Genomic DNA, 118,790 nt, shown 5'->3' on the forward strand with positions numbered 1-118,790 from the left:
AGCAATGTAAAAACATGCTCTTGGGTTGCATACATATATATGGGTTTAATTCAAGTGGTAACCATATTCAAATAAAATAAATTTACCATGGAGTGAAAACATTTTACTACAATAGTAAATGTAATTGTAGAAACCTTTTAGGCATAGTTACATTTATCATATATTGCAACTAGGTCTAAAACTATTCAACAATTAATAATGGATCCAAAGTTGATCCACTAGGGTGTGGGGTTAAAGCATGCATTTGTATAATACAAAGTGGTGATCATAATTTTTTCAACTAAGTGAATAATCATGAATGTGACTAGGTAGGCCAACCACACTCACCAAAGTAATCAAAATTAATTTTAGTGTGGTAGGTAAAGAATTAGTGATATGAATAAATTGATCAACTTTTGCATTTTATATCAAATCACCAACATTTATACCTAGAAAGCCCCACACACTCACCAAAGTAATCTTATTAATTTTAGTGTGGTGGGTAAATGTTTATTGAGTGGAAACATTTTTGAAAAACTTTTAATTTTATAATAAAACACCATCATCAACTTTTGACCTATTTTGGTGGAAAATTCCACTAAACAAAATCATCAAGATTAGCCACCTAACTTATGGATCAAAAAGATCCCATAACAAGAACATCAAGAACACCAAGAACATGCATATGAACTTATATGAATGTTCATGCTATTTCCGGAAAAATCCATATTCCATTTTAACCATCTCATGCTCTTAATATCATATATTTCATGAAGTTAAAATCATGGGAGTTTTAATGCAACTATGCTCTAATATTCATATACATATATGAACACAAAGAGAGCATCAATCATCAAAACACAAATCCGGAAATCCAAAATCCCAAACAACCCCTTTCACTCCATTTGATTTTTATTCAATCATATCAAAATAAATCAAGTATAACTATTATACTTTTAAATGAATTCACAACCCATATATGCATCTTTAAACCCCAAAAACATATCAAGTTCATGACCTATGGCTCTGATACCAATTGTAGGAAATTCAAAACATTTTTCCAAAGTTCATTTGAATATTAAACATGCATTTAATCAAATTAATCGCAGCGGAAGTCTAAGGTGGTTGTTTAAATTCAAAAACAAAACTTCTTCCAAGTATCTTAAGCCATGAACATTGATATGTTTTTCATAAATGAAAATTCAAGAGAAATGATAAGATATAATTACCCTTGAAGCAATTATATGAACCAATTTGTGTTTGGTCTTCTCTTGATGATTTCCTCTTTGTTGATCTCCTCTTTGATCTTTGATCTTTGCTCCTTGATCTTTCTCCTCCATGTGAGCCACAAAAGTATATGGCCTCTAAGTCTCCACACCAATGGAACCTTGAGATGAGAAGAAGTATCTTGAGAATACTTGGATGCTAGTGCAAGATTCTCAAGATTGGTTTCAATCTAAACCACTTTGAAAAATGAAAGTGTTTCACTCTTGAAAACTCTCTTTTTTCTCTCTTTGATCTTCCAAACCCATTTGGTTGATGTTGGATTGTGTTTGTGTGTTAATGAGCTTATTGAAACAATTCCCATACACATTCACTTAAGCATTTTCGGCCAAACCCCATTGGGCTTCCAAACTTGGGCCTTATGACACTTAAACCATAATATTTAGGTGTCTTAAGCCCTTGGGCTTGATACCCAACCATTTGGACTTTCCTTAACTATTACCGAGGCCCAAATACGTTTTTACACGTAGTAAATCATCCACATCAAATCAATCAAATTGATTTCCTCATTCTCATTTGTATTACTCAAAGTTAACCATTTAAGGTGTGCGATCCATTAGGTTCTAATTAGCAAGGCAGTGGGAAAATATTAGAACTCTTTCTAACCAACTGGAATTAAAACCCCTTTTTAATTCTTCCTTTATTTGGATCGATCACAATCAATCCTAGGACTTCCACAAGCCAAGAGTGACATCTAGCAATATATCAAGGCTACCCAAGCTAACCAGAATAGATGAAGAACCTATTCAGTTGGAATTGCAATGCAATACGATCCTTCTCTTATACAATGTTTCAAATCATATTATTAGGGTACGGATTGTTTATGTCAAACCCCTAATATGATTTATAACCTCATGTGATTCAAAAGAACATGATTAAGAACAACTTTCTAAATCAAGCTCAAAATACTTTGGCCAAAGATTTACTGAATCACATCTTGAAACATTCTCCTTCTTTATCGAAAGTAGAGATTCCTTATTGTACATTCACATGCCCCTATGATGAATTAAGAGATCCCAACAACACTTAAGACAAATCTTTTACGGCTTGCCTTTAAGAGCTATCAAAGATCAATAACGCATCACAGGACAACCATGATGCCTCAGGTCTAAGGACTAATTTGCATTATTGCAACTATGAGTTCTCATTTGACATATAGATAAATACTCCATATGAGAACTACGGTTGATCGCGTTCAGTGTACTCATTCACTAATGAGCACCCACATACTTGTATTAGTGTCAACTACACAAATGGTTTGAAACTAACCATCCTCCCAATTGAGCATACATAATATGTGCTAATCTTGACGGTTTATCAATGCCCATTTGATAACCTATGATTAGGAACATTTTGGGATGCTACAGTTAGAGATTAAAGGTCTCCCGAATCTAATCTTCTTTAGATTACTTTATCTCTTATTTAGCATACCCGGGACATTTGTTTCTTTACACGATGTAAAAGATAACAAATAAGTTTGCCCTTTATATATCATATACGAAATGTATTCTAAGGAGATTACATCAAATGTATTGGCTCTTAGGGCACATTTCTAACAATGGTGTGTGGTCATAACCTTGTGTTCCTAATTCCCTAATTTGATCATTTGTTGTCTAACCTAAAATTAAGCATTAGGAACCCATTAAGCATAGAAGAACAATTTAAACAACCAAGCATGTATCTAATCCCTGTTGTCGAATGTCCATACATACTCTTCCTATTCATAGTTCAATTCGAATTAAAGTATGGTGTCTACTCTTAATTCAAACCAAGATAGCTAACATGCAAGCCTAAATGGTGATCAATCATTCAAACTAGCATATTAACTTATAAGCATAATGAATAAGAACAAAAATCATAATTGAAACTTGGAAACTAATCAAACTTGAAACTAAAGAAAAGAATTTACATAACAATGAAAATTAAAGTAGAACTTGGAAAGACTTAAAGGAAAATTTCAGCACAAAGATCTCATTATAACAATTGAAAACTAGAAAGAGAAACTAAGAGAATTTGAGGGAGAGAAGGGAAGGGAGCTCTAGAGAAGTGTTTGAGAGCTCCCCCCCTTGGGGTGTGTTTACAAGCTTGGGAAACCTCACTATATATAGGCCTAAGGAAGCTGAAAATCTGAATTAAGTATGGCTAATGCATACAACACTTTGTTTTATAAAATCTGAAATGGTTGATGCACTTCACTAATAAATCTCACCAGCAGCCCTAGCTCATCTTCATGTCACCATGACCAAGCTTCCAACCAGAAATAATAGCTCATCCTGAGGTCAGCATGACCAGCAACTTCAAGGGCTTACGAATTGGGCTTCCCTTAAGCAAATTAAGACTTTAAGCACTCAAACTTGAAGTTCAGAATGTCTTCTTTCCAGCCATATATCATTTGGGCCAATCCAAGGTCGGAGGAGGAAGTTAAGGCCAAAACAAATTGCTAACTCATTTTGCGCGCTGATAAAATCCATCCTGAGCATGGCTCTGTGTTTGCTAGGTAACAGACTCCACAATTATCCAATGGGGCTGAATTTCGGATATGTTATAGTATACACCCATTGGAACAACTTTCATGAAGAATGTGGCCTCATCCGAGCTATGTAGGTTGCTGAAACAAAGCTTGCAATATGACCTACGAAACTGGGCTGGCAGGGGACTGTAGCCAAAATTGAGTTTGTCTTTAAGCTCTTCATCCATTCATCCAAATTAGGCCCTAACATGCATGGATTGCATCATTTACTATCCAAAGCCCTCATTATTACCTAAAGCTCAATGAACTGAAAGATAAACACAAAAAGGATTAAAAGCACAAGTTTAACTCAAAAACATAACCAAATCATAAGCTAGAAGGGTACAAAATGATATGTAAATATGCACCGATCACCTTCCCGAACATAAGAGTGGTTCGGAAGTGTTTATAGGACGGAGGTAAGGATGTTAACAACATAAGAGCCTTATCCTCCGGACTATAATTCACATCCATTCTCTGCAAGTCAGCAACACATCTATTGAAACTACTTAGATGTTCCATTAGATTTCCTCCCTCCTCCATCTTAAGATTCAGGAGCTCTTCCTTGAGGAAGAGTTTGTTGGACAACGACTTCCCTGCAAACATCTCTTCGAGCTTCTCCCATGTTTGCTTCGCTGTATCCTTTATCACGTTGATGAGCACCTCGTCGGAGAGATAGTTTTCGATGGCTCCTCTGGCTAACTCGTCAAGTACTCCCCACTCATCATCCGTCATGCTTGCTGGCTTCTTCTCCTTGCCAACCAACATAACATGGAGCTGTTGTTGTGTAAGAGCTGACCTCATCCTTCGTTGCCAAAGAGTGAAGTTCTCCTTCCCTGTGAAAGGCTTTAACTCCACCTTCATGCTTGCTACCTGTGGTTGCTTCACATGCTGTGAACTGCTACCACTCTCAGCTTCCAAGTCACTTGCCATCTTCAACACACTAGCACTCCAAGAGAAGAACTAGCTCCAGCTGCCAAACACAGCTCTGATACCACTTGTTGTGAATTAATACTAACTCACTGCCCTTAAAGATCTTGTTGTTGATGGACTTTGGACAAAGAACTTAATGATGGATGAGTCTTACACACACACACCAAAATTAACCAAACACAAATGACACAAGTGTTTATAGAGGTTCAGCAATTTGCCTACATCCTCTTTGGTGATCACCTTGAGAAATTTCACTAATGAAGATATGTTACAACTTTGGTTTACAAAAGGAAACCCCCTTAGAACACTACCCTCACAATCTGTTTCTCTCGCACCCTTGCTCAACACCTTGATACACTTTAGAGAACTCTCTTGCTCTCCCCTTGGCTTTTCTGAAACTCACACTTAGAAACTCTTACACCTTCCAGCTTCTACCACTTACTATTATTCAACTTGCTTTCACCCTTGTGTTATCTTACTTCATCCCATTACCTACACAAGCCAATGGACAAGAGATAGGATATCTGATTGTCCTCCACGTTCCTTCCTTTAGTCACCACTTAGACTAAATGTCAGATCAAGTAGGTAAATAGAATCCCACTCAGCCACCTCCATTAAACCAGAAAATGGAGAGGAGATAATCCAAAATAAGATAACCAATTAGCCATGAGTGCTCTCCCAACTATCCAGCAGGTAGTCAACCCTCTTTTACCTCAGAAGTGACCCACTAAGCCTCTGAAATCTCGTGGAAAGCGATAGCCCTCGAAAACACAGTTGAAACCACGTAAGAAAACGTCACAGCACGACTCGGACGACCGGTCGCCAGAGGTTTTCCTTCCAGACTTTGAATCTGCTCTGGACGACCGGTCGCAAATGCCTAGCGACCGGTCGCTTGTGCTTCCTGCGACCGGTCGCAAAGAACTAGCGACCGGTCGCTCTTCAGTTTTGCTCCAGACTTCGAATCTGCTCTGGACGACCGGTCGCAAATGCCTAGCGACCGGTCGCTGGAGGCAGACTCAAAATACTCCTTTCAAAAAACAACCTTGTATCCTTTAGGTGAGCCATTTTTTCCAACACTAACTGTATAGGCACAGTGGTGTCAATCTCAGGGGCAAAGTGCTTCCGGCGAGCAGAGGGAGGTTGCTGCCCGCATTGTTGGGGTGGCTGACCAGGTTGGGTGGTTGGGGGAGCTTTGGTTGAATTAATTTAATACTAACTTTATAAATATGAGAATTTGCTTGAATAATTAAATGGTATTTTATGAATAATAGTGGGTGGAAAGATAGAATTGTGTTTTTTCAAATTTATATAAGAGTTTTTTTATTTAAACTCTACATTTTTCTTTGTTCACCCTAATACTTAAATCATTAAGCTCTTACGTTCTATTACTGTGTAAAAAGACAAAAAAGGTCATACAACTTAATACTTAACCCTAGTACATCTATACACACACCTCACCACTCTTCATATTAAGTTTTAAAAAAAGACAAATTCCTCTACACTTTATTGCCACATTACTCTTCTTTTTCAATCTAAGAAACCTACTACAATCTCATCTTCTCTTCACAAACCCTAAATACGGTATGCAAATATTAGCTTGTGGGTCGTCAATTGAGTTTGACTAACAATATTTTTACCTCTTTAAGTAATGTGAGATTGAAGTGAACTTAGAGTGGTGAGGGGCAAAATAGTGGGGCGTTGCGTGGTTGGTGTGAGGTTGATGAGTTTTTAAATTTTTTTTCTTTCTGTTGGATGTGTATTTAGGGGTAGTTTGGAAATATAGTGGGATTTTTTTTAGAAATTGTGAAAATTTGAATTAGAAATTTGGGTGAACAAATAGAAGTGCGAAGTTTAAATAGAAAAACTCTTTATATAATGGGTAGGATTATAAAGTGGGGTGAGAAAATAAAACAATTGGGTGGAAATAGTAGGTAGCACTTTATTAGAAAACGACTTTGACCAATGCGGACGAGGAGGTGTTTCCACATTAAAAGGGCGTGTAGGCTTCATCCTTGCGTACCTTATCTTTTCACACTTATCCTGCAACGACAACTCCATCGAACCTCTCGATTCATCCTGGTGAGTTTCTCCTACAAATTGCCTACAAATTTAAAGGCTTAAAATGTCTGTGTGTGTTCTAGAAACATGCATCTTTCTCTATCCTTTGTCAGTTACCAATTATATATATATGGTGTCTCGAGCAGCACTGTGCAAGTTCTCAATCTTCCTATCTTTTTATCAATGAAATCTAAAAAATTTCAATTAGATCTTGGTCTCTTATGCAGGAATAACAAATGTCCGTCGTCTATGCATATACTAAAATAACGAGTTTGGGTTTCTTTTGGTGATTTTACGGTTGTGAGTTAAAAAAGGTTTAAAAAATAATTTATTCTAACTTCATCTAATATTAACTTTCTTTTTCTGAAATAATGCGGGTATCATAAGTCCAAAGGTACAAGAGAGAATTGATAATTATACCGTGAACTATTTTTGGAATATATTAGAGAGTAAATGAGTTTTTATTATTTTTTGGTTTTTGAAAACCTTAAAGGCGGGATTTTTATTTTTTATTTTTAAGAGAGAGAGAAGGGCGATAGCATTTTATTGATTTTTTTTTTTTTGGTTTATTGAAAGATAGCATTTTATTGATAGAAGAATGAGTAACTAGTACAAAAATGAGGAAGAAGATGATCCATGAAGGTCATTGACCACACAACCCATAATATATTCAAGATATATGTCTTAGATTGACAAGTGTCAAAATCCCATTTGTTATGAGAAGGAGCTCATCCGAGCTGCATTGGAAATATTCCATATGTCCTCCGTCTATTGGATGGTACACCAATCACGTGGTGTACCCGGAACACTCAAAAATTACTCATCAATTTGAAGGAGCCAAGCTTTTCCCATAAGTATTATTTGTTAATCTATTCTACATGTATAAATCTCTAAGTTGTAGAAATACCTTCGTTAAATAAAGAGTGCAACTCCTCCGTGCATAAATCAGATATTCTTTATACGTGGTTCCACTTTTGGTACTTTAATTCATTGACATTTTTATTATAAACAATTTGCTGATTTTGTCCTATTAATAAAAGCAGAGCGAGTCAAATTTGGAGGTTGAAGGGGATCATGGTGTCATTCAGATTACTACACTCCTTGAGAACAAAACTTGAAAGCGCATTACCATTACCATCTCGTAGTTCCATATACAGAGTCCCAGAAACACTACGAAGGTACAATGAAATGGCCCCAAATCTGGTTTCAATTGGGCCATTTCACCATGGAAGAGAGCGTTTGCAAGCCATGGAAGAAATGAAAATATGGTATTTGAATTGCCTTCTTGGTAAACAAACTCTAGCCGACCGTTTGTGGGACCTTCTCTTAAAAATTGAAGAGCAAGAATATATTTGCCTTGAATGCTATGAAGAAAGGTTTCCTCTGTCTAGTGATGAATTTGTACAAATGATGCTCGTTGATGGCTGCTTTATTATTGAACTTCTCTGCAAACAGCAAGGCCATTCTCCCGTGGAAGATGATGATGCTATTTTCAAGACGCAAAGGATGTTGTCGACAATTAAAAATGATTTGTTGCTAGTTGAAAACCAACTCCCATGGAGGGTTCTTTACTGCTTATTCAAGGTGGTAGATGTTGATTACCATCGAATGCCATTGCCATCTCTTCGTCAACTTGCTTTCCTTTTCTTTCAGAACCCCACATTTCAACAGTCATTTGAAAGTATAAGGCCTCTAAACCTCGAAGAAGAATTCGAAAGCAGCCATTTACTCGAGACTGTAAGAAATTTTGTGGTTCAACCATACAAGGAAGTTGTGAAGGATACTGAATATCGAACTCCGATTCCTTCCGTGTCAGAACTTCTAGAAATTGGAGTCAAATTTGTGGCTGGCTCATCCAACAATGGTCAGCTCGGCATTACCTTTAGAAATGGAGTGATGGAGATTCCACCAATAATAATAAAGGAGGATGGAGAATGTTTCATCAGAAACCTCATAGCCTACGAACAATGTTTACAGAAGCCCGACCAGTGTCACATGACCTCTTATGCCATCCTGTTGAGTCAACTTATTGAGTCTGTACAAGATGTGGACTTTCTGATTCAGAAAAAAATTATAACTACAGAGTTGAGCAAGGTGAGCACAGCCTCTTTCTTCAAAAGGCTTTCCAAAGGCAGTGAAGCCATGTTCTTCTTTTACGGTGACCTCGCAGAGGAAGTAAATGAATATATTAAGCGTCGCTGGCTAAGGACTTGGCTAATAAGGGTCAAACGGAATTATTTATACAATCCGTCATCATTCTGGTCTGTTTCTAATGGAGTGGCCGTTATTCTCATCCTTACCTTAACGCAGACCATATATACTGTTCTCTCCTACTACAAGTAGCCAACCCTACCACCAGAACCAATTCTCCTTTTGCTTTTTCTTTCGTTTATTTTTTTTGTTTCCTTCAATGTCTCGCTTGCAAGTTTGGGAAATAATGAACTGCGACTATTGTTTGTTTCAGCACATGTTTGTGAACCCTTTTGGTTTTTGTATTTGTTTATGTTCGAATTCAAAGCCAATAATGGTTTTCATTTCTAGGCTTTGTTTATGTGAATAATTGGCTGTAATAAGTTTTTCATACTTTAATTTGGATTTTAAAGTTTTTAATAGTTAAAATTATTAGAAATTTCATGCCACATCAGTTAATGGTTCTGTGGACGGAGTTTAAGAAAAATGGTAAAGTAGAGAGGGATTAAGTGAGAACTTTTGAACTCCAGGAGATAAATTGATAGCAAAATTCGAATCCAAAGTGGAAAACACTAATTAAGCCCATAGTTCAATATATTAAGAAATATCAGACCAATATTAAGAAATAATTCAACTGAGGTATAATGAAGTCACTAACCCGAGATACTTGGAAAGGTATTGTCCATGGTGTGGAGTTACTTTTGAAAGGTATGAGGTGGAGGATTGGGTTGGGTGATTAAGTCAAATTCTGGAAGGATAGCTGGTTTAGTGACATACCCTTGATGCATCATGATGGAGTTTTGAAAGTATGTGATGTTGACCGTGTGGTATCCAACTTTTTTCTTAATAATTGGTGGGATATCACCAAGTTTAGAGAAGTTTTATCTAAGAGCATCTTCAAGGGAGATGTCAAATTCAAAATATTAAATTTGAATTTGGCTTACGTGACAATTTGACACTTTGAAAAAAATTTAACTCCACCCAAAATGCAAAATATCATATTATTTTATTATATTTTTAAAAGCAAATGGGACTCATTTGATATATAAAGTTTTAAAATAGAGTGAATGATAGTAGGGTCTATGACTAAAAAAATATTAAAAAAATATTTGACATCAAGCTTTTTGATATGTTATTTTTGACATATCTTTTCCAGCCTTCAAATTCATGTATAATTTGACTACTCAGTTTGAGCAATTTTAACCTTCAATTTTTGTCATTTCATGTCCATGTTGCAATTTAACATATGGGTTGGAGAAGGGTTTCATTACTTGGAAAATTGACCTCTCCAAAGCCTTCATTGGGATTTCATCAATGATGTGTTGTGGGAAATTGGGATTAGAGGTAAATTACTTGTTCTTATCATGCAGTGCATTAAGTCTATCAGATACCAAGCCATCCTCAATGGTGAGCTTACTGAAAGATTCTCTCCTAGTGCTGGGATCAAACAAGGTGACCCCTCTCCCCTTATATCTTTGTTCTGTGTATGGAACAACTTTCCCATATTATCAATGATCATGTTTCCTCTGGAACTTGGAAGTCTGTTAAGATTGCCAGAAATGGTTCTGCTATATCCCACCTCTTCTTTGCCGATGACCTTATTTTATTTGGGGATGCCTCTATCCACCAAGCTAAGCTTATGAAGCATTGTTTGGATTTATTTTGTGGTGCCTCGGGTTGTTGCGTCGATTCAGCTGCACCAAAATGGATTCAGCTGCATTCTCAACTTGTGATACTCGCAAGTGCACGAGCCATTCGGTAGTATAGCATATGTAAGTGCGAGGTCGATTCCACAGGGATTGGTGATTGAATAATCCAATTCAGTTTTCCTACACAAAACAGAAAAACAAGAAAGAAAATAAATAAAATAACTCAAGCAGATAAGTTCCCAAGTTCAATTAGATTAACGGATTGATTCTAGCTAAAGTATGATTAAGCCATGGTATCTGGTCCTAACCTTGTATTCCTAATTCCCTAATTTGATCATCTGTTGTCTAACATAAACAAAGCATTAGGAATCCATTAAGCATAGAAGAACATTTTAAACAACCAAGTATGTATCTAATCCTTATTGTCGAATGTCCATACATACTCTTCCTATTCATAGTTCAATTCGAATTAAAGCATGGTGTCTACTCTTAATTCAAACCAAGATAGCTAACATGCAAGCCTAAATGGTGATCAATCATTCAAACTAGCATATTAACTTATAAGCATAATGAATAAGAACAAAAACCATAATTGAAACTTGGAAACTAATCAAACTTGAAACTAAAGAAAAGAATTTACATAACAATGAAAAGTAAAGTGGAACTAAGAAAAACTTAAAGAGAATTTCAGCACAAATATTTCATTACAACAATTAAAAACTAGAAAGAGAAACTAAGAGAATTTGAGGGAGAGAAGGGAGGGGAGTGATCGGTTCATAATTGTATATCATTTTGTACCCTTGTAGCTTATGATTTGGTTATGTTTTTGAGTTAAACTTGTGCTTTTAATCCTTTTTGTGTTTATCTTTCAGTTCATTGAGCTTTAGGTAATAATGATGGCTTTGGATAGTAAATGATGCAATCCTTGCATGTTAAGGCCTAATTTGGATGAATGGATGAAGAGCTTAAAGACAAACTCATTTTGGCTACAGCTCCCTGCCAGTCCAGTTTCATAGGTCACATTGCAATATTTGTTTCAGCAACCTACACAGCTCGGATGAGGCCGCATTCTTCATGAAAGTTGTTCCAATTGGTGTGTACTATAACATATCCAAAATTCAGCCCCATTGGATAAATATGGAGTCTGTTACCTAGCAAACACAGAGCCATGCTCAGGATGGATTTTATCAGCGCGGAAAATGAGTTAGCAATTTGTTTCGGCCTTAACTTTCTCCTCCGACCTTGGATTGGCCCAAATAACATATGGCTGGAAAGAAGACATTCTGAACTTCACGTTTGAGTGCTTAAAGTCCTAATTTGCTTAAGGGAATGGTGGTGTTGGATTTCATCATGATGTTCCTCCCTCTTAGCCCTATAAATAGAGAAGTCTTCAAGCTACAAAATTCACTCCAGCCATCCTCCACACTTCCATCATTCCATCAACACGTCCAGAAATCATCCTCATACATTCCCACAACCCCAAACACTCCAGCAATCAACTCAATACTCTAAACTACCCAAAAATCACCAAAACAGCTCCAGAAAACCTCCCTTCCATTTCCTTACGAATTTCCTCTTTTTCAGCCATCACCACTCACCCAAACTCATCCTAAATCACCTACTAGCTGTCATACATCATTCTAGATGTGGGGAAGCTCTTGGAGAAGCATTAGACGTGGAGAAACACTTGAAGAAGTCTTGGACACCACAAGAACTTCAGAAAAGTGGTTTTTCTACTCTTATTGCATTCCTTATGTTTTCTCATTTCTATCTAAGTTTCTTTTTCATTATGAGCAGCTAATTTCATAACTAGAGCTTTGATGTAACCTAACATGAATATTCTGGGTTTATAAGTTTCAAGTTTGGAGTTTCAAGTTTGATTCATGATTCATGTTCTTATTCATTATGCTTATCAGTTAATATGCTTGTTTGAATGATTGATCACCATTAGAACTTGTATGTTAGCTATCTTGGTTTGAATCAAGAATAGACACCATGCTTTGATTCAAATTGAACTATGAATAGGAAGAGTGTATATGGACATTCGACAACAGGGACTAGACACATGCTTGGTTGTTTAAATTGTGCTTCTATGTTTAATGGGTTCCTAATGCTTAATTTTATGTTAGACAACAGATGATCAAATTAGGGAATTAGGAACACAAGGTTAGAACCAGACACCATGGCCTAATCATACTTTAGTTAGAATCAATCTTTGAATATGAATTAGACTTGTTACTTGACGCCTTATAACCCAGAATTGAATTGTTATTGTGATTCGAATGCCCTAGTCTCCAAATCTATTTTCCAGCTCTTAAAACCACTCTTTGTTATACTTACTTACTTTGCTTTTGTTTGAAATTTCATTTTGCTTCTTTTGTTCAACAATCACAACCAGTCTTACTTTAAATTCTGTTTTAGACATAACCTCCTACTTTCTTGAATTTGGTAATCTAAGTACATAACTAATTTTAACTTCTCAGTCTTCGTGGGTATGACCTCATACTTGTCTTGCTATACTACTAATTGCCCCGTACAATTGTGAGTTAACATAATATTAACAACAGTACTCTTGTGATGGGTTTGAAAAACCGTATCCCAAACTTATATCAATACTTTCCTTTTATTTCACAATCTATTTCCTGGCCTTTATATCAATTTTATGATAAATTGATTCAGATAACTCATTCCCGGTCAGGACTCGTTTACATGGTCCTTCTAACCCTTCTCAAAGGATATAACTGCCTCGGAAGACTCACGGTCAACCGAGGGGTCAGCCCGCCTAAACTCGGTCAACCTGGCCCGCATGGCCCACGACCTCCTATCACAAAATCGGGAGTCCCTAAAGGTTCCAATATTCCTAGGACACATGTCCCAAAAGTTTGGTCTCGATTGGATGGTCGGATTAATCACGATCGTACGATCGGACAGTTATTATAAACTTAGCCCTAGGGTTGGTGTTTCTAGAGTATCCGGGACTCCGTTTTACGATCCTGGAATTTCCTAGATCAACATATATGAAATTGACTATGATCCAACGGTTCAAACATATCAAACCTAGAAATCGCACAATAGGCGAGATCCGTTCAGGGTTCAAATGTTATCCGAATTGAAATCCGAAAGTACCTATGGTCTCGTAAGAACACGAAGATCATTTTAGGACTGGAAGTGGTCCCCAACACCTGGCCCACGCTCCGGCCGCGCGTGGGTGTGCAGAGTAATTTCCGGCGCCCGGAAATTCTCCAAACCGCCAGCCCAAACTTCTACCCTAGGTGTAAAACCCCATTTGGAATCACTTTTGTTCTTGGACCTACCCCGAAAAACAAGCGAAAGTAGCCAGAAATGCAATCCCAAAACTGGCCAAAATCCAATTCAAATTTCAACCTATCAAAGCTAGAAATTTCTCAAATCCTACCCAACCATCAACTTGAGCATGAAAAATAGGTGGAAAAGCATACCCTATTCCACCGGTTTTGTGGCCGGAGAAGGGAGAAACGACCGGTGAAAGTTTAAGAAAAATCTGTCAAAAACCGCCTGTTTCGTGGCTGATTCCGGCGACTACGGAGGCGGATTGAGGCAGCAAAGGGCTGAGGCTGGAAGAGGGAAGTGTGGTTGGGACCGGTCTTGCTTGAAACAGAGGCCAAAGTTGGGAGAAATCACAACCTGAAGTTGGCTGGTCGATCTGCCCAAGTGAAGAAATTCTGGGTTTTGAAAAAAACTGAACTTCGAAATATTTACAGTTATGCCACTAGCCTATTCTTGATCGCCATTTCCTCGTTAAAACTCCGATTCGGGCTCACTACGTGTCGACGGACTCGTCTCGACGTGCTATACGCAACAGTCCAATCGGAATTTCCAAATTCCCTCCCGAACTTAAAATGACCTTTTTGCCCCTTTAATATTAAATAATACTTTAATTTCCAAAAACCTTAATTAATTCAAATCATTTTATTTGATTATTCATTTCCACTTCTTTCCTCATTTAAACTTATTTCCTCTTATTTTAATTATTTAATCTTCCCCGAATAAAAAGTCAACTCTTTAATCATTTAAATAAATCTCGGGGGTAAAATTGTCTTTTTCTTGTATAATTTAATATTTAACTATTAATTTACGACCGGGTTGTTGCATAATTTATAGGAACTTCAACACTCATTTCTTATGTAGTAAATAGTTTTTGGGTATATTTCTAAAGTGCATTTCATGTGGGGTTTTTTTTATAATTTCAGCTCCTATTTTGGGTATATTACTAAAGCTCCCAAAAAAAAAACTCAATTTCTTACTCAATTAAAGGAAAAAATATACTGAAAATAAAGTGCAAGTTGGAAAATTAAGTATAAAGAAAAAGAACTAATATAAAAGTGAATTTAAAAGAAATTAATGTAGAGTAAGGGTAGAATAAGGAAGAGAAAGAACAAAATTGATTAAAAAATATTAAAAAGCAAAATGGAGTGTAAGTGGAGAAAAAGAAAGTGGGGAAATCAGATCCCTTACTTTATACCATAAAAAACACAAACAAAAATATTGTTCTTGTCCCAAAACTGACGGCAAGGCAAGCTTTTCAAGTTTTCAATGTTACTTTTATTTTCCTGTCACATTCATAAATTAGTTGATCGGAGGAAGCGAGATCGGTGGGGACGCTGAGGAGTGAGAGATTGGCGAATCTGATTGGATGCTACTGCGAAGGAGATGAGAGGCTGCTTGTGGCGGAGTTCATGACTCATTTGTTGGTTTAAACTTCACTGCCTTCAGTTCTTCTCTTCTCTCTCACGCTCTCTCTCTTGCTTCTCTGTGTGATTTTTTGGTTTAACTTCACTCCTTCAGTTCTTCTCTTGCCGAATTTGTCTCTCGATCTCCCCCTCGTGCTCTGTCTCTCGATTTCTCAAAATATCCAAGAGAACACACAGGTCCATCGAACCTCTCGATTCATCCTGGTGAGTTTCTCCTACAAATTGCCTACAAACGTTAAGACTTCAAATGTTTGTGTGTGTTCTAGAAACATGCATCTTTCTCTTTCCTCTGTCAGTTACCAATTACATATATATGGTGTCTCGAGCAGCACTGTGCAAGTTATCAACCTTCCTATCTTTTTATCAATGAAATCTAAAATATTTCAATTAGATCTTGGTTCTTTTATGCAGGAATTACAAATGTCCGTCGTCTATGCATATACTAAAATAACGAATTTGGGTTTCTTTTTGTGATTCTACCAATGTGATGAAAAAAGGTTTAAAAAATAAATTATTCTAACTTCATCTAATATTAACTTTCTTTTTCTGAAATAATGCGGGTATCATAAGTCCAAAGTGACAAGAGAGAATTGATAATTATAGAGAGTAAATGAGTTTTTATTTATTTATTTATTTAATTTTATTTTTTGGTTTTTGAAAACCTTAAAGACAGGATTTTTTTTTTAAGAGAGAGAAGGGCGATAGCTTTTTTTTTTTTTTTTTTGTTTGTCGAAAGATAGCATTTTTTATTGATAGAAGAATGAGTAACTAGTACAAAAATGAAGAAGAAGATGATCCATGAAGGTCATTGACCACACAACCCATAATATATTCAAGATATATGTCTTAGATTGATAGGTGTCAAAATCCCATTTGTTTTGAGAATGAGCTCCTCCTCAATTTGTTTTGAGAAGGAGCCAAGCTTTTCTCTTTAGTATTATTTGTTAATCTATTTTACATGTATAAATCTCTAAGTTGTAGATATTCTTTATACATGGTTCCACTTTTGGTACTTCAATTCATTGACATTTTTTGTTATAAACAATTTGCTGATTTTGTCCTATTAATAAAAGCAGAGCGAGTCAAATTTGGAGGTTGAAGGGGATCATGATGGTAGACAGCAATGTGGACGATGGATTACTACACTCCTTGTCAACAAAACTTAAAGGCGCATTACCATTACAATCTCATAGTTCCATATACAGAGTCCCAGAAACACTACGAAGGTACAATGAAGTGGCCCCGAATCTGGTTTCAATTGGGCCATTTCACCATGGAAGAGAGCGTTTGCAAGCCATGGAAAAAATGAAAATATGGTATTTGAATTGCCTTCTTCGTAAACTAACTCTACACAACGGTTTGGCGTACCTTATCGATATAATTAGAGAGCAAGAAAATTTTTGTCGTGATTGCTATGAAGAAGTGGTTCCTCTGTCTAGTGATGAATTTGTACAAATGATGCTCGTTGATGGCTGCTTTATTATTGAACTTCTCTGGAAACAGCTAGGCCCTTCTCCCAGGGAAGATGATGATGCTATTTTAAAGACGCCAAGGATGTTGTCGACAATTAAAAATGATTTGTTGCTAGTTGAAAACCAACTCCCATGGAGGGTTCTTGACTGCTTATTCAAGGTCACAAGGGATTACCATGGACTGCTATCTCTACGTCAACTTGCTTGCCTTTCCTTTCAGAACCCCACATTTCAAGAGACATATGCTATCTCTACGTCAAATAGAAACCTCGAAGAAGAATTCGAAAGCAGCCATTTACTCGAGACTGTGAGAAATTTTGTGGTTCAACCATACGTGGAAGTTGTGACGGATGTTGAATATCGAACTCTGATCCTTTTCTTCTTAAATTAAAAAAAAAAAAAAACTCCGATTCCTTCCGTGTCAGAGCTTCTAGAAATTGGAGTCAAATTTGTGGCTGCCTCATCCAACAATGGCCAGCTCGGCATTACCTTTAAAAATGGAGTGATGGGGATTCCACCAATAATAATTCGAGAGGATGGAGAATGTTTCATCAGAAACCTCATAGCCTACGAACAATGTTCACAGAAGCCCGAGCAGTGTCACATGACCTCTTATGCCATCCTGTTGAGTCAACTTATTGAGTCTGTACAAGATGTGGACTTTCTGATTCAGAAATAAATTATAACTACAGAGTTGAGCAAGGTGAGCACAGCCACTTTCTTCAAAAGGCTTTCCAAAGGCAGTGAAGCCATGTACTTCTATTACGGTGACCTCGCAAAGGAAGTAAATGAATATATTAAGCGTCGCTGGCTAAAGACTTGGCTAATAAGGGTCAAACGGAATTATTTATACAATCCGTCATCATTCTGGTCTGTTTCTAATGGAGTGGCCGTTATTCTCATCCTTACCTTAACGCAGACCATATATACTGTTCTCTCCTACTACAAGTAGCCAACCCTACCACCAGAACCAATTCTCCGTTTGCGTTTTCTTTCGTTTAATTTTTTTTTTTTTGTTTCCTTCGATGTCTCGCTTGCAAGTTTGGGAAATAATGAACTGCGAGTATTGTTTGTTTCAGCACATGTTTGTGAACCCTTTTAGTTTTTGTATTTGTTTATGTTCGAAGTCAAAGCCAATGGTTTTCATTTCAAGGCTTTGTTTATGTGAATAATTGGCTGTAATAAGTTTTTCATATTTTAATTTGGATTTTAAAATTTTTAATAGTTAAAATTATTAGAACTTTCATGCCACGTCAGTTAATGGTTTTGTGGACAGAGTTTAAGAAAAATGGTAAAGTAGAGAGGGGTTAAGTGAGAACTTTTGAACTCCAGGAGATAAATTGATAGCAAAATTCGAATCCAAAGTGGAAAACACTAATTAAGCCCATACTTAAATATATTAAGAAATATCAGACCAAATATATATATATTAAGAAATAATTCAACTGAGGTATAATGAAGTCACCAACCCGAGATACTTGGAAAGGTGTTGTCCATGGTGTGGACAGGAGTTACTTTTGAAACGTATGAGGCGGAGTTTTGAAAGGATAGCTAGTTTAGTGACATACCCTTGATGCATCATGACGGAGTTTTGAAAGTATGTGATGTTGACCGTGTGGTGTCCAACTTTTTTCAAAATATTAAATTTGAATTTGATGTCTTACGTGGCAATTTGACACTTTGAAAAAAATTTAACTCCATCCAAAATGCAAAATATCGTATTATTTTATTATCTATATATATAAAGCAAAAGGCAGAGAATGGTGAAACATTCAAAATACCAGAAAATGCCCTTGGTTATCAAACATTAATAATTGAAATTATTAATTAAATGAGGATAATATGGTAAATTCACAATTTAAAAAATTAAAATTAAAAACAAAATAAGATAATGAATCCTGCTTTCATGGAAAATAACTACCCATTTTTTATTTTCTTAATTCTAAAAACTAAAAATAAAAATAAAATAAAAAATCAATTGGCACACGCGTGAGCATGTGGCAAGGGGCCAGTATTTTTAAAAGCAAATGGGACTCATATGATATATAAAGTTTTAAAATAGAGTGAATGATAGTAGGGTCTATGACTAAAAAAATATAATTTTTTTTTTTTGACATCAAGCTTTTTGATGTGTTATTTTTGACATATCTTTTCTAGCCTTCAAATTCATGTAGAATTTGACTACTCAGTTTGAGCAATTTTAACCTTCAATTTTTGTTATTTCATGTCCATGTTGCAATTTAACATATGGATTGGAGATGCTCTAAGAATTTAGTTCAACAAATTGTTAGTACTCATGCGGTTCATGGGTCTTTATATGATCTCAAATATGGCATCCTTTTTCTAATGGTGTTTTCTTTGTGAAGACTGCTTATAGGTTGTTCTTTGATGACCCTTCTTGGCCTGAGCCTTGTTGGGCTTTTCTGTGGAAGCTAAAAATTCCTCCCAAGTTGCAAATATTTTTTTGCCTTGCTTTCCAAGGAAAAATTCTGTCCAATGAGTATAGAGTGAGGCAGTAGTTGACTAATGATTCTTCCTGTGGGTTATGTGATATTGGCCTATGGAATCTGTGTTGCACATTTTCCCCTGTGCTTAAATATATTAAGCCCATACTTAATATATATTAAGAAATATCAAACCAATATATATTAAGAAATAAGGGTATACTAATAATTTGCCCCCTGAACTTGTACTTAATTTTCAATTAGCCTCTTATTCTTTTTTCTTAGAAAATTAAGGATATGAACTTTTTTTTTCCTCCAATTTCCCCCCTACCGTCTAAATCCTCAACATTTCATCCAATTTTCAGTTAAATCATTTTAAAATTTTATTTTTTAAAAAAAAAATAAAGAAAAATAGGAAAATTGATCCCAAAAAAAAAAAAAAAAAGTAGAAGAAGAAAAAGACAAACCAAACCTATCGCCACTCCCCTCCCCCAGCAACCCTATCACCAACCCCCTCAACCAGCTATATCTCCTTCAGCAACCCCATCAATCCTAAACCCTAAAGCCCCAGTCAAAATCCATCCCTGCTCAAGATACATTATAAGCCCCAGTCGAAACCCATCGCCAGTAGAAATTCCAAAAAAGGCCACGTTTTGAACGGATCCATAGAATTTGACCTGAAGTGCACCTGAAAAATTGAAATTAGCATAACAAAGATTGAGCTTTAGACCTTTGGACAAAAAGAAAAAGAAAAAGAAAGAACATTTCTTTCATGTTTCTAGTGACTGGATCACGGTAGCAGGCTGGGGGGGCAGCTGCTGGGGCCCACGAAACCAGGCCGGCCCTCAGGCAAGATCAGGCCTAGTTCAAGCTCGAGTTTGCTGACGTCAGCAACAAAAATTTAAAAAATAAAATAAAAAAAATTCAGATTTTTAAAAAAAAATAAATACTTAGTCATAGTTTTCACTTCCCACACTAAAAATCTATACAAATTTCTCTCCTCAAATATCATGTGAATAGTGTTGCCATGGCACTGCTGGAAGTGCTCTAAGAGAATGAGTTATTTACACTAACACCTCCTGAGATTTTCGGCGTTTTCACAAAACCCCATGAGGTTTTAGAAATTATATGAACACCCCTTGAGGTTTTAAATTTTTTTCACATAACCCATTTTATTTGATCCAAAGATTGATGATTTTATATAAACAAAATCTTCAAATATCAAAGTTCGCCTATGATATTATATTACACATACATTCATGGAGGTGTTTGTACCTAATAAATCACGGCCACGAATTGGCCGAAGGAACCCCTCTTCTCGGCCTTGTCTCTCTTTCTCGAGGAGCTAGAACGCAGCGTTTTGACAGGATGCTTGGCATTCCGGGAAAACAAGAGAAAAATTGCTAAGGCACGATCATCTCGGCCTCGATTTTAGGCCGAGGCCGAGATCAAGCAAAGTCACGGCCAGAGGCAATAAAATCAGATCATCACGTGACAGCAGGGTCCCACGCTCCATTTAATGAAGCAAGGCCTCTGTTTATTGCAGCAAACCCACTGGCCAAGAATAAGCATTTAATGCACGAGGGATGGTGGGAAGTGATTGGAGTCAGGATTTGGTGACAGGGATCAGAGTGATTAGACGCCAACATTCTCACAAAGCTCTTTGCAGCTTGAGAGATTAGGTGACCAGCCACCAGAGCAATAAATGCGTCTCCACGGCCAGAAGCGCAGAACCCACGTTCAGGGCGGCAGCCGAGATTCATCGGGATTCATGGGGTCACACCACCATACTTCACGATCCCAAATGTCGATTGGACTACCCACTTGCGCTAATCAGGCTCCACCATGCAGATTTTCAGCCTCGATTACCCCTCCAGGAGCTCTGCTTATAAATACAAGACTCAGGACCACTTTCAAAGGGTTCAAACACCAAACAAAAGCCTCCCACGGAGCAACTTATATTTTCCTGTAATGCACTTTCAATACCTTTACTTGCTTTTCTAGGAGTAGTGTTAGTTTGTAAGGAAAATTCATTCATCAATATATCATACGACCCTTGATTTTCAAGGCGCCGGAGCACCATCTCTGTTATTCGCTCATTCACCCCATATATCATACGACCGCCGCTCACTGAGTAGCGCGCCGGAGCACCGCCCTGAAACCCACCAGCACCACCACTCAACGGCCTTGTAGTTCAGGCCGTGAACCTAACAGCCGAGACTAATTCCTCTCTCGGCTACAATCGTTTGATTAGAAGACGAGTCCAAACAGGCGCACCATTTAAACACTTTCACCCGCTTCAAACATCTCGACGCACGGTAGACCGTGCTGGCACGCCCGCGCACAACCGCACCGCACCCAAAAGCAGGAAACCGCGTGTCAACGCATATCCCCTCGGCCCGGAACTCCAGGCCGTGAGATTTGCGCGGCAGACAGGAGGTTAATTTTTTCATTTGCTTAAGTTTTTTTTATATGATCATCAATTTTTGGAAAATAATTAGAAACCTCAGGAGGTGTTCATATTATTTCTGAAACCATATGAGGTTTTGCAGTGTAAATAACTTGTAAGAGAATATAGAATATTTGCTTAATTTTTCATGAGGAGAAATGACCAAACCAAATCGATCACTAAATGGATTGATTTGTTAATTATGCTATTCGTTTGATGACTAAATCAAATCAATTCTAACCGTAATATAACATTATTAGGAGAAGAAGACACATAATGACTTTTTTGTTTTCGCCTATTTTGGGCTTTTGATGGGTATTTTGGACCTTCTTCACGGCCTCATCACAATACATAGAGAAACCAAAACCACTCGATCCGGCCCATTTACAAGCGCTTCTGGGATTAACTACCACTGAAATTGAAGGGGGGTCGTCTAGGTCACATTGACTGTCACACAGAGAGAGCGAAAGAAAGAAGACAATGGCGTCGAACGCAGCGGTGCCGTTTTGGCGTGCGGCCGGTATGACTTACATCACCTACTCAAACATCTGTGCGAATCTGGTTCGGAATTGCCTCAAGGAGCCTTACAAGACTGAAGCAATATCTCGCGAGAGGGTACACTTTGCCGTCTCCAAGTGGACCGATGGCAAGCCTGAGACTCCCAGTAAGCTCATCCCCACTTTTTCTTTCAGATTTCAGATCATGGGTTTTCATTTCTGGTTTGATTGCTTATTTGCTTGTTTAAAAGCTCATCCGTTTATCGTTGTTAGTATGTGATTTCAATCTGTGCGTTTAGAATCTGGGATTTTTCAGATGAATTGAAATTTCGTTTATTTTTGTGAAATGAGATTTAATCTCATGATGGGCTAATTGAGTTCGATTTGCAATGTTGGATTGTGTGATTGGTTTGATGTGAATGAGTGGCTCACATGATGAACTTTTGAAAGTTTTTATTTTTCTATCGGTTTAACAAATAATGATGAAAATGCATTTGATTTAATTAAGCACATTAGATTCACGAGGTTTCTTCCAATTTATGATTTTTTTTCAAATAATCAAAGTTATTATCTTTTAGATTAATCTGGGTTGTTATAACTAAAGCACCCACGTCAAAAGCATGTTGTGATCGCATGGTTTAAGTTTCCGAGTTGAGATTTGTGAAATGAAAATGTCTCCCTGTACTTTGCACCTTATGTTTAGCCCAAATGGGTATTAAGGCAATGCACTCTTTGTTCAGTTTTTAAGACTTTTTGGACCATTTATAATAGCCGCAGACGTTTTTTTTCCCCTTACTGTTTTCTTTTAGGGTAAGTAGAACATATAATACTAGTCGGGGATTGCAATTACTGCACTTGCTGGGGTATTATCGTGTGCTCCAAGGGGCTGTATACCTTGTGAAGCAGTACTTGCAAAAGCAGAGTAGGAAAATAGAACCTGAGCAGGATGAAATAATTTAACAGATATATGTTAATGCTGACCACATTTTCTTTCCTTATTTCATGTGTACAAGGATGATATCTAAATACATCTTAGAGCACTTTTTAACCCTTTTGCTCGAAGAGTAAATAAAAGTAACTTCTAGCATGTGATCTTGGCTTCTGTTGTGAAATGAATTGCAATCCTTCTGTATATCTCAGCTTAACCTTGTTGCTTTAAGTTAGTTGTGACTCCTCTTTGGGTTCAGCTGCCTAAGTATAAGTTGATAACCGCAGGATAACTCCCCCAGAAGAGGGGGAGTAGAGTTAGAACCATAGGGCTACAGCCCATGATTGACAGGAACAATTCGGCAGCACATTTTTTCTTAGAGCATTCACTTTGGTGTTGAAATGAGGAGATTTTGATTGAGACTTGATTTGTTAATGTCGCGTGTTTTCTAAAGTGTCCACTGTGAGCTGTTTTGATTCAAGGGGATGGTGCTTATTTCGATCTGCTAACTAATGAAGAAAATCTGGCAGACTATGAAATTTTAAGGCTGATTTCAGATTCTTGAAAATATTTATCTTGAACTTTTTGTTATTTCCAATGCTGTCGCCATTCATGAGTGTTGTATTGTTTTGGATCTGCTAACTAATGAAGAAAATACAATGCAATGGCTATGGATTCCTAATAGTATATTAATACTTTAAATTTTTGTCATGTGTGAATGGGTAGTATGTTAATAATCGATTGTAGTTAATATTTGGCTTTGATGAAAGTGCATGCTTTTTCATGGTAATTTGATTTGTGAACTTTGTGAATAACGAATCTATATTCCGCCAGGCCAGTATTCTGATGGGTGTTTTTTGTTTTCTGACAGCTATCCGTACGGACACACCTGATGATTGAGTTGAAAAATATTGGATTGCTCATGCCCTTGGGTTACACAGATGCTTTCTTCCTTTTGTTGTCGCTTTGATAGATGTGATTATATCGGGTTTTTGATGCCCAAAACTTTCAGACTTGGATTGTATTCTGTGTTTCTGCATGATCTTTCTGTTATAATAATGATGTATTGACCTTGCTCAATTTTAGAAGTTCCTCCATCTGCATTTCATTTGGACGATTTGGAGAATACTTATTCATTTACTTGACCTGTAGTCCATTAAGGTCAGTTTTTATTTTTGTTTTTATGAGAGAAGTACCAAAAAACAGGAACACTACAAGGAGCCTTAGCCCCTAGGGCAACCACCACTCAGAGTATCCATTGGCTGTGCGGCTGCAACAAAGTTGGCTTTCCGGAACACACCCTTAAATTTAAATCCGTGAGCAAACCTCTGGACATTTGAAATGGTAGTCTAAAGGCACCAAGGCACTTCACATCTGTTATTAATATAATGGGAAGCCATTAAAATCTCTAATTACAAAACTTGAAGCTGCTCTGGTAGTAGAGGTAGGCGAGGGCACGGTCCGATTTTACCCTCAAAAAACAGCTGAATCAATTAGACTTTCACGGTCCATTGAAATTAAGCTTCAGAGAATGTGGAGCCTTATATACTATATAGGCCCAATAAGCTTCTATTTGAAGCTGTGATCTTCTAGATCTTATCTCTTCTGTGGGTTGAATCCACCACAGGAAATGCATCACTCAACATTACAATCAATCCATTATTTTTGTGCAGGGTCTTGTACTCACAGATGCACATAACTTCACATGTTATCCAAATATGCCACATTGACAGCAAGCGTGAGCATGAACTAATACTTTTTCTTGCAATTGTTGTAGCAGGTTTCTACGTTGTTGTCCTCCCCTGAATATGCCAAATTGACAGCAAACGTGAGAAGCCTATTGGGAAAACAATAATGATAATAATATTGACAATTAAGCATCCTGAATGGCATACAACCCTAAACGTTACATTCTGCTTAGCTAAAAACGTTATAAAAGAAAAGGAAAACACAAGCCAATGGCTAAGGATGATTTAATTCAAGCCTATGTCAGCTTAAAGTTTTACTTAGCAGACGTTATTAAAGTTTAGCATACATTAATTATTTGTATAGAGGTTTGGTTGCTTAATCTATGTGGAGAGTATGATCACGTAGTGAAATCGTGCCTCAGGTAGAGTAAATAGATAACCGGAATATGATTGAACAAGGATTTCAATCCCAAATCTAACTAATAAAATCTTGCAGCAAAAGTAAATTAACACAAGAATTTTTGTACCCCAATGGTACAAAGGAAAAAACCCAACCAGGAAAAACCTCTAGAAATCCACTAAGAATGGACTATTACAAGACTCAAGAAGATAAACTCTAAACAAGAATCTATCCAATACTTTTGTCTTGCCTTACTCAGTCCTTGCTTGAACTCTCTCGAATCGATGATCCTCATGAACAAGCATGCCAGCACACAGCTTCCAATATGGAATATGAAATATGAAGATGCAAACTAGAAATAAAAAGCTTCACAAAGTTATTATCATTCTAATTTTTCATGAACTCACCTTTGCTTCTTTCAATATAAATCTCTCAAATCAGTTTTTGCAGAAGTAAGTAACAAAGGTCTTCAAGCTTTGTTTTATATCAAGAGAAATCACGTTCCAAAAAGAGTAGGAAAAAGAAGAATTGGTTTTAACGTGAAAAAGAGGAAAACAATTTTGCTGATTGATTTTATTATGAATTTCATTCCTAATAAAACTAAATCACAAAAATATAGTTTTCCTAATATGATATGCAAATGCAAATTACCTTGTAGACATAGTCAATCCTTGATTTGCTCAATCTGGATAAGTCTTGTGGCCCAAGTTAATTTGCCTAAAAACTAGGCCTAAATCTACACAATGAGGACACAATTACAAATCTAGGAAATTAAGCCAATTCCTAAGTAAATTCACACTTACACGTAGTACAACTTGTCTATATAATTAAATATCGAAATAAAAAAAATGTCTCATAACGATCACCGATGACCTAAGAAGTATTGTACTCACTTTTGTGGAAGGAAAAAAGAAGAAGAGAAAACTATAGATAACAGGTAAAAAGTGGTTGCAACTTCCATTGCAGCATGTGAAACCCTAATTAACATAATCACAAGGATCATCAAAATTAGATATTTTCCCATAGTTCTCTTACCACTCTCCATCTTAATTATCTCAAAGTAATATAAATATAAACCCATGATTTATAAGATACTATATATATATATAATTTATTATTTTATTATAATGAAAATTGATCAATAAGATACAACAATATTTTTGTCAATTCTTATGTGAATGAAAAGGTGTTTGAGAAACTAACCAATGAGGTTGGTTAAGTTTGTAAAGTCCCTGCACTGTGTATAGTCCCACTAATGTTTGAGTCTAGCTTCCAAATTGGTGTGCGATATGTAATTCTCTACATAAATCCATACCCGTAGTAATTAGCAGTTTGGTGCCACGCGTAAGTCCTTTCGACTCGAAGTTGTGAGTATGACCTGGCACTGGAGTGAGAGTAGTCAATCTTCCACTTAAAAAAAAGGTGGTTGAGAAATTAAAGTTACACGTTTGCTTATGTATGGCGGCTGGTAAGAATTTATAATCTACCTTTTTTGTTTTCTTCTTACGAGTTTTGACATAATAAACAAGTATAATTAATATATATATAATATCTTGTCCACTCACAAGGGTAGGGATGCATATGTGTCGCGGTCTGGTTCGACAGCTCGAGTTTCATATGCATGGAGATCGATACCTTTCTATATATATGGACAAGGAGAGGTTGCGTCCATGTTTGAAAAAAGAGAACAAGATTGATCTTATAGATCTTAAACCAAAATTTATGGTTTCTATTTTCTTGTTTGAAAAGGTTATAGTCTTTTACTTTCTTTCTAGTATGACATTGTTCTCTTCTGTATTTAAGTAATTAAAATAATAAACTAATCTTCATACATACTTAATTTGTAAATTATCAGTGTGACGATTTCTTCAAACGATAATATATTTCGAATGATTTGGTACGTAATGGAAAAGGTGATAAGAATAGCTGAATGTGTAGGGCGGCTTTATATGTAAGCAACTTCTAAGAATAAATAATATAAAAAAATAACCATATCTCTGGGGGCTATATTCTTACGAGTTTTAACAAAAACAATTCTGATATTGGATATTATAGCATGCAATTTCGGTAGTTGCCATTGCCAATGATTGTTTAGTTTGGTGGCCTCATCTCCACTTTTGTTAAAGGAAAGCCGTGAGTTCATTTGATTTGGGTTCCCTTAATGCCATGTTTGGTGTGCTGGACTGGATTGGATATATTCAATTAAAATGGACATGGGTCCAGTCTGTTGTTTGATGAGCTTAAAATGCATTACAGACTAGACATGGCTCTTGGACACCAATCCAGAATAACAAGGGACTCCAAACCCATCGATAGACATGGGTTTACAATGAATTTGAGCGCCTCGTCTCCCTCTGCCTCCTTCACATCGTCTGTACTCTGTTATCTAGTGGTTTGCCTTCTTCTCTCTACTATCCTCTCTCTCATCTCTTCTCTCTCCTTGCATCGTCTGTACTATTGTGATTTTTGCATTGAATTTTATGCTTTTTATATAAAAATTGATATTTATTATTATCTTGATATGAGATTGGGTAATGGTTAGATCTTGATATAAGTTTTAGTTTGGATTCGATGCCATGGGTTCTCTTTTCGGTTTGGTATTGTGAGATTTTTTGTTTTTTCCTTGCCTCAAAAACTACTAATTGTTATTACTCAGAGGCTACAATCGGCAACAATGGCAACTCTTGTTATTGGGTGGTTCCATATTTCTTGTACAAAGTTGGGCCTCTTTCTTCAATCTCTGCCAAAAAGTTAAAAAATTTCATTTGGTTCCAGTTTGAAAAAGAAAAAACTCTACATGCATCAGAGATCCCTCTTGCATTCAATGTCTGATCCAGTCCATAGTTTGGTGCAAAAGTGAACTGCACTGGACTTAAAATCCCAGTCAATCCAATCCAGTACTTACATGTCAATCCTAACCAGTCCAGGCCAGCCTACCAAACGAGGCCTTACAATCTACGACAGTAGTTTATATTTGATTCAATCCATCACGAGAGTATTTGCATTTCAATTTTCTCTGTTATAACTCAATGAATTTTTTAGGCTGGTCTAATATAGGCGCGTTTAAATTTTAATGTTATGGTAGCAACGTCACATAATATTACTAATGATTGAGGTGGACAACATGATTGATATTTTATGAACATAGAATATTGCATTAATAAAGAGCACACACTACCTATATAACTGAATTAGTAACACTACGTGAACGTTGAAGAATTGTATCTCACCTCAATGATTATGAAGGAGGAAAACCGATTCATTTATACAGTGATTGTTTACAAGTCAAACATCCCGAGAAGGAAGGAAAGCTATATAAGGTAAATTACAATTTTTTTGGTGAACAAAAGTTTAGGGGAAGATTGGCTACTCTCACCACCAGCGTCAGGGTATACCCACAACCTAGAGCCGGAATGACTTACGCGTGGCACCTAACTGTCAACTGCCACCAATATGAATTTATGTAAGAAATTACAGATCGTGCACTAATGAGGAATGCTGGAAGCGGGACTCAAACTGGTAGAACTACACACAGTACATGGACCTTACCAACTGAACCAACCCTTGTTGGTGTAAATTACAATTAATTAACAGAAAATATAATCAAAACAATTGGAGTTGATTGCAATCGTATAATTATGATGGAGTGATTTCCAAAATGGTTTGTGTGTCACACCCCCGCAAGATGGTGGGGCAATCTCGCACTGTCAGATTAGATCAAAGAAAGAAACGTGCATAGGATAATCTTTTTGTGAAAATATCTGCCACTTGCTCAAATTTTGACGAACCAACTTCCAATTCGTGTCTAACCAATTTTTCACAAACAAAATGATAATCAACCTCTACATGTTATGTGCAGGAATGAAAAACCGGATTAGAAGTATAGGCGATTGCACTAATATTGGCACATGACTCATCTTTGTTTGACAACATGTTAGTTTCTCAGGGGTTTAGTGGTCGGACTATGAGTGTGTGGTCAGCAGCCGACCCTACATAGCCGGATAGGGCCACATGTCACGTTCGTATTGGGTAGACTAAGCTCGGTCATTTCCTTATGTCAGCATATGTTAAATGTTCAAATATATTCAAATGGTAATAATGTAAAAACATGGTGCTTTATTTTTTTTAAAATGTTAGAGAGATCACATTCTATATATCACCTTCTGTATTATCTCTCTAATAGAGGTAAAACCCATATATTGGTGGGCTCCACCTCGATTAAAGAGGTGATATTATAAAATGTGGTTTTCCTAGCATGACGGTATAAGGATTCTACATCTCTTTGTTAGTAATTAATTAGAAAAAATTAATTAACCCTCATTGTTTCGTATACACAAAAAATAAAAAACATGTACACATTAGTTTTATAGATATTTATAAAAATACCCAATCCTAGACATGTATTTATAAAAATACCCAAGCACTATTTAAACATAGAAACATATCCAAAATGGGTTTTGGGTATGTGTGTAATGATGAGTTTTGGGTATGTTTATAAATGGGTTTTGAGTGTGTGTAATAATGAGTTTTGGGTATGTTTATAAAGTGTTTTGGGTGTTGGGTATTTTTATAATTTTAGCCCCCATTTTGGGTATTTTAGTGAAACTCCCTTCATTTTAAGGCATGTAGATGCACTTGACCTAGCAATTAAGCATACATTCTTGATAATTGAAGTCATGATTAGGTTTGACCGCCTTACAATCCCTTCGAATGCAACTGCGATGGCATTTTGGTCTTACAGGCAACCAAATAAAACCATGGTCTATAATTATTTCATCCGAAGGCCCAGACAGGAGAGAAGGCTTAATAAATATTTCATCCAATCCAAGTAAAGATGATCAACTTCTACCACAGAATGAGAAAGCTTAATTATGATCAGCACCATAATCATCACCTTAAGTACCCTCTTACAGTTAATTAATTTATCTTGCCATCTCATAGCTCTCTCTCCTCTTGGTGTTTTCTTTTACAATCTGAAACTAGTTATATACAAAATCAAACCCATATGGTATAGCCAATGTGTTCCCACCACATTGGTGATCGATTCTCCCTCTCCTATGGCACCCAGGATCGAACCCCCAGTAATCTACTACCATACCCAGTGGGGTTTCTTTTCTCCAATGTAAAAAAAAAAAAATTTATGATATAATATACAATATTTCTTTAAGTCAATAATTTAAAATGATGGAAATAAAATTTAATATGAAGATTGATTATTCAGCATGTAAGATCATTGCTTCAAACAATTTAATAATATTACTCCAAATGGTTTCTTATGTAACCAGAAGGTGATAAGAATAGCTGTATGGCTTTTGGTCTTTGGCCAAAAAAAATAAATTATATGGCTGTTGGTCTGCTTTGAGGTTGTGGTTATTATAAGCCATTTTCAGAAATATTTTATAAAATAAAAGACTCATGTATCTAGACTATTTTATTTTACGAGTTTGACAAATATACAAGTGTAATTTTTTATTTAATTTTTTTTTTTTTGAGAACCAAAGTATGTATAAGATCACCACAAGTACCACCCTCATGAAATTCATTTTTCTTGCAATATTAATATTATTATAGCTCCCCTCCTGCTGGTGTATTCGTTACATCTGAAAGTAATTATACAAAACCCAGATTTTATACATAACTCTTAAGCTAATATAATTTTTAATTAGTTAATGTACAGATTATTTTACATGTGTGTGACGATTGCTTTGAACAATATTATATGCAAATGTAATTTTTTTATGTAACCAAAAGGTGATAAGAGTAGCTTGGGACTGTGTTTTTTATTTATTTATTATTTTTTTTAATTTTATACAAACAAATATTGGAGAAGGGGAAAATCGAACCTAGGACATCGAGAGCATGTGTAAATGCTCTTGACCACTTGAGCTACAAACTTCTTACTCGCTTCATCGACAATTTTTTTGTCATTTTCTTAATTCGGTTTGGTTAATTGGCTGTTAGCTAGTTTGTATAATCTCCAAAAGAAAATATATGCAGGGTTTGTGTAATTTATTCTTTCATGATTTGTGAAGTGCTAGCTGGCTTAACTTAGCAATAAAAAATAGTATTATATCGCATAGTATTCCTAATCCAACATAGAAAAGAGGAAACAACTATGTGTAAATATGCAAGTGCTAACCTGTTCTTTACAGGCTGTGAAGCCTGTGCTTAGATTCCACCTCCAAGTATTTCTTCTTTTTATGTTTGGTGGAAAGTAGATTTGTATTTTAAGGGTGTCTTTGATGAATCATCACAAAGGGTGGTTAGATTATAATGAAAAATAATTTGATCATGTTCGACAATCGGCATATGAAGGATGGGTATATTTTTGGCTATATAACTCTAATAAGGTTTCACCACCACCAACCATCACATTCCCCGGACATAAATAGAAATTCAATTTGAACTTGAGTGCAAGAGAGCATGCTCGTTGCTTTAATCAATTGATATAATCTATATATGCACGAATGTATTTTTTTTATAACTAATTGTGTGAAGGAAACCTATACGCTAACAATTCACGAAGGTTATGTGTTGTTACACATGAATTGGGTAAGTTTCAAAAATTACCTATTCCGTGAAAGGATAATTACTCAATAAAGAACACAGAAGAATTAGGAAGGCGTAAATCAGCGTCAGAGCTTATTCCTTTCTATTATTAACTGCTGTCAATGTTAAGTAAATCGCAGTCAAACAAAACCGTCCCTCCATCCAAAAACCAATTAGTCATCGCAGTCGCGTTGGCTTGGCTGGTTCTATCTCTTCACCAAAACACGCTTCTTTACGACTCTCTCTCTCCGTTCCCTCTCTTCGCTTAGCTCAGAAGCTCAATTTCCATGGCCTAATTTCTGTCGGCGAATAAATTTGAATTACAGTTTTTACCCTCCTTGGATCGGTCACCTGTTTGCTCCTTGGAGCCCTAATTTTGGAGCTGGTTCAGCTGATTGATCTGTGATCTGTTTGGTGGACTGATGGCTTCGGCGAAGACGGCTCGGTCCAGAGGCACGCCGGTCAAAGAGAACGGCATCAAGCTCGAGGAAGGCCTCAATGTCTTCAAGTCTGATAAGTTCGATTCCCAAGGCTATGTTCAGTCACGATGCTCTCTCAATGAAAAGGTCAGTTTTTGCTCTTGCTATACAGATAAATAGATATACACGTTGATTTGTTCCGCTGTTTGGTTGCTGAGAAACCATGGGAAAGTTGAGAAAGAAGGAACTCTATGTTAGAATTATGAATGCAGTGCTATTTTTGCTTAGTCGTAGGATTTGATTTCTTTTAGCAATTTCCAGATAGGCTCTGAACTTCGATTTTATATGGAATTACGAAATTTCAAAGGGCCAAAGTTAAATTTATATACTTGAACTTTGCTTGCAGGAAATAAGACAATTATGTTCATATCTTTTGGACTTAAAGAGAGCTTCTGCCGAGGAAATGCGTAGAAGTGTCTATGCTAACTACACGGCATTCATACGGTGAGTTTTCATTGAATGGTTAATGTGAGAAGTTTGTGAGTTTGTTACATCCTTCATATGCAATCATGTTCCGAGGTGCTTCACTATAACAGCATTGTATTTGCTTGGTATATGCTTGGGTATTTGGGTTAGTTTTTGACACATTTGACACAATATTTGGATAGCGAGATTCTTTAGATTTTAAGTGTAGTATGTAAAATATTCCCACCATTTCTAGCTCTAGGTAAAAAGTATAAGACACTCCGTTGGTTCATTTAAATTGTATTTCACGTAGTATGAAATTTTATCAATGAAATCGGTTGCATGGACGCATCAAGTTTTCTTTTCTTAGTAGTTTGGTTTTTGCTGCTGTGTTTATGGCAGGCTTACCCAGATTTTTTCTTTCAACTTGTTCAGAGTTCAGAGCTAATTAAATTTGAGATCCAAAATTTTATTTGTACTTGGTGCAAGGCATAGTAATTGTGTTTTGTTCTTTAAGTGAGAGTTGAAGCATTTTCGGTTTTTGTACCTTTGTGTGTTTTCTTGTTGCTTTAGTTTTATGATTGATAAAAGTTGGTATCCAAGGTAATTTACTGCCAATATGGTCACACTCAAAGTGATTGTATTTGATATTTTCATTTTTGTAATTAGGAACTTCCAATTCCTGTCTACCTTTTTGCATAATCGACTCTTGTATGGGTAACTTTAATGTATTTAGTTAACTTAAATGCCATTTTCACATTCCATTGGAAGGTTAAACTAGTTTGTTCTTCAATTATGGAGTCATTTCTTTTGATACACCATTCTTCGTTGAGTGTAATTTGGATTTTATGTTAACTGCACTTCTTACTCACAGCACTTCCAAAGAGATATCAGATTTGGAGGGGGAGCTTTCTTCTATCAGAAACCTGCTATCTACTCAAGCTGCTTTGATTCATGGTCTAGCTGAAGGAGTTAATATTGGTTCCTTATCTGTTTCTGAAGGTTCTACTGCAAATGGTGTATTAATTTCTGAAGATAAAGAACCTTCAGACCTGGAAAAGTGGTTAGTAGAATTTCCCGATCTCTTGGATGTTCTGTTGGCTGAGAGGAGAGTGGATGAAGCTTTAGATGCCTTGGATGAAGGCGAACGTGTGGCTGCTGAAGCAAAACAACTGAAGCTGTTGGATCCAGCTTTACTCATGTCTCTGCAGAACTCTATTGTCGAGCGCAGGCAAAGGTTAGCTGATCAGCTTGCCGAGGCTGCTTGCCAGCCTTCGACCCGCGGTGGTGAACTTCGTGCAGCTATATCAGCACTTAAAAGGCTTGGGGATGGCCCTCGTGCACACAGTTTGCTGCTCAATGCACATTTCCAAAGATATCAGTATAATATGCAAAGCCTTCGTCCATCGAGCACCTCATATGGAGGAGCATATACTGCTGCACTCTCACAGATGGTGTTCTCTGCTATTGCTCAAGCTGCCAGTGATTCCTCGGCTATATTTGGCAAGGAAACAGATTATACTTCCGAGCTTGTGATGTGGGCAATAAAGCAAACCGAGGCTTTTGCCCTTCTCATTAAAAGGCATGCATTGGCTTCATCAGCAGCTGCTGGGGGATTAAGAGCTGCTGCAGAGTGTGTTCAAATAGCATTAGGTCATTGTTCCTTGTTAGAAGCTCGTGGTTTGGCACTTTGTCCTGTGCTTTTGAAACTCTTTAGGCCTAGTGTTGAACAAGCACTAGAAGCTAATTTAAAACGAATTGAAGAAAGCACTGCTGCCCTAGCTGCTGCTGATGACTGGGTTCTTACATATGCTCCAACAGCTACACGGCAACCTGGCAGGCCTTCAAGTACATCCCTTAATACGACAGCATTCCAACATAAACTCACAAGTAGTGCACATCGATTCAATTTGATGGTCCAGGTAAATGATTTTTCTCCCGCATAAAATCAATTGATTAAGTTTCTGTGTGTGTGTGTGTGTGTCATCCCTCGTTTCATTTTAGCTTCATAATTTACCTGATCTTGCAGGATTTCTTTGAGGATGTAGGACCATTGCTCAGTATGCAATTGGGTGGTCAGACATTGGAAGGTTTGCTCCAAGTTTTTAATTCATATGTGAACATGCTCATAAAAGCATTACCGGGTTCAATGGAGGAAGAAGCAAACTTTGAAGGTTCTGGGAATAAAATTGTTCGTATAGCTGAGAATGAAGCTCAACAGATTGCATTGCTGGCGAATGCATCATTATTAGCAGATGAGCTGCTTCCACGTGCAGCCATGAAGCTGTCTCCACTGAATCAGGCTGCATACAGGGATGATCTTCGTAGAAGATCATCAGATAGGCAAAACCGGCATCCTGAGCAAAGGGAGTGGAAGAGGCGTCTGGCCAGCTCGGTTGATAGATTAAAAGATAGTTTTTGTCGTCAGCATGCTCTAGATCTCATTTTCACAGAGGATGGTGATAGCCATCTTTCTGCTGATATGTACATAAACATGGATGGGAATGTGGATGAGGTTGAGTGGTTTCCATCCCTAATATTCCAGGTATGCTGAATACTACTTTTCTCTATTGTCATTTCTGTTTGAACTATTTTCTTTTCCTTTTTTTATAACGGACCTGCAATTGCTAGTCAGTGGTATTCATTTCAAAGTAGTCCTCTGCTAATCTGTTTTGCATGTTTCATATCATTGTTAAAGAAGAATACATGTCCTCTATGGTTATGAGTGCATTTAGCACTTTGCCTGACAACTTGGTTTTTTAAATTTATTTTATTTTTCTAAGGGTTTTCTGACTTCTTGTTGGAGGATCAACGTTGCTATAAAAGAAATATCTTATGTATAATTAATTTTTGTCTATTAATAATACATGTATATCTTATGTAATGTACAACTAATCGTTCTTCATGTGTGCATACATGTACATATATAATTATTGCATTATTTGTTATTTTAATTTTATCCTTTTCCCCCTTTCAAGACTTGAAAATTCTTTTACGATAATTATGGTTATCAATACTCTAGGTGCCGTTCAATTATACTCAGAAAAGAGATTCTATGTATATGGATATCATATGCATATATGGAAATTGAACTTATTTGCAAAGTATTCTTGGACGCCTACAGATTTGTATATTAATGTCTCTGTTGCATTAGTGTCAACAGTACCTTCAAATTGAACTACTTTACTTAGTTACCTTGAATGGTATTGTTACATGAGCTTCAGGTGTGAAATGCCATCCTTACACTATCTATACTTTTGGTTTGTTATTGACTATCCGAACTAACAGCAAAGGCTTTTGAGACAATCTAAGATTCCAAAGAGGCATTGATCAATTTTAAAGTTTAAGGACATTAGAATTGACCCAAAATTTCAGGGGGCATATGATATCTCCCTTTAGATGTGTATATGCATATTCAACTTATTTGTGGTGCATGCAAGTGATCTGAACACTTTCTACTTTTTACATGCTTTTCTTATTGATTTTTTTTCAAGTCCTAAGTTTCTTTTGTTATTTTTTCCCAATCCAGGAACTTTTTGTAAAACTAAACAGAATGGCCAGTATAGCAGCAGAAATGTTTGTAGGCAGGGAAAGATTTGCTACATTGCTATTAATGAGACTGACAGAAACTGTCATATTGTGGCTTTCGGAAGACCAAAGCTTCTGGGATGATATTGAAGATGGGCCAAGGCCTTTAGGCCCTCTTGGCTTACAACAAGTACGGAATTTCTGGTCACACCATCTATTTATTTTGTATGTGTTGCATTGTATTTTCATGTGAAGATTGTTCTGTTTTAGCAATGTGAGAAGGACCTATATCATACAAAGTAGAAAATAAGTAAATGAAGATAAAAAATGTAGAAGAAACAAAGAAAATAGGATGGAAGGAAAAATCATGGCTTGGTCTATTTTGAGAGAGGGAGGGGAGAGTAGAAGGCCTGTCACAGTGATAGCTCTAGTTTTTTGCAATCAATCTTTCAATGCTGACTGTATCCCCAACCTATCAAGCATGAAAAGGACTTCCAAGATGTTATGCCACTCCCTTTTTTTATCTTCTTCCTTTTGCTTCCCAGTTTACTAACTGATAATTTATACAGCCTATCATTGGTTAAAAACTTACAATCTTTGCATGCCTACAACTTTTTGATGAAATTGTTGTTAAATTAGAAATATGAACTTAATGCAGATTACTGACCAGAAATTGTATCATATTAAAGGGTTATCCTAACGAGGACTCATACTCAATGATATATCACAGCTGTCTTCTCGTCATAATTTTGAGGAGTTGCCTCATTGAACACCCAATGCTCCCTCCCACCCCAACCAGCCATGTCCTACTAATTATGTTCTTATTATAACTTCTTTTATCTGTTGCAGTTCTATCTGGATATGAAGTTTGTCATATGCTTTGCTTCACAAGGTCGTTACCTATCTCGAAATTTGAATCGAGTTGTAAATGAGATCATATCGAAAGCCATGACAGCATTTTCTGCAACAGGCATGGATCCCAATAGGTATGCTACTTTATTTAGTTTCCTAATATTATCATCATCTTGAATTATATACGTACGCATAAACATAAATGCACATATTTGAAGCAGCAATACACATTGTAGTATGAAATTGCAACTTATTCTAGTTTTCTATCCCCACACGGATAAAAATTGCCGGCTTGTTGTATATGTAAGCACAAGTTAAACTGGAAAATGTCCTGGTAGCTTTTAAACAGTTGATTTATTTTATGCTGAGCTTTATTTTTATTTCAGTGTGCTTCCGGAAGATGACTGGTTCAATGACATGTGTCAAGATGCAATAGAAAGATTGAGTGGAAGACCAAAAGCCGCAAACGGGGACCGGGATCTTAACAGCCCAACTGCTTCCGTTTCAGCACAATCAATCTCGTCTGTTAGATCTCATGGGAGTTCCTGAGGCGGTCAGTTTCATCCCTGTAAATTAAATAGAAAACCATCCGTGTATCCTTAGAAGTTTTTTTCCCTCCAATATAATTTTTGTCGACCATGATCCTTTTTGTCATTTTTGTCATCTTCTTTTTCTAGTGTAAGGCCCTACATTTCTGTAGGATGATATTTGTTGTCATAATTATGGGTAGGAATTCGTTTTGAATAATTGAGTTTGTAAAGTTGTTGATTGCAATTGTTTAATTTTAAATACAAGTTTGTATAATTCTTTGACCAGTGTGGGATGGAGTCTGTATTGATGTCCAATCATCACCTGATTTCATGTGATTATGTTGTCTTGGCAACCAATAAAATTAGATTTCTTGCGTTTGCTTATAAATGAGCTTGAAGGTGCTATAGGGATAAGCCTGTAAAATTGAAGATCATTTGTCAAAATTTTCAATCTCTCGCCTTTGCCATGGATAGTCGTTCTCATGTGTAAGGTTCTATTGTAAGATCCGGATCCTCTGCTTGACTAATGTCGTGGCCTTGCCACCACATTAAATCCTAAGAAACCTGCATCTCTCTTACAAGGAAATTTTTAGTAAGCTGTAAACATAGTCGCATGTATTGTTCTAATTGCTGACTTGGGATGATAATTTTATTATTGAGTTGGATACTTGGAGAAGATGAAATACATAAATAAAAAAAACACAAGAAAAACTCAACAGCATGTATTGAGTTGTGAAACACAAGAAAAACTCAACAGCATGTATTGAGTTGGATACACAGACGCATGATGATTATTTGATTATTTGATTGTTGAGTTGGATATAGAGCCGCATGTATTGTTCCAATACAACAAGAAAAAAAAAACGTCAAAAAGGAAAACTCATAACCTAATTTCCGCAAAAATTTAATAAAAGAGGAAATATATAAAGAAAGAGAGAGAGAGAGAGAGAGAGAGAGAGATGGATACTTGGAGAAGAGTGAAGAGAATAACCTTGGAGAAGATAGTAGAGAAGAACCCTAGGGAGAAGAAGATGAAAATAACGTCGTTGGATTTTTCCCGTGAACATGTGTGTTCTTTTTCCTAGCTGTATAATTAAGCATGTATTATCTAAACCGGAGTGTGTGAGTTGTATTAGTTAGTCAGGTAATTAAATAATACAAGTAGACACCAAACACCTGACATTGACTATTTACTCTTATCCAGAGTCTAATACGGTGTACCAAACGAGCCCTAAATGGTAGCTAGTGATGTACACAGTCTGATGGACTGAATTAGAACATACAATACATTTATTTATGTCAAAGTAGTCTTATTCTAATTCTAGGTATGCTAAATATAATTAAGCTAAGAAGTAGAAATTGATGTCACCATCTCTGGCAGTACTTTGTAATTCATTAATTCGTATAGGTTTCTTCTTATTTGGTTCAGTAATCAAATATCCATTAACAATTTGAGTTTGACCACAAGATTTGAGTGTTGAACAATACTTTTAATGCAATGCACTGCATCTGCATGCTTACAGCCTAAATCACGTTCATAGCACATTTAACTATTAACTATTAGATGTCATGAATGAATATTTTATTTGCGCACTGAATGTTTATTTCTGCATTGAAGGTTTGTCCTCTCTCCTTGGGTGAGGAAGGAGAGTACTGAATTTCCAGAGTTAGCATATTGTGATAGATTTGGGGGACAATATTCCAAATACATATCTCTCAGTTGTGATGATGTTCCTCTCCTGAATTGGCGTACACCAATACAAGTGTATGCACATTTTATGATGGCTTTTAAAGATACTTTCAAGAGCTATCTCGATAAGTTATAATATATGCTGACTTGTATATATTGGGCAGTTTATGTTTGCACGTGGATGTGAATGAGTTAATTTGCAATTGATGGGGGCTATTGATGAGACATTCTTCATAGGTGCCGGTGTGAAGTCTTGGAATTCACAATATGGCCGATCTGAGCTGCTTATGCATGGAAAGCGTATTTGCAAGGAAGCTCGTGATATTTTCTTGGGTACCAATTTGAGCTTGTCTGCAAAGATACCAGTTGTATATTGGTATTATCGGACAGAGTCTCACCCATCGGAGCTCACAACGGGGTACTACAACACTTCAGCAAGAGACAGGTACTTACCAGTGGCTCAGATGCTTGTCACTTATGGATTCAGTATGTGATGCTCTTCTTTCGACCTCCAAGACAATAAACAGAGGAGCAAATACAGTAGCCCAGAGGGCTTTCTCAGAGGTCTGATTGCAGCTAATAGGACCTCCAACATACCATTTGAAGCTGAAGTTGTTGACACTTGTTTAGATGATGATTTCATCAAACAAGTCGTGAAGATGTCTAAGGTTTACTGCAGTTGGCTAGAAAGGCCTAACTTCTCATTCAATGTGAGACTAGACTTGGACATGTTTGATGATTGGGCTGAGTGTTATAGTCGGTTTAGACGTTTTGTTAGGGAGATGTGTGATGGAAACCTTGGACTATAGCACATCTCCCTAACAAAACATCTAAACCAACATTAAATACACATTTTTCCCATGTTTGGTAGGTCCATGCATGGGAAATCGTTGCCTTTCACATAAGAAATTAGGGGGAAAGTTTGGGAAATTTAGCCAACATTAAATACACATTTTTCATGACTATATTGTCCCCATTAACAATTTAGAATTACAATATAGCATTAGATGCTTTTTTTTTATTTGATTTTATATGGGTATAATTGGAAAATTAAACAAAATTTGTTTTACATTCCTACATAAACTAAACATATGAAAGGAAATAAAGTTGTATTTCTTGATTACTTTCCCAGAATTACCATGGGAAATGAACCTTCATTTCCAACCCCTTGGGAAATGACATGGGAAGTGATTTCTCTTCAAATCCGTTCTGTGAACCAAATGGGGCCTAAAAGTTTCAAACTCCTGGGTAGGCCAATGGGCCCAGCCTATATGGCCCTATTAAATGAGTCACTTATAAAACATTAAACGCAATCACAATGAATTAAATGTAATCATAATTAATAATAGTCTTCTTTTATAATAATACTAAATGAATTGATTATTAATATTCATACTGGATGAGTCACTAATTTCCTTATTGAACGAAATAATAAAGGCTACAAAAAATCTTGATGATCAATATATCATTGGGAAAGAAGCCCATGGCACTATCTATGAGGCCTCTTTGGCTCAAGTCAAGACAAAGATTATGCTGTCAAAAAGCTTGTATTTGCAGCGCAATAAAAAAGGCGTTCGAGCATGGTTAGAGGAATTCAAACAATGGGGACAATTAAGCATCAAAATCTGGTTAAATTGGAAGACTTATTGTCAAGAAAGGACCACGATTTAATCTTGTATAGGTACCTATAAAATGGGAGCCTTCATGGTGTTGTACATGAAATTAAACTCCCAACATCTACTAAGTGGACTATCACCTACTACAGGATAATATTTAAGGGTGATGGTGAGCATACTCCTTTGATTAATATGGTGAGCAAAAATATTCCCCTTATGAGATTACCTAAAATAAAGCTCAATTTAAATTAAAAAAAAAAGACATCACAAAAGATTTCCTTTTCTATAAAATGACGAAACAAAAGGTGTTTCATAAGGTTTTATTTCTTCTTTGACTTTAATTTTGAATTTTTTGTTTAAAAATAAAATGTAGCATGTGACTTATTTTTATTTTTATTTTGTACCTTTCGTAGTTGAGAATTAGACTTCAAGTGAAAAATAAAAATAAAAAAGTGATGTTAAACGAACCCTAAAATTAACTGAGTACACCCTATTATCATACTATTTATTGAATTACTAATTTACCCTAATATAAAATAACTAAAAAAGATATATTGAATTGTGAAACAAATGTAATTTTAATAAGTACCATACTCACCATATTCAACCCTAATCAAACAAAAGCGAAAAGTCCTACTTCCAAGAATCTTAGAATTAACTCCAACAATTTATTTCATTGTTATTTACTAAATACAATGTGTATCTGATATGCAGACGAAAGCAATAATCATGCAAATTTGTTACATAATCAATTATATGTTCCATGTACCACCCAATTTGTAGATAATGATGATTTGCACAATTTTTCATGCCAAAATATGAACACATGCTTATAAATTATGGTCTTTAGACACCCAAAGGAAAAATCTTCCCAAGTTTCATAGCACCCCATAAATACAAATTTCCTTACCGCAATGCAATTATATGATGAAAAGCACCTAGTGTATAATCATTCTTCATTAATCATCGTAGAAACACACAATTCTAATATCAGCATGGGCGACACATCAATGTACGGATCAACACGAGTTATGAGTGACATGTGTCATGCGGTCTTATACTAATTCTGATCGTAGTTTTACCTATGTGAAGTAACTATGCAAAAACTATCAAATAAGTAAAATTACCCACAGATTGTTATTGTTGGAAGTCATATTTCAGTTTCCAGTATATGCTTTTTAGCATCAACTACAAAAAAATTGACCCACAGATTGCAGGAATTTTCCTTACGAATTTTGAAACATACCAAAATTACAATATTCAACTATTCCAGATAATTCACTGCAAATCACTAGCCATCCATAGAGCACCAATTTATCAATTTATGACCTAACGTTTTAAAATTCGACCAATTTACATGTTTCGTTAATTTGATCGTTTGGTTTTTTGTTAAGTGATGACATGGCAAACGCACAATCCACCTTTTTAGCTTAGGTGTAATTAAATATTAAGAAATAATATTACAAAATTAAAAATTTTGACAGATAAAAATAAAAATAAAACCCTATATCCCCTTACTCTCTCTCCTCCCTCACTTCGTAAGAAAAATTTGAATTCAAGATTTACAAGGTACATTATACATACCCCTTTTATCCCCCAAAAAAAGTTATTGGATATTTAGCATAGGGGTAAAATGATTTTGTAAGTTTGACATGTGGGGAAAAAGAATAGATACTCAAATAGTCTTTTTATTTGGATGAAGAGTCACAATGTGAAATCTTACGTCTATTCATATATGTTTGCTCTTGAGTATCTTTCAACTTTTCTTATGTAGAGGGCTCTTGGCATTGGTTTTCAGCTTTTGACACTGAAACCTGACTCTTATGTTTTTTCTAGTGATAACTTGAATGTGTACATTGAAATTAGAATAAATGGAGAAAGTTAAGCATTCAATATTGAAGTTTTTTCTTTATTTTTTATACAAGCGATATACTAAGGGGGAATCAAATCTAGGACTTTGAGTGCAAGAGTAAGTGTCCACTTGAGCTACAAGTCCCTTGCAAGTTTTTTCTTGATTATATATAATTGAAAACATCTTTTACATTGTCTAAATAAAAGAGAGAGAGAGAGAGAGAGAGAGAGAGAGAGAGAGAGAGAGGGAGAGAGAGAGAGAGAGAGAGAGAGAGAGAGAGAGAGAGAGATTAACATTGCAGCAGAGGACTGTGAATGTGGGGAGTAAATTCTACAAACATACCATGCAAGCACGATTCAATTTCCTCGAGAGTGTGGAATCCTTTGTAACATGCCGGAACACATTTTATGAAGCAATTCAAGTCTACAAATGCTCAATGTGTTGTCCTCCAATCCGGGGGAGTATAAAGAAACCAAGGCTTATCCTTATATGGAATGAAAGAGGAAGGAGGGATAAGGGATTGGCTTTTTGTGTGAGTGAGAAATCTTACATTCATGACTCTTTTAGCTTTGCTTTTGTGCTTTTGAGCTTTTGTTATTTGGAAGTTGAAAATGAATTCAAGATTTATACGGTACATACTTCAGAAATCTTACATATCTTTAGCTTTTTAATTTTCTTACGTTCATGGCTCTTGGCATTGCTTTTGAGCTTTTTACACTAAACTTGAGACTCTGTTTTTCTAATAGTAAAAAAATATAAGATCCGTTTCTGTGACTAAATATGATACTGTGTGCATGTATCTCATAAATTCTCGACAAGCAAATGATCCTCAGCAAGCTTGAAACATTTTGAGAAGGGCTTTTCATCAAACAGCATTATAGATATGGTAACAATTGAGATGATCTTCAGAGGCTTAAAACTTGTAAATGTGTGTGAAAATTTTAGGTTGATCAAACATTTAGTAGACAATACACACCAGTAATCAGTAGGATCCTGCCCAATTTAAAAATGTCTGCACTTCAAGAAAGCTTGAAAAAATCCTCATCATTCATGTTTTAATTTCTCTAAACATTTTAACATTTAACAAGTGATCACCCTAATCTCATAGACCTCAAGAAGTTATCGTTCTGACTCAATCACTAATATGGTTATTATGATAAACTAAGAAAGCTATGCTGCTGGCAAGCAAACTAACTAGTGTAGCAAAAACTGCATAGGCAGAGGATCTTATCAGGGGTTAATAACAGGCCAGTATACCAATACATTAGTTGTGTACATATAGATGCGCCAGAAATAAAATGCATCAGCAAAGTGGAATGTGCATAAGAGACATATGAACTATCATATAATGGTCGTTCATGAATGACGCATACATGTTACGTATAGAAGCAACAAGCAACAAGCAACAGGCTACAGCATGGGAATTTCCTATCTCAGCTTCCGAGGCTGGGCGACTGACTTCAATGTTCCAGCAACTGTGTGTGTGAGAGATAGATAGCATGTTTTGAAGTCATTTCCCTCATAATTACATACGAATGCAACACTATCAAGTAGGACTAAACCTAGTGTAAAGTAGATAAAGCATACCAGTTAGAACAACCCATTCGGAAGATTCAAGAGCTAGCCTTTTATGCTTCTCACTTGGGGATTTGCATCTAATAATTGCTTCACAACATCTCTCATCGTCGGCCTCTTTCTAGGATCTTTATCAGTACATCTGAATGCCACCATAAGAACATCAACAACTTGGTCCATGATACTTGAATCCAGAAGTTCCTTCTTAAGGCTTGAATCAACAATTTGATCAATTTCTTCTGCGTTGCTCCACACTGACCTAACCCATCCTACAATGTCAGTTTGCTCTACAAATGATGGATCCAATGCCTTCTTTCTAGTTATCAGCTCAAGTAGAACAACCCCATAACTGTACACATCAGATTCCACGGTCTTTGCTGGTCTAAATGCATTTTCTGTCACAAAATATGCCAAATACTTTAGTTCATTGTATACCTGAATATAGAAACATTGTTGATGAAAATGAAACTAGAAGAATTACCTGGTGCAATATATCCAGTTGTACCCACAATTGCAATGGACGTCATTGATGCAGAAGACTGATCCAGAAGTTTAGCAATACCAAAATCAGCAATATGAGGCTCCATATCAGCGTCTAAGAGGATGTTCATTGGTTTAACATCTCGATGAACTATAGGGGGGTCACAATCATAATGGAGATACTCTAACCCGTATGCAGTTCCAAGTGCTATCCTGTAGCGGACACTCCACTCAAGAGTTGGTGGGGGTTTAATTTCATGTAAAACATCATGAAGGCTCCCATTTTGCATGTACCTATACAAGATTAAACCGTGGTCCTTTCTCAACCAGAAGTCTTCCAATTTAACCAGATTCCGATGCCTAATCATCCCGAGGGTTTGAATTTCTCTAACCATGCTCAAACGCGTTCCTTCATGCCCCTCAAATAGAAGCTTCTTGACAGCATAATCTTTGTCTGGAGCCAAAGAGGCCTTATAGACAGTTCCATGGGCTCCTTTCCCAATGATATACTGACCATTAAGGTTTGCTGTAGCCTCCAATACTTTGTTGAGTAAGGCAGATGGCCCCTCTTGAGCAGAGATCACAAGTTCCTGCTTTGTCTTTTTGCGCAAGAGAAACATATAAACCAGTACATAAAGCACAAAAACAACAAATAATGAAGAACCCAGGGATATAAATGCAATTGCCACTTTACTAAGACCTCTATGCTTGCTTGATTGACTGTTGCATGGCTTAAAACTGTTGTTTCTTCTTGCACAAGTTGAGCCACATGATGGAAGGTAATTGACACATAGGTAGGGATTGCCCAAAAATGATAATGGGGATGAGTTCAAAAGGTTCATCAATGTCTCTGGTACTGCACCTGTGAAGTTATTGTCTGAAACATCAACCTCAATCAATGAATTCTTATAATCAAGAGCTTTTAAAGTCCCTGTCAAATTGTTATGAGATAGATCTAGTCGTTGTAGTCTTGCCAACTTCCCCAGCTCTGAAGGAATCGGACCTGTCAATGCATTATTGCTAAGATTCAATGCATAAAACATACTTACCAATGCTCCAATTGATGAGGGAATGGCACCTCCCAAAAAATTTCCACCAAGTTGTAGCTCTGAAAGCTTTTCAAACTCTGACAAGAAAGGGGGAATACCGCCAATAAAATTGTTGTCACTTAAAATCAGCGTTGATAAATCTGTCCAACTTCTCAAACTCGATGGAATGGAGCCATTCAACAAATTTGATCCCACATCAAACTTATCCATTTTGGTACAATTTGATAGGCGAGGAGGCAGAGGACCAACCAAATTGTTTTTGAAAAGAGTCAAAGAACCAAGTTCTGCAAGACTCCCTAGCTCCTGGGGTATAACTCCTGTTAAATTGTTCATGGACAAATTGATGACTGTGAGATTGCTACAGTTTCCCAAGCTTGATGGAATTTCTCCACTAATCTCATTGTTGCTGATGTCCATATATGAAAGGCTTGAATTTTTGGCAAACTGTGGAAGAACCCCAATGAGATTGTTCTGTTCCAGTTTCAACCTCCGAAGGGTAGAGCAATTTCCAACATCAGACGGTATGGTACCTTGAAATTGATTGAAACCCAGATTCAACACCCTTAACTGCTTTCCACGGCAAAGATTTGGAGGGATTTTACCAGTGAACTTATTATTGGTAAAATCTAACTGCCACAAACTGCTGTTAATCCCCAAAGTTTGAGGTATAACTCCAAAAAACAGATTGTTGAACAATGATATATTTTTTAGCTGCTTCAGCTCAGTCATCACTATAGGCAGCTCCCCAGTGAGGCTATTATTGTACACAAGGACGTGCTGAAGACTTTGAATCTTCCATATGCTAACTGGAATTTCACCAGTTAACTGGTTCTCGAATAATTCAAGGTCCTCTAATTGAGTCAGCATTCCCAATTCACCAGGAATTTCTCCCACTAGTTGGTTCTTATACAAGTGTAGTTTCTTCAAGGATTCACACTTGCCAAGTTCAGGAGGTATTTTTCCAGACAAATTATTTAGAGGAAGGTACAGGATCGAAAGGTACCTAAGTTGGCCAAAGGAAGATGGAATAGTACCCTCTAAGTTGCTACCCACAGCAGAAAATTGTGTTAAATTACTACAATTTCCAAGTCCCGGTGGAAGGCCTCCACTGAACTTATTGTATGACAAATCCAAGTAAATTAAATTCTTGCAAGTACCTGAACCCAAAGGAATGCTACCCTCAAGACTATTTATAGCTACATCTAGATATACCAGATTCTCAAGGCTGTTCAGACTCTTAGGAAGCTCTCCTGTCAATTGGTTGTGACCCAAAAACAACTCCTGCAATTTACTACAGTTTCCAATGGATGAAGGAATCACTCCTGAAAACTGATTCTCATACAAATACAGATGCACAAGCTCACTCAGATTCCCAACATTTCCAGGGATGGAACCATTCAAACTGTTAGTATATAGATGTACATAAGCTAAGGCAGGAATTGCAAACAAGGATTCAGGTATTTCTCCAGAAAACCCATTTTCATACAAGTCCAAGTTTTCAAGAAGACTACAATTGGCCAAATCTTTTGGGATTGTACCAGAAAATTTGTTGACACTCAAATCAAGAGTCTGCAAGTGCCTAAAGCTGCCAACTTCAGGTCCCAATTGACCAAAGATTCCATAACCAGTGAGGTTCAAGGTAACCACATTGTGGGCATTGTCACATTCTATTCCAACCCATTGGCATGGAGTGGCATCAGAAGCACTCCAGCTTGAGGATATGGAAGCAGGGACAGAGGTCCAATGCTTGGAGAGTGACAATAAAGCCAACCCATCAGAGCTCAAACTAGATACAGTAGATATGAACACAGAGAAGCACAGCAACAACAACAAAAAATTGAACAGATAAAGCTGCATGCTTTCTAATGAGTTGGAGAAAATTACTTGGTAAAGATATGAGCTTTACTGTCAACAGTGCATAGCTAGCTGCTTTGAGCTCACAGGAAAACCCAGCATGCAGATTGAACTTGCCTGTGTCTGAAATGAGTTGGAAACAGAGTTGAAAATGTTGAGAGAGAGAGAGAGAGAGAGTGGATATGTCTGGTTGGCATGTCGGTTTGGGCTTAAATAAAAGATTTGAGCAGTGTACTGTGTTGCTGAGGCTAACCCATAGAACCAAAAAAAGAATAGAGTTAAATTAACTCGACGCGGTCTGTGGTCCCTGTCTGTCACTTTTTGGAGGACTTTCTCTATTCTACAGGAGAGAGAGCGACTTGAGTCATATTTATACTGACAAAACCAAGAAAAAGACTATCTTTCATGTTTTTCTGTGTGAACAGAAGATTTCTTTCTTTCTTCCTTTCTTTTTCTTTTTTTTAACTTAAACTGAAATTATATATTATATGGAAGGTTGCAATTGTATCGTTTTTTATTGGATTATAATTTATATGTCCCCCAGCAGCGGCTACTTGGTCTAAATCAGTGGGCCTTTTCACACAGAACGGTAAGCAGAGCAGAGCATGCTTTCCACAGCCTTTTGACCACAATATATTTATTGACACTCCCTTCCCCTTGGTTTTGTTCCAAGGCAAAGCATGCAGTTTTTGCCATAAACAAATAAACTAACAAGTTTTGTTTAGGATAAATAATTGTCAGTTGTTGATCAACGTGTAAATAACATCGCCATAAAATAATCTCTTAGAATTGTTGTATAAATTATAGAATTCTGTAATTCAGTGTGAAAAGCGGGAATGGACTTCGTCCTGTCCACACGTGGTGTGCCAAGTTCCAAGTAACCATATATTATATGTATGCTATAACTGCACACGGCCATACCAACAATGTTTTTCCTTTTAAAAAAACTAAGTGCAGTGGTAAACAAGGTTATGTGCATGTAGGTTAATCTTGTTCGTTGATGCATTGTGGACCATATATATATAAACGGTGAAAATCAACTTATAAGTAATAATTTCATTATTAAGACTCATTCGAGCGTGTGAACGACTGATTATACCATTCTTCTTCCTACTTATAATAAGGCCCTACTTCAATTCTCTATTCTGACTTTATGGGGGAGTAGAAAAATGGATCGGAGTAGTTAGGTGTGTATACATACATACAGCAGCTGGAGATTCAGCCTTTTGTGTCAAAGAAATACTGGGTGGAGCCTACGGACCATGACTAATTAATAACATATATGGTGGGGTTTTTATATCTAGAATTAATTTAGCTTGTGGTCCATACGGATACACAAATAAATATAGGTGGTCAATTATTTGTGTTATAAATGAAATAAAATAAGACGAAGGGGCTTACCAATAATTTTGATATATTCTTCCTTTTTATGATAGTGAAGTAGATGATATTAGGTTAGGTAGAGCCAAGTTGTAATGGGAAGCAACTCGCAAGGAAAAAGAAAACACAGCTTTCCCTCTGCCCTCCTCCTCCTGCCTCTACTTTTAGCATGGCCTACGGAATATTTCAATTATAAGAAAAATAATTATGAGACCGATCTTATATTATTGTATGTTCATAGCTGATGTTATCATATTAAAGTATCTAGTAAAAGAATCATGTTTTAAATAATATTTTGGAAAAAAAAATATTTTGTTACCATCTTGTATCCTTCTAAGCAAAAGCTATGAAGTTTATGTTGTAAACTTGTACTACTGGAAACACCAATGGAAGTGTTTATGTTTAGTTACCGGTAGTTCTAACTTCTAATTGAGTAAGTTAATGAGTTTGACTTAATTGTTCTTTTAGTGAATTTGGTATGATTTTGAGGCGTGACAATTTTATTAAATGAACACATATAATGAGATTATTTAAAACAAAGCTAAAATTCAGATAGAAAGAGCTTATATAACATCATACAAAATTTCTTTATCTTTTCCAATGATGAAACTGAATGGTTAAGGTAATTGTTTCCTTTTTTGAAGATGGAAAAGAACTTTCCCACTACTTGTGAACAAAGTTATAACTTGAACTTTAAATTTTTTGTTTAAAAATAGCATGTGGTAGTGGGGTTCGTTTTGGTCAAGTCCATTGGTAGTTGGGTTCGTTTTGGTCAATTCCATTGGTAGTTAGGGTTGATAGTAGGTGAGATGGAAAAGTTTGCTTAGGAAATCTGTGCAATGGAAGATCTTGAATTTGAGACTTTCTACACCAAAAATATTCTCTTAAACGAAAGTATTCGTGCTTGGTGGCTAAAGATCAGCCTCATGAAACTCCATTGGTAGTTCGGGTTGAGAAGTGAAAAGACAAAATGATAGTAAAAATGGCAAAGATGGTTTCTCGGGTTCTCACCCACAAGCAATTTTCTTTTTCTTTTTTTCTTGACTTCATACGTCTCATGCATAAAAATAAGATTGTATTTTTTCCAATTTTTTCTGGAATCCTAATTACGCAAAAAAATTCCCATTATTTTTCATTGAGTAAATATTACGTCTATTATAGTTTGGCACACAAGTCATCAAATAAGACCCCGTCAATCTTTTTCGTGCACATCTTAACAAGCACATACAAAAGTGTGAAGGCAAATATCCAAATCAATGACTAGTGACAAGATCAAGAGCACCATATGAGGTCAACTAGGGCATGCAGAAAGTGAACCAAGAATTGAAAACTACTTCAAAAAGTAGCACCTTACGGAACGTTAAACTCACTTCTTTCTTTTTCTTTTCACTTTTCCATGTTAGTCTTCATAACCTATATTTCATTTCACTTATAGTTAATCAGTGTCGCCCCCAAGGACCAATGATATGTTGGGACGGTACTACTAACAAGCTAACTTGGGCTATAGCCAGGAGACTTGTTTTTTTAAAGACTAAAATAATACCCTACTCTAGGCTAATTTTATTAACTAATCCCCACTAGGCTGGCTAACCAAACAAAAAAAAACCTAACACTCTTATCAATAAGTTTGTACATAAGATAAATTTAGCCCACGTCATTTTCAAATCCTGAGTTCGTCCCTATATTGGGTTGGTTGGCTTGTTTGTCGGTTTGGGCTTAAATAAGCCAAAAAAACCTTACCTATAACGAGGAGGACAGCACTGTTTCATTATCCCCAATTAATAACATAATGACACGTGGAAAATTCATCCTACATGTCATTGTGTTATTGGTCAGATATAGCAAAAAGTGTTATACCCGTTGCATAAAAGTGTTTTAGCATAGCTTAATATTGTGTTGTTGAGGATAATATGGTTACTTGAAGCTTGCCACTACACGTGTGGATAGGACAACTTATAGGGCTTCTATTATACAAATTTTCTATATTTCTAAGAGATTATTTCTGCTTTATTTTATGACGATGACTGCACACGGCAGTATCTTCTTTTTTTTTTTTTTTTGGTAAGTAAAAAGAAGGAGATGAAACACGAGGACTTTTCAGGAAGTCACCTATCTTAATATTACTTTTGTCCAAACTCGCTTAACGTCTTTTTTAATTTAGTATGATGTCATATCAACATTATAAATACAAGAAATCCTTAACTACTACGCGTGTGCAGGTTGATTTGATCCGTTGATACATTGTACATTGTAAATCTTACATATATAAAAGGGGAAAATCAACTCCTGCATGTATGCGATTGATCATAAGAATTTGTTAACTAGTCATGATCATAGTCTAAAATATCGATAATATCAACGAAATATCGAGTATATTATCGTTTTTTTGGGTCACGGATATTTCAGAACGTATCCATACACATTTCATATAAATATCGAGAATATCGACGATAATATCGGAAAATATTGATGTCAATAATTTCGCTCACACCTCAACAATATTTTGTCAAAATATCGCTATAATATTGAAAATATCGATGTAATAGAAAAAAGGAAGAAAAAAAAACACAAAGTACACACGCAAAGGGGACTCGAACCCCTTCATATCCCATTCCTTTTGGGATGAAATCGAGCAGCTTATGGAAAGAATATGAGACCCAATCTTCAAATGATTTTGCTTATGGACAACGTCAACCAATATCGGATCCATATGGGTGGCATGTTAACAATAACTTGCAAAACTATTTTGAAGATTTATCATTTGATGACTACTCATCACAATACACTTACTCTATACATACAGATGATGAAGACAGTGAAAAATTTGAACCTCATAGGAACTCAATATGGTAAGTCACTCATGTATCTTACCATGCAATCAGAGGCGGACCTACTAAGGCGCAAGGAGGTGCAGCTGCACCTCCCCTCGCCGGAAAAACAATTGTAGGTGCTTAAAATTGCCCCTTTTACTTTTATTTATTTTTATATTACTCCATTTACTTAAGTTTACAATGTAAATAAGGAAGTACCCCCCATTTGGATTCAAATAAAAATATTAGAAAATCAAATTCCCACCAAATCAAAATATGAAAATTCGGTTTTAGTGCAAAATACGATTTAGGCTAAAAATGATGGCTCATTAAGTCAATATATACTTCATACTAAGATCCCATAAAATCAAGTTTTCTTATTTGATGTGTAAGGAACAAAAGCCGCCAAAAATTATCTTGAGAAAATGATTATTCCGAAAAACCATTTTTCATACTTAGTCAATATTGCACCTCCGCTAAAAAATTTCTGGGTCCGCCAGTGCATGCAATGTATGAAGTGTAAAATATTGTAGTAAATCATTATTTATAAATGATTATGGTATGTTTAATCTTCTTTCATTAATTACTACATATTTTCTACACTCACACAGTGTTTGTCAACTCACTACATAATCAACTTAAATAAGTTAAACTCATCATGCAATGCATTTCCTTCTAATTTTTTGTGGTAAATTACTAGATAATTGACTAAATAAACATCCTCCAAAGTTTCAATAAAAATTTCCAAGTTATTCTTACAATTTTCCTAGTTTTTATTCAATTTTTATCGATATCGATAATATCCCAATATTTCCATCGAAATTTCCGTATTTTTGGATTACCGATATTTCTGATACCATCAATATTTTAGACCTTTATCATAATTAACTTCATGTATATCAACGGTTAACATCACGAATGATCATACCATTCTTCTTCCTACTTATGATCAAGCCCTACTTCATTTATTTTATTTTATTTTTGGAATAATGAGGCCCTACTGTTGAATGCGTGAGTTCTGACTTTGCGGGGAGTAAATAAATGAATCAGAGTAGTTGGGTGTGTGTACATCAGCCTCCCGACCATGACTACACAATAACAAATTTGAGGGGTTTGTTTTTGTATCTAGAATTAATTTCGCTTGTGGTCCACATGGTCCATATTTCGTGTTATAAAAATTAAATAAGAAGAAAGGGCTTACCAATAATTTGATATATTCTTCCTTTTTATGATAGGGAAGTGTCATTGTAGGTTAAGTGGTTAAGAGTATTTATTTTTATGTTCAGAGTTTATGTTTAATTTTCTTCTCCCTTAATATTGCTTATATAAAAATATAAAAATTAAAAAGATAATGAAGTAGATAATATAGTAATTGCGGATCATTTACATGTGATTGAGTATTTTTCTCGCAAGAAAGTACTACGTGGATCTGGGCGTATTGATTTCAAGGAGACAGAGAGAGATTAGGATATGGGTGAGGGTAAGAGTGGTTGGGAGGTGTGCAAGGGCAGAATCATGAATTTTTTAAATGGTGGGCTAGCTAAAGTTATTAGCTTAAAATCTAATAATAATTTTTTTTTTTTGTACTTACAATTTATATACTCTTTCTAGAAATAAAATATACATTAAATCATATGAATCACGTTGGTTCATAGCTTTATTGATTAATTTCCAATAAGCTTTTTTTTGTTTTTTGTGAAAAGAAGTTTCGGGGGAGGGGAGGCTACCCCATCCCAAGATCAGGGCATACTAAGACTAAGGCCTCTTTGAGACCTTACAGAGGGGGTCTTAGCCCTTTTTTTAGTTTTTACATATTACCCACCAAGAGAGATTGTTAGCAGCAAGACTCGAACCTAGGCCTTGCTAGCAAAGAGAACACTTCTTACCAACTCAACCAACCCTCGTTGGCTAATTTCCAATAAGTATTAACATAAAACAAATACATATTAAATGAAACCGAAGAATATATATTATTAAAATAAAAATATGTTTAATAACATAATTGAAAGTGTACTTTATTTATTTATTTATTGTTACCATGTAATTAAATTCATAACGAATTAGACTTTTTTTAAAAACTTTAATAAGTTATTACATACTGGACTAATTTAATATATAGGTTTTTTTTAACCCCTAAAAAGCTCCTTGTAGCCCATAGGGTAGTTCCGCCCATGGAGGTGTGGGAGGTAGTGGATGGTTTGGGAAGGGTTGGGAAGAGGGGCTGCGTTGAGGTAGGTGGTGGGACAAAATATTTGGTTTTTCGTTTTCTTTTCTTTTTTGTTTTAATTATTACCTTAATTATTATTACCTTAAATATTAGTTTAAGAATTTTTTATTATTTTTATTGACACATCAGCATATCCCTCTACCTGATAAGTCCATAAATTTACACATTTATGTACTCTTTATACTTAGTTTTTGTAGGAGAATTTGATTTAAAAAGGATTTATTACTTTATTTTCTCAATTTTCAGCTTTCCAGAGCAAGTAATTTGTTTTCAATTGAAATACGACTTTTTGGTGTAGTTTTAGTACAAGACTAGTTGGAGATGAAAACTAAGATCTTGAAGATGATTGTGGAATTTTTCCAGAATTTTCGGAGCAGCCAATGAGAGCAGTCTTTAAAGTTAAGTCAGCATAAGGTGCAATCCAGTCAAAACTGTGCTGCTGTGGAAGAATAACTATTTGAAGGCTTTCCTGATTTTTCCTCAAGGCGTGCGATATATGGCTGGAAAGATAAGACAAAGACCTATCATTTACATATTTTTCCCGAATTTTCTTGAAGGAGGAACAACCCCAAATATGTGTGCAAAGTAACTGACGTGTTATCCCAGTCCAAGTAGGAAAAGGAGTCAATTACTTACCAATTTTGGATTTATGTTTTAATTAGGTTTTTCTTTATTTTTGGGCTGCTGTAAAAGCCCAACTAGGGTAGGAATAGACGTGTGGTGTTTTATTTAAGCATGAGAAACAACTTCTTTGGGAGTTAGACAAGCAAAGACTATGAGAAATTGGAGACGCTGGAAGAGTACCGCAATTGGCTAAGTTTGATTGTTTCTTCCTCATGTTTTTGTTTATGTCGAATTCTATGATTATGCGTAACTAATTTTCTATTGCTAGGGCATGATGTAGCCCTAGTATGATAATCCATCTATTGATTGCCACTTGATGTTGGATTCTTAATCATTGTGCTTAATAACTTGGTTGATTATCTTGATGCTTGATCACCATCTAGACTTTTAATTGAGTTAATCGGATGCAAATTAAAGTAAATACCATACTTAATTTGAGGCTTGCTTCTTGTGATTAGGATTTGTAATTCATCTAGGGTAAATACCATACTCCTAGGGTTTACATGCTTGTTGGAGGTTTTCACTAATCTTAATGAGTTTCTATGTGTTGATATTTGACCTAAATACCATAGGCGAATTGCATGTAGAAATATAGGAGTTAGCCAAGATACCATAGGTAATGACAGAACCCGACCCAAATCCCACTTTGGAATCTGTGTCGAACCTTGTGCGTGTCCTACACCTGGCAGGTGTCGGGCATGAATGTCCAGAATACCCCTCTTTCCCTGAACCGTTTAACGAAAAACACACTTAAGGGTTTAACTTTTGCCGAAAAACTGGCAGAGTTTCCCCTGAAAAACGAACATTTCCCAATAAATTTTTCACTTGTAAAAATATACAATTAAAGTTGGAATTCAAAACCAAATCATTCAGCATGCATTAGACAAACGAGAAAATTATTAGATAGCATTGACCACGTGAAACCTTAATGCTAATATCAATAATTTAAATAAAATATGTTTCCCTCTTTCACATATAAAAACAAATTCATCACTTAAGAAAATAATTGTGAATTACATAAAATCTTTAAAACTTAGAAAACTCTCAATCCTTATCTCATAAGTTGGAAAACATATATTTAAAACCTTCGCCAATAAGTACCAAAATAAAATCATAAATTTTAGTTTAAAACTTTTCAAAACTCAAATACTCTCCACCTAGGCGTACCCCTATTCATGATCCGTCAATTCCACTAATATTCCGTCAATTCCAATAATATTCCATCAATTCCAAGTGTCACGTAAGCGACACATCCTCGCAGGTCTCGGAAACACAAAGTCAACCCGAGCCGCATTCCTCGCAGAACTGAGGGGACACATAGTCAGCCCGAAAACACACATCCTCGTAGAACTCGGGGGACATGTAGTCAGCCCGAGAAAGCATATCCTCACACCACACGGTTCAGGCGTCCCCGAAACTCGTGGGGCATTGTCATAAATGACAAAACTGTTTCAAAGGCAACTAGGGGGGTACTCCTGTGGTGGGTTTGACAACCATATTCCAAAACTTATCATAAACTTTCCCTTATTCCGCAAATCCATTTTTCAAATCTTTTATCAACTTTCCAAAAATCAGTTCTCAACTACATTTACATTTGTACCACATACTATTGAGAACTAGCATTCATATTTCATCGATTTCAACCCATTGAATATATATTAAATATAGACATATAATTAGACATTTAAATAATTTCTTATCCACTCTAAAATCCGGTTAATCCCAACTTTACACAATCAAACATAATATAATATAATAAATAAATAAATAATAACCCTTAGAGATCCCATAACTTCCAATATTGCATAACCTTCGAATATCAAAATAACACTCAGGAATACCATAAAATACTGTAACATAAACTTATAATCCAAACATAATGAAAATAATTCACATAACAGTAAAGCCTCGTTTATAAGATCGTTCTTGTATTTCTCGAAGGATGAAACTACCTCGGAAGACTCTCAGTCATCTGAGGGATCAAACTCCCCATATTGGTCAAAAGGGCCCGCGGGGCCCACAACCTCCGATTTCCGATCTAAAAGTTCCTACAAGTTCACCCAAGTCTACTAAACACGTTCTGCAAGTTAAGTCTCGATCGAGCGGTCAAATCGCTCGCAATTGCACGATCGGACGGTTACTGTTTATCCTAAACTTTGAATTATTGAATTGGAGCATCCAGGACTTCAATTCACGATCTGCGAATTCCTACACGATCCTAGAGATGCTTAGATCAACTTATTTGAAAATGAAGTCGATCCAATGGTCCGAGCATATGAAACCTGGATAACGCCTATTATGCGTAATCCGATCGACGATCAAACGATAACCAAATTCAAATCCGAGCACACCGTCGTGCTCGGGACGACATGAGGATCATTTTAGGACTCAAGGACTTGCCACAAAGGGGCCCACTCGCCGTCACAAGCGCGGGCAGCACATGGGTGCCCAAAGAGATTCCGGTGATTGGAAAATCTCCAAACCGCCGGCCAAGACCTATACCTACATGATGAGGCCATTGAGTGGAGCAACTTTTTTTCTTGGACCAACCCCAAAAAGTGACTGGAGATGATCGGAATCGCGAGCCGAAACGGCCAAAACTTTAAGCGATAAAATCCGTTTCTAAACGTAGAAATTAATCTTAAACAACCCAACCATCATCTAAAACACATTGAGAGGATGATAAAGCATACCTAAATCGAAGGATTTGGTGGCCGGAAACTTCGAAACAAACGAAGGAAACTTTACGTAAAAACTGGCCCTTTTTTGGTAAATCCTGGCGACGGCAGCGGCTGATCATGACGACTAAGGGGTCGGGTTGGTAGAGGGAGCAGAGCTGGTTCTTTTGGGACCGGTGCCACCCAAAATGGTGGCCATAATTGGACGGTGGCCAACCAAACGTGACCAACTGTACAGTACGTCGCGAAGGGGGGTTCTGCGCGCACGGGGAGAGAGAGAGAGAGAGAGAGAGAGATTTCAGATTTTTTTAAAATCCTTTTTTGGAATAATTACGGTTTTGACACTGTGCTTCTTTTGATCGTAACTTCTTTGTTACAACTCTGATTTGAGCTCACTACATGTCTACGGACTCATCTCGACATGCTCTATGCAACGATACTACTAAAATCCCCAAATTCTTTCAAGAACAAAAAAGTCAACTTTTAAACCCATTAAAATATTCCCAGGGTAAAATTGTCTTTTACTTGAATACTCTAATAATTAAATATCAATTTAGGATCGGGTTGTTACAGGTAATTCATGAAAAAGGAAAGCTAAGCGGGGACATCAAATGGTTAGTTAATAGGTAGGTGAATAAGAGGCTAGGTCGGATTACTAGTGGTGAATTCATTATCCTAGTGCTTCTATCAATTTGAATCTCATCCTTGTGTTTCGTGACTTTCTACTTGTTTTGTCTTTTAATTTCGTTGGTAATTAAATCATTCTTTCACAAACCCCTTTTGTGTTTACGTGAGTATGCTACGTATTTAATTTCTTGTTTATATAATTAGAGTAGTGAAAGTATTTTGTGAAGTAAATTAGGTTAGACTAATTGGAAGTTGAACTCAATCCTCGTGGGAATGACCTCATATTTGCCATACTATATTACGATTGACCTTGTGCACTTGCGAGTATAATTTGTGTTTATACTAATCTTTATAATCTCCATTTCTCAGGTTGTCTAAAATTCACAACACTACCCTCCGGTCTCCACCTTTAAGGCCTTGTTTGGTAGGCTAGACTAGACTAGACTAAACTGGACTGGATTGGATTAACCTTTCTAATTCTACATTACACTTGAATGGTTGGGATATGACTGAATTTTAAGCAGTTGTTTGGTGCAGTACAAAACCAAAATTGAGATTAGTCTAGACCGCCAATTTTTTTTCTTTTTTTTTTCATTATTATATTCTCATTCCCAAACTAATTACAACAAAATCGATTTTCAATCCAACAAAAAAAAAAAAGAATAAGTCGTCATCTTCAGACTTCTTCCACCATATGCCAACCTATGGAATCAACAATAAAAAAGAAACATAAACTTAATTGAAGAAATTATAAATATCATAAATATTAAATAGCACAAGTATTCTATATAAGTGTATGTTGACAACTGATGTTATCTTAGAGTATATACAAAAGAGAGATTTTTTTCCATGAACGCATCTTATGAGATTATATAAAATAAGAGTAATGCTACTTTTACCACATTTGTATACCACATTCTCATACCATCTTATGTGGTAGATGAAGTGAATAGTCACATCAATTAAAAAGTATCAATAAATCATAAAATAAAAGAAAATGTTAAATTAATTTTAAATGATGTGGTTATCCACCTCATCTGCCACACCGTATGAGAATGTGGAATACAAATATCGTAAGAGTAGCAAATCTGGGATTCATTTTTTAAAAAAAACAAGCTTATATGACATCAAGGTCTAAAATATCGATGGTATCGGAAATATCGGTAGTCCAAAAACACGGAAATTTTGATGGAAATATCGGGATATTATCGATATCAATAAAAATTGAATTAAAACCACGGAAATTGTAAGAAAAATTTGGAAATTTTTATGAAACTTTGGAGGATGTTTATTCAGATAATTATCTATTAGTTTATCACAAAAAATTGGAAGGAAATGCATTGCATGATGGGTTAACTGATTTAAGTTAATTATATAGCGAACTCACAAACACTGTGAGAGTAGAAAATATGTAATAATTAATGAAAGAAGATTAAACACACCATAATCATTTATATATAATGATTTACTGCAATATTTTACACTTTATACATTGCATGGTAAGATACATGAGTGACTTAGTACCACACAGAGTTCTTATGAGGTTCAAAATTTTCACTATCTTCATCATCTCTATGTGTAGAGTAAGTGTATTGTGAAGATTAGTCATCAAATGATAAACCCCCAAAATAGTTTTGCATGTAATTGTTCAAAACAAAACAATATAAATACACACATTTTAGCATATTATCACAAAAACATAAGCAACATGGTGGTTAAGGGGTTGAGGAGTGAAATGGCAAGGGTTTGAATCTCCTTTGTGTGTGTTTGCTTTGTATTTTTTTATTAATTTTTTCCATTACCTCGATATTTTCAATATTATAACGATATTATAGCGATATTTTGACAAAATATTGCTGAAGTGTGAGCGAAATTATCGACATCGATATTTTCCGATATTTTATGATATTATCATCGATATTGTCGATATTTTCCGATATTATCATCGATATTGTCGATATTTTCCGATATTATCATCGATATTGTCGATATTTTCCGATATTATCATCGATATTGTCGATATTTATACGATATGTGTATGGATACGTTCCGAAATATCCGTGACCCAAAAAAACGATAATATCCTCGATATTTTGTCGATATTATCGATATTTTAGACTATGTATGATATCATATATATATACAAAGTTTCTTTTATATTCAAAATGATGAAACCGAGTAAACAAAACTTTTGTTTTCTTCTTTGAAGATAGAGAAGAAACTTCGCACAAGTTAGGAACAAAGCTACTTATAAAAATAAATAAATAAAACCTTTTGGGGTTGGGTTGAGGCTAGTGAAATAACAAAATGATAGTAGGTGAGCGTGAGTTGGAAAAGTTTGCATTAAAAATGGCAAAGTTGGTGTGTTGGATTCTGACCCTGAAGCAATTTCTTGTGTTTGAAAACACAATGTTTTTTTTTTTTTTGGTCGAAAGGCAAATTCATTGAAAACCCACAAAAGGGCAAGGAACACAACCAAAGGGCCAAGCAAGGAGCACCCGCAAAAGACAAACGCAACAACACCAAAACAGGACCAGATCTAACTAAAACCCAGGCATAGGCATAGCATGAAGATCATGATCCCGCCGGAAACAAAATTAAGCTGGCAAAAAGCCAGCAGTAAAACAGAACCCACACCTAACATGTGGTAGCAACACCAAGTTGAAACAAGAAAAAATACAGAAAATACACGCCCAAATCACAAATCTACCACAAAAACCAGTAACTCTCAAAGCAGACCAAAGGCACAGGGAAAGTAACCAAGTAACAGGAAGGAGGTGGTGCAGGCACCAGAGTCGGAGCAAAGTCGCGGCTTGACACACCTTCCGAGGGGTACGCGAGAGCTCGCGTTTAGAGTTTGCCGTTGAAACCGGGTGATGAAGTCGGTTCGAAAGGGAAGTGGGGGGATCTGGGTTCTGGTCATCAGCAACCCAAGAAATCGCATCTTCGCCGGAATCGTAAACACCAACGCACCAAGGGAAGCCCAGCAACTGAAGTGACGAAGGCCAATGGACAGCTCTGTGAGAGATGGAATGGTGGAGATGTGAGGGATCTAAACAGATAGGAGGCATGAAGCCTTCGATACAAGCAGTGAATGCTCGAACGACGTCACCCGCTCTCATCCTAAGAGAGAGCATCGGAACCAGCAAAATGGGAACACCAAATGCCCGAGAGAGAACCTCGATAGACCGCGGCGGCCACAGGGGAAAAGCACCCAAGCCACCGAAACACCACAGCAAAGCCCGGATAAACTAGATCCAGAATAGATCTACCGGAGATGCCAAGCAACAGAGCAACAAAACCACCCTTACCCAGCCACGCACACCCTGTAAAACCCAAAGACAGAGTAGAAGAAAAAGGGAGAGAGGAAGAGAACTCAGGGAGTGGGGGAAGGAGTGGACGGAAGGCAAGGGAAGGAAGGGAGAGGGGGGCGAGAGAAGAGGGGAAGAGTGGGAAAGAAACAGGGGAGGGGGGAAGGGAGGGGGGAGAGCAAGAGGAACTCACCCACCCCCAAAGGGGGTGGCGGCTATAACTCCAAACCTTGTCTTTCTTTCACAGGGAGAGAGAGCTAGGTCAAAAGTCGTTGTCTGTTCCTAGATACTAGATTATAAGCGTAGTTGGTCTCCATCTCAGGGTAAAATGGACCGACCAGATAAGATTGTATTATTCCAACTTTTTATGGAACCCTGAAGCAAAAGTTCCATGCGTTACAAATTACAATTTAGAAAAATAACACCCCTTCACTCTTTTCTGCACATCTAACAAACGCATACAGAAATGCAAAAGCAAAGAAACAAATCAATGGCTGTTCTGCCTGTGGTCAAGATCAATGACACCATTTGAGGTCAAGTAGGGCATGCAGAAAGTGAACCAAGAATTGCAAATTCCTCTCATCGATAAATGTCAAGATTCTTGATTACGTGAAACAAAAGAGCAGCTCCAAACACCTGACCTCCTCAAATGAATAGCTTTGTCATTTTGTATTGGAAAATCCTCAAATGAATAGATTTTCATGATTTTCAGACTGACCATTTCGAAAAGAATCACGATGTAAGAGGGAGGAGGGATAAGATGATTACCTTGCACCACAAGCAACCTCATAATATTTTTCTCTACGGCTCTGTTCTATTTGAATGTTCTTGTTATTTGGAAGTTGAATATGAATTCAAGATTTATAAGGTAAATGCCCTTTTATCCAAGAGAAAGAAAAGAAAAAAAAAACCCAAAGCATTGGATAATTTAGCACATGGGTAAAATGATTTGTAAGTTTAACATTTGAGGGACCCAAAAAAGACATTCTCAAAAAGATCTTTAGTATCTTTCAATTTTCTCACGTTCATATCTCTTGGCATTGCTTCTAAGCTTTTGATACTAAAACTTGACTCTATGTTTTTATAGTGATACAACGGAAGATCTGTTCCTTCGCTACATACACTAGGACTAAACTAGAGCAGAAAACAGATACCAATTAGAACAAACCATTACGAGGATTCAATATCCTTCTTTTTCTCACTTGGGAATTTGCATCTAATAATTGCTGGATAACATCTCTCATCGTCGGTCTCTTTCTAGGATTTTTATCAGTACATCTGAAAGCCACCATAAGCACATCCACAATTTGGTAGATTATATTTGAATGCGGGAGTTCCTCCTTAAGGCTTGAATCAACGATCTGATCAATGTCTTCTGTGTTGCTCCATGCTGACCTAGCCCATCCTACAATGTCAGTTTGCTCTCCAAATGCTGGATCCAATGCCTTCTTTCTAGTTATCAGCTCAAGTAAAACAACCCCATAACTGTACACATCAGATTCCACGCTCGTTGATGGTCTAGATGCATTTTCTGACACAAAACATGGCAGATACTTTAGTTCATTGTATGCATGAATATAGAAACATTGCTGCTGAAAAGGAAACTAGAACCAGTACCTGGTGCAATATATCCAGCTGTACCCACAACCGCAGCGGACAACGTTGATGCAGAAGACTGATCCAAAAGTTTAGCAATACCAAAATCAGCGACATGAGGCTCCATATCAGAGTCTAAGAGAATGTTCATTGGTTTTACATCTCGATGAACTATACAGGGGTCACAATCAAAATGGAGATACTCCAAACCGTATGCAGTTCCAAGTGCTATCCTGGGGCGGACACTCCACTCAAGAGTTGGTGGGGGTTTGATTTCATGTAGAGCATCATGAAGGCTCCCATTTTCCATGTACTTGTACAAGATTAAACCGTGGTCCTTTCTCAACCAGAAGTCTTCCAATTTAACCAAATTTCGATGCCTTATCGTCCCCAGGGTTTGAATTTCTCTAACCATGCTTGAACGCCTTCCTTCATGCCCTGCAAATACAAGCTTCTTGACGGCATAATCTTTGCTTGGAGCCAAAGAGGCCTTATAGACAGTTCCATGGGCTCCTTTCCCAATGATATATTGATCATTAAGATTTTCTGTGGCCTCCATTACTTCCTTGAGTAAGGAAGACAGCCCGTCTTGAGCAGAGACCTCAAGTTCCTGCTCGGTCTTTTTGCGCAAGAGGAACATATAAACCAGTCCATAAAGCACAAAAACAATGAATAATGAAGACCCCAGGGCTGTAAATGCAATTTCCACTTTACTAAGGTCTTTATGATTGCTTGATTGACGGTTGCACAACTTAAAACTGTTGTTTCTTCCACAAGTTGAGCCACATAATGGAAGGTAATTGACACATAGGTAAGGATTGCCCAAAAATGATAATGGGGATGAGTTCAACAGCTTCATCAATGTCTCTGGTACTGAACCTGTGAAGTTATTGTCTGAAACATCCACCTCAGTCAATGAAATCATATGATCAAGAGCTTTTAAAGTCCCTGTCAAATTGTTATGAGATAGATCGAGTTGTTGTAGGCTTGTCAACTTCCCAAGCTCCGAAGGAATCCGACCTGTCAATGCATTATTGCTAAGATTCAATGCATACAATAGACTAACCAATGCTCCAATTGATGAGGGAATTGCACCTGCAAACAAATTTCCACCAAGTCGTAGCTCTATAAGTTTTTCAAACTCTGCGAAGAAACGTGGAATTTCTCCAGTAAAACTGTTGTCACTTAAAATCAGTGTTGATAAATCTGTCCAACTCCTCAAACTCGATGGAATGGAACCATTCAACAAATTTGATCCCATATCAAACTTATCCATTTTGGTACACTTCGAAAGCTGAGGAGGCAGAGGACCAACCAAATTGTTCTCGAAAAGAATCAAAGAACGAAGTTCTTCAAGATTCCCTAGCTCCTGGGGTATACCTCCCATTAACTTGTTTATGGACAAATTGATGGTTGTGAGATTGCTACAGTTTCCCAAGCTAGATGGGATTTCTCCACTAATCTCATTGTTGCTGATGTCCATATATAAAAGTCTTGAATTTTTTGCAAACTGTGGTAGAACCCCGATGAGGTTATTGTGTCCCAGTTTCAACCTGCTCAGACTAGAGCAATTTCCAACATCAGAAGGTATGGTACCTTGAAATCGATTGAAACCCAGATTCAACTTCCATAACTGCTTTCCACGGCAGAGACTTGGAGGGATTTTACCCGTGAACTTATTATTGGTAAAATCTAACAGCCACAAGCTGCTGTTAATCCCCAAAGTTTGAGGTATAACTCCAAAAAACAGGTTGTTGAACAATGATATATTTTTTAGCTGTTTCAGCTCAGTCATCACTACAGGCAGTTCCCCGGTGAGGCTATTATTGTACACAAGGATATGCTTAAGACTTTGAATCTTCCATATGCTAACTGGAATTTCACCAGTTAACCGATTCTCAAATAATTTAAGGTCCTCTAATTGGGTCAGCATCCCCAATTCAGGAGGAATTTCTCCAACTAGTTGGTTTGTATACAAGTGTAGTTCCTTCAAGGATTCACACTTGCCAAGTTCAGGAGGTATTTTTCCAGACAAATGATTTAGAGGAAGATACAGGATTGAAAGGTACTTGAGTTGGTCCAAAGGAAGATGGAATAGTCCCCTCTAAATTGCTACCCACAGCAGAAAATTGTGTTAAATTACTACAATTTCCAAGTCCTGGTGGAATACCTCCACTAAATTTATTGTATGACAAATCCAAGGAAATTAAATTCTTGCAAGTACCTGAACCCAAAGGAATGCTACCCTCAAGACTATTTATAGCCACATCTAGATATACCAGGTTCTCAAGCTTGTTCAGACTCTTAGGAAGTTCTCCTATCAACTGGTTCTCAGCCAAATACAAGTCCTCCAATTTACTACAGTTTCCAATGGATGAAGGAATCACTCCTGAAAACTGATTCTCATATAAATACAGATGCACAAGCTCACTCAGATTCCCAACATTTCCAGGGATGGAACCATTCAAACGGTTACTATACAAATATACATAAGCTAAGGCAGGAATTGCAAACAAGGATTCAGGAAGTTCACCAGAAAAGCCATTTTCATACAAGTTCAAGTTTTCAAGAAGACTACAATTGGCCAATTCTGTTGGAATTTTGCCAGAAAATTTGTTAACACTTAAATCAAGAGTCTTCAAGTACCTAAATCTGCTAATTTCAGGTCCCAATGGACCAGAAATTCCATAACCAGTGAGCTTCAGGGAAACCACATTGTGGTCATTGTCACATTCTATCCCAACCCATTCGCATGGAGTGGAATCAGAAGCATTCCAGCTTGAGGATATGGAAGCAGGGACAGAGGTCCAACGCTTGGAGAGTGACAACAAAGCCACCCCATCAGAGTTCAAACTAGATACATTGGATATGGACACAGAGAAGCACAACAACAACAATAAGAAGAAAATGAACAGATAAAGCTGCATGCTTTCTAATGAGTTGAAGAAAATTACTCGGTAAAGATATGAGCTTTACTGTCAGCAATGCAAAGCCAGCTGCTGTAAGCTCTCAAGAAGACCCAGCATGCAGATTGAACTTGCCTTTGCAAAGTCTGAATGAGTTGGAAGCAGAGTGGAAAATGTAGAGAGAGAGAGAGAGAGAGAGAGAGAGAGAGAGAGAGAGAGGATACGTTGGGTTGGCTTCTCAGTTTGTGCTTCAATAAGAGATTGGAGCAGACTTTATTGTGTTGCTGAGGTTGGGAGCAGACTTTTGTTGTGTTGCTGAGGTTGACCCATATAACTAAAATATTTCTATTGGATTATATGCCCCTAGCATCTACTTGGTGCAAGTCAGTGGGCCCTTATTTGTAGTGGGAAGCAACTCCCAAGAAAGCAGAAAAACAGGGTTATTTTTATTTTTATTTTTGTGAATGGGTTGGGTAATCCAAAAGAAGGGTGGTTTAAAAGAAACATAAATTTCATTGAAGCAATTTTAAATTTCATGGATAGCACAAGTTTTCCATTTTAATACTAAACTCAATAACAGCTAATTGTTTTGAACATAGATCTAAAAAGCTCTATTTATTTCCCAAATATAATTTAAAACATGATTCTTCTACTAGATACTTTAATATAGTTTAGTCAACGCTTTTTTTGTCTTAGATGAAAATCCTTTGACATTTATTACTTTTTTTGTTGTGTCAATTTTATCCTTTGAGATAAATAAGGAAAACATATTGAAAATCTAAATTTAATGCATTATTTCCTTATAATTGAATTCTCAGTTTGTGGTTTTTCTTTTTCTTTTTTTGTCATTTGCTAAGGAGGGGAGGGGGAGTATTAGATTGGGTTGCCTCAAGATTGTCTCCTACATAAATCGAACTCGGGTACACTTGGGGATAGAGGGAGAATTTGACCCATTTTTCCACTAATTCTGCGAAATAAACATTATATTCCCTAAACACATCTCATGAGATGAGATTATTTAAAGTAAAGCTCCATTTAGTTAAGAGGAGCTTATATGACATCAGAAAAGATTTATTTTATCTGTAAAATGACAAAACAGCGAGCGCCTTTTGTTTATTCTTTGAAGATGGAAAGGAACTTTAGCACCAATTGTTTATTCTTTGAAGATGGAAAGTCAAGATTGAACTTTAATTTAAAAAAATTTGTTTAAAAATAGAAAATAGAAAGTGACTAATTTATTTTTATTTTTTATACCATTGGTTGATGAGATTAAGACTTCCAAGTGAAAATACAAAATTATAGTAGGTGAAATAGAGAAGTTTGTTTTAAATGGCAAGGGTGGTTTATTGAATTAAGCTTTTTTATTTTTTATTTTTTTGAAAACACAATCTTGACTTCATACATCTCATGCATAAGATAGGATTGTAATTTTGTAACTTTTTATGGTATCTTATGAACGCAAAAGAGTCTCCTTATTTTTCCTTAACAAATGTTTCGTGTAATTGCCGATTGAGCAACAATCCCACTGTTTTTCAAGAAAAATAACACCCCTTCCCTCTCTTTCGTGCACATCTAACAAACACATACAGAAGTGCAAAAGAATATTTGCAAAAGCAAAGAGACAAATCAACGGCTATGGCCAAAGATAGAGGGAACCATAGGGCATGCAGAAAGTGAACCAAGAATTGCAAAACAATTTCAAAATGTTTCCTCCTTTTTATTTTCACTTTCCAAGTTAATTCTTATTCACAACCTATATTTCATTTCACTTACAAAGCAATTAATGTCACCCCAAGGAAGGACCCATGAATAGTTCAATCATATTTTGCTTCAAACTTCTAAAACCAAAGTATTGTCATGATCCGTTTCCAAATTCCTCTCGTCGATAAATGTCAAAAAAGTCTTATTAATCTTTAGGTGGCTTGATGATCGTGAATCAAAACCTCCATACATAAGGTGTGTCTGACAGTAACCTTGCCTAGTGAAGTAATATTACCTGAAACAAAAGAGCAGCTGCAGACACCTGACCTCCTCATATGAATAGAGCTTTGTCATTTTGTATTGGAAAATCCTGTATATAAACCACACAGCATATAATACCCACCATCTTCTCAAAATTTATGCGTCCAACATCTTGAATGTTAAAAACAGCATTAGTAGCACCTCGCTTAAACGATGACCTATGACTAATCTAAGATTATAGTATGTCGTGGTGATGGAAATGACAATGGTTATGGAAAGGAAAGCATGATAATGGTGTGATTTCCTAAGTTTCCACATCCTAAAAAATTTATGTCATGACATAGAACTGGGAATCACCTTCAGATGAACTGTTGATATAAGTGATCACTCAAACCTATGTAGAAAAAAAAAATGTAAGGCAGCAAGATGCCTATATAGATGGCCATTCCTAATTTTGATGTGCAGCAATTTAATATGAAGCAAAACAAACACAAATCGAACAGATCTGCAGACCCATGCACCACTCATCCTACAGATGATAACAATATTTATGCCCCTTATATCCAGGCATTAACACATACTTCTGAAAAATGCATGTAACAAATACGTTATAACATGGACAAATGTTATGTTCATGATGCCACTATGTGCATTCATTCACATGAGGAGAGATGCTAATGCTGATGACGTGAGGATGAAATGGATGCATGCAACAGCTGCAAGATGCATCCTATCATGTGGTTGTATTTGTCGGTAGCATAAAAAACAGAGTACATCCCCTTCAAGCTACTGGTATGTCATAGCTGGTGGAGCTCCATTGGCAGCAGGGACAGCACCAGGGTGGTTCCCATCTTTCCTTTTCCCAAATGGGTTCTTCGAATATGTATTTATAGGTCAAGGAAAAACACATAAATTACGAATCATAAAAAGGAACATGGACAAGTCACAAGCAACATATATATCCCGTCCAGTGAAGTGGATCAGACTATATATTTGGAACTGTAAGAGAAAATAAATCTTGTTGAGAACACCAATTAGCCATTCATATCTTAGCAAATTAATATCTCTATGGTATACTAGAGAAAAAAGAAATATCACCGTGCTCTACATGCAAACCCTTTACATAAATATCTCTAAGGTTAACATTAAAAAATCGCACACATGACAAACAGCAAATGCAATTCACGAGACTACAAAGTAAGTGAGCACACATGATGACTTTTGCACACCACTAAACCAGAAATACTATACATTTGGGAACCAAGATGAAAAATTATAGCTACTTCTGTTCCAACATATACCACATAAATGAAAAGCAAGAACCTTACGCATTGAACTCGCCAACATTAGATTTAATAACCTATGATGGCAACTTTCTGGGTTTTATGGGTTGAAAGGTAGGGTATTTGAGAATGTGATGGAGGTTATCTTTCTCTGTTATTTTGTAAGATTGGAAAGCATCTTGTAGTTCTACTTTCCGAGGATTGAATTCTTTCTGTAGGTTGCATGTTTAGTTTTCTTCCAGTAGTGCACTCCTTATTCACTAATTTTGCACCACTTCACCTTTATTTCTAATGAATGGTTCTGTTTCTTACACACACAAAAATTCATCCTAGATAACAGTGTTCTGAAATGGTCAAAGGTCACTTGAGTGATTAGCATTTAGCAACTAGTCAGGGCGGTGTCTTCAAGAGAGTCTAGTACCCAGGTAGCACACATTGTAACTATGCTAACCAGTGCTTGCAGAGTGCAATTAATATATAAAAGTTCAAAAAGAAAAAACAAAAGATCAGCCATAACAAAACTTTAAAAGGATATTGTATTCTCATGCCTACAGAGCCCGAACTGGGGATAACAGCACCCTGCAAACTGTGGTGTACATTGGAGGCACTGTTTACATCCTGCATGTATTATGCGGAAAATCCTTTTAGAAAATATAGAAAAAGGGCAGGTACTCAAAATACATATCTCAACATGAAAGGTTAATGACCAATGCATAACTACTGAATAACCATTACTCACTTCAAACTCAATGAAGCAAACAGTATGCCTTTCTTGTCTCAAGATCTTCATTTGCTTAAATCCAGGTTGTCTGCAAGACCAAAAATCATGAAATAAACAAAAGATTATCCGATTTAGTGGACATCTTTACTGTGAAACAAAGAGATGAAACACATTGCAAGATAAGCAGGGATGAGATGTTCATACGAGTTGAAAAGGCCCCTCAGTTCTTCCTCATTAATGCTCTCTCCAAGATTGCCAATAAATAAGGTATTGCACGGTGGGTTATCTTTTGTATTCTGCATGAATCACAAGAAGCATCACAAGAAAAGAACAAATTATGAGCTTCCTACCACATCACTCATCATGAAAAGCCAACATTCAGAAAGAAAAAAAAAATTGACAGATCTGAAACAACAAAATTACAGCAAACATGAAGAAAGAAATTGGGAAACACAAACAAAATAAGCTACATAACACTAACACTAAGTAAGAAAAATTCTTTGAATTTTTAGTACAATAATATGAATAAACATATGGCACAGTGGATTACCAGAACAGGTACATAACTACTAGGTGCTGGTACAGGAGCAGAAGGGGGCATTGGTACTTGAGGAACAGGATAACCACCATATGGATCATATGGAGGAGGTGGTGGGGCCATATACCTGGGCCACATAAACAACATTCACATGAGAAAATGTGATGTATCTGGAAAGGGAAATATACGATCCATTGAGCGGCAGAAATGACTGAATTTTTTTTTTTCCAGAGTATATATTTTCCCTTCTAATATACACCGCTTTTTAAAAGAATAACAACAATTCAGGCAGGAAAGTAGATGAGCAAATGTTCAATTACCCATGTGGCCCCCAAACAGGTGGTGGAGGAGGATGAAAAGGAGATGGACTGCTATAACCAGCCTGTGTGTAGTCACCACCAGTTCGCAATCGTTTACTTTGATCATAAGCATTTGCATCCGCTACAATTCCTACAGTTTCCAACTCATATTAGCGCATCATAACACATTACATTCAAACTCCCAACAGCTAACTGGAAACCATTGACATTATGATCTGAACTACCATAGTGTGGTAATGATTAACAGAAGTCACAGAACCCAATATTTGCACATTACTGAAAACAAGACTTCTCTCCTTTTGCAAAATCAAAATCGAGTTTGAAACAAAAGCCATTGATCACTCCACATGCCCTATGAATGTAGATCATATTTTCTGGACTAGCTTCCTCACAACATATTGAAAACAAATAAACTCTCCAATTCAACTCAAAACAGTAACAAATTGCACCTCATCCTCACCTCTTTTAACAAAAAGATTCTTCTTTGCCATCTCCGTGTGCAGCACCGCCTTTGACTCCGAATCGAAAATCATACCCTAAACCGCAAAATCCAACAAAAACTCGAAACTTGAACATTAAAAAATAAAAATGATAAAACATAAGAAAACCATAGATAATTATACAAAGCTAACCTGAAGGGCGTCTTTGGCAGCAATGGCTTGCTGAGCAGTGGAAAAGAGAGCAAAACTCATAGGCTTCTCGCCTTTGTGGTTGACCTGGGAGGCCTCGTAACCCGGCAACCACCTCAACAGGTTCTGTATCTCTCTCTCCTTTACATCCTCGGGTAGACCCGTGATGAAAATGGTCCGGACCTCGTCTGTGGCGGGCCGGTTAGGGTTGTCGACGAGGTAGTGAGGCGGAGGAGGAGCGACAGCGGTGACTACCGGAGGAGGCGGCGGAGGACCGGCTGCCGGCGGCCATTGCTGGTGGTATGGGTGGATCCCAGCGCCGGCCATGTCGATTTGTACCCAAAACCCTAGAGAGAGAGAGAGAGAAAGTTGAGATTTTGCGAAGGTAAAAGTCGAGATTTTGGAATGGGTTTTGCCGCGAGCGCGATTGGGAATCGCCGAATTGGGATTGTGGAGAACTGTAAGGAAGTAGAACCTCTACTTCACCTACCTCACCACTTAACCATGTGATGACACGTGGCTATGATAAGATCGTGAGGTTCATGATATTTTACGTTTTTATATAATTTTTTTTCGTTCCGGCCTTGATCAATTGTCCTGCAAGAAATTTTTAAGCGCATCAAAGAAATTTTTCAGTGTCACTATGGAAGATGGTATTAATAATTTATGTTATGATATATGAACGTGGTAACACTAGGAATAGGATGATGTTATATTTTTATTTTAGTAATTACATTTTTTCCAATTTTGTCATCACACTTCGCGTCGTCAACAAATGATTGGTCGGCCGTTAGTTAACACGCATGTGTTGTGTGTGTGCAAAGGGCATTAAGAAATAAAACCCCGAGCAAGTGTAGCATCAATGCATGCGCTTACACGCAAGAGGGCTGAAGCGCTAACCGATTAGTGAGTTTTTAGAATATGCACTTCAAACTTTGACAGAGCAACTTTAGAAAGCTCATACAACAGCTGAATACAAATAAGTTCACAAACCAGCAGAAGAATTACTTCTACTAACTACTACACAAGCATAGGCAAGCATAGGCAATAATGGAACAACAACAACAATGGCAGCGGCCATAACAATCACTGAAAGCAGTTAAAGAATTGCAAAAACTAACTAAACAGCAATTCCAAGACCCTCACTTCTGCCATATATCAGGTTGGCAGAATTTTTCACTATCTGAGATTAAATTCACAGCTGCAGCCAAGGGTATTATTCTATACCAGAAACTATAGATTGAGGAACACAAACTCTTCAATATCAGGCACCTTCCCTATTTTTTCCAAAGTCCTTTTGTTTGGTTCCTCATCCACACCAATTGCCATTAAGGCCTTCTTCTGCACTGTTCTTCCCACACTCATAAAGCTCACATTCACATTATCATTCCCAAGTATGTTCCCCACCTGGCCTATCATGCCGGGTTGATCCACTTGCCGGCACAGAATGAGGTTTCCTTCCAGGCTCACATCCACACCAAAGGATCCCAAGCATGTCAGATGAGGCTCCCCATACTTTACTTTCCCCTCAATGCTTATGCTTCCACTCTCCGAAACAGAACTTGCAAACTTAGACCCCACATTGGATATTTGCACCTGGATTGAATCAACAGGGAACTCAGGAGATGAGTCTACAGCTACCCTTTCCTCACTTATGCGCAGGCCTTTCTGCTTCGCAACGAAATCTGCATTGACTAGATTGATGAAGGAGGCAGATATCGGTTCGATGATGCCCTTAGTGATCATGGCCCTGAGAAGTCTGGTGTCCAAGTCATCGGGGTCCCGAGCTGATTTGTAAACCACCCTCACTGATGTGATTCCACTCCCTCCCGCTACTAGTTGGACAGCCAACTTACCAAGCTTCTCAGCTAGCACAACATAAGGAGACAACTCAGACAGAACCTGAGAACATGAAGGATGTTTTGTGCTCAATTAATCTTCTGCTATGAATAAGTATAATTTATTGGAGATGGGAAGGATGCACATTGTACATCATATACCTCAGGAGGGACCATGGGAGCGTTGACGGCAGTTGCAGAAAGTTCCCCTTTCAAAGCTCCAACTACAGCCTCTGCAATTTCAATGGCTACACCTTCCTGAAATATCAGGTTTCATACCCAAAATTCGATTACTTAAAGAATTAATCAGATATCTTTCAACAAAAATTTGTATAGGAGAAATTAAAGATACCTGTGCTTCCTTTGTGCTAGCTCCAAGATGAGGTGTGAGAGTGACATTCTCATGTTGCACCAACTTGCTATCTTTCGTTGGAGGCTCCTCTGTGAACACATCAAGTGCAGCCTGTTCCAAAACATTATAAAAGACATAACAGAAATTCAGCATAGATCAAAAGAATGCTGAAAACATCTGCAGACAAATCAGGAACACAATATATAGACGGTACTTTTCCCTCCCTGCGAATCGAAGTGATTTTGAACAAACATGCTATGCTTCTATGTTTGTTTAACTTGGTCAACCTTGACATAAATTTAAATTAGAGAAATATATTACCTGAGCAACAACTCCACTATCAAGGGCTCTCACTAATGCATCTTCGTCAATGACGCCGCCCCTGGCAACGTTAATGATGCGAACTCCCTTCTTCATCTTTGCAAATGTTTCATCATTGAACACCTTTGATGTGGCAGGGGTGAGAGGCATATGCAGTGAGATGAAATCTGCAGTGGCAATGGCCTGCTCAAAAGAGACCAAATCCACACCGACGGCACGGGCTCTGTCAGCTGGGGCATATGGATCATGTGAAATAACATTCATTCCCAAGCCTTTTGCACGTCTAGCAACTTCTGATCCAACTTTTCCAAATCCCATTACTGCTAATGTCTTCCCAACCAGAGAGACACCAACGTACTTGTTTCGTAGCCATTTTCCTGCAGAAGACCATCATTTAAGTTAGCCTTATGTGCATACGTTAGTAGTCTATCTAGAGCATCAAAGGAAAGCTAATTATCCTATCATTTATGCAGCATCAGAAGAGAAACAAACAACAGTGAAACAATGCAATTAACCTCCTAGCAATTCAAGCAAATAGAACTTGCAGAGCTAGATGATGAACACAAAAATTAGTAAAAAAGTATAGTCACCAGTCACCAGTCACCATGTTTGGTCCAAAACAATCAAATTTTAATGTTAGCATTCATTCTGATTTAACACAACATGAGACAAGCACAAATTAAACACTGCCTCATTTGCTAAGATCCCATATCAGAAACCCAACACTTGACTGTGTGTTTTCAGAAGTTATAACTAGCTAGATGAATATCTGACACAATTTGATTCTGATTTTACTTGGAAAAAGAAAAAAAAAATGCTATGCTCACATGTGAATCATGTGCACCCACCACCTCCGGTATTTGTCAGTTCAATAGCATCCCACAGTCAAATATATTTGAACATTTTTGTTCACTTGCTCAGGCAGGACAATCGCGTTTCTACCCAGAAAGCGACAGATCGCATAGATTCAATGCACAACCACCACTACAATTCTTTTTCTTGTTTTTTGCCAACAACCACCACTACAATTCAATGAATTGAAAACAGTACAAAAGCGGAAATTCGACCCCGGCATCTAGTGAGAATTGATTTGTACCACCAAACTCAGATAGTTTTAGCAAAGAACAATTACTTTTACCATCCATATCAATTATTTTGCTCAAGAGAGCATACTTTGCATCTGGTGAGAAAATAGAGCCATCAAGTATATCTTAAAGCTTAGATCCTCAATCCCAGGGGCAAATTTCTTATTTATCAACAACCAAGCATATGCCACTAATTTATATTATGCCAATTTGAAGCTCAAAGTAACAAAATTTGGTCTTTTTTCTTGCTTAAAATTTTTGTAACGAACGCAGATATAGTTTCGCTTAGCAAATGTAAGGGTGAGCATGAAACGAGCTGTAAACTCAATCTGAAATCTCGCGACCAAAAAAATATCCAACTTACCTGAGGTCTTGTTCCCATAAACGAGGAAGTGGGTTGGAAAATTTTAAAAATTATAATTAATTATAAATTTTAAAAAAAAAGGTTGTTTATAGTTTATACCAGCTTTGATGGAAGCATCAGCCTGTGCAACATTCCGTGACATGGCAGTGAGCAGAGCAATCCCGTGCTCTGCGGCGGCCACGGTGTTTGCTGTGGGGGCATTAACGACCAGGCATCCGAACTCCGTGGCCGCCTGCAGATCCACATTGTCAATACCAACACCAGCTCTTCCCACCACCTTCAACCTCCCTTTTGCGGCCTCAAAAACCTGCCTGGTCACCTTCGTGCCGCTGCGAACAATCAAAGCGTCGCATGTCGAGATCTTGGCGCAGAGCTCCTCAGGAGAGAGGTTATATGCGCAGTCCAAGTTGCCAAAGCCACGTAGGACTTGAAGACCGGCTTCTCCGAGCTTCTCGGAGACCAAAATGGTCGGGGTTGAATCTGAAGACGTCGGCTTGAGGTTTTGGGACTTGGAAACGGAGGTCTCGGATGAGTCAGCTGTTTTCAAAACGTTGGTTATGAGAAAAGAATGGGAATGAGAATTATGGGCATGGGAATGGGAATGGGAGAGTGTTAAGGAGATGGGGTTTGAAGAGGAGGTGTGGAGAAAGGAAAGGAGGGAGGGTTTTGAGGAAGATGGGGGCTGAGAAGAAGGTGAGGAGGAGGCTTTGAAGGGGGAGGTGGTAGAGATGGCTTTGATGGAAGAGGAAGCCATGGAAGCTGGAGGAAGTGTTTTGAGTTTTGTTTTTCTTTGTTTCTGTGTTTTTTGGGTATCTGTGTGTGATTGATTGGGTGTTGGTGTAAGGGGAGGGTTGTCTAAAAGTTGTTGGGATCTTAAAGCAGAGTTTTGTAAACCCAAATTGGGGTTTTTTTTTTACTATTTAATTTAGATATGGATAAATGAATGAGAGAGGGTGTAACTAAGAATAGGTAAGTTTTGGAGACTAAAAGTTTCTACTTTAAATTACAGCCTCTGCAGATTTGCCATCTAAATCATGGGTTGCAGTTGCACGATTGGATGTAGAGAGCAAACATAAAGTTTTTTTTTCCCTATTTTTTCAGTAAAGCAGTATCAAATTCTCGTGCACGATATTTGAAATATCCTCCAACAAAGTAGAAATAAATATCTCTAAATTAAATTACGAGATAATTAATATTGAATTGTAGGGTTTATTTCTTGGACTAAAAACTTGCTTGGAGTTTAGGAGTTGAACTTCGTGTTTGATGAAATTACGAGCTTTAGGATATTGTTGGGGTGGTTGCTTGATTTCATGCCATTTTTGTGATTAGTTAGTTTGGAATCAAATGCCTCTAGACTAAATATAGTAATGGATGAGGACAACATAAAGTTGTATTCAACCTTGACCTGAGGTCTCGATTTCGTATCCTCTCTTCATATCTCCTTCTTTCATGTAACCAATCTATCACATAAAACGATAGATAGGAAGATGTGATGACGAAAACGAAAGCATATGGAAGTTTCACTCTTCGTGCTGCTATTAGTTATAAAATTTACGAGCCATAAACACAGGGTACGTAATTAAATTGTATGGTCACTTAAACTGTGATGACATGATGTGGTTTTAAAGCCATCATCAACTTTTGTACAAAATGTTTTTGATGCAAGACTGGTCATTCAGTACAGTGTCCCCACATCTTCCCCACTTCCATTTTCTTTTTTCTTTTCTTTTTCTTCTTTACTTTCTCCCTCCCAATCCTTTGTGAAGTTTAGCCTATGGGAATGGGATCTTGGTTTGTCGTAGAAGTTTTGAGTTCGAGTTTAAGGCTTCATCTCTCTCAAGAGAAAGAGGCCAAGTCAATTACAATTATTACAGGCCCCATGCCTGAATTCGTGATTGCCCAGCTAAAATGGACAAGTACCTACTTTTGGCCTTTCATTCAAGTATATAGCCACAAAGTCACTACTCTTCGAGTCTCTAAATAGTTAAGAGCAATCTTGTTGAGATAGATACATATTCGAATAAAATCCATAGTTCATCAACATTTAGGAATTTTTCTATATTATATATACATATTGTTACGAGAACGCGTTTGTAACTGTTAGATCGATGAAATCACATTTATTATAAAACATAGACTAATGGCATGATATATATAGCATTTCTCTCTCTCTCTCTCTCCAATAATGATGAATAAGAACACATCAAGTAAGAGAGAGACTCACTAATTAGCAATGGATCATGATTTGACCATCCATGTAGATGTGGGCCTTGGACCCAACAACTCAGCTTTGTCTTTCCGTGGGTCCTTCCTATATTGTCCTAAGTGTAAGTTTGCCTCAAATTGTACGTAACTGCCTCAATTTAAGAATGACTTAGACTTAAATTAATAAACATTAGTAGTGCTACCTTTTTTTTTTATTCCAATAACTTTTTGATTTACATTCTCCCACTAGACTAGCTCTAGCTAGCATACTCCCACTTTAACTGATAATTATCTCTTTAAAAAAAATTAAAAACAAAACTGATAAATATCTCTCCTACTTTTTTTTCCTCTGTGTTTCACCATGCATTGTGCATGTTCATGTATTTGGGAAAGGGTTTTTTCAGAATCCAACTTTCTCACACAAATAATGGGTTTCAACTTTCTTCTGTTATATACGTCTCACCTCATGTGAGAATCATAATTGTTATCAGAATCGTTGATTTGTTCGATAGATATGAATTACGAAGTACTATTTAGAAACAAAATGGATCCGATTATAACATGTACACCTCAATGATAATTCGTTATTCATAACCTTGATGGACAAGGAGGCGAGTGCACCTTGAGGAGAAATATATATGGACTAATTTTATCTAGATTCCTCAATGACACGGTTGTAACTTTTCCAATTATTTTGTGTATTCAATTCTTTCAAGATTGCGAGGGTTGGTGATGGATGAAATGTCGGTTGGGAAGCACGATCTGATGGAACCTCACTACTTACATTTTTTTATAAAAAAAAAACACATGTTCATATACATTAAAAGTGGACTTAGATCTGTCGTTTGCGAATAGAGCAGACTTTGTTGGGAGAGGTCCCCACTTTGCGCCCGACAGTACCTCGAGGGTTAGTCCCCGCAATCGCGCGGGATACCTTGGTTTTCAAAAAAAAAAAAAGTGGACTTAGATCCAATAACTTTTACTAAGACTAAAAAAGTAAATGTGGGGAAGGGTTGGCGTCAATTATTTTATGGGAAGCTCTAGGGAACTCAGGATTCGGAAAAAGATTCCTTGGCCTTTTTCTATCGTGCAGAAAAAATAATTATTATTATGTCCACTATAATCTTCAATTAATTATTAATATTCTTCTAATTATTCTAAAAGGTTTTATTATTCTTCAATTTAATTAGTGTTTCTCCTCCTTGATTCTGAAGCTAGATACCTAGTCTTACAACACAATTATGAGTAATCTGCTGGGCTTGAAATTTTAGCTGAATCTGCCCGTGAACTTGGTCCGAAGTTGCATCAATTATCAAAAATGAAGTGTGAGTGCATGTTATTCTTTCCACCTCTTAAATAATATTAGTACCACTGCAAGAAATTCCCAAAGTTTTTTTTCTGGTAAATAGAAAAGGTTTTACGAAGTTGTAGCTCAAATTTATTTATGCACTCAAAGTCCAGTCTGCGATTCTTCGCTAACGGTACCAAATTATCAATGAAAAATGTAAACGGGGCAAGTCAAGTCATGATTATGGCCAAGAGATGCTTTGCATCCTCTGAAACGTTTTAACCCTCATAAACTAAAAGGGCCAAGAGATGCTGTCTGGCCCAAAGTCTCAAGCCTAACAGACTTCGAGTCCGCAAGAACAGAATCTATCTAGGAGCAAGTTTTGTACAGGAAAAAAGAGCTGAGCTTCCGTTTGGGGCCTGGGAGATGCTACATTGAGGGGGATTTGAGTGAGGGTTCAATCCAAGTTCCAACCATCCAATCATTAAAATGAAACCAAGGACATGTAACATTGATTATTGTCAAGTAAATGCTAGGAAGACAGAAAAAGGTCAAACACTGCACAGAAATTACATGCCAAGTAAATTTTTTTGAAAACCAGAAACTGCACAATTTGCTCTTTCAGTTTTGAAAGAATGAACCAACATACTAATTCTCCTGAGAGCACCAATCTACTCTTTATCTACAAGAAAATACACAAGAGCTGCTCAACAAAGTAAAACCAACGCAGAAACAAGAGATGATCAGTCGATCATTTTATAATCCTTTCTGTCTTTCATCATCTTCAGCCCAACATATCTGCCAAAATTGATCAAACAAAACAGTCAGCACTTTTCAACAACGTTTGCTTTTTGCAAAAACTACAAATACAATGACTGTGTGCAAAAATGATTTCAGGAAATTTACCTCCCAAGCATCATAAGAGTGGCCTGGGGATTTGTCCCTGGTGATATACCGAACGTTGATCCATCCACAACTCTGAGTGCATCAAGGCCAATGACCCGGAAATCAGCATCAACCACCTTCCCCATAATGCAGCCCCCATGGTAGTGCCATATGGTGCTGACTGTGCGGCGACAGAAATCTGCCATTACCTCGTAGTTAGATTGGTCAACAGGCAATGCAGGTCCTACAAACCTAAAATCTTTGCTCCCAAACCAGCCCTGGAACTTGAAATCCTCCATAGACTGGGTCCTGAGTATATCGCCAATCTTGCGGGTCCCATTCACACACCTTTGCACATCCACCGGGTTGCTGAAGTAGTTGAATCGAACAATAGGATTCACCTTGACATCTGTTGAAGCCAGCCTCAGAGAACCAGCTGAGGCTGGCCCAACAGTCTTCTCCATGAGGGTGGCCACAGTGAGGTAGAGAGGCGCAGATGGTGTCCGAATGAACACAGATCTTGCAGGAGATGCAAAAGGGATGACATTGGAGGCTGCTTCAATGTAAGCTCCTGATTCAGTAATGCCAACCACTTGAATCAGTGAGTGCTCCAGTGGAATTGGTGGCACAATTGAGATGCCATTTCTTGGATTATCATAAAGATACTGCCCGACATAAGGAAGATGATGAGCCACTGGGATCCCCCAAGAGGAAAGATAAGGCCTTGGGCCAATACCACTCAACAGAAGTAGCTGTGGGCTTCCAAGGGCACCAGCTGAGAGAATCACCTCGCCATGTTCACGTAACAAGGCATGGTGATACATCCCGATTCGATCACGAAAAACAACCCCCATTGCAGACTGCCTTGACACTGCTGATGGCATAGATGAACCCACCAGAATCCTTTCCACATTGGCATGTGTCACAACTTTGACATTCACTGGTTTTGCATACTTGAAAAGATCAGCAGCACTATGTCTCCTTCCCAAAGTGTCAAATGTTGAACCACCAATCTTGGTCCCCACTACATGATCAAAACTAAACCCATTATAGGGATCAACACCAGCTTGCAATAACCCATCTCGAACTGCGGATTGCCAAGTCCTCAGCTCTGGCCTAAACACAATTGCCCTTTCAACCCACTTATAGGACTCATTCACCATTCGAAAATCCCAATTGACACTGGTTTTCCTGTAAAAGTCTTCATCTGCACGGCTATAGAAACCAGCATTTATGGCACTGCTGCCTCCAAGAATGCGGCCTCGGACATTCGGGACACCATCTTCAGATGTGAAGGCTTGTGTAGGCGAGTCAAAGGAGTTGACATCCATGAGTGTGGCCAAGAAACCTTCTTTGGTCATCAAGTTTCGATTTCCATAAGCAATACCACCCCGTTCGATCACGAGTACACGAAATCTAGATGATAGTGTCGCAGCCAAGGGGCACCCAGCAGTGCCACCTCCAACGATAATGTAGTCATAGTAATCTTCAGATGGGAAATCTGTGGCGTTGACAACAAATTTCAGGTAACTTGGCTCTGCAAGAAAACAGAGAATAATTAGCCTCTGTTTGGCTATAAAGAGGCATTAAAGCAAACATAAACGGAGCAGAAACGGAAGTATGTTCTGTTGAAAACAAAATTGCGGTAACTCGGTTCTATGAGAAAACAGAGAGGAGGTAGCCTCTGTTTGGTTGCCAAGAAAAAACTCAAAGAAAAACCAAATGTCCAAGAAAATAAAGTTTACTACGTGGAAATCAAAGTTGAGCTAACATAGTTCTCTACAATAACAGAGCAGAATTAACCCCTTTTTGGTTACCCAGAAAACTTGAAGCAAAAATAACAAACTAGTCGGTTGGTTTTGCTAATGATTATTAAGAAACTAGTTGCACTGGGCTCACTCGAGCAGAGGGTTACATTTTCTTTGCACTTTCTTAGTTACCAAACAGAGAAACCAGTTGACAATGGGTTTCAAGAACGTCAAAAAAGAAAATCCCATAACATCATAGGGAAAGAAAAGAAAATTCATATGTGGGTCTTATTTTATAACCTCTATAAAGCTACATAGTTGCGCTGGATTCACTAGAGCACAACAGAGAAGTGTAACCCACAGTTTGGTTTCCAAGAAAAAACGCAGAGAAAATTGAAAACTTTCAGACATAAAAAAATGAAAACTTGTCAGCATTTCAAGCACGATTGTCTTCTCTATTCACAATTTCTCACACACATACAGAAATTCAAGCCAAAAACAACGAACGAATTAAATGAGAAAGAGAAAAAGAGCTACCTTGATGAGGCCGGTGTGAGCGCCTGCTGGCATAAGCGACAATGACATTTAGAAACATGAAGAACACCAAGTGCTGTAGATAAAACCAAATGGGTCTCGCCATGGCTGAGATTTTCCCGGTGTTTCTCAGAGGTGAGATAATTTTCTTGGTGTTTCGTAGAGAGAGAGAGAGGGAGAGGAAGAGAGGCTGTTTCTCTTTACAAGTAGTAGAGAGGAAGATAGTGTCTTTTTGGTTAAAGATTCAGTTGAAAATCGTTATTTAGCGGCAAAAAGCAACAGTCCTCTGTGGCCACAAACAGAGTTGTCCATCTGGTTAATCCAATCATCTACCGTTGAATTTGAAGAGACCCCACTTGCCATGGAACGTAGGGGTAAGAATGTAAGTTCATATCAGGGGTGGGGCCGATGGACTAACTGCCTAACAGCATCTGATGATGCCCTTCATAAATCTTAATTAAAGTAGAATGTGTTGATTTTTAAAACGACATCGTTCGGGGCCAGTACGAAAGCGAGAAGAAGTCATCATCTCTCTCCTTCAAATTCAAGCTCCTCTTGGCTGATTGGCTCCCAGAAGGCCTGTCAGCGCCAGCTGAGCACCGAGCAGAAGAACTTCAGGTAATTTTGAAATTGGACTAGAAATTAAAATACCCAAAATTTAAGATTTGGTAATTTTGAACTTCAAAGTTTAGCTGATTAATGGGTTTTGTTAGGGTTTTGTGAGCTGATTAATGGAAGATTAGATTTTTTTGCCAGGAGGGTTGTTGAAATTAAGTTTGTTAATTTGGGTTTTTGTTTGTTTTTTCTATTTCATTTCTGAAAGATTGTCTATGATTTTTAAATGGTATTGTAAAGAGAAAATTGAATAGTTGATTTTGCTACTGTGCAGAGGGCAGCGTTTGTTAGTTTGAGTAGACATGGATCTTAACGATCTTAACAAGGTTTGGGAAATCAAACCACTCAAGAAAATTGGGGAAGAGGATGCAAGAGAAATACTTGAGAAGGTGGCAAAACAAGTACAGCCCATAATGCGGAAACATAATTGGAAAGTCAGAATCCTTTCTGAATTCTGGTAAACTTTTTACTTCTATCTGGAAACTTTTTTGTGCTTTATTGTATGTTTCCCGCTGTCATTTGCAAGTTTGAAATGCAGCCCTGCCAATCCAGCTCTTCAGGGGCTCAATGTAGGAGGAGGTGCCGAAGTTAAGCTCAGACTACGGAGGCCAAACAATGAGTGGGATTTCTACCCGTATGAACAGATCCTTGATACAATGCTGCACGAGCTCTGCCACAACGAGTATGGTCCTCATAATGCTGACTTTTACAAACTTTTGGATGAGATCAGAAGGGTAATTATCTTATTTGTTTTCATGCCTATAAAGTACTTATTTTCCTGGTGCTTTTCATATTATCTTTTTTCTAATGTTTTTCCTGGTGCTTTTCACGACCCTAGAAAGTTTTAAGAGTGCTTTTCACGGCCATCTATTATGTAACCCCTACTTCTATATTGTTAGATTGTTTATGGACTGCCTGGAAAACGGTTTGTATATAAATGCAAAGCTCACATTTTGAAAGTAATTTCTTATTTTATCTGAAGCGTTCCTAACTGATGGCAATTCTCTGACTCTGATTAGTGATGGAAAGTTATAAAAGGCTCAAGTGAAGCCTTTCAACATTTTAATTGATGATGTTTTCTATGCTCTTGTCTAATTTATAGTTCCTGTTGAATTGAAACTTTTAGTGAGGTGTTGTTCCATAATACATTTGTGCTTAACTCTTTGTGAATATCTTCTTAAATAATTGAATTAAGTATTCTCAGTATCCAATTGCATACATTAGCTACTATTTTATGTTGTAGTTCTATGCTTTCTGTAAATGCATGCTTTAGGGATGATTGTCTGTCACTAATTTGGTTCCCATGGGTTTCTGCAGGAATGTGAGGAACTGATGGCTAAAGGGATTACAGGGACTGCGCAAGGATTTGATCTTCCTGGGAAACGTTTGGGTGGTTTCTCCCGTCAACCCCCTCTGTCATCTATACGTCAGACTGCCTTGGCTGCTGCTGAAAACAGAGCACGGCGTGGAGCTTTACTACCATCAGGACCTAGGCGTTTAGGTGGTGATAGCAACATTAAGGCAGCTTTGAGCCCAATACAAGCTGCTGCTATGGCTGCAGAAAGGAGACTACATGATGATTTATGGTGTGGATCCAAGTCTTTGGAGGGTGGCATTGAAGTCCAGGGGAATGTTGGGACTTCTCAAGGGGCAGAAGCTTTCACAGTTACTAATGGCATATCTACCCAGACTTCTATTGAGTCGAGGTCAGGTCAGGGAAAAATAGATGATCAAGCAAAGTGGAAATGCAATATGTGCACTTTATTAAATGAGGTAAAGTTATTCTCTATATAATTTTGTCGAACTGTCAGTACAAAATTGATTTATTGTTGTTGTTATTGGTGCTGGAGCTCGATTAGTTCTTTGCACACACACACCCACACTCATATCTCCCTTGTATTTTGTCAATTTTAGCATGTCAACCTTTTTTTGTTTAACATGGCACTGTATTCTATATATTACTTCTTTCTTGAAAATTTATGCCTTTACACGTGAAGGTTTTTAGTTCAACACTAATAATTGTTTCTCAAGCTGACTGCAGATAAACTGTTGAGATTTTTATTTTGTTGTTGGTGGTGGTGTTTTTTTTCTTTTCAATATCCTGTTCTGTACTGTTTTTGTTTTTGGCCAGAGGATGTAAGAGTCCCTAATCCTGAAAACCTTGTCCTATCCTCGGATTTGATTTGATATTCTTGATAAATTTGTGATATTTGGTTGGATTTTCAAAATTGAATCTCGACTTTTGACCCAAAAGAAATGTTGTAAAGAGTGTGATACTACTCAGACCCCGAAAATTATAGCAAGAGAGAACACTCTAGGAATGGTAGTCATACATTCTTCTTAGTTGGGGTGAGGTCTTTTACTTGCCCTTAGTTTCTTATTTTTATTTTAATCATTTTTGTATCCCTCCTGTGTTTTGGAATTGTGGATGTTCTAGAGTGTATCCGATGACAGATGTGCATTTTCATGCTTTGAGGTTGTTGCAGCTGTTGGCGTTGAGATGTTCAGCCTGCGGGACCTTAAAAGAGGATGTGAAGTTTAAGGTTTGGTCTTGCAAATTTTGTACCCTAGACAACAGAGTTGAGCTAGATAGATGCTCAGCTTGCGGAGAATGGAGATACTCGTCCGGCCCTCCTGTCTCTAACCGAGGACCATATGTCGGCACCTGAGAAAAGGTTAACTGTGAAATCTGCTCCGGACTTGTAGAGTTACACAGAATGATATTATATACATACTACAACAATCAATCACACTTGCCCTAAACTGAAATCCTGTAATGAATGTGATTTATAGTATCCATTTTGATTGTACATACATATGGCATAAACTGAAGCCTTTAGGAAGTGTTTTGTTAATGTGATGAATTTTATTTAGGTCCATTCAAAGTTTGTGCTTTGTATACTGCCGACTGTGCATGTTAAGGAGAAGGTTAGAGAGAAGATTGCTAGAATTCAAAATTTGAGCTGTCCCTTCAATCAAAAATTTTAAATACAAGTGGGAATCTTTTTTAGCCGAACGGGTGGGGAATGATTACATTATTTTGGTTTTCTGGGAATGCAATGATCTAAAACTAAATGAAAAGAAAATAGCATTTGACTAATTCCTAGTATTAAAAATATTCTTTTGACTAAAATGAAATTTCCCCCTGTTTTTATGCATGGGTTGCAAACTGGGAAAGCACAGTTAGGTGTAAGTCAATATAGACAATTAGAGCATTATTGATGTCCTCATATACATCTTATATTATTGTATTATTGTTTGCAGAAATATTTGCACACGAGTGATGGGATTTCGGAAGAATCTTTATAAATGATAATGTGATCAAACTTCGGGTAGATTATTGTATAGTACTGAAATATCGTCAAATAGTTACATTTACCTCTTACACCTCGGGTCTTATGTTCAATTATCTTGCTTAATATCAATTGACAATTGCGTAAAATTTAAATTAAAAAATAGACATAATATTAATAAATATACACCTATTATAACATATTTCTATCGATAGCATTTATAAACCCAGGTCAAACAATTACAAATGATAAGTCAATTTGCGTCCCATCCCATTCCCACCTCGTGTTTTTTTTTTTTTTTTTTTTTTTTTTTGTAGTTAATGTTTTCATATTGTATATGCCTTAGCATCTTTATGTAAATTTGTCTCGAGGGAAGCTCGATGTTTGATTTGTACAAAAATGTCAAAAGCTCAAGCTTCCACAAATAGACTAACCCAATAAAAATTTCTAGGGTTGCAATTCATGTACACACAGAGGCAAATGTATGAAGCCAAAAGCCACTATATATATTCCTTTTTTTTTTTTTTTTTTTTTTTGGTCAACACTATATATATTCCTTTTGTTGACTATTTATGAACCAGCGCAACTTAACCTACTTTATGTGACATAAACGCAGGAGTAATTCGTAATCGGAATTGAACTCCTTATTTTGATTCCCATTACGGATTAGTAAACATATCATTACTATAGAGACTAGTTTGTATTCTTAATTCAAAATTAGGTGAAAGTTTGGGGGACAATTTGGCAGTTTACACTTATATATGCACATGCATACCTCCTCTGTCCTTTGACAGCAACTAGATTATAGGATTATTGGATTAGGATTCGGGTTAGCCTCGAATTAAAAAAAAAGATTAGGATAATAGCCACCAACCATGTGAATGAAACTTCAATTATGGCAGTTGGGTTGGAGAGCGCATGTGTTGATTTTCTTGCTTGGCTTGCTTGACGGGTTTTATTTGTCCAAGCCAGAAGATGCAAGGAAATGAAAAATATATGAGCTGCAATCTGCAAAGAAGCAACCAGCAAATTACCAGGAACATCCCAAAATAATAGCTGGCAGGGCACAAACGGTAGGGTTTCAAAGTTTTCTTTTCTTCTTCTTTATTTTCTGGTGATGAAAAATAGGGTTTCAAAGTTGGAGAAAGAAAGAAAAATCTGGAAAAGTCCACTGCTTTTGTCTACATACAGACACACAGATATTACACGTTGCATATAATTGTCAATTGCCTGTGAGACTCCTCATTGTCAAGGCTGTCTTTGTCCCTATTTTTCCAAACAATGCACACATCCCTTTTTCTTTTTTCTTTTTGGTTTTTGTTTTTTTGAGGCGTGGGGTCCAGATTCAGACCAGATGGAGATTGATTGAAAATAAGTTCATGTAGACTTTTAACGCAAAAGAAAAAAAAATTAATGTGGAGGTTTTATTTTCAATTTCAGCTTCAAATATTGATGTGTCATATCGACCAACGCACACGTTTCACTTTCGTGGGACACATCTGACTTTTCGAGTTTTGAGTGAGAGAATATGTGTGTGGATGGATTAATGAGCTTACAAATTGCAGGCAAAGATTGACTCCTGCTCAAGAAAGTCATCAAATAAGGGTCGAGTTTAATTTGTAACTTGAGAAAAAGAACATACAGTCGAGCTTCAATTCTGGGATCCCGCAATTGCAATAACATCATGATTCAACTTATTTGTTGCATAGATTATTATCCTTGAATGATGACTTAAAAATTGAACGTTTTCGATCGTTGATTTTTAGTCCAACAATAAGTTATTGGCGGTCATTGAAGTATGCGTGCTACATTCATATGCATCTACGAATAGAAATCGCTGTATGGGTGGCTCGCAGAGGTAAGATTGAATGATGCCTAGGTTGTAATTGGGTTGGGCTTACACAAACTTTTTGCCAAAGACACAAGCCCAATGATGACATAGTTAGTGTATAGAGAACAAAAAATTATTGAATAATGATTATAGATAATCCATGATTATTAGCATAAGAAAGATTGTGATTGCGTACGTAGTGATTAATCTCTGCCGACTAGGCATTACTTTGTTTTGTTTTGTTTTTTAGTCCAATCATGTTGCAGCAGTGGTAGGCTGGGTCCCACGTAATCGCATGAGAGCCCAGGTATTGGAGTAGGGCCCAGGCCCACCCAACTCCTAACCCCAAACCAAATCAACCTCATTTGACCGCCGGCGGGTAAGCCTAAGACAATTAACCTTTTCAATTCTTTAATTTTCTTTAATCAGCTCTTTTTCTTTTCCACTTACAAGACGTGTGCTGCTGCTGCAGCTTGTACGCATGCAATGACACACAGGGTAAACGAGGTAGAAAGGTATACAGGGAAAAATAAAAAAATAAAAAAAAACCCAAAATAATAATGCGTCACAAAACGCACCGTAAAAGGGTTGCCTAATTCGGTGGGGTCCAGATTGGATTTATTTGTCTTAAATTTTCCACGAGATACCCGATGCCGGGAAAATTCACGCGCGGAGCTAAAGGAAAAATCACATTTATATACCCTCCCTCCCAAAAATGCCTGCGGGGCCCACCACCAGACACTGATTGGTCCTTCTCGCCCACTCTCTCCCGCTAGGGCGTGAGGCTCTGCCGCCTTTAAAATCTCGATTCCCTCTTTTGATTGCTACCTCTCTCTCTGGACCTGAAAAAAATAAAAAATAAATAAATAATAATAATTGTTTTTTAATTTTCCACCAAAAAAAACCAGAGAGAAAGAAAGAAAGCTCCGTTTTCTTGTTTCTTTTAATTTTCTCGTTGTTTCCTCCTCTTTTCCTTACAGAAGTCTCCGATTCTGAGAACCAAAGAAAGGAATTTCTATTTTCTTTATCTATTAAAATAAAAAACGACACCAATCAATCAATCACTCAACCAATCAAACCATCAAACGATGACTCGTGATCCTCACGATCTCCATCATCGTCGTCTTCGCCATCCTCATTAACCCAAACACCCCCCCCCCCCCCCCCCTCCCCTTCCAATTCCCCCGAACGACGCGGTTTCTAAAAGACCCGGCAACGACGTCGTTTCATCATCAGCAGCCGCAGAAAGAGAAGAACAAGTGTTGGTTTTCATCATGAGTCGGATTCAACCACCGCCCGGAGCGAACCTACCTCCCGCCAGGCGTGGGGACAACCCGAGACGACGTCGTCATGACCTAACCCTACCTCTCCCGCAGCGGGAAGCGTCCCTCGCCGTGCCCTTGCCCCTTCCTCCGCCCGGGCCCAGCTCGGCCCAATCAACCTCGGCCCACAGCGCCGCCCAGCAGCTCATCAACTTCAACGAGCTCGAGCGCTCGAACCGCATCGGGAGCGGAACCGGAGGCACCGTCTACAAGGTCATCCACCGCCCGACGGGTCGTCAGTACGCGCTGAAAGTCATATACGGCCACCACGATGAAGCCGCCCGCCGCCAGATCTGCCGAGAGATCGAAATCCTCCGCGGCGTCGACAACCCCAACGTCGTCAAGTGCCACGACATGTTCGACCACAACGGCGAGATCGAGGTGCTGCTCGAGTTAATGGACGGCGGGTCGCTGGAGGGCCAGCTCATCCAGAACGAGAAGACCCTCTCCGATTTGGCCAAGCAAATCTTGAGCGGCCTCGCCTACCTCCATAGACGTAAGATCGTGCATCGCGATATCAAGCCCTCGAATCTCTTGATCAACGGTAGGAACCAGGTCAAGATCGCCGATTTTGGGGTCAGTCGGATTTTGGAACAGACCATGGACCCTTGCAATTCTTCTGTGGGCACCATAGCTTATATGAGCCCTGAGAGGATCAATACTGATCTCAATCATGGCCAGTATGATGGGTATGCCGGTGATATATGGAGCCTTGGGGTCAGCATATTGGAATTCTACATGGGTCGGTTTCCGTTCTCTGTGGGAAGGTCAGGGGATTGGGCTAGCTTAATGTGGGCTATCTGTATGTCTCAGCCTCCTGAAGCTCCGCCCACTGCTTCGAGAGAGTTCAGGAATTTTATCTCTTGCTGTTTGCAGAGAGATCCGTCGAGGAGATTGTCGGCGGTGCAGTTGTTGCAGCACCCTTTTATCTCCGGCAATGGCGGCGGTCAGGCCCAGCAAGCACATCAGAATCTTCACCATCTTCTGCCACCACCCAGGCCTCTTCCTTCTTAACTAATAGTGTACTTTCTTCTTTCTTTGTTTTCTTTTCTTTTCTTTCCCAATTACTCTGCTGTTGCTTTCTTTCTTTCTTTTTGATGATAATCATATGATCATATGATGATTTTGTGTTTTTTTTCCGAGTGATGATGATAATGGGGAGAATGGGTTGGATTTGATCTCAGGAAGAATTGGGGAAATGGGTTGCCTTTGTTTTTTAGTTTTTACTTCTTCTAGTTTTTGTTAATCTATCTATCACTCAACTCAATCAAATCTGTCATTCTGTCCTCTGATGATAATGTGAATGGTTTACCAGAAATGGCAAATTTAGCTTCCTGAAACTCACTCTGCTCTTCCAATCTTTGAGCAATTTAGACTCATTTGAGCTATTTTGTGATTGATTGGTATGTGATTATGGTCTCATTGGGGATTGGATTTGAAGTTAAAATCTTTTGTTGGGTATTTTTGGGAAGAATCAATTCTGAATCTTTGAGCTGCTGAGCTTATTAGATTTGCACGCGATCGAATCTCTCTTTGTCTAGCATCATAGAGTAGAGATTACAAGGAAATGGAAAGCTGCAGATATTCTTTTCCTTTTATATCTCCCCCTTTCCCTTTCTGTCTGGAACTGAGCTGAGTTACATTTTCATACAGCTTAGCTGAGCTGAGCTGTATTTTGATGGGGATGGGGGGGGAGGGTTGTGTGTGTAAAGAGTGGGTTGCATTTTCATATGATTGAATTGATGAATTAGCACACTGGAATGGATAATGAGCCTTTTCTGGTTCTAAAGCCCCCAGCATCAAAACAAACTTTACAAGCCACTGTAGAACGAAGATTAGCAAACCAAATCTCTCTAGTTTCTAATTAGAGCATAATTTAATCCCTTAAAAAAGGTTTTTGACCATCATTTAAGCTCTAAAGGACCAAGCAAAGCATGATGCATGGCTGTCTCTGTCACATACTTAGATTCATTTCTGACAGTTGGGTTCAAGAAATTTTTAGACAAGCTTTTGCATCACGCCATCAGAAAGCATGAAAAAAATTATGGAAATAGCGTGTGTAGGGCAATAGATTTCGTGAGCCTAATTTGCTCACAAGTGCTCATTTTCCTCATTTGGGCGACAATTCTGATTTCTTTTCCTTTTGGATGATTGGGATTGCTGAGGGAGGGCTGCCATTTAACGTGTGAATTTGGTGCATGAATATGATGAATCTTCCTCTTTTAGCCAAAGCTAAAGTTGCATATGTTTGTGCCATTATCGTTTTTCCGTACATTTTGCTTGTCTAGGCTGCTTAGGCTTTGGCCTTTTGCGTGTGTGAGAGAGAGGAAAATTAAAAGAGGGGCCAATTCACGTCACGACTTTGATGATCCACACCTATCCTTGGCATGCCCCCCTACCCTTTAAATCAGCAATAAAGATTTGGCAAAGTGGGAAATTTTTTTGGACAAACTATGAGGTAAAATTGGAACCCACATTAATATTATTAGTGAGGTTTGTACTAGGATCCGTTTTCGGTTGATTTCGTTTAGTTTTTGGCTTTGCTAAACTTATGTTGGAGGTCACAAGGAATTTGTAGTTCAAGTGGTTATGATCAGGCTCGAGAAAATTTCCCTCGTTACCAAATCAAAATTGCCACACACAGCCATTCCAAGGAAAAATGTCTACATATAAGAAAACTCACCCAATCATATCATCTTTAATATGTAGACAATAAAGCTATATCCCAAACATTGGATAAACTGTAACCATATGTAGTAGCCATCCCCAAACTCTTCCCACTTTGTTGCCTTTGTTTTTTTCTTTTCCAATTGTCATTCCCCTACCACCACTAGCTTTTGGAATTTGGATTCCCAGCCGTAACTGATAGCCCCACCCTCCCACCCCCACTCAGCCTATCCTATCCAACCCAACTATCCAACCCTGTCTCTCCCACTTTTAGACTTGAGTACTTGTCCCAGTCCCAGTGTTGTGTTGTTTTGTCCCACAAGCCTACAAACGGCTGAAGGCTTGGCTGAGGGCATCTCCATATACAGACCCAATTGGATTTTTTGAGTCCAAAATGTGAAGATTTTTTAATTTTTTAATTTTTTAATTTTTTAATTTTTTAATTTTTTAATTTTTTAATTTTAAAGAGCTTCTCTAATGGGCCGCAGTAAAGGACTGTCAGAGTACCCGAGGACCTATTGGAGCGAAAGATTTGGGTTTGGGTCCTCCCATTGGAGTTGTCTTCATAGACACATGAGTAGCTCTCCTTTTCCTACTCCATCCAATAAAGTCTAGTTAAGCAATGCACTTGGATTTCTAGGGTGGAGGAGCATAGAGTGAATTGGATTGATAAGTTTGTTAAACTAGTTCAATCTCTCATAATCTGTGGGCATCGTACGCTATGCTAAAGTCTAAAGATATCACACTTTCTGTCTTTAGGCTAACGTGTTATAAATTAGCCCTCTAATCAACACTAAAGCGATATGTAATTTATTCTAGATCCATCACGTATGCGATGCATGTGTAGTGTGATGGATGGAAAATGAATGGGTATAAAGTGAAGTGTAAATACTATATTAAAAATGTGCAGTTTATCTTGTAAATCATAGGGACTGTACATAAAAGAACATTTGTCTATTGGTCTTCCAACTTCCAAGAGAGTTGTCAAAATATCAAGTATGTACAAGTACTTTTCTCCTCAATACGATCCTTCATACACTGATTCTAAATGTGGTGAATCATTTAGTGTAGGTTGGGTTGATTGTTTGAGCAGAGGCACTTGTATTTATACGCATCTACCTAAGAGTCTATCCCATCAAAAAACTCTTAATTAGTCCTTATTGCATTAGAAAAATAATACCCTAATCCACATTAAATAAGGAACCTTTTTAGTCTACACACTTAGACAAAGAGTTAAAAACTAGGCTACATCTAAGCTCCTAATCGACATAAAGTTCCAATCCTTATATGATTAGAAGACCGCATTAAGTGGTTCAAGACAATATAACGTCTTACATTCTCCCACTTGGTCAAATAATCATAGAGTACTCTTGTCGATTATTGTAAGGCCTTGTGAAGCTTAACTTATGCCATGTTCCTTAACCAAGCCACTCTCAGTTATGAGCAACAATAAGGAATCATCAAGATTGTCCGAAACCAATGTATTGAAGCCTTTATAACTACACTTATCATTCCTCAAAACCACATAAGGCTTCTGTCAAGATTAAGATGTAGAATGATCATGACCAAACTTAATTTGTGTTTATGAAGTCACTTTCATTCATAAGCCCTTCCTTAGAAATTAACAAGAAGATCTCTCCTTAATGACTCTGGCATGAATTCATATATTATAGAGTGGCTATTGTGAATTTTAGACAACCAGAAAAATGGAGATTATAAAGATTAGTCTAAACACAAATTATACTCTCTAGTGCACAAGGTCAATCGTAATTTAGTATGGCAAATACGAGGTCATTCCCACGAGGATTGAGTTCAACTTCCAATTAGTCTAACCTAATTTACTTCACAAAATACTTTAACTACTCTAATTATATAAACAAGAAATTAAACACGTAGCATACTCACGTAAACACAAAAGGGGTTTTTGAAAGAGTGATTTAATTAACAACGAAATTAAAAGACAAAACAAGTAGAAAGTCACGAAACACAAAGATGAGAAATTCAAATTGATACAAACACTGGGACAATGAATTCACCACTAGTAATCTGATGTTGCCTCTTATTCACCTACCAATTAACTAACCATTTGATGTCGTCGCTTAGTTTTCCTTTTTCATGAATTACCTATGGTATTTAGGCTAATTCGTATATTCCTACATGCAATTCGCCTATGGTATTTAGGTCAAATATCAACACATAGAAACTCATTAAGATCAGTGAAAACATCCAACAAGCATGTAAACCCTAGGAGTATAGTATTTACCCTAGACGAATTACAAATCTTAATCACAAGAAGCAAGCCTCAAATTAAGTTTGGTATTTACTTTAATTTGCATCAGATTAACTCAATTAGAAGTCTAGATGGTGATCAAGGATCAATATAATCAACCAAGCTATTAATCACAGTGATTAATAATCTAACATCAAACGGTAATAAATAGATAGGTAAAATAAGAATACTAGATTATCATACTAGGGCTGCATCATACCCTAGCAAAAGAAAATTATTTACACATAATCATAGAATTCAACATAAGCAAAAACATAAGGAAGAAAAAAAAAACTTAGGCAATTGTGTCTTCCAGTGTCTCCAATTTCTCCAAGTCTTTGCATAACCCCCAAAGGAGTTGTTTCTCATGCTTAAATAAAACACCACACATCTATTCCAACCCTAGCTGGGCTTTTATAGCAGCCCAAAAATAAATAAAAAAACCTAATTAAAACATAAATCCAAAATGGGTGAGTAATTGACTATTCTTCTTTGACTAGGATAACATGTCAGTTACTTTGTACGCACGTTTGAGGTCGTTCCTCCTCCAAGAAAATTCAGGAAAAATATGTAAATTGTAGGTCTTTGTCTTATCTTTCTAGCCATATATCGCACGCCTTGAGGAAAAATAAGGAAAGTATTCAAATAATCATTCTTCCATAGCAACACAGTTTTGACGGGATTGCACCTTATGCAGACATAACTTTAAAGACTGCTCTCATTGGCTGCTATGAAAATTCTAAAAAACTTCCACAATCATCTTCAAGATCTTAGCTTTCATCTCCAACTGGTCTTGTACAAAAACTCCACCAAAAAGTCATATTTCCATTGAAAACCAATTAGTTGCTCTGGAAAGCTGAAAATTGAGAAAATAAAGTAATAAGTCCCTTTTAAATCCAATTCTCCTACAAAAACTAAGTATAAAGAGTACATAAATGTGTAAATTTATGGACTTATCAGTGACTGTAGCTAGCTATACTGCATGATGACTTGTAACTGGATTTATTTGTCAAAAAATTAATAAACATAAAATTGAAGTCACACAATTTATAAAAGAATTGAACCAAACTGCAGTAAACAAAACTCAGCTCCACTAATTATGCATATCAAAACTGAATGATATAGCCATAATTGTAACAAGACTCCAAATAAAACTTTTGGGAATAACCTTATTCAGTGAATCAATCGAACCAATGCAATTTTCTTTCTTTTACCTTTTCCCCTACAAGCATAAAACACAAACTAAATGCTTATTAGCAAACACAAAATCAATGAAAAGTAAAAGTCATTGATTAACCACTATCGACTGAAAAATATGAATTAATAAGAACAATTACACATTCAAAACAATCTTTGTTCTTATTAGCCTTAAGTTAAAACCCTTAATGAAGAACCATAACTTTTGTGATTAATCAGAAACATTCAAACTGAATATGCAACAACGAAGATCATTGAATGCTCCCACTCATCTAGCATGTATTTTGCAACCAAATTATATTTCAGAAGCAATAAAACAATAATGCAATGCAATCATATCCTTAGGTTTATAGCTCAACTTCAAAGACTTTAATTTATGTCTCAAATAACACTTTACAAACATATATTGGAACCAAATGTATTTCACATATTGCACATAGTAAAAGATTAAACAAAATGCATTCAACTTCATTCAAATTGTATATTTAATTTCTTTAACCAATGCAAGTCGAAAATTAACAAGCATGATAAGAACTTTAATATCCAAGAAAATAAGAAAAACAAGAAGAGCACAAAAACAACATTCACTACAAAAAAAAAAGGCAATAACTACCATTATTTGGTGACATTTCGTGACTAATATCACCAAATAATGGTGACTGTTGCCACTTTTTTTTTTTTCGTAGTGATTGTGTTAACCTCATACATAAAACTTAAGGGTGTAGAACTTCAATGTGCCATGTAACAAATTTCACGTATGCTCAAAACCTTAATAGCTAAGTGTGAAGCCCAAACTTTAAGTGTGAAGCTCAAACTTTCTTATAAACAAGGGAATTTTCAATTTCTCCTCTTAAATTCCCGACTTTTAGCTAAATTCCGAATTATTTTCCCTCGTATAAACAAAGGTTTAGAGATTTTGGCTCCAATTTGTATGTTAAAAGAAATAGGTGAAACCAACCTAGCCAATTTGTTCAAAAAGGTAAATTAATTTAACTTTTGTGCTTAAATTTACCAAGAAAATAAAGTAAAATGAAAGAATAAGGCACAAATTTCATGCAAGTATAGGTTTTGGATACAAAATTTAACTAAATAGATTTTTATATTACTATATTTCTAATATAAAATCTCAAATCTTAAATTCTGAATCCTACTTAAAGGAATGACATGTTAAACACCAACAAAAATATCCATACTCAAGTTAATTTGAAGGAGTAGTAATTGCGTGGTGAGGTTTGGAAGAAGGAAAATACTAAGCTTACCACATTTTTCATACCACATTGTATTGGTGGGCTCCACCTCTAATAGAGATGTGGTATACAATGTGATATGAAAAATGTGGAAAGCCTAGCATTACCTTTGGAAGAATGATAGAAATCATGCCTTTTGTCCACATGAGGTAATGATAGAAATCATGCCTTTTGTCCACATGGCAGATTTTGATTGACTGGTGGGTATATATTCTATTTCTACCAAATTATATTATATAAAATATTTATTTTGTCATGAAGCAAGGTAGTTGGCAGGTTGCCATATGCACTTACTTTAATTAAGTTTTACTTTTTTTTTTATACAATACTTTAATTAAATTATTACTTGACTCGATTAACAAAAAGTTAGTTTAATTAAAAATATAGGGAGCTTTTACTTGTAGTACTCTGTTTTGTTTTTTTTTTATTCTGGCAGAAAAAGAAAAATAAAGAACCCCATAAAAAGCATAAAGGGTAAAAAAAAAAAAAAAATTCTTTAAGATAACAGAATACCCCAAATAGAAAAAATGTTTATTTGAAAAGCTTGATCTCACTGCAAATCTAAAGGTATTTTTTTTTTTTTTTGGCTCAGTTTATTTCGAAAGTCGAGTACACCAATTGTTTATAAGGGAATATGTGCTTCGTAAAGAGGAGGGTGGTTTATTTAAAAAGATGTAATGTTGTCAAACAATTCTAGTGAAGTAACATTTCTCACTGGTAAATAGCATATAACTACAAACCGTAAAACTCCAAGCCAAAGGAACAAAGAAGAACAAATATCTATAAGTTCCTTATGTTTTCCGTATTGGGTCAACAAAATCGCACGTACTTTTTTGGTCCGAACATGTAGCACATTAGGCACATAAACTACAAAACCATATTTAAATCTAAATCAAGCATGAATTGGTGGGAGTGGGACATAAAGAAGATTCAAAGATTGAAAAAACAATTAAGAAATCAAGCTCAACCGTGAAAGACTCTGCTTCCCAGAAACTTCCTTGTGTGTATATAATAAGTCGTTTGTCTTAAAACTGTACGCCGGGTGCCTGCATACAACGCCATCTCCCCAACTCTTGACTCTTCATCTTTCGTCTTCTTCATCTTCTGCAGAAGGACATCACATTAAACTCTCTTCATTTAAATCGGAGCTACCCAAGTAGCCCAACCGTTTGAAGTCGGACAGGACAGGACAGGACCCAAAACCGGTGGTGGGCTCCACTTCTCACTCTTTCTCTCTCTGAAAGAGGCTAAGGCTGAGGAGAAGTTGATCCATTTGATCAAATCCAATCAATTTTGCTTTTGGGTTTGAGGTATTTAATTGATCCCCTATCTGTGTTTTGTTTGATATTGTTGTGTTGGTTACTAAAAGTGAGCTCTTTTAAAGTGAATAGGTGTAATTGGAATATTGGGTGTAATTTGAATCTGTAAGTTGCTATCTTGCATTCCATGCCATCTGTTCTGCAACTTCATTTATTTCTACTTTCAAAAACTGGTTTGTTTCAATACACTCATTTAATATAAGATTGCATCCCATAGCTCTAAAAAGGTGAACAAGAGAAAAGAAAAATGAAGATATAATCAGGACTTTGCGGAAAAACCAATAAAGTTTCTTCCTTTGGGTCACCATACATTTACTATTTATTTCTAAGTTTGTTTATTTCATGTGCATTATTCTTCTACTTGCAAACATTAATATGAGTGATTGCTATTACATGGTCTAAGTTACTTTATCAAATGGGTAAATGCATTTTGTGAGCAGGGTCCTGCTTTGGTGTAATTTCATTTCTGTGTTGTGGTGCCTTCTTAATCGGTTGGTAATCTGTACTTGCAGATGGTTTCCATAGATGAAAAGACAGACCTTGAATCTGATGAAGAGATCCCTTTTAGCTCGTCATCAGCCACCAGTAAAATGGAGGCCTTGGACTTTGAGATGATCCATTTGCATTCCCGGGCAGATTTGGCAAACTCATGGATTTCAAGACATATACGGATGAGAGTTCCGAAGAGTATCTACTTTGTCTTAATCAAAGCAAAAATCAACGTATTGCTACCATTTGGCCCGTTAGCAATTTTGCTACATTATCTTACTGGACAGCATGTATGGTTCACATCTCTCTATCATTTTTATGACCGTTTCTTTTAGTTTGGAGAAGAATGTAGTGAGACTTAGGAAGTAGGAAAGTATCGAAGAAAAATTGTCTTGAAATTGTTTTGCAGCAAGTGATCGAGATTAGTGGTTTTCTTGTGTTCTTTTGCATTTTCTATTAAAACTTGAAATAATAACCTTGTGATGTAGCCTTATCATATGTGGGAAGGTGTTTAAACATAGTTTCTCTTAGACACATTGTTCAAGATTCAATAATTTAAATTGACATCACCCCTAATCCATTGACAGTTGCTTTGTATACGTTAGGGATGGGTTTTCTTCTTCAGCTTAGTGGGCATCGTGCCTTTGGCAGAGCGTCTAGGATATGCGACTGAGTAAGTTCTGGTTTGTGAAATTAAATATAGCATTAAATTTTCTTAACTTTGTCTGAGGCTAAGTCTTGCCTTGCCAATTATTGTGCTGCAGGCAACTTGCTTTCTACACAGGACCAACAGGTATGATTAGAATTTTTACCATGCCAACTGATGGTAGCCTAAATGTTTTTTGCGTTTTCATGAATTTTTGTTGTGAAATACATATTTCTAACTGAATTAGGATTTCGGAGAATCTTTGTCTGAATATATAACTATATTTTTGAAGGTTCCTGTCTTAGTTTAGACTCCTGGCTCTTCCACTGCTATATTATAATGTTCACTTAACAAATAATCTAACACGAAATTTTGCTAGGTTGTCAATCGGGTCTGTACCTACTTTCTAGTTTATCACTATGTACGTGTTCTGGTTCAGTGGTTTGTTTTTGTACACGACTTTAATCATACCAATGAGTGTAATAAAGTTTGTGCCACTGGTTGATTAGATTGTCTGCTTACGAGTGTGTGTACTGTACATCCCTTAAGATTTTTAGTTGCTAGAAAAAGAGTGATTCAGATAATTAAAGGTTATCACAGTTTCCCAGTGCCAGATAACCTGATGTACTGTTCATTATGGAAATGGATAGGTAGTTCCTCTTGTTTTCAAATGGAGAAGTTTCTTAACCTACTTACCGATTCAAAGTATCTTATACCTTTGTGTAACCTTTTCTTGTTCTCTCTCAAGTGGGCTGGTTTTTGTTGGGATTGCAGTTGGAGGTCTTTTAAATGCCACATTTGGAAACGCAACAGAAATGATTATATCAATTTATGCATTAAAAAATGGAATGATTAGGGTTGTTCAGCAATCTTTATTGGGATCAATCTTGTCCAACATGCTCTTAGTGCTCGGATGTGCCTTCTTCACTGGTGGAATTGTTCATTACCCGAAAGTTCAGGTTTTCAACAAGGTAGATCTTCAAATTTTGTTGAAACTTGTACCCTGAATTTTTTTTAGTGTGGGTTCTTTGACATTCATTCATCTTGATGTCATGAATTTACATCCAAATGTGGTTACTTTTGCAACAGTCTGCCGCCGTTGTGAATTCAGGATTGCTGTTGATGGCTGTCATGGGGTTAATGTTTCCAGCTGTGCTTCATTTTACACACTCAGAGGTCCATGTCGGGAAGTCAGAGTTATCTCTTTCAAGATTTAGCAGCTGTGTAATGCTAGTGGCATATGCGAGCTACCTTTTCTTTCAACTTAGAAGTCATCGTAATCTTTATAGTCCTATTGAGGAGGTTAGTTAGGTTTCCTCAATCGTCTTAAGGGATCTAGAATGTCATTTTCTTTCTATTTTGAACATTGTGCATTAGTTGTTTTTCATCCTTTGTTAGTTGTTTGTTTGTTTTAAACTATGGACCTAAAATGATGAATTCATTACATTTTCTGAATCTTGTATGATCTTCAGATTCTATAGGTGCTTTAGTCAATTGGTTTTGATTTAAAAAAAAATTCAAAGTTAAGGGGTTTATTTCCTTCTTAAATTTATTATGATTTTATTATCCATAAAGAAGAGTGATTAGTAGTTCTTTTAAGTATCTATTGAAACCCGAAAGCTAATACATGGAATGGTTCTTGGGAACATTTTCTGACTTAAACTGCATTTAGTTGTTTAATTATCCTCTATTTTGCAATTGTTTCAGGAAGGAAACCCGGGTGGAGATGATTCTGATGAAGAGGAGGCTCCTGAGATAACTCACTGGGAAGCAATTGGCTGGCTTGCTATTTTAACTGTGTGGGTGTCCATTTTGTCTGGATACCTTGTTGATGCTATCCAGGTAACACCTGCTTGATATCCTTGCCCACTGCTCTGGATGCATATTTTCTGAGCTGATATTCTGCTGAACCTTTGCATTTCGTGGACGTTGTCAAAGAAATGCATACTACTAACTACTTGGTTTTCCAATTATGAATGAGAAACATTTGGTCTTCACTTAAAAATTATCATTTAACACTATTATATTATTATATCCAATTCATGTCCTTCAAAATATTGTAATTTCAAAAGCCCATCAAGTCACTCTGTCAGTAGATGGCCCTTCTCTTGGTCAACAATTTTAAGTTCTCAAATCCAATTCTGTTCCACTTGTAAGGAGGAAGGCTGTGACTGATCAATCCAAGTGTATAGCTGTGGCTTCATGTTCCAAATTGACCAATTTAACCATCTCGTAGTGGTAGAAGAAATCCAGCAGATGCTAATGGCAACTAAGATTCTAGATGTTGTGTAACTATGAGATTATAGAACTAGTTTTCCTTGACTTCCCAAAGATGCGCCCAGCCTCAACTTTGCCAGATGAAAAACATATTCATCAAATTTAGTTGATATTTTCTTCTAAATAATGAGATGACCAATCTAACCATATTATCACCCTGCAACCAAAGTCCCTGTTTCTTAAAACCAAAGAGTCGCTTCAAAGTTCTAACCCTTCAAGAGCTTTTTAATACTCAAACCCTTGATTCATTACTCCAATAAATTACAACTTTTAACCAACCTTCTCTCCCCTTAATTTTCCTTACATCATGGTGAAGTATAGGTGGCTTGTTCAACCTTCCATTTCTGTATTACCATAAATTTGAAGCAAAATTTCTTGTCCTACATCAATTTGTTACCAAGCTCTATATCCTATGCCGAAATGCCTTTTTCTGTATTTGATTGTGAAGCACATTTTTTTATATTCTTGGTTTACTGGTAATTTGACCGTAGTTTTGGGTAACTATTTGATAACTTAACATATTTACTGTTTCTCCAGGGAGCATCCGACTCATTCAACATGCCCGTGGCATTTATCAGTGTTATACTGCTCCCAATTGTAGGAAATGCTGCAGAGCATGCAAGTGCTATCATGTTTGCCATGAAGGACAAGCTTGTGAGTGCTTTCAAGATTTGTAAACCTCATTTTATAGATTTCATTTATTTTGTTGATGAAATTAATCTTTCTACAGGACATCACACTTGGAGTTGCTATTGGATCTTCTACACAAATATCCATGTTTGTGGTAAGGACTTGACAGTTGACTAGCTAGCTAATGAGTTCTCACTGCAGATTCTATGAACCATCACAAACCTCTGTTGGATTTGCTTGTTATAGTTTCTCTTGAGTTGATTACATTCCTTAAACAGGATTACATTTCAAAACGGAAACTAGGAAGCTAATAATTTTTGTGCTCTTGACAATTGTAGATTCCCTTCTGTGTAGTTGTTGGGTGGATCATGGGACAGCAAATGGACTTGAATTTTCAACTCTTTGAGACTGCTTCACTTTTTATTACAGTGTTAGTAGTGGCATTTATGTTGCAGGTTTGTGATTTTTTTTCTTGTTTGTCTTCCTTTTAGCCATGAAGATTTCTTTAGTTTTAACTTTTAATGTATTTTTGCCCCCTTAGAACTCTAGGAAATATTCTAAAATTGAGGAAAAAAGGAAAGTTATATGTATAACGATTACTTATAAACTAAAATCATCCAACTTTGAGGCTTCTAATGACATCATCCAAGATGAATTGTGCTACATAAACTAAAAGCAGGAAATTCTTTTCTGTTTCTCTTGGGAAAACTGCAAAGTTACGCGTCATGCTTTTTTATTTTATTTTATTTTAAATTGTACAGTATGACAGGTTGATTTGCAGATGGATTTTGATAAAAGATTCATTGCCTTTATCTTTGTAGGAAGGGACGTCAAACTATTTTAAAGGCTTGATGCTTATTCTGTGCTATCTCATAGTTGCAGCCAGTTTCTTTGTACATGTCGATCCTTCAAACGGTGAGTCACAAAGAACTTATTATATTTTTTTCAAGAGAAAACAAACATGGATATCTTTGTATGCAAGGGTGTATTCAGGCCTCGAAAATATGAATCTCTTTGTGGTTTCATTTTCTGCACATGATCCCTCAAGTTTCAACTGTGTCAAAATCAACACATTAATTACTTTTACAGATTTGATATTCTACTAACATAACAAATTAAACTTGGTCTTAGTTATTTGTTTGTTGGGTTTTGTTGCAGCTGATGGTTAAACTAACCATTGGAATGGTGGCCATGCATGTAAGAATCTATCTATCTATCTATAGATTGTATAGTATCTGCATGCAAAGAGGTATTAGGAGATATACAGGAAGCTACTCTTCCGCAGCCTTCTCAAGCCTGTGATTTGCGTTTTATTTGCTTTATTTTTGTTGATCATAGAACGGAAAATCCAAATGATCTCCCAAGCATCAGAAGTTTGCAAACTTCCTCAGCTTTGTATAATAGAGTAGTGTGATTCTCTTCAGAAGCATGGGCACTCCCATTTGCAATGGTTTTCGACAAAATGACACGTGTCACTTTCGAATCAAAATTTTGTTCTTCGATCTTTGTTCACTTATGTTGTGCTCTCTCAATAATGTTCGGCCAATGCCGTATTTTAATTTCAAGATATTTCAAAATGATTAATGTATCTGTTCACTTGATTATTATGATTTATTTATTTGTAAGCCTCTATTTACATTACTTCGAACCATTTGAAATTTGAAAAAGAAAATATATGTACGTTTTATATTAAAATTTGTAATTCAATACCTAAAATACCAGGAATTAGGTTTATTAGTATGAGTAGTTGATTCAATTCCAATTCCTCGTTTGAGTTATTCGTGTCTCTAATAAATACCAAGAACTTTCGTCCCAAAAAAAAAAACAAAAAAACCAAGAACATGTAAAAGAGTAAAAAAGTTAAATGATGTAAAAGACTTAACTAAGTCAATAACTAATAACAATTACTTTTACTATTATACGAAATTTACCACTACCACCAAACCAAAGTCAAACAAAAACACTAGTTAGAAACAAGAAGATAAACTCTAGCAAATTCTAGTTGACCTGAAAAAAAAAAAAGGATAAAGTTCAACAAGTTGTTCTTTTCTACATGATAGCGCAGGCATTAGGATTTTCATCATTAAACAGACTAGTATAAGGATCCATTGCATGGTCTTGCTGTGATGGCAGTTCATTCAAGTATTGCCATTGGTGATTAGGGCTGCCGTACCCAATCATCCCTTGTGCTGCTGGACCCACTGGATAGTTGCCGATGGGGCCCATCTGGACCACCTGACCCTTTTGATGCATATCTCCTTCACCATTGCCTTTACCTTTGACCTCCTTCCCTTTGTTGCTCGCTTTGCTACTTTTGGCCACTTTGCCTTTGTTTTCATCTTTGCCACTTTTGGCCTCTTTGCCTTTGTTTTCATCACCACCAGTCACAATACCACCACCCTCTCTTTTACTTCTACTTCTTTTGCCAAGCCAATTTTTCCATCCAATTTTTTCTTTACCTTTTTTACTATCATTCCCTCCCATGCTAACCTTCGGCATCTCATCACCATCATGAAGCTGACTGGCCATTCTTCTTCTTTGTGTATGTGAGTGAGAGAGAGAGAGAGAGATTGATTGAGTGAATGTGGTAATTGAGACAGTTTAGCAGTCACACCTCAAACACCTGTTTATATAGTAAAACATAATTGATAACCCCATTTGAAAACAGGAAATATATCTTGTTTTCTTTGGAGAAACAGGAATGCTAATTGAAGAAGCAAACACGACAGAGTCTTAAGAATAACTTAAATTGCAAGAAAAAAAAAAGAAAGAAAAAGGGAAACCAAGATTTACAAGATTTGTGAAAAAAAATCAGGAAAGGGAGAGGCTGAAGCCATGATTTTACTTTATAGCTTTTACAACTGGTACACCTCACTGCTCTACTTGCCGATTATTGGAGTGAAAAAAAAGGGGTAACATTCAAAATTACACTTTGAAGTACAACACAAGTTAAGTCGTGGACAACCATGCAATTGACAATCTCTGTCTTCTACTGCATATTCACTTCCGTTCTTTCTTCTTTTTTTTTTGGTCGAAATAATGTACTTACTCAAATATAAAGATTAAAGTGGTTAAGAGCATTCAATTCTCCCTTCTCTCGATATCGCTTTTGTGAAAGAAAAAAAAATAAAAATTACCAAATCAATTTAATTGAAGCAACCAAAGCATTGAGTATTGAGAGCTGTAACCTTTTCTTTTCACTTTTGCTATGGTTTTTCACAAATACGACAGTCTGCCTCCAAATCAAAGTTTATTTCCTTGATTTTAGGTCCACCCCATTCATTTAATTTTGTTTCTTTCATCCTAATGTGTCTATGCCTGGAGTTTTCAAGTTTGCTTTCAGAATAAATTTTGAAAAGCCATAATTTGCAGTTCAACACAAATTTTAAATTGTGGATAAGCACTTCCCCCTCAATCATAAAATGGAAACAAAACCCTCTGAAGTTAACTAAAAACCCAATCCCCTTCTCTACCTCCTTCAATTGGCGGTGCAATATTATGGCTTTTGCTTTTGTGGTACTTCTGGTGCTGCAACTTTTGCAGCAAGTCAATGCAAAGCAGAATTATGATGCAGAAGGTGGATCAAGATGTGATTTGTACAAAGGAAGATGGGTTTTTTATGATTTACATCCTCTATACGATTTAACTCACTGCCCCTTCATTGAGAATATGTTCAACTGCCAAAAGAATGGTCGACCTGACAAACTTTACCAGCAATATAGATGGCAGCCATCTGCATGTAACTTACCAAGGTACCTTTAATTAAGTTGCTCCAAAGATATTTGGTTAAAAACTTATGAGGATATAGAGTTGAAAACCAATTCTTTGTTCATGTAGATTCAGTGCCGAAGATTTCTTACAAAGATTCAAAGATAAACGCATAATGTTTATTGGAGATTCACTGAGTTTGAATCAATGGCAGTCACTTGCATGCATGCTTCACACAGCCATGCCACACTCTGAGTTCACCATAGAGATCCCACCCCTCAAGTACACCACTGAGAGGACCCTTTCCACATTCACATTTCCCGACAGTATTCAATAATTATTAAGCTCAACGCATAATGCACATCTTGTCTTCTATGATGAAGCAATACAATGTTTCGGTGATGTTTGAGCGCAATGTATTCCTTGTTGATATTGAAAAAGAGGGTTCTTGGCAAGTTTTGAAACTCAACTCAGTCAAGGACACCACAGTATGGGAGGGAATGGATGTTTTGATTTTCAATACATGGCATTGGTTTATTCACACCGGGAACATACAACCGTATGTAGCCTTCACCAACTCCTCAATGTTTGCTTCATAACTTCGTTTGTTTCCCTTTCAATTAGGGGTACCAAAAATGCATGCATAATGCATTGTTGGCTATCTATGAGTATGATTACTTTGTTTAATTTGTTATAGATGGGATTTCATTCAAGATGGAGAAAATACATACAGAGACATGAATCGCTACGTTGCCTTCGAGCAGGCTTTGGAAACATGGGCTCGATGGGTGGATGAGAACATAGATCCCTCCAAAACCAAGGTCTTTTTCCAAGGAATTTCACCCACTCATTTCAAGTAAGTTATCAAAGGGGTTTTTTTTTTTTTTTTATATAAAAAAATTAAAATTTAAAAACAATCAGACAACTGCTTCTGTTTTCATTTACAAACCTATCCATTCAAACGAGAGTCAACTTGATTTATATGATTCAAATTCACAGTATGACATATTACAAATATATTTTGTCAAATAATCCGGCAAAAGAACATTTTCCATCAAATAGGTTTTAAAATCGAATACAGCTTTTACCATTACACATGCTACATTCTTTTGTTACATATAAGCATGTTATGTCATCTAATCATCAATTTGGACGAATATATTAATAGTTAAGATAATTTTTTTAAGCAACATGACATGTCAAACTATTGCATGTAAGGATATGAATGTTTCTTACATTTTTGTACATAGGAAATTGTTGTATGTTTGTTGATAATAATGAACAGCTTAATTGTTGTTAAATTAGTGCAAGCCTTTGGGGGTTCCATGAGGGAAAGAACTGCAGCAGAGAGATGAGACCACTTCCTGAGCCACCAAGATTTCCACATCCTGCAGAAGTGATAGTAGAGAAAGTGTTGCAAAGTATGTCAAAGCCAGTCCACTTGCTCAACATTACAAAATTGTCACAACAAAGAACAGATGCACACCCATCTATGTATGGCCATGGTGCCCAAAATGGCATGGACTGCAGCCATTGGTGCCTTGCTGGTGTTCCTGATGCTTGGAATGAACTTCTTTATGCAGAGCTCATTCGGACTTAGAATGATTTCAATATGTCAATGTCTCGTGTGTAAAACGTTGTTTTTGATGTTTTTTAGAAAATGTATGACAATTTATTTTTCTCACCACGATGTGTTTGAAGTGGGCTGTATTAGCCCGACCTCTTAATAAAGGCCAACATCATACCTTACTTAGCCCAAAGCCATCCAGAGCACCCAATAATCTATTATATTAGAGTAATTTAGAATATCTCATTGTAAAAACAAATTAATAATAAATGAAAAAAACCTTTAACACATGCATGCCATGCTATCACATGAGTCATTAGTAATACCATGTGGGGATCACCGTCACACCATAAAATTAATCCAATTTTTAGTTATCAACTAATATGGAATATGCAGACGTGAATTAAACTAGTTGGCGGGCATGCCCTTACCCCTTGTACCCACGTTCTAATTCCTCTCAAAATTGGTCACCATTTGGTCACATGGCTTCTGGATTGTATCATTCATCATTGGGATTAGATGCATTAACTAAATGAAAATTGGTCATCAATCACATGACATTGTAACTAACTGTATTGTATATCGTCATTCAGTATTGACACCTAGCAGAAATTGAAGCTTTTCTCATCTAATAATACTCCCAACTTCAATACCAATTATGAAGTGGCAAATGACATTACACGTCTTGTGTCGCCTAAACTTTTGTGTGCATAGAATTGGCATTAAAAGTTGTTACACTGCTCCTACAAGAATACCATTTTTATCATGTTTTACTGGGACAACTTAAAGATTTATAAAAGAAAAACGTTGAGATTTTTAAAAGAAAAAGGTCACACACAAAGAACATTGAAAAACCTAATCACAATTTATTTTTTTTGTACAGTAAAGATTTCCCACCTTCATTAAAATCAAAGATAGAGATTCCAATGCACAATATGTAAAGTGTGCCAAGCCAAAGCTATCAGCCTATCACATTAGCTATGAATCCATGACCCTTCCACAACATATAGCCTCTCCTCATCAAGTTATTGACCCTCCATTAATTCACATAAATTATTAATCTCTGAAAAAAAAAATGTGGGAGGTGCTGATGACAGTTTTAAAACTCCCCCCAACCCCCACTTATACACGATTGAAAGTTTTCTGCCAACCTCTCCATTGATATCCATTCATTCATAACGAGTGACTGCAACGTGAATTGAATTCTTTACTCCTCATTTCTTTCTCACAACTTAAAATATAGGAAAACTCTCCCATCAACTACACCATCTACCTCTTAATAAACCCACCAATCTTTTTCTTTACCAATTTCTTTTTCTCTTTTATTTAAATATCCACACCACTCAAGCTTGAAAAATCCAAACCAACTCGATCGATCTAATTTCATTAATTCTTGCATATGGGTGCACTGGGTTTGGGGATTGTCTTTGCACTTCTGGTGCTGCTACCAAGTTTAGAACACCAAGTGCATGGGAAGCAAAGCAATTACGAGTTGAAGATGTGTGATATTTACCAAGGAAGATGGGTTTACGATGCTTCTTACCCTCTTTATGATTCAAGCCTCTGCAGCTTCATAGAGAGTGCCTTCGCTTGCCAGAAGAATGGTCGAGCCGACGAACTCTATCTCAAATATAAATGGCAACCCTTTGCATGCAAGTTACCTAGGTACGTAATTTCTTTTAGGTCAAAGGGAAATTAGAGTTTCGAACTCGGAGTTTGAGTGTGGGGATAAATGCTCACCAATATACGGGAGCTACAAGCCCTATCGAAAGTATGCTCTTTTGTTATATTTTTTCCCTAACTAGTGTTTGTTTTATAGTACAAAGAAGGGGGCTTGATTACAATTTTAATCCTCTTAAAACATTTACCAAAAAAAGAAGAAAGAAAGAAACTTCAGTGCCTCAATTTCTCATATTCTTATAAATTTTGGGCTCAAATTCTTGGTATATATTGCCTCGTATATCTTATTCCAAGTTCTCTTGTCATGAATGGCATAATTCATTAAACTAACCTATTGAATAGGTTTGATGCGGAAGATTTCTTGGAGAGATTTAGAGATAAACGCATCATGTTTGTTGGAGACTCATTAAGTTTGAATCAATGGCAATCATTCACATGTATGCTACATGCAGCCTCGCCTGAATCTGAGTATAACTTCGAGAGAATAGGATCAACCTCTACATTCAAATTCCAGGTATTCTACATGGGTAGCGATGCTCATATTTCTCTTCTAATTATCTGCACTTCAAACTGAATATTTTATAATTTTTTATGCACCTACAACAGTGTAGGAAGCGAAAAGATGAGTGTTCAAAACCACTAGCCTTCTTTATTGATTTTAATTGAGTATCCTCTTTATACATGTGCAGAGTCACAATGTTTCTTTGATGCTTCAACGCAATGCCTTTCTTGTTGACATGGCACACAATAAATATGGGAGGGTTTTGAAGCTCAACTCGATCGACCACAAGGATGGCCTAGCCTGGAAGGAATTTGATGTATTGATCTTCAACACATGGCACTGGTGGCTCCACAAGGGAAGAAAACAACCGTGAGATAAATAATTAAATTGTTTATAGTTTTCGTGTTAGATTATTTTATATAACTTTGGTGGTAGATTACTTAATTTCACGTAATTAATCAAATTGAATATGGTTGGTTGTGTAAATGTATGCATGGCAGGTGGGAATTTATTCAAGATGGAAACACTTTACATCAGGACATGGATCGCTTTGTTGCCTATGAGAAAGCCTTAAGAACTTGGGCTCGGTGGGTGGACAAAAATGTTGATCCTACTAAAACCAAAGTCTTCTTCCAGAGCATTTCACCGACTCATTGGAAGTAAGTTCACAAATATAATGTTGAGCCTTAGTCTCATAAATTGGTTAATATACGTATCTACTCTTTTTTAGTTCAACGATACAACTTTTGAGTTATAGAAGAGGATAACCCTCCCTTCTTTTAAAAGGGTATCAAATTGTGTTGTACATATATAAAATCGGAATTCAGAACCTCTTTCAACAAAATAATGATTAAGTATCACTAAGAGCATGTCTAATGAGACTGATCTTGCCTAGGCTAGGTCCAGATTTAGCCTCAAATGAAAAAAAATCGCTTTCTAATGCATGCGTTTGCCCTAGTCCAATTTGACCTAGGCAAGATGAGGGATTGGTATTGGCCACCTGCTGGCCTGGGCAAGATAAGAGACCCACAGTCAGCTTTTGAAAAGGAAAAAGCAGCCGCAAAAGCTGACTCCAACAGCCATTGAGGAGCTGCCACATGACGCTCTCAAATGCGACAGCCCAATGGCTAGTTGCTAGCCCTCTTTTTTTCCCTCACAACTCTATAAAAACCTAACCATTTGTTTATCTCTCAATTACTCCAAACATTTCTACTTGTTTGTCCTTTTCTCATTTTGCTCAAAATTGTTATTCCAAAGTATGGCTTAAATGACAAGATCAAATTAAGACTATTTGAAATGTTATGTTAACTTACATGTAATTGTTGGTTATTTTAAATTGTTACTAAAATTAAAGATGATCATGTTGTGAAAATCAGTGCAAGTTTTTGGGGAAACCCAGAAGGGAGGAACTGCACAGCAGAAACAAGGCCACTGGCAGAGCCACCATACCCAAGAAGTCCACACCCAGCACAAGTGATTGTGGAGAAAGTTTTGAGAGGCATGTCAAAGCCAGTCAACTTGCTTAATGTGACAGCTCTGTCACGGCTAAGAAAAGACGGTCACCCTTCTATATACGGCAATGAAGGCCACCGTGGCATGGATTGTAGCCACTGGTGTCTTCCTGGAGTTCCTGATACTTGGAACCAGCTCCTATACACTGAGCTCATTCGAAACTGAAATATTATTTCATTACTTTGGGGATACTTATAAGCTGTTTTTGCCTAATAAACAAAAATATCATGTCAAATATTTGGTTATTGTTACAATGATTATATATTCTTTCTTTGATTTCAGTCTTATTGCTTTGGATTTTATATGTATGTTTCATCTTTTGTTTTTTTAGAAGAAAAAGAAATAGAAAATATTACCTCAAAACGGTTATGTGATTCTGCCTCACCAATAAAACAATTAATACAAAAACATGAATTTCTAAATGCATTTGGTCGAAAATTCTGACTTCGGAATTTACTTTTTAAGTTCTTAATTATTTGATCAAATAAAAGGATAATCCAGACTCATAAGAACAAGTAAAATGAAAGAAAATGGGCTGCAATTGAGTCCTCACCTCAACAGGGGATAGTTGAAGTTTCTTTGCTCAACCATTGAGTCTTGATTAGTTAGTGACTGCCTCAAAGGTATACTAGGGTGATAGAGTAAAACTCGGTCTACTACATCAAATTTCCTCCATTTTATGTTTAATTATTCAAATATAAAGCCTTGTGTCTTTGTCCCTATTTGCGACATGAAGAGAGAGCACATCGGTTGACAATGGATGTGAACAAAGTGGATTGAACAGGCAATCATCACCAATTCTAAAGGATATCCCTTGTTGACAAAACACATTATGTTATCAAGTGATAGCTCTTGCCAAGCTTGTTCACAGGGGAAGTTAGTGATTAGACCATCACAACCAAAGGTTGATGTTGAATCCCCATTATTTTTACAGAGAATCTAAAGGGACATTTGTGGGCCTATTCATCCTCCATGTGGACCATTTTGATACTTTATGGTCATGGTTGATGCATCTACTCAATGGTCATATGTTTGCCTTTTGTCCACTCAGAATATGGCATTTGCTAGGCTCTCGGCTCATATAATTAAATTACGAGCCCAATTCCTAGATTATCACATTAAGTCAATCAGACTCGATAATGCTGATGAATTTACATCTCAAACTTTTGATGGCTACTGCATGTCACTAGGCATTGACCTTGAACATCCTGTTCCTCATGTTCATACTCAAAATGGCTGGGCAGAAGCTTTAATTAAGCGTCTTCAATTGATAGCTTGCACTTTGTTAATGAAGACAAAGTTGCCAATTTCTGCTTGGGGACATGCCATTTTACATGCAATATCACTTGTGCGGTTGAGGCCCATTGCCAACAATCAATATTCTCTAGTACAACTCGTGTTGGGTAATCAACCAAACATTTTGCATTTAAGAGGTATTGGTTTTGCAGTTTAAGTGCCCATTGCACCACTGCAACGTACTAAGATGGGCCCTCAACGCAGATTGGGAATTTATGTTGGTTTTGATTCACCATCTATCGTCAGATATATGGAGCCCCTGACGAGTGATATTTTTACCGCACAGTTTGCAGATTGTCATTTTGATGAGACAATTTTCCCACTATTAGGAGGAGAAAAATATATTCTTAAATAACAACAAGGCAAACTTGTTCCTGAAGAACGACGTGAATTATCATGGAATATACCCATTTTGTCTCATCTCGATCCTCATACCGCTCAATGTGAAAACGAAGTGAGAAGGATCGTTCACCTTCAAAGTATTGCAAATCAGATGCCATATGCATTTAATGATGCAACAAAGGTGACAAAACCACATATCCCAACTGCAAATGCACCTGCAAGGATTGATGTCCATAATCGACAAAACAATGTGCCAGCAAATGATTCATCTGTTGCATGCCTGAAGCATGGCAGACCACTAGGCTCAAAGGACTCAGTCCCTCGAAAGAGGAAGTCGATGGCCAAAATGAATCTAAATGAAATAAATGGAGAATCCACAATTCATAATTCAAATGCCCTTGAAGAGGCACAGTTACTTCCTGAAAAGGAAAATGTCATTGGTGAGACAAGGGCCCCTGAAGTGGCAGCGGTATTTGAAAGTCAAGAAATCTCCATAAATTATACATTCACTAATGAATTGTGGAATAGAAACGAGATGATCATCGATGATATATTTGCATTCTCAGTGGCTACTGAGATCATAAAAGAGGATGATACTGAACTGTGCTTTATTGATGAATGCACACAGAGACAAGATTGGCCTAAGTGGAAAGATGCAATCTAGGCGGAATTACATTTTTTGGGGAAAAATGAGTGTTTTTGGACCTATTGTTCCAACTTCACCCAATTTGAACCTTGTAGGTTACAAGTGAGAAAAATGAGATCGCAAGGTATAAAGCGCGACTCGTTGCGCAAGGATTTTCACAAAGGCTTGGAATTGATTATGAGGAAACATACTTTCCAATAATGGACGCAATTACATTCCGTTACTTAATAAGTTTGGCGGTTTCAGAAAAAACTTGAAATGAGACTTATGGATGTCATTACCACATATATGTATGGAGAATTGGATACAGGTACATACGTGAAAGTCCCAGAAGGGCTTAAGTTGCCTGAAGCAGCCAGGAATAAACCACGAGGCATGTTTTCAAGTAAATTGAGAAGATCATTGTATGGGCTAAAACAATCTGGGCGAATGTGGTACAATCGTCTTAGTAAATATTTACTGAAGGAAGGATACACAAATGATCCTATTTGCCCATGTGTGTTTGTTAAGAAATCAAAGTTTGGATTTACGATAGTGACAGTATATGTCAACGATATGAATCTAATTGGAACTCCTGAAGAGCTCCAAAAGACTGCTGATTATCTCAAATGCAAATTTGAGATGAAAGACCTTGGAAAGACAAAATATTGTCTCGTCTTATAGATTACTGGTATTTTGGTGCATCAATCAACTTATACTGAAAAAGTATTGAAGCAGTTTGGCATGGATAAGGCACATCCACTTAGCACTCCAATGGTTGCTCGGTCTTGACACTGAGAATGATCCATATTGTCCAAAAAGAGATGATGAAATGGTCTTTGGTCTAGAAGTACCATACCCTAGTGCAATAGGTGCTTTATTGTACTTAGCACAATGTGCCAGACTAGACATAGCATTTTCAGTAAATTTGTTAGCAAGATACAGCTCTGCTCCAACAAGCCGACATTGGACCGGCATCAAACATATTCTACGATATCTTTGTGGGACAACAAACATGGGCTGATTCTATTCCAGTGAATCGACCAATGCCCAAAGTATTGTTGGATATGCTGATGCAAGATACCTCTCTGATCCACATCAAGGATGCTCACAAACTGGGTATGTGTTTATATGTGGAGGAACTGCAATCTCATGGCGCTCAATGAAACAAACGTTGGTAGCCACATCTTCCAATCACTCAGAAATACTTGCCCTCCATGAAGCCAGTCGTGAATGCATTTTGTTAAGGTCGGTGATCCATCACATCTGAAGCACATGTGCCCTACCCTCAACAACGGACACTCCAACCATCCTAAATGACGACAATGCAGCTTGTATTGCTCAGATCACAGGAGGATACATCAAGGGTGATATGACTAAGCACATATCACCAAAGTTTTTCTACACACATGAGCTTCAGAAGAGTCATGAAATTAAAGTCAGACAAATTCGTTCAAGCGATAACCCGACAAATCTCTTCACCAAATCTTTGCCAAAATGTACATTCCAAAAGCTAGTGCATTGCATCGGATTACGTCAACTCTGCAAGCAATCAAATTGGAGCATGCAAAATCAGGGGGAGCATTCAAGAGTCCTCTAACACAGGACATACACGCATTGTACTCTTTTTCCTTCGACTAGGGTTTTTCCCACTAGGTTTTTCCTAGCAAGATTTTAATGAGGCAACATGAGCGCATTTAACATTACTTTTATGTCCCAAATGAAGTTGTACTCTTTTTCCTTCGCTTAGGTTTTTTCTCACTAGGTTCTTCCAAGCAAAATTTTAATGAGGCAACCAATTAAGAGACATGTGGTCTCTGATCGATGCATAAATTACATATCATTTTGTACCCTTTTAACTTATGATTTGGTTATGTTTTTGAGTTAAACTTGTGCTTTTAATCCTTTTTGTGTTTATCTTTCAGTTCATTGAGCTTTAGGTAATAATGATGGCTTTAGAGAGCATAATTCATGCAATTCAAGCATGTTAAGGCCTAATTTGGATGAATGGATGAAGAGCTTAAAGACAAACTCATTTTGGCTACAGCCCCCTGCCAGTCCAGTTCCGTAGGTCATATTGCAAGCATTGTTTCAACAACCTACATAGCTAGAATGAGGCCACATTCTTCATGAAAGTTGTTCCAATTGGTGTGTACTATAACATATCCAAAATTTAGCCCCATTGGATAAATTTGGAGTCCGTTACCTAGCAAACACAGAACCATGCTCAGGATGGATCTTATCAGCGCGGAAAATGAGTTAGCAATTTGTTTCGGCCTTAACTTCTTCCTCCGACCTTGGATTGGCCCAAATAACATATGGCTGGAAAGAAGACATTCTGAACTTCAATTTAGAGTGCTTAAAGTCCTAATTTGATTAAGAGAAGCCCAAGTTGTAAGCCCTTGAAGTTGCTGGTCATGCTGACCTCAGCATGTGCTGGTTGGATGCTTGGTCATGGTGAGCTAGGTATGAGCTATCATTTCTGGTTGGAAGCTTGGTCATGGTGACATGAAGATGAGCTAGGGCTGCTGGTGGGATCTATTGGTGAAGTGCATCAACCAATTCAAGATTTTCTAATACAAGTGCATCAACCAATTCAAATTTTCTAATACAAGTGCATCAACCATTTCAGATTTTATAAAACAAGTGTTGTATGCATTAGCCATATTGAATTCAGATTTTTCACTTCCTTAGGCCTATAAATAGGGAGGTTCTCTAAGCTTGTAAAAACACCCCAAGGGGGGGAGCTCTCAAACACTTCTCTAGAGCTCCCTTCCCTTCTCTCCCTCAAATTCTCTTAATTTTGCTTTCTAGTTCTCAACTCTAGCTTTCCTTTTTCTTCTTAGTTGTAATTTATTTTTCTTTGTAATGTAAATTCTTTCCTTAAGTTTTCAAGTTGAATTAGTTTCCAAGTTTCAATTATGATTTTTGTTCTTATTCATTATGCTTATAAGTTAATATGCTAGTTTGAATGATTGATCACCATTTAGGCTTGCATGTTAGCTATCTTGGTTTGAATTAAGAGTATACACCATGCTTTAATTCGAATTGAACTATGAATAGGAAGAGTATGTATGGACATTCGACAACAGGGATTAGATACATACTTGGTTGTTTAAAATGTTCTTCTATGCTTAATGGGTTCCTAATGCTTAATTTTAGGTTAGATAACAAATGATCAAATTAGGGAATTAGGAACACAAGGTTATGACCACACACCATGGCTTAATCATACTTTAGCTAGAATCAATCCATTAATCTAAATTGAACTTGGGAACTTATTTGCTTGAGTTACTTTCTTATTTTCTTCCTTCTTTCATGTTCTTTGTTTTTGTTTCTGTTTTGTGTAGGAAAACTGAATTGGATCATTCAATCACCAATCCCTGTGGAATCGACCTCGCACTTACATACGCTAAACTACCAACGGTTCGTGCACTTGCGAGTATCACAAGTTGAGGATGCAGCTTAATCCATTTTGGTGGAGCTGTATCTACGCAACAGTCTCCAAAGGGAGTGTTGTAAAGAAAGTGGTGGAGCCCACATAAAGAAAGGAAGAAAAGAATGAAGCAATTTGTCTGCCATCTTCCCTTGTAACTAACCGAACATCACGGGTGCTTTAGCGTATTTAAAGGCTTCACCTATTCGTTGCTAGACAGTGAGAAGAAGTGAGAAGTGATAACACATTGAGTTGAGAGAAGAAAATAGAGTGAGAAATTTGAGAATTAGTGAGTTTTATCTAAGATGAAATTTTGTTAGTGTAAACACCACAAGAGCAAATACACTTCTACTTTCAATATTCAGTGGTACTTTTCTTACTCTGATTATTTTTATAACACTATTAAAATATTCATTTTGGCTCCACAATAAGAGAGGAGGTAAAAATTTCCTAAAAAATAAGAAGGTAGAAAGTGAATAAGAGATAGACAAATTTCCAATTAATACGAGGAGTAAGTTATTTATGGACCCTAGCAATATAAATTATTTGATATTAAAATAGGTGAGCCGACCGTGTTTTCCTCAAGTCAACAGAATATTAAATATATCAGGCTATTTTGAATGTTCAACTGAATCAATATAAACACTACTCAAAGTATTTGTTTATTTCTAAAATATATTATAAATTGTTAACTTTCTAATAATTACACCAATAACATTCAATTTATAGATTTCTTTCATGGTCATTTTATTTTTTGGTGTGTGTGGATTCCATTCCATCATCCCTTGTTTACATTTTTCATTAGCACTATAAGAAAAATGTCTATTAGTGGCCAACAAATTGGTAACAAAAAATACCAAACGAGCGCTTAGTGGTCAACCAACTTATATATTGGTTGGTCACTGAAACGCAGTCAATTAGTGACCTCTTGGCACTACTTTTCCAACTAAAGTAGAAGAAAAACTGAAGATGGATTTTGCAGAACTGCTCATTTCTTTTTCTTTTTCTTTTTGGGGTAATTTGAATCGTCTCATTTCCAAGACATTTTTGGTGTGAACGTGTCATGTTCTTTGCCGCAAAAACCTGACTTCTTTTTTTACTTTATTTATGTTTTCTCTAAATTGGAAGCCAAACTTTAAGAGTGTTTAGATGGAGAGGCAGCTGGATATTAGTGTTGTCTTGTCATGTCAATATCATATATTTGGACTCTTGACTTTGATATTCTTCTGCAATCTTGGCTTTCTTCTATTCTGTTTTCTGATTATCTACAAGCCAAGCCTCTACGAATCAAGGATGAAGAGCCGACCTCCCTTCACGTCCCCACACGACCACACCCACTTGTCTCCATGCATGTTAGAATTGAGATGCTTTTCATGTATTGTCTGTATGAACGCATTGGTTGAATGGTGGGCCCATGTCAATGTGCGTAAATGAGCTGTAAAATGCAAATTGATCTTTCGTTTGCTTGTTCTACTGTTAAAAAGGATCATAAAGAGATAATGTATTCTAAATTAATATAATCTATATAAGAGGAGGATTCGAACTTGGGTATAAGAGAGCGGAGCTCAATACTCGTAATTAATTGACTTAATCCACATATACTATCGAAGTAGCATTTTTACTCGTAATTAACACCGCCTAGCAAGCGAGTTCCATATATTCTACACTTGAAAAGGGTCATAATCTGGCATCTACACAGACAATGATATATGGATGGATGATGAAAGCTCAGCATTTTATGACATGTACGTACTGTTATGCAAGTTGCTCTCCCATGCATTGCATTCAAACGCGTGGAATTGAATAATACTTTGGATTTGTTTGTCCCGTTGAAGAATATCATCAGCTGGGCACTCCTGTCCTCTTCTGTTCTAACTTCTGTTTGATTAGAAATAATGCAAGTCAACATTATTATAATATGAATGTGCTGCGTCCATTGAAGACTTTGACTGATAAATGAAGTGTGGGGGTTTTCACATTTCCATTATCGTATAGACCGCGTCTGGTGTTATGACGTTGTGGTTCATCGGTTAGCTCGATCTGTTCTACTTTTTTTTTTCCTTTAAAGTTGAGCGTTCCCAACCTCCTTTTTGAGGATTCTTATACTTCGAAATTATTTGCCTATCGATTAAAATTACCATTTTAGCATATATAAAAAAGATTGGATTGCGGTGGATTGGATTAAATAACGCATTATAATCAATTTAATAAGTAGCCTATTTATTAGATTGGTATAGATTAAGCACAAAAAGATCTAGTTCTAGGTCTCACATCATGTATAATTAATTTAATCATCTTTATATATTATTTTCCCCTTGTGGACAAAACAAGAATGTTACTGAATCAGCCACGTTTGTCACCCTGAAGTGAAATTGAAATTGAAACAAGAATCTACGCCACGAATTAAAAGGAAAAAAAA

The 118,790-nt window shown here is 36.9% G+C and overlaps 13 protein-coding genes and 2 pseudogenes across 19 annotated transcripts; 10 read left to right on the forward strand and 5 right to left on the reverse strand.

Moving 5' to 3' along the window:
- The first annotated feature begins 6,715 nt into the window (after positions 1-6,715).
- On the forward strand, positions 6,716-9,358 carry LOC110772799 (UPF0481 protein At3g47200-like). Its single transcript, XM_088250155.1, has 2 exons — positions 6,716-6,784; positions 7,804-9,358. Exon 2 carries the CDS (start codon positions 7,838-7,840, stop codon positions 9,104-9,106), a length of 1,269 nt encoding a protein of 422 aa, XP_088106281.1. The 5' UTR covers positions 6,716-6,784; positions 7,804-7,837; the 3' UTR covers positions 9,107-9,358.
- Positions 9,359-15,212: 5,854 nt separating this feature from the next.
- Positions 15,213-17,956, forward strand: LOC110772814 (UPF0481 protein At3g47200-like; annotated as a pseudogene). Its single transcript, XR_015834774.1, has 2 exons — positions 15,213-15,536; positions 16,409-17,956. The product of XR_015834774.1 is annotated as a UPF0481 protein At3g47200-like (transcript).
- Positions 17,957-22,115: 4,159 nt separating this feature from the next.
- LOC110772819 (ATP synthase epsilon chain) lies at positions 22,116-24,202 on the forward strand. Its single transcript, XM_021977295.2, has 2 exons — positions 22,116-22,361; positions 23,994-24,202. Exons 1-2 carry the CDS (start codon positions 22,178-22,180, stop codon positions 24,020-24,022), a joined length of 213 nt encoding a protein of 70 aa, XP_021832987.1. The 5' UTR covers positions 22,116-22,177; the 3' UTR covers positions 24,023-24,202.
- Positions 24,203-31,918: 7,716 nt separating this feature from the next.
- On the forward strand, positions 31,919-37,838 carry LOC110772802 (exocyst complex component EXO84B). The gene is made up of 7 exons (XM_021977270.2): positions 31,919-32,325; positions 32,585-32,682; positions 33,518-34,565; positions 34,673-35,188; positions 36,173-36,361; positions 37,021-37,157; positions 37,410-37,838. The coding sequence occupies exons 1-7, from the start codon at positions 32,182-32,184 to the stop codon at positions 37,570-37,572; spliced, it is 2,295 nt and encodes a 764-aa protein (XP_021832962.1). The 5' UTR covers positions 31,919-32,181; the 3' UTR covers positions 37,573-37,838.
- Positions 37,839-39,449: 1,611 nt separating this feature from the next.
- On the forward strand, positions 39,450-40,052 carry LOC110772798 (beta-amylase 3, chloroplastic-like). Its single transcript, XM_088250636.1, has 2 exons — positions 39,450-39,729; positions 39,874-40,052. The coding sequence occupies exons 1-2, from the start codon at positions 39,450-39,452 to the stop codon at positions 40,050-40,052; spliced, it is 459 nt and encodes a 152-aa protein (XP_088106762.1).
- A 3,857-nt stretch (positions 40,053-43,909) lies between these two features.
- PEPR1 (PEP1 receptor 1) lies at positions 43,910-47,860 on the reverse strand. 2 transcript variants are annotated; one of them, XM_021977281.2, is made up of 3 exons: positions 44,768-47,860; positions 44,299-44,681; positions 43,910-44,186 (listed from the first exon to the last, which is right to left on the reverse strand). In XM_021977281.2, exons 1-2 carry the CDS (start codon positions 47,670-47,672, stop codon positions 44,332-44,334), a joined length of 3,255 nt encoding a protein of 1,084 aa, XP_021832973.1. In that variant the 5' UTR covers positions 47,673-47,860; the 3' UTR covers positions 43,910-44,186; positions 44,299-44,331. The 2 variants fall into 2 exon arrangements, with proteins under 2 accessions (XP_021832973.1, XP_021832972.1); XM_021977280.2 differs by having other exon boundaries at positions 43,910-44,681; positions 44,768-47,859.
- Positions 47,861-62,226: 14,366 nt separating this feature from the next.
- Positions 62,227-67,480, reverse strand: LOC110772820 (uncharacterized; annotated as a pseudogene). The gene is made up of 3 exons (XR_015834487.1): positions 64,018-67,480; positions 62,944-63,942; positions 62,227-62,857 (listed from the first exon to the last, which is right to left on the reverse strand). The product of XR_015834487.1 is annotated as an uncharacterized LOC110772820 (transcript).
- An 805-nt stretch (positions 67,481-68,285) lies between these two features.
- Positions 68,286-71,752, reverse strand: LOC110772804 (RNA-binding (RRM/RBD/RNP motifs) family protein). The gene is made up of 8 exons (XM_088250325.1): positions 71,285-71,752; positions 71,113-71,188; positions 70,653-70,782; positions 70,345-70,459; positions 69,999-70,090; positions 69,813-69,882; positions 69,605-69,691; positions 68,286-68,669 (listed from the first exon to the last, which is right to left on the reverse strand). The coding sequence occupies exons 1-8, from the start codon at positions 71,606-71,608 to the stop codon at positions 68,577-68,579; spliced, it is 987 nt and encodes a 328-aa protein (XP_088106451.1). The 5' UTR covers positions 71,609-71,752; the 3' UTR covers positions 68,286-68,576.
- Positions 71,753-72,215: 463 nt separating this feature from the next.
- Positions 72,216-76,125, reverse strand: LOC110772801 (D-3-phosphoglycerate dehydrogenase 2, chloroplastic). The gene is made up of 5 exons (XM_021977269.2): positions 75,341-76,125; positions 73,793-74,169; positions 73,472-73,582; positions 73,282-73,377; positions 72,216-73,183 (listed from the first exon to the last, which is right to left on the reverse strand). The coding sequence occupies exons 1-5, from the start codon at positions 75,993-75,995 to the stop codon at positions 72,515-72,517; spliced, it is 1,908 nt and encodes a 635-aa protein (XP_021832961.1). The 5' UTR covers positions 75,996-76,125; the 3' UTR covers positions 72,216-72,514.
- A 3,146-nt stretch (positions 76,126-79,271) lies between these two features.
- Positions 79,272-82,116, reverse strand: LOC110772812 (Glucose-methanol-choline (GMC) oxidoreductase family protein). Its single transcript, XM_088250402.1, has 3 exons — positions 81,905-82,116; positions 79,641-81,156; positions 79,272-79,532 (listed from the first exon to the last, which is right to left on the reverse strand). The coding sequence occupies exons 1-3, from the start codon at positions 82,005-82,007 to the stop codon at positions 79,478-79,480; spliced, it is 1,674 nt and encodes a 557-aa protein (XP_088106528.1). The 5' UTR covers positions 82,008-82,116; the 3' UTR covers positions 79,272-79,477.
- Positions 82,117-82,373: 257 nt separating this feature from the next.
- LOC110772816 (DNA-dependent metalloprotease WSS1) lies at positions 82,374-85,395 on the forward strand. 2 transcript variants are annotated; one of them, XM_021977291.2, is made up of 5 exons: positions 82,374-82,519; positions 82,791-82,973; positions 83,055-83,250; positions 83,834-84,289; positions 84,954-85,395. In XM_021977291.2, the coding sequence occupies exons 2-5, from the start codon at positions 82,819-82,821 to the stop codon at positions 85,056-85,058; spliced, it is 912 nt and encodes a 303-aa protein (XP_021832983.1). In that variant the 5' UTR covers positions 82,374-82,519; positions 82,791-82,818; the 3' UTR covers positions 85,059-85,395. The 2 variants fall into 2 exon arrangements, with proteins under 2 accessions (XP_021832983.1, XP_021832981.1); XM_021977289.2 differs by having other exon boundaries at positions 85,003-85,395.
- Positions 85,396-88,570: 3,175 nt separating this feature from the next.
- LOC110772805 (mitogen-activated protein kinase kinase 4) lies at positions 88,571-90,302 on the forward strand. The gene has a single exon (XM_021977273.2). The coding sequence runs from the start codon at positions 88,915-88,917 to the stop codon at positions 89,974-89,976; it is 1,062 nt and encodes a 353-aa protein (XP_021832965.1). The 5' UTR covers positions 88,571-88,914; the 3' UTR covers positions 89,977-90,302.
- Positions 90,303-97,241: 6,939 nt separating this feature from the next.
- Positions 97,242-103,344, forward strand: LOC110772811 (vacuolar cation/proton exchanger 2-like). 3 transcript variants are annotated; one of them, XM_021977283.2, is made up of 12 exons: positions 97,243-97,652; positions 98,174-98,440; positions 98,756-98,823; positions 98,915-98,943; positions 99,571-99,767; positions 99,886-100,098; positions 100,504-100,638; positions 101,611-101,727; positions 101,804-101,857; positions 102,042-102,158; positions 102,525-102,618; positions 102,862-103,344. In XM_021977283.2, the coding sequence occupies exons 2-12, from the start codon at positions 98,174-98,176 to the stop codon at positions 102,870-102,872; spliced, it is 1,302 nt and encodes a 433-aa protein (XP_021832975.1). In that variant the 5' UTR covers positions 97,243-97,652; the 3' UTR covers positions 102,873-103,344. The 3 variants fall into 3 exon arrangements, 2 of the variants coding, with proteins under 2 accessions (XP_021832975.1, XP_021832977.1); XM_021977285.2 differs by lacking the exon at positions 97,243-97,652 and adding an exon at positions 97,745-97,766; XR_015834608.1 differs by lacking the exon at positions 102,862-103,344 and having other exon boundaries at positions 97,242-97,652; positions 102,058-102,158.
- A 1,803-nt stretch (positions 103,345-105,147) lies between these two features.
- LOC110772797 (protein trichome birefringence-like 43) lies at positions 105,148-107,137 on the forward strand. The gene is made up of 5 exons (XM_088251113.1): positions 105,148-105,455; positions 105,541-105,732; positions 105,794-105,970; positions 106,109-106,267; positions 106,717-107,137. The coding sequence occupies exons 1-5, from the start codon at positions 105,202-105,204 to the stop codon at positions 107,009-107,011; spliced, it is 1,077 nt and encodes a 358-aa protein (XP_088107239.1). The 5' UTR covers positions 105,148-105,201; the 3' UTR covers positions 107,012-107,137.
- Positions 107,138-108,248: 1,111 nt separating this feature from the next.
- On the forward strand, positions 108,249-110,974 carry LOC110772810 (protein trichome birefringence-like 43). Its single transcript, XM_021977282.2, has 5 exons — positions 108,249-108,643; positions 109,001-109,172; positions 109,348-109,529; positions 109,661-109,819; positions 110,537-110,974. The coding sequence occupies exons 1-5, from the start codon at positions 108,378-108,380 to the stop codon at positions 110,835-110,837; spliced, it is 1,080 nt and encodes a 359-aa protein (XP_021832974.1). The 5' UTR covers positions 108,249-108,377; the 3' UTR covers positions 110,838-110,974.
- The last annotated feature ends 7,816 nt before the right edge of the window (positions 110,975-118,790 follow it).

The sequence above is a fragment of the Prunus avium genome, chromosome 3 (assembly GCF_965620075.1).
Source record: "Prunus avium chromosome 3, drPruAviu1.hap1.1, whole genome shotgun sequence".
Taxonomy (NCBI): domain Eukaryota; kingdom Viridiplantae; phylum Streptophyta; class Magnoliopsida; order Rosales; family Rosaceae; genus Prunus; species Prunus avium.

Bases quoted from the DNA above. Each gene is read 5' to 3' on its own strand.
- LOC110772811 (XM_021977283.2), top strand. From the start codon at position 98,174: ATGGTTTCCATAGATGAAAAGACAGACCTTGAATCTGATGAAGAGATC. The intron at 100,099-100,503 runs GTTAGTTAGGTT...CAATTGTTTCAG, and splicing joins TTTATAGTCCTATTGAGGAG to GAAGGAAACCCGGGTGGAGA. The intron at 100,639-101,610 runs GTAACACCTGCT...CTGTTTCTCCAG, and splicing joins ACCTTGTTGATGCTATCCAG to GGAGCATCCGACTCATTCAA.
- PEPR1 (XM_021977281.2), bottom strand. From the start codon at position 47,672: ATGCAGCTTTATCTGTTCAATTTTTTGTTGTTGTTGCTGTGCTTCTCT. The intron at 44,682-44,767 runs GTAATTCTTCTA...ATTTTGTGACAG, and splicing joins AACTGGATATATTGCACCAG to AAAATGCATTTAGACCAGCA.
- LOC110772816 (XM_021977289.2), top strand. From the start codon at position 82,819: ATGGATCTTAACGATCTTAACAAGGTTTGGGAAATCAAACCACTCAAG. The intron at 82,974-83,054 runs GTAAACTTTTTA...TTTGAAATGCAG, and splicing joins AGAATCCTTTCTGAATTCTG to CCCTGCCAATCCAGCTCTTC. The intron at 84,290-85,002 runs GTAAAGTTATTC...AGGTTGTTGCAG, and splicing joins TGTGCACTTTATTAAATGAG to CTGTTGGCGTTGAGATGTTC.
- LOC110772798 (XM_088250636.1), top strand. From the start codon at position 39,450: ATGGGGGCTATTGATGAGACATTCTTCATAGGTGCCGGTGTGAAGTCT. The intron at 39,730-39,873 runs GTATGTGATGCT...ACACTTGTTTAG, and splicing joins GCTTGTCACTTATGGATTCA to ATGATGATTTCATCAAACAA.
- LOC110772799 (XM_088250155.1), top strand. From the start codon at position 7,838: ATGGTGTCATTCAGATTACTACACTCCTTGAGAACAAAACTTGAAAGC.
- LOC110772804 (XM_088250325.1), bottom strand. From the start codon at position 71,608: ATGGCCGGCGCTGGGATCCACCCATACCACCAGCAATGGCCGCCGGCA. The intron at 70,460-70,652 runs GTAATTGAACAT...TATGTGGCCCAG, and splicing joins CCTGTTTGGGGGCCACATGG to GTATATGGCCCCACCACCTC. The intron at 70,091-70,344 runs GTAATCCACTGT...TGATTCATGCAG, and splicing joins GTAGTTATGTACCTGTTCTG to AATACAAAAGATAACCCACC.
- LOC110772797 (XM_088251113.1), top strand. From the start codon at position 105,202: ATGGCTTTTGCTTTTGTGGTACTTCTGGTGCTGCAACTTTTGCAGCAA. The intron at 105,733-105,793 runs CGACAGTATTCA...TTCTATGATGAA, and splicing joins CTTTCCACATTCACATTTCC to GCAATACAATGTTTCGGTGA. The intron at 105,971-106,108 runs GTATGTAGCCTT...AATTTGTTATAG, and splicing joins CACACCGGGAACATACAACC to ATGGGATTTCATTCAAGATG.
- LOC110772819 (XM_021977295.2), top strand. From the start codon at position 22,178: ATGGCGTCGAACGCAGCGGTGCCGTTTTGGCGTGCGGCCGGTATGACT. The intron at 22,362-23,993 runs GTAAGCTCATCC...GTTTTCTGACAG, and splicing joins TGGCAAGCCTGAGACTCCCA to CTATCCGTACGGACACACCT.
- LOC110772810 (XM_021977282.2), top strand. From the start codon at position 108,378: ATGGGTGCACTGGGTTTGGGGATTGTCTTTGCACTTCTGGTGCTGCTA. The intron at 109,530-109,660 runs GTGAGATAAATA...TATGCATGGCAG, and splicing joins CACAAGGGAAGAAAACAACC to GTGGGAATTTATTCAAGATG. The intron at 109,820-110,536 runs GTAAGTTCACAA...TGTGAAAATCAG, and splicing joins ATTTCACCGACTCATTGGAA to TGCAAGTTTTTGGGGAAACC.
- LOC110772802 (XM_021977270.2), top strand. From the start codon at position 32,182: ATGGCTTCGGCGAAGACGGCTCGGTCCAGAGGCACGCCGGTCAAAGAG. The intron at 34,566-34,672 runs GTAAATGATTTT...CTGATCTTGCAG, and splicing joins GATTCAATTTGATGGTCCAG to GATTTCTTTGAGGATGTAGG. The intron at 37,158-37,409 runs GTATGCTACTTT...TTTTTATTTCAG, and splicing joins ACAGGCATGGATCCCAATAG to TGTGCTTCCGGAAGATGACT.
- LOC110772812 (XM_088250402.1), bottom strand. From the start codon at position 82,007: ATGGCGAGACCCATTTGGTTTTATCTACAGCACTTGGTGTTCTTCATG. The intron at 81,157-81,904 runs GTAGCTCTTTTT...GTTTTCTTGCAG, and splicing joins CTCACACCGGCCTCATCAAG to AGCCAAGTTACCTGAAATTT. The intron at 79,533-79,640 runs GTAAATTTCCTG...CAATTTTGGCAG, and splicing joins ACTCTTATGATGCTTGGGAG to ATATGTTGGGCTGAAGATGA.
- LOC110772801 (XM_021977269.2), bottom strand. From the start codon at position 75,995: ATGGCTTCCTCTTCCATCAAAGCCATCTCTACCACCTCCCCCTTCAAA. The intron at 73,583-73,792 runs GTAATATATTTC...GTTTTGGAACAG, and splicing joins ATAGTGGAGTTGTTGCTCAG to GCTGCACTTGATGTGTTCAC. The intron at 73,378-73,471 runs GTATCTTTAATT...CTGATATTTCAG, and splicing joins CTAGCACAAAGGAAGCACAG to GAAGGTGTAGCCATTGAAAT.
- LOC110772805 (XM_021977273.2), top strand. From the start codon at position 88,915: ATGAGTCGGATTCAACCACCGCCCGGAGCGAACCTACCTCCCGCCAGG.